Consider the following 109,400-nt stretch of genomic DNA (forward strand, 5'->3'; position numbering starts at 1 on the left):
TGCTGGATTTTCCCCCTGAGAATGACTGTAATAATTTCTCTAATTTATAGGTCAACGTGCTGTGCATTGTGGTAATAGATGCGACATGACGTCACTTCCAAAGGACCAATGAATATGTCTGACCAATTTGGTGAAATGTGAAAAAAAATCTCATTAAATTAGACTAGACACTAAACTTAATTAAACTAGGCATCAGCGCAATTCAATTGGTTTGGCAATAGCAAGGAAAAATAGAATGAAGTGATCTCCAAAAAAGAAGTACTTTTTGACTGTAAATAAAATTGTAAGGAGTAAAAAGTACTTTTTTTTTCTTAAAAAATGTAATTAAGTAAAAGTAAAAGTACTGATTTTTAATTGTACTCAAGTAAAGTAAAAATCCCCCAAAATAATACTTAAGTACAGTAATCAAGTAAAATTACTCAAGTATTTTACACCTCTGGTCCTACGTTGCATTTGTAATTATCTTTATCGAGATTGCACAGTCTGTAGCGGGCATTAAGTGTTAGCGCCTGCAGGTTATCAAATCTTTTTTATGCTGATCACATGTTACTGCAGGGTTACTGTGTGTGGGCAAATGCGAGATTGTAATCTATGCAAATCACTTCTGAACTTTATAATGACTGTTTTGTCTCAGATTGGCACACAGATACTCATTAAACCACTCAAATCAGAACCAGTGACTGTGGCGTGTCTGTTCTTCTCTGCACTGAATCAACTGTACTTGGCACTCTAATTGAAACTGACTTTATTTAATCAGGTACCGTGGAGCTGAAAGATCCATGTACGGATCAGCTCTTTAGTCGATCCCCATGAGATATCCTCTTATCCTGTGAACATGCAACTAATGGAAAATGGTGTTGGAATGTGACACAAAGGCCGACATGTAAGGATTAGCAAAAGTGTTTCTTGCTAGGTTTGGCTAGTTAGCATGACTATGCTAGCCCCTGATACAGTAGATGACATATGAGGATTAAAAAAACATATCTCACAAGTAACTTTCTTTATATTATAGTAGTTGTTTTGCCAATGATTTTTTGTTGGGTTCTGAAAGTTAAGTGCACTTCTAGTAAGCCATGCTAACACTGGCAGATAACCTTCGATGAAGCTAACTACAAACATGGCAAAATAGCATTTATATTTTTATTATTTGTATTTATGAATTAATATAATACATATTAGTACTGCAAGATTTTACTTTTATAATTTAGCAAGGAAATTATCCTATGATAATCAATGCCATTAAACTAACACATCTCACTTGATCAGGAGGTGCTTTCTCAGTAAATATATCTCTATATGATTTTAAATTTAAGGTTTTGAATTTGTTTTGAATAAGACATGGTAAGCTCATTGTTTTTTTGAAGAAACAAGTATGTTTCCTAAATCTCTGCAAACATATAATATTGTATAATCTAAAGTTCTTAGTTCAGTCAAAAAAAAAAATACAAAAATAAAAATACACACAGCACCTTTAAGAGCAAAATTAAGATCTTATTCAGAAAATATTTGAGAATTTTTCAAGAATTCCAACAAAAAGTTTCCTTAACTGAACAGACGGCTTTCTCTATGTACTGTACAGGTCAAAAGTTTGGAAACATTACTATTTTTAATGTTTTTGAAAGAAGTTTCTTCTGCTCATCAAGCCTGCAATTATTTGATCAAAAATACAGAAAAAAAAAATTAATATTGTGATATATTATTACAATTGAAAATAATTGGAAGCCCAAAGAAGTCGATTGCCGAGTTCACGCGCATAGGTTTAGTACCTATAAACACAGGTATTTGCGCTGGCTTAAATAACATAATTTTTATACATTTCTTTCACATCTACTGCAGTCAGATCCACTCGTGTTCACTCTGAAGGAATCACTCACATTTTCTGTGCACTTGTAATGACACATCAAGGATGTTAAGAGGCTAAAAGCAGGTTTAGTACTTGCCCCATTGAAGTCAACAGGGTGCAAATTTTAAAAATAGAATAACTCGGTGTAGGCAACACCGATTTTTGTCGTTGTTCTCTGTATTGACAGTACAAAAAAATGAGCTCAATGTTAAAATTGACCGGAGTTCTCCTTTAACTTGCAATTAAAATTAATATTTATTTAATATTTATTAATATTTATTAACACAAGGTTTCGGTCACACGACCTTCATCAGTTCCTTATCTGCTGAAACGACCTACCTAATTGGTCTTGTTATCCTACACACCTATCACCTGCAGGTGCGCGATGGAGTTTGTTCACTAATTGTTCTTAACTTGAAATGTTTAATTGTTCTTAACTTGAAATGTTTAATTGTTCTTAACTTGAAATGTTTAAGTACAAACTTAAAATCTACCAGTTCTGCTTAATCAATCTTTGAATTTCAAAACTTGAAAAATTGAGGCAATCGATTGCCTTAAATTTTTTGAGTTCTGCTAACTTATTCGTGTTTACATGTGACACTGAGTAATGATGCTGAAAATTCAGCTTTGCATCACATAAATTATTTTTTAGTATATTCAAATAGAAAACTATTATTTTAAGTTGTAATAATATTTCACAATATTACTGTTTTTTTCTGTATTTTTGATCAAATAAATCGTCCTTGATAAGCATTAGAGACTTCTTTCAAAAATATAAAAAAACATAATGTTTCCAAACTTTTGTCCTGTACTGTATGGTAGACGTCACTGATCTAGCAATATCTGTGTGCTTGAACTTTGTACAGACAGTTTTCGGCCCGCAGTACACAGTTGTGAAAGTGCTGAAAGTGCTGTAATGTCTGTGTTTATCTAAAACACATAACAGCCTGTGCTGGTAGCAAGAATCCAGTGTTTTTGTCTGACTCAAGCATGACGTGTTTTTCCCAGCAGATCATGACTGCTCTTCCAGTGCTGGAAATGAGACAGGGAAGCCACAGCCAGTGTGGGTGGCCTGGCAAACAGAATATCAGCGGGCACTTTACTTTACGCATACCGGTGTGAGAGCCTGTGGTCGGGACAAAGAGCTTTTATTCACGCAAAGGTGGGAAGAGGAGAGACTCATGCTGGTTTTCATATTTTACAAGGCCATTTCATGTGTCCTTGCTTTTAAGCAGCTGGCGTTCTGTATACACTTTCAAAATGTTTTGCTGTATTTGACATTTTTGATTACGAAAGGTGCCAATCTGAAAATCCAATCCAGGTGCCCTTTTGAAGTTGAAGAGATTTAACCAAAAAACTCTTGAGAATAATAGCCATTCACTATAACCTTGTTGAAGATTATTATCAGATCATGATTTAATTAAAGTGGATTTCGGGTGTTAACTGATAACTGATCCATACAAACCAAACTTCATTACATGAATAAGGTTTGGGCCGAACTTACTACTGCAGTTTAAAGTTTTGATTGCATGTGAGAGGATTTTAAACTTACAGGGCATAAACATTACAGTCACACATTAACATTTAACAGTGACCGTAAACAAGAAAGACCCTGAACTGTTGCACCTTTTGCATTAATTGTAGATAAACCAGTGTCCTGCAGGTCAGGAATGGTGGGAGAAATCTTTGGTCAGACCAGGTCATACTCTTAAAACCAGAGAGGGAATGCAAAACAGCCCAATATATTTACCAGATCATGTGTAACCCAATGTAAGGCTGAATTTGATTTTATCCATTGGGATATTTGGGATCTGGAGCAGTGTTGGTTACTTTTCAGAACAGAGCCTTGAATATGTTTTTGGCTGATTGTGGAGGTTATCTCCTTCTGAAACACTGACACATACTTTTGAAATTGTTTTCATTTTGTGCCCAGATGATATAAAAACAAACAATCATATCGAACAAACTTTACAAGTTTGACTATATGAACAAAATGTTCAACCCATAGGCTCATTGTAAAACTGTTGTGGAATTGAACACTAGTGGCAGTAAAACACCAACAATTTTTATTCCTTTTCACACAAATTATGATTACTCAAGCAAAATATTAATTAATAATGCCTTAATTTCACATGGTGATTTATCCAGAAACTTTTTTTTTATGCTGGTTGAAAGTCTTTTCACATTCTGATAGCAATCATTAAGTTAAGTGGTCTAAATGTTTTTGTATCATCTGTGGAAGGCATAAGATCATAAAATGTTCGTCCAATCATTGCATTCGGTCCGAATGATTGCTAATAATAATTGCTAATAATGATTGCTATGTTGTGACCTCAAAACACTTTTACTATAGTTCATGATTTGTAAACGAATACATTTTGAGGTTAGGATCACATAGCCAGCTCCATTTGTTCAGCTTTTCTGATGTAGTAAGCTTGCTCAGTATCTCACCTGGTACAACATTGCACTTGTGATGAAGAGCAGCTTTGAGATGGAGAAGGTTGTAGAAGCAGCTCAAATTAGATGGTTGCTTCAGCAAATTTTTTAACTCACCCTGAGTTTAGAGTTTTTGTTGGTGCTACGTTATTTTCATTGCCAGATTCATGTTCATCTGTTTCGGATAAACTGAACACTCAATGGCCATTTCATTTTGTAAGTGTTGCGAAGTGTGCAACATGATATAATTCAAAAAGTTCACGTTTTTCGTGAGCGTGACGTGAGAAGTTGGTTCTCCAATTGCACACTGTGATCCAAATGCTTATTTTTAAAATCAGTTGTTATTTGCCATCATTATCATCTTAATACTTTCTCTAGAATAACATAATATTAGTTATGACTGAAACTGAGTCTCTTAGACCAGGGATTCCCAAACTTTTTGATCATGTAAAGCCTGTTGACCTAAAATATTAACTTGAAGTACCTATGAGATTGTAAGGTAATATTTCAATAATTTGACAACACATTTTTGCATGTTCATGGTGGCAACATGACATACAGGTAAACAAATACAATATTTTTATATATTTTTAGTAAGTGTTTTAGTTTTATTTATTATTCATTTTTATGATTTAATTATTATCTTTTCATCAATTCACAAACACCTTGCAGTTACCTCACAAACCCCAGTTTGGGAAACCCTGTCTTAGACTATGGCTAGACTATCCTGTGACAAACGGTTTGGCTCAAATAGACTTAAGAAAGTATTTTGATTTCATTTCATTGATTTTAAACTGAACAGTAGATTATCATAGTTACAGAGTGGAAATATGTCCAACTGCTACGGGGATGTCAGACCCTGCTTGTAGCGATGCCGGCCTGTCTGTCGGTTTCCTGTTTGTAACAGTACATCCTAAAAAAGTGAGACGCTCAGATGAAGGTTCAACAACCCTGAGTGTCCCTCCTGGTGCACAAAAAAATAACTCTCTGGCAGAGGATCAGACACTGCCTCAAGCAAGGACTGAACTATTTCAATAAAACAAGGGCATGCTTTTACTTTGATCTCGCTAGATCTTACTGTGCGCGTATTCATTTTTTTTTAGTCTTTGCTTTGAATTGGTCTTCATCTTCTGTCCTTATTATTAATAGTCATTGGAGATTACTTTCTTTCAGGGGTTCAGTTTACTTATTTTTCGTCAAATGCTCATCTTTTTTAAAATCTTTTTCTTTCCCTTATTCTTAAGTTCATGGCAGAAACACACTCGGTTGCTGTAGGCAGGTTTTTGAAATTGGTGATAGGTTTTTACCCATCACCTCTGAGAAGAAGAAATGAAGCTCCGCTTTAAAGCAAGATGCTTGTCATCATAATTAAAATAGAACACAAATTTTAAAAGGAGGATCTGAGAAAGGTTGTGATGGTATCTAAAATTCTTTACAAAGCTTGAATCCTAAGCAGCTGTACGTGTAAAACAAGCAAAGGGTCAAAATTGGCTTATTAGACAACGGTTAATCTGGTTGAATCTGATTTTGTCTGGTGTTTTTCACTGTTTGTATCACTTGGCTTGTCTGTGTTCACTGCGTTTCAGGCTGTCAGTCTGTGTGTTGCTTGGCAACACATAACGGTTGATCATGCTTTGGTTTCTTTTGAAACTATTTTCAAAGAAAAAAAAAAAAAATAGCTGGCCATATTGTGCCTAAAATGCAAGTTAAAAATCTGTCGTTATTTACTCACTCTAATGTCTTTTCCAAACCATTATTATGTTATGGTTCATGGAACACTCCAAAAATGACAAGAAATCATAATCAAAATATTGTATATGTCTTGTGATCAACATACTGTACTATAGCTTTGTGAGGAACAGAAGACACTTTCAGAACTTCCCATCTAGTGAGCTTAAAGGTAGGGTAGGCAATTTTCAATCCTTCAAAACACATGAACGCGTACAGCAGGGAGCAAACAATAGAATCAGGAGAGATGGCGTTAAACTACCTCATGCCTCAAAGCACATAACAATACAATAATAATGAACAAACAACTTAAAGAGCACTGACCTGTACCACCTGACTGCTGCAGATTCATTTTGGTATTGATCACGAACCGCTCTGAGTGTAACGTCACGGGTTTCCATCTCTTCCAAATTACAGTATTTATGGCGTGAAAGCAGCATAAGCTTGTTGTTTTGGTTCAGGAGGAAATGTAAAAGGTGGCTGCTGTTTTAGTTGCGGTTCTCGGTGACTAACGTATGTCTAACTCATACCATTAAACGCGGTGATGACGTATGTATGCGCGAACATCGTATTGTTGCATTTGGACTGAATGCAATGATTGGACGAACATTTTATGATCCTGTGCCTTCCACAGACGATATATATACAAAAATATTTAGACAATTTAACTTAGTGATTGCTATCAGAATGTGAAAAGACTTTCAACCAGCAAAACAAAAAATGTTTCTGGAACAAATCACCCTGCCTTTAAAGCTAATGAACTACATCAATCTGATATGTGAACCAGATCCATTAAAGCAGGGTATCTCAAACTCGGTCCTGGAGGGCCACTGTCCTGCACAGTTTAGCTCCAACCCTGATCAAACACACCTAGCTGTGAGTTTCTAGTGATCCTGAAGACATTGATTAGCTTACTCAGGTGTGTTTGATCAGGGTTGGAGCTAAACTGTGCAGGATAGTGGCCCTCCAGGACCGAGTTTGAGAAACCCTGCATTAAAGAATCATCTCATTAGATCGATTTCTTCATGATTTCTTCCTTTGTCGTAAAAAGTCAGTCTGTCCCTTAAAGGGTTAGTTCACCCAAAAATTTTAATTATCCCCTAATTTACTCACCAATGTCACCTGTACTAAGCGATGTCACCTTTTTTTTAGGCTGAAAGATTTTTTGTCACATCCAGCAAACATCTCCTCACTATCCGCTAGCTGCCTGTCCCCTGAACACACTGTAAAAAACACAGTCTCTGTAGACAGCCCAGGCTCCACAAACAGCAACAAAAACAAACTGGCCCAGCCTGGACCACAAAACATAACAAACTGTGTTCCAGCCAATAACCGACAAGAATGATTTGGGGGTGGGGGTTGGGGGTTTAGTGTGCATGCACATGAAGGGGGATGTGGGGAGCATGAAAAGGGAAGTTAGCTAGGGGAGAGATGTCCTGGACAACGACAACGACTAACGTTAGAATTATATTCTCTTGAATTTTGATATGGCCAACACACAACCAAAGAGACGACGTTCCGATGAACAAATAGCAAAGAAGAGGGAAAAGGAGAAGGACCGCGCAAAGTCCCTAATTTACATCGGAAAGTTTCCGTTTCTGTTTCAGGAAGCACGGAAGGGAGTGGGAGGGGACGGGATGAGGAGGAGGGAGGGTCGAGCTAGCCTCCGTTTTGTTTGACAATACTTCGAACGTCAACAAGAAGTGACGTCACCCAACATCGCTTAGAGCACCTTTTAGCCATCCTAGGTGTATATGACTTGCTTCTATCAGACAAACACAATCGGAGTTATATTAAAAAATATCCTGGCTCTTCCAAGCCTTATAATGGAGTGAATGGTATTTTTGTTTTTTGAAGCCTAAAAAAGCACATCCATCCATCATAAAAGTAATCCTTAAAGCTCCAGAAGGTTAATAAAGGCCTTCTGAAGCGAAGCGATGCGTTTTTGTAAGAACAAATCCATATTTAGAATTTTATAAACTTTAATCACTGGTAATTCACATATAATTCAGGTAATGGCCGTACACGAGTCTAATTCCAACCGATGAGTGACCTCTGGCATGACGTATTGACAAACGCGAAAGCTAAGAGGATTGAGCTAAACAAAACATCGGTCACAAATTAGAAGTCTAAAGTGAGAATTTTTAAAGAGAAATGTCGGAGGAGCTTGAGTTTGTTGCCCAGCCCTATTAGTTTGAACCGCGAGAGGCGTCTACTCTCACCTAAGCTTACGCTACTTCTACATCCCACGTCATGCGTCGGGTCAGAGGTCACTCTTCTGCCAGAACTCAACTCGCATACGGCTGTTACCAGAACCCAGTGATTACAGTTTCATGCCATAGTTAAAAAAAAACATCTCCACCCCCTGATCCCTAAACCCACCCCTAAACCTACCCATCTCCACCCCCTGATCGCTAAACCCACCCCTAAACCTACCCATCTCCACCCCCTGATCCCTAAACCCACCCCTAAACCTACCCATCTCCACCCCTTAGATCTGGATCCAACTCCGCCCCCTGGATCTCGTGTACTGCAGTGAGGTGCTACCGAAGAAAGCTCACCAGACACTAAAGGATTTCATTCACAAACAACCAGATTCACGACTGCTGGAAATCTTGCAAAATCTCTTGTGGTCGAACGTGACTTTAGAGGAAACAAACATAGCAGATGAAATTCACAGAAAAAAGAAAAATATTTGGATGAAGTCATATTATGCTTCCATCTTCCATCGGCTCGCTTTCTGATTGCTTTCTGATCACTCTTAACACACTTCACACCACAAGAAAATCTGAAAAGATAATCTGTAGAAACATCAAGATAATCGGGACTTTACCTAGGATTGTCGGAAGGTGAGAATTGGGCCCAAAATCGTCCTGATTATCTTGTATTGTGTACCTTTACACAAAGCTATCATATAACTTCAGAAGACCTGAAATGGACTAATTTTATGATGTTTCCTGTAGCTTGAAAAACATCATAAACATAAAAAAACAGTATACGGTTTGGAATGACACGGTATGTATTATTTTTGGGTGGACTATTCTTTTTATATAGAGTGACCTACATTTTAGCCTTTTATTTTGTTTATTTTATCACCTTATTGGGGATTTTTAACCATTTTTTTCAATGAATGAATCATGAACGAACGAAATATGAAGAACACCACTCTTGCTCATGTGAATATTCCTTAATTTTATTATGATTTTATTGCTATGATCTCAAATAGTGGAGAGAGACACATTTAAAAGGATCTTTACAAAATCTTTCATTTAAGTACTATAATTAAGTACAGTAGGTGTGTGAATGTAACTTAAAATAACTGATTAAATAAAGAGTGAAGTTGAAAGGATGTTCCTGTGATCACATCAGTGGATCATGATCCTCCTGATTGGTCTAAATACAGTGTTAGAATACATACACAACAAGCCAAGGACTGGTCTACCACACTCAGGCGATAGTGTTTCCATGACAACTCAGGAGGACCATGAATGCAGAGACGAGCCAGTGCTTTCTCTGGTCATCTGTTCCTACTGTATCCAACACACACACAAGCACATTTATATATAAAGTCAAGGCCCATTTGTGCGCTTTCAGACGAGTTTAACATGGTGGGTTGAAAAAAGAGAAAAGGGAAGTCGCAAGATTTTCTAGCAGAGAGCAGGACAGATATCAGCTTATTACTATACACATCTATGACTGCAAGATCTCCCAGCATACCATCTGTATCATCTATCACTATCTCACAGCAATGCACATTATTTTAATACAATGTCTCATAATTCACTTGCTGAGGGCATTTAATTGAATATTTGCTGATTAATTGAATGTTTGCATGTGAGTGTCTGAAAAGTTGGGATTGTCTTGTTGCTCTTTTCTTCTGTTACTCTGATTAAGGTAAGAAGACCACACGCTCCACACTATTGAGCCAGTTCTGTCTGCCAGGATCAGTGTTTTCCCGCACAGATTTGACCTACTTCCAAAGCTGCGTCCCACACGCCTTTGAAAGAGAGAGAGAGATAAGGAAGAGGAAAGATGTGATGAGAGCAAGAGAATCATAGCTGTCTCTCAGTGGGAGTTCTGAAGGGTGTTCTGCTTTCCTCCACCATCAGCAAATATCTTCTCTCCTGTGTACATTTCAAATATCAGCTATAAAAACAAGGAATAGGTAAATAAAAAAAATGCAATTTATTCATTTGAATATTATTCCAAAGCAGTTTGATGTTGTTCTTCCACAAAAAACAAAAGGAGAAATGCAAAAAAAAAAAAAAAAACTTTAAAAGTCCATACTTATGGAAGCTTGATTCCACCAATTGCAATTCCGACTTTTTTTCTTGCAATTATGAGTTTATATCTCGCAATTCTTATTTAGCGTGATATAAACTTGCAATTGTGAGTGGGAAAAAGTCAGAATTGCAAGAAAAAAAGTCGTACTTTATTTCGCGCAATTGCAAGCTTAAATCCCGCAATTCTGACTGCTGTTATCATTATAACTCGAAATTGCGAGTTTATATGACGCAAAATCAGAATTCAGAAATCAAAAATGTAAACTGGCAATTGCAAGAAAAAAAGTCCGAATTGTGAGACAGAAAGTCGCAATTATCTTATGAAAGTTTTTTATTCCGTGGTGGAAACAAGCTTCCATACATGCTAGTCCATAGGCAAGCAGTCATTTGGGGTTATAGTTTTGTGTAAGGAACAGATCAAAATTTAGGTTGTTATTTATTAATAATATTCTCTAAAACCTCATTCATCTTCACATTTTAAAATCACACCATGTTTGATGTCATTGGTACTAAACATCATTTTCCCGTACCTAATTGCAATTGTCAACTCTAAATATGTGCATGCTCTAAATATATATATATTTTTTGTTGTTGTTGTAAGTTTTGAACAGCCCTTTGTCACCTTTCTCTTTCATTATATGGAAAGTGCCGTCAGAAAATGCTGCCTAACATCATCTTTTGTGTTCCACAGAAGATGAGTGATGAGGGTGAGTAAATGATGAAAGAATTACTATTGCTTTAAATGGCAGATTTTCTTTTTTAAATCAGCTGGCATTAAAGTGCTTGGTGACTAATATGCCGTAACATTAAAGCATGTGTGATATTTTCTTTGATGGGAGGTAATTATCTAAATGCCAAAAACTTAAATTGTTTAATCCAATTATGCGTGGGCAGCAGCGTGAGTACTTCATCACACACTTCGTTCCTCCTCTGGCAGGGGGCCACTGCAGATACACTCATATACCGAGGATGAGATCATGGATAAGTCTGTCTGTAGGCACGATACCACAAACAGAAATCTTCTTGGTTACATTTAGTGTTGGGTTACAGGATTCATCCATTCTCCCTCCCTGACTTTCCCCATCCTTGCCCTCAGCCTCACTTTGGCACAACGGAAATTTCCTTGGAGAGATTTTGGTAAACACACCGCAACCCAGTTAGTATGCAGCACCACGAAACCTCCTCGACTCACACTGTTTGATATCAAACATTCTGTGAGTCTCAGTAGAAACACTTCATCTTTACACAGAGCTGACACAGATATCGAGAGAAGTTTCAAACTTAACTTTAGTTTTATTTTATTTTCAGTATTGCTTCACCATAAAGGTGTCTGTTTTACAAGATGTACGTGCTAATAAAACATAAAACTTGATTTCCCCGTGTTTTTTTAGTGATCACACATGAAACAAACAACAAATGCTTAAAAAGGCTTGCACTTGTTTGATAAGCCATATCAAATGAAATGTTCTTTCCTTTCAGAACTCTCAGTTTAAGGTTTGCTATTGATGTAGCTTGCAGTTTACCTACCTACTGCATTATGGGATTGGAAGCGTGTCTGAAGCCTGTATCAGGTATCTGGGTTTACAGCACAGGGCAGAGCACTTGCTGTCATTGCTATTAATAGCCCGGCGAGAGAGCGAGATATTCAAAAGCATTCTTACCACAGGACCCAGTGATACAGTATCGGAGCTCCTCTCCGTGCAACTGCTGACAGGACAAGAACTAAGCGTGACAAGGAAAAGCCATGACCCACTTATTGAATGTCTGTTTTAATACCAGACTTTATGAAGACAAATCTCCATTACAGACTATAAACTACCTATAAAAACACACCATCATTTGTTAAAAAGATAATATTAATATTTAACTTTGCCATGTACCCACTCAGTTCAGTAGAACCCTGACCTTGCGTACGGCTTCTGAAAATTCAGCTTTTCCCATCACAGGAATAAATTACATTTTATCATACATGTACAAATAGAAAACTTATTTTAAATGGTGGTACAATATTTCATTTTTTACTGTATGTTTAATAATAAATGCAGCCTTGGTGATCATAAAAGGCTTCCGTGAGACATTTGATATGGTGTCCATTTTTAACTAATAAATAAAAGACAATCATCCTCTCACATTTGGTGCCACTATAGTCGAGTCTGGTAGCTTCTGTCCCTTGAGATTAACCTCATTTGTACCCTGCCTGTGTTTTCCAAGTAACCTTCACAAAAGGCTGTGCACTGAGATCGCAGTATGTCTGTCTGTTGGGCGTTCACTGCTCTGACATGTCTATTGTACTTACACATAAGACACACTCATGCACATGTGCACATCATTTCAGCCAGCTGCAGACACACACTTGATCTGACAGCACAGAGCAGCACAACACCCTCAGTTTCCCCTGCACCACTCAGACACACCCAGATAAACATGCACCAAACAAAAGAGAAATCCCCACATATCCTTCTCAAAAACATCTTGTATACAGGAACTTCATATTTTTAGTAACCTGGTGGTAACTGGTTACCTGTTAAAACAATATGTTGACTAAGATTGCTTTTCTGTATGTCTGTCACTAGGGGAAGTTTGTCAGTCTCGAACACTCACACATAAGCTAAACAAGACCTTGGAGACGACAGGCTGGCTTTTGGTCGCTGTTGATTCTGGATGGTTGTGTAACACCAACGCACCTGCAGGGGTTTTCTGTCTGTCTGCATATAGATGCAGCGCCTCTTCTCACAAAATTGCATGTGAAAGTAAGTTTAGTGCCTGTGAGAGGGTACATTTGGGGTTAGAGAAGACCTGTACTGGACATGTTCAAGTATGATGGTATTTCTGTTGTTACTAATGACACAATGTGGATCATTAAATGCAGATTATTAAATTAGTGGCTGTAAATGAAATGTACACTGTAAAATTAAAAGATATTTGAGGCATCATTTGGAGATCCTTAGGTCACCAGTCTGGCAGAATCCTTTGGGGAATGTCTAGCTGTCCTCAAATATCCTTTATGTCCTTCAGTAAATACAGTCTGAGACTACAATGAAAATCCAGGATTCAAAATCTAGTTGAAACCTGGAAACTGAAAGATTTAATCAAGTCACTAATCAAAAACTGTAATTTGTGACACTGGCAGTGTGAACGGTCAATTTCCAATTGATCTTTTCTTATAAAAAAACACTACAGAGGACTTGTTTCAAATTAGAAATTGATTGTTGGCTGAGTATACTGTACTACCTTTGTTTATTCTGATAATATAATTTTTAATGAAAAATATTTTCTTTAATTAAATTGCAATTAAACTACAATTCAAAAGTTTGGGGTTGGTCAATTTTTTATTTTGCTTGTTTGATCCAAATACAGTAAAACAATACACAGCAAAATCTCCGGTGTTAATTAAAACTGCTCAGGGTTTTATGGAAGCTTGTTTCCGCCACTGAATAAAACATTTTAAAAGATAATTGCGACTTCAATTCTGACTTTATTTCTCAGAATTGCGAGATATAAAGTCAGAATTGCGTGAAATAAAGTCAGAATTCTGAGATATAAAGTCAGAGTTCTGAGATATAAAGTCAGAATTGCGAGATATAAAGTCGCAATTGTGTCTTATAAAGTCAGAATTCTGACTTTTTTTCTCGCAATTGCGACTTTATATCACGCAATTCTGACTTTATATCTCAGAATTCTGACTTTATATCATGCAATTCTGACTGTATAACACAATTGCAAGTTTATATGTCGCAATTCTGACATCTTTTCTCAGAATTGTGAGATATAAAGTCCAATTCTAAGGGAAAAAAAGACGGACTTTTTTTTTTACCTTAGAATAGTTTATATCTCACAACTGACTTTATAACACGCAATTGCGACTTTATATCATGCAATTCTGACTTTATATCTCCCAATTGCGTGATATAAAGTCAGAATTCTGAGATATAAAGTCAGAATTGTGCGATATAAAGTCGCAATTGCGAGAAAAAAAGTCAGAATTCTGACTAACACGCAATTGTGACTTTATTTCATGCAATTCTGACTTTATATCTCGCAATTCTGACTTTAAAACACGCAATTGCGACTTTATTTAACGCAATTCTGACTATATATCTCGCAATTCTGAGAAATAAAGTCAGAATTGCGAGATGTAAACTCCCAATTGTGAGATAAAAAGTCGCAATTATCTTTTTTTTTTTTTTTGTGGCGGAAACAAGCTTCCATAGGGTTTACATTGGAACAACCATAAAAAATAACACTGAAGCAAAGTTAATTAGATAATTAAATGATTAATTGAGTGCTGATTGAGCATTATTGAAGACACCTGATGATAAAAAGCATAATCCCTGAAGAAAAGAGAAACACAAGAATCATTAAAGTCACCGTTATGGTGATCTGTGTTTGCTTTAGTTGGCAGTTTGACTCTTGATTTTATTTAATTTTATGTTATGTTAGTTTTCTCTGGCTGCTGTAACTGTGTTTGTTATGGCAAGAAAAGCCAGAGAAAATGTGATACAATAATGTTGGCTACTTATTGATGAAAAAGATGTAATCATCATGTAATAGTCTCAATGACTGATCACATTCAGAGTCTCATCTCTGATTTTATAGATGATGTCTTATGAATATCACCTCATTGATGATAGTAGCACTGTGACTACACATCTTGATATTAAACAGTGGTGCGATTATCTGAAGAATATTAAAAAGGTTTTTTTTTAGAAACACTGCTTAATTTGGACGCACAGACATAAATAATCAGCATATGAATCTCAACAATCATGACAAGTTTCATGCTGGAATGCATGCTGGGAGCCATAGTATGAAATGTATGGATCCAAGCATGCAATAAGGTCTGTGGTTAACACAAGCTCAATACACTTTCACGTTTTATTCTACGACATAAAACACATCAGTATTACCCCACTCGTGATTTTTTTTAAGCTTTTACCTGTCTCGAAAAAGCCAGTTGCTAACAAGTGGCTATATACTGTAGGACTACAGAGGCTGTCTGGGACATTAAACGTCACCAAGCCAAACAGGTAAACTCAGTCCTTCTTTACAACCTTGTTATGCTTATATGGTGCTCTTATAAACTATTCTAAATCAAACTTCCTGGGAAAATGATTTTTAGATAAAAACTGAAAGAGTTGTCGGAAGCTTAGTTGTGTTGACGTTGAAGTTGTGGGACCATGGTGTAGTTCGTTTATAACCTACCTTTTTACTTCTGGCAACTGCATTTAGGCTTTAAAATTCATTCAAGTTGTTAATCTGTGAAAATAGTCTTGATGGACAAAAAGAGTAAGTATCATAATCTTTTGTTGGTCAAAGAGCTTGTTGGAAAAATCCTATTGGGTTTTTGTCGAGGGAACCAGTGTGATGCTAACTGCCGGTTGGCCTATAAAGTGACGTCATACCTTCACCACTCTATATTATTACCATATAAAACTAGATGTACCGCATCGCGGTACAAAATATGACCGCCACTCAGGCCTGCACTGGCTTTCCACAAAAATAAATGACGTGGAGTAATTTGGCTGTATTGTGTGTTTATGTATATACCTAAAAAAAGTAATAGTATGTGCATGTCTGTCTGTGTGTGTGTGTGTGTGTGTGTGTGTGTGTGTTTGTGTATGTGTGTGTCTGTGTGTGTGTGTGTGTGTGTGTGTGTGTGTGTGTGTGTGTGTGTGTGTGTCTGTGCGTGTATGTATGTGTGCGTACATGTGTGCGCGTGTGTGTTTGTGTGTGTGTGTGTCTGTGCATGTGGATTTGTATGTGTGTGTATGGGTGTGTGTCTGTGCGTGTGGATGTCAGTGTGTGTGCATGCTTGCGTTTGTTTGTATTCCTGCATGTGTGTGTGTGACAGTATCATCCTAAACCAGCAACCCTTCGCTCAACAGCACCATCTACAGGCCGATGAGTGTACAGTCACTAAATGTGCACATAAATGAATTTATTTTATACCCCCCCATGGATGAAATTCTACAAAACTTAGCAGAGGATACCCCCAGAGGATGTCAAGTTAATCATACACATGAAATATGGTGCAGTTCTGAACATCTCCACTGAAGATAGGGGCGATAAAAGCAGAATAATATTGCATTTTCATTTTTTATGTGAGGGGCGCAAATCACAAATGAGTGATTATGGGCTAGGTTGATGTGGGCCCTTAAGAGCAACATACCATAAAAATTTCTTCATCCTCGGTGCCACGGTTCAGGTAGTTATTTAGGAAAAACTGCATTTTTTTGGGTTTGGGGGGGGGGGGTGGCCCCCGGGGACCAAACGAAATTTTTCCGTAGAAGTCTAGTGGGGCTACATGCCCACCAAATTTCATGTTCCCCGGTGTTTCGGTGTCCCTGGTATCGTTGACGAAAAATTTACGGGGGCCCCAGCGCAGGGGGGGGAAGTGGCCCCTGGGGACCAAACGAAATTTTTCCGTAAAAGTCTAGTAGACCAACATACCATAAAAATGTCTTCATCCTCGGTGCCACGGTTCAGGTAGTTATTTAGGAAAAACTGCATTTTTTTAGGTTTGGGGGGGCCCAGCGCGGGGGGGGAGTGGCCCCCGGGTACCAAACGAAATTTTTCCGTAGAAGTGTAGTGGGGCTACATGCCCACCAAATTTCATGTTCCCCGGTGCTTCGGTGTCCCTGGTATCGTTGACGAAAAATTTACGGGGGCCCCAGCGCGGGGGGGGGGGGAAGTGGCCCCCGGGGACCAAACGAAATTTTTCCGTATAAGTCTAGTAGACCAACATACCATAAAAATTTCTTCATCCTCGGTGCCACAGTTCAGGTAGTTATTTAGGAAAAACTGCATTTTTTTGGGTTTGGGGGGGCCCAGCGCAGGGGGGGAGTGGCCCCCGGGGACCAAACGAAATTTTTCCTTAGAAGTCTAGTGGGGCTACATGCCCACTAAATTTCATGTTCCCCGGTGCTTCGGTGTCCCTGGTATCGTTGATGAAAAATTTACGGGGGCCCCAGCGCGGGGGGGGGGGAAGTGGCCCCCGGGGACCAAACGAAATTTTTCCGTAAAAGTCTAGTAGACCAACATACCATAAAAATGTCTTCATCCTCGGTGCCACGGTTCAGGTAGTTATTTAGGAAAAACTGCATTTTTTTGGGTTTGGGGAGGCCCAGCGCGGGGGGGGAGTGGCCCCCGGGGACCAAACGAAATTTTTCCTTAGAAGTCTACTGGGGCTACATGCCCACCAAATTTCATGTTCCCCGGTGCTTCGGTGTCCCTGGTATCGTTGACGAAAAATTTACGGGGGCCCCAGCGCGGGGGGGGAAGTGGCCCCCGGGGACCAAACGAAATTTTTCCGTAAAAGTCTAGTAGACCAACATACCATAAAAATTTCTTCATCCTCGGTGCCACGGTTCAGGTAGTTATTTAGGAAAAACTGCATTTTTTGGGGTTTGGGGGGGCCCAGCGCGGGGGGGGGAGTGGCCCCCGGGGACCAAACGAAATTTTTTCTTAGAAGTCTAGTGGGGCTACATGCCCACCAAATTTCATGTTCCCCGGTGCTTCGGTGTCCCTGGTATCGTTGACGAAAAATTTACGGGGGCCCCAGCACGGGGGGGGAAGTGGCCCCCGGGGACCAAACAAAATTTTTCCGTAAAAGTCTAGTAGACCAACATACCATAAAAATTTCTTCATCCTCGGTGCCACGGTTCAGGTAGTTATTTAGGAAAAACTGCATTTTTTGGGGTTTGGGGGGGCCCAGCGCGGGGGGGGAGTGGCCCCCGGGGACCAAACGAAATTTTTTCTTAGAAGTCTAGTGGGGCTACATGCCCACCAAATTTCATGTTCCCCGGTGCTTCGGTGTCCCTGGTATCATTGACGAAAAATTCAGTAAGGTGACGAAAAAAAAAAAAAAAAAAAACTTTGACAATCCCTATATGACCGCTTTCGCTAGCTACGCTAGCGGCGGTCATAATAACTGTTTTCCATTTAATTTCCATTTTAATATTTTTTTTATATACTTTATTCCTGTGATGGCAAAGCTGAATTTTTTCAGTATCATTACTCCAGTCTTCAGCATCACATGATCCTCCAGAAATCATTCTAATGTGCTGATTTGGTGCTCAAGATAAAAATCTTATTATTATCAATGTTGAAAACAGTTGTGCTTCTAAATATTTTTGTCTTTAGAGTTTTTTGCAGGAGTTTTTACAGCATATAGCCATTTAGGTAAGTGGATGCATTTCCACAGACACATCCTTTTCTTCACACGTGCATATTAGTACATTTTCTCACACCCTCTATCACTTTATCTTGCTCTTTCACTGTATTTTACTCTCTCTTTTCTGTTTCCGTCTGTTTGTGTGTGTGTGTGTGTGTGTGTGTGTGTGTGTGGAGAGGGATAATGTTGCAGTATGTTTCCTCAGGCTGTTGGGTTTCCTGTCTCCACGTCTCTCTTCCTTCCATTTAACGAGCTGTTCTTCCCCTCACCTGATAGACCATTGTGTCCCAACAGCAGTTATAAGACTTAAAACAGACTAATGCCAAACACATAAGCGGATGAAAGCATACAAACACTATGATGCTACTGTCTCTAATAGTGATGCTAATGATAAATCGATTCTCCCTGCTTGGAGAAAATCCCAATGTGTGTCGTAAGGGATTGGATACGCAATGACAGGGAGGTCAGAGATATCAGAGTTGACGTATCATGGATTTTAGGTTAATATATATATAAGTCGCCTTTGGCTTTTGGCTTGCTTAGTTGGGGACACTTAATATTCAACAATAGTATTGATCTACCTGCATTGACACCATGATATGAGAACTGAACTGAGCTGGACGATGACATCACTGTTTTCACCAGAGCGGCTATATATATATATATATAAATTAACTAAATTAATAATTTTTCTACAACAAAAATTAACCATCACTGAACTTACTTAAGCTGGACTATGATGCTATTTTCATCTAGATCTGCTGTACAGCAGAAACAAACTTTCTTGCATTATTTTCCTGTTATCACTTTAAAGCTGCTTTGAAACAATCTGTAATGAAAAAAGCATATCAATAAAGGTGACTTGACTATAAAGTTTTGATATTATTCGAAATTATTCAACCCCCATTGGAAATCAGGTTTATTGGCTAAATTTACAGACATTCAGCTGTTTGCAATGAACAAATCAAACAAAAGTAATTGAAATAGCTCGACACAATAAATGTTTCAAGTGGTTTCCCCAAATTTACCTTAAAATCCAACTTTTAATGACTTCTGCAGTCTCAAAATTATTCAACCCCTTCATGGCAAGCATCTTCAGCATTTAGTTGAACACCCTTTTGCTGTTATTACCAGCAAACGAGATGTATAACCAGACACTAGCTTCTGGCAGCGTTTCTGAGGAGTCTTAGCCCATTCCTCATGAGCAATGGCCTCCAGTTCAGTAATATTCTTGGGCTTGCGCACTGCAACCGCTGCCTTCAAATCCCACCAGAGATGTTCTATGGGGTTCAAGTCAGGTGACTGTGATGGTCATTGTAGAATCTTCCAGGACTTCTTCTGCTACCAAGGCTTGGTGGAATCTGAGGTATGCTTGGGATCATTGTCCTGTTGGAAGGTCCAATGACGCCCAAGTGTCAGCTTCCTCACTAACAGCATGATGTTTTCAACTAGAATTTCCTGATACTTCAATGAATCCATCTTGTCTTCCACACGCTGCAGGTTTCCAGTGCCAGAGGATGCAAAGCAGCCCCAGAGCATCACGAGCCCCACCATGCTTAACTGTAGGCAGAGTGTTCTTTTCAGCATATGCTTCATTCTTCTTCCTCCAGACATACCGCTGATTTTGTTTCATCACTCCACAGAACAGAATCCCAGAACTTCTGTGGCTTATTTGTGATATGATATTGAGCATTTGGGATTTTCTTGTGCTTTTGGGTCAGTGGTGTACGTCTTGGAGTTCTCATGCGTCATGCGTTTATACGCGCCTTACTGTGTGAGCTGAAACCTCAGGGCCTGTTGCCATCAAGCTGCAGGTCTTTTGCAGTCACCCAATGGTTTTTACGAACTTGCATTCTCATAAATCTGGTTGCAGCCTTTGGTAGCTTTCTTTTTCTTCTTTTTCATAAAAGTCTGTGCTTTTGGAGACCTAAATTCCACACTGCAGAAATTATTGTACATTCATATGTTCTTGTTGGAAGGAGATGGGAAAAGGTCTCCACATCAAGCAGAGAGGGGAAGTGATCCAGGCTTGTGCTGCTGGAGAAAAACCCTGCCAATGTTGTCAGAAAGTATTGGCCATAGTCCCACCCGTGGCTTTGTTTTCCCTCCTACACTTTTTACACACACCCAACCCCTCACAGTGACACATCTGATAATTCAGCTTTTCACAAGGTTAAGGGTCAAACAAAGGACATGGAAAACTGGGACACAGAGATCTCTGCTGTCATAGTGATATGCCTTAATGTCATCACAACTGATCAGACACTGTAAGACCCCTACATAGTGACACTGATCAAAAATCAAGGTGTGGATTATAAGGGATTGTGGGGGTCAGATCTCCGCAAAAGACGTTAAAAAAGGTTGATGGCACATATTCTTTATTCTCCTTCAAGCACACTACCATAAGTATCTTTAACTGTGATAATAAGAAATATTTCATGAGCACCAAATCAGCATATCAGATTGATTACTTAAGAATCATGTGACACTGCCCAGCAAGCAAAGACGTCTAATAGCTGACCATTCAAAGCCCTGACGTGAAGGCTATAACAAGGCTAAATTAGGGCTGTCACTGAAAATTGAATAGACGTCTAACCATAGAAAATGTCAAAGAAATGAAACCAAACACCCTATAATCACTGTTGACTTTGCTTACATGATGGGATATCATACATCTTGCAAGTTATTTTGGCAAAAATGACACGTTACCAAATTCAAGGTTATAGAAGTGGGTTACTCGTTGCCGGACTATATCGGGTCTACCGATATGGCTATTGGTGAAAACTGTAGTGGCTGCTGAAAATTCTGCTTTTTTTCACAGGAAAAATTACATTTAAAACCATAGTTTATATTTTAGTTTTAACAGAGTTTTAAAATATTCCAGTAGCGGTACACAATTCCTTAAATTTATAATCAAGTTTACGAATGCTGAGATTTAGCTAATCGTGAAAAGACAAAAAATTCTATTTGCATCTTGTTTTTAAACTACTGTCAGCCTATCACTTTATTGTACATTTACATATCTCAAATAAATGTATAACAAAAGTTACTCTCAGAAAATAAGGTAAAAAAGCTGTCACTGTCACTTTCAAAAGTTACACCTGTACCTTATTTACCACTATCACATATTAAAGTGTACATTGACAGCTTTTTTGGTTGCACTTTATTTTACAGTCTTGTTCCCCATGTACATACTATTTACTAATTATAGTTATTGCAAAAACTGGGCAATAACTAGGTACTAACCCTGATCCTACCCCTAAACCTAACCTTAACCCATGTAGTTACCTCATATTACCCAGTACTCTCTTATGTAATTACACGTACTGTAAAATAAAGTGCAGCCCCTTTTTTTCTGAGAGTGTTTTTTGTATTCTTTTAAATAATTGACATTTAGCTAACTGTGCTGGTGGCGTCAAATGACAGCTTGTGTTGCACAGAAAATTACATTTACTCATTTAGCAGCTTTGCAAAATTCCTTTTAATAAGCCGACCCCCCCCCCCCCCCCCGCTCGTATTATTCACACATTGTCAAAAATATAGCTGTGTATGTGTGTTCAATTGAAGCATCACAGCTAATGAGGTTGGGAATGGGGTTTGTCTGGGGTTCAATCTGCCACCCGGCGTGTTGGATTTCATTTCACTTCAAAAGGCGTTCACCTGATCCGTCTTGCTTTGTGCGAGTACAAGAAAGCTGAAATGCACCAACTTCTGTTTGATCTATAAATGAGTGAGTCAGGCACGGCTGTGATAACAGATAACGGGCCACGGCCTTCTTCTTTAATTAGTTTTTTCAGCACATTAAGTTCAGTCATCTTCCCTTTCTTGCTCTCTGTGTTTTCGCCGCCTTCATCAAACAGCTGTGAAAATAGTGAGGTGAGAGTCAGTAATCATGCTGAGATTGGCCGTGATGGAATTAACTCGGTTTGATTGTTTGTATGTGGGTTCGTGTTTGCATGTGACGTGACCTAGATGGGCTAAAAAACATTGCCATGCTGTTTGTCCCTTAGTGTGATGTCTTCTTGTGTACTTGCTTTAATTCTGTTCGTTAAGGAATGTGTGGATGTAAGGAGATTGAATATTAGAGAGGAATTCACTATTTTATTTAAAGTTAATGAAAGAGAAGCAGAAAGACTGCAAGAAATTACAATTAAAAACCATTCCTCCGTCTTCAGATTCTGAACTGTGTGATACATCTAATGGGACAAATAGTGAAGAACCAGGCGACAAAATTAAAGATGAGCGAAATGATGGAGCATCGTTGCTCTAAAAGTCCCTTCGAGCGACATGGGCGGAGGGGATAGAACGGGGTGATGTATTCATCTGAAGATTAACGAGCTGCTGATTTGGAGCAGGCGTGGAAGAGGAACTTAGTGCAGCAGCCCTGCCATTAATAGCCAGTAGATGAAGGATTCCTTTTTTATGTGGGATATTTATGGAGGAGCCCGTGTGCATCCAGCTCTGCTGTACCGTACACTGCTTCTGCCCTTATATGTGTGTCTGAGATTGTCTTTAAGAGGGGTTTGACGAGGCTACCTCACTTCACCAAACATTTTTTTAATGGTTTTATAAAAAGAATCTGTTAAATCAAATCCTTTGAATCTAATGCATATGTTGGAAACTTTGGGATAAAATTATAGTGGTACTGTTGGTTGAATTACACAACACTATAAACATGTGCATGTACCTAAACATAACAACTTCAGGTCCAATTTCATGAAAGAAATAAGAAATTACATTTTGCAGACATTGAAATCCAAGTTTTTAAAGACTATATGACATTTTATTGTTTTTTAGTTAAAAAAACAAAAACAAAAAAAACATGACATTAGTGTAATTCTAATTATAATGGAAAATATATATTTTCAAAACACCCTTTCAAATAAAAGTTATTTATTAGCATTGATGGTTCCATAAATATATTTTAACATTCATGGGACCTTTTCATTGCACACAAGGTTCTTTTATAAAGGGAAAAAGTTTCTTTAGATTATTAAAATGTTTACACACACACACACATGGTTCTTCTATGGCATCGCTGCAAAAAAATCCTTTTGGGACCTTTATTTTTAAAGTGTATATTGTATTGTGAGAACAATAAAGTGTAATGTATTCATCATTTGTTGGACTGCTTTTATACTGAATTATATAAAAACAAAATAGCATTTTCTTTAATATTACAATAGTAAGAATATAATGTGAACCACCATTGACAACATATTTATTTATTTTAGGGTGAAATGTGAACATGATTCATCCCATTTAGGCATTGGTTAACACATATTTTCTTTACTTTCCTTACGACTTTGCAAGTGAAACTTAATCAAAAATGGTTGCAACAGAACATTGAAGCATATTCAGCATGTGCAATGCTCCTTAAAGGGAAATTAGACCATGTGGATGACAGATTTGTGATGCAGATCTCCGAAAAACCTCTTTTAATGAGATGCAGCTGATAACTGTGAATGGGGTGTGCTGCGGGAGCGCTCTTGGAAACACTGAGGGATTTTGTGATTGCGTGGTTAAAGATAAACCCAAAAGTGCTCGATCTAAATTAAGACCATTCAGCAAGCTCTGTTTGTGGTATCATATCATTGCTCTTCTGCTGCCAATTTTGATTTGAGAATTTGAGAAATGGATTCTGCATGTACACTTTATTCATAAAAACACATAACTTGAATTCTCCATGAATGCTAAATGTTGGTCTTTTAGGAACCATAAAAGTGTTAAAGGTTAAAGGAATGTTATACCTTGTGGGTATGTGGATCCTCCGTTACAGTGGAAGTCATTGAGGACAACACCACTATCAACTCCCCGGGATTCTGTGTGTGTGTGTGTGTGTGTGTGTGTGTGTGTGTGTGTGTGTGTGTGTGTGTGTGTGTGTGTGTGTGTGTGTGTGTGTGTGTGTGTGTGTGTGTGTGTGTGTGTGTGTGTGTGTGTGTGTGTGTGTGTGTGTGTGTGTGCGTGCAGTTTTCAATTTTCTAAAATTACCACATCATGTGAAAATGAGTATTTGTGGATTTTGTTCAAGCCTGGGGTTGGATATGACCCAGTAAAGTCTAGATGAAGTTTCTTGTGTCTACTAGGTATCGTCTGTATGTTTTAGGCCTGCATCTGTTCCTGTTTTCACCACTCACCTCACTGAAAATTTGTCTTTAATTAACTAAAAATATCTTCTTTGCATTATTTAACCCTCTTCACGATCCACGATCACACACACACACACACACACACACACACACACACACACACACACACACACACACACACACACACACACACACACACACACACCATCAGGTGTGAAGTGCTTGCATAGGATTTAAATATAGCTCTGTGTTTTTACATCTGTGGCTACATGTATTTTTACTGTGATTATTTTAAGTGTCTACTTGCATTCTTGGGATGGCTTAAAAAGTATTTTCCTTGATTGAGATTTGGCTCATCAAGCGGAGGTGCCGGGTTCATGCGGTTGTGCTGGCTCCCGCTCTGGGTTTAAACAGACCCGGTTCCCCTTTAGGCAGCAGCTGCTAATCTGCACTCTGGAGCTGAAGAGCACATGTTTTTGAGAGGCGATTTAGCACACAAAGCCAAAGACTACTCTGTTAGGTCGAGATAGGGAATGAAATGGGAAACTCCAACTTAAAATCAGCCTTGGGAAGGTTAGATCCAAAATGGGTGGAGCTGTAAATTGAGATGCAAGAAGGCCTTTCAGCCAAAGGTCAAAACCAGAACAGTTGCTGAAATCAACAAGTCTTTTAAGTTTCTTCAACAAGTCTTTTATTCTGAAAAAAAGTGATATGCCTGTTTGTTTGTTTTTACTGATACCTTCACTCTTAAATTCCAGTTCTATGTTCATGTCTTTATAAAGGTTGTAAGACTTCATTAGATCATGCAGAAAGTCTCTGCATTGCATTGCAATGTATGTTTGTGTGTCAAAGTCATTTGTTGCCTGTTTTTAGTCACCAACAGACCTTTGGTCGGGTCACAGGGGCAGCTTTGCTTTAATAAAGTCATTTTGTTACTACTGCACTGATATGGCTAGTCAGTCAAGACATCAATCGTCTCTCCACCTGAACACATACTACAGTACTGGAGCCTATAGGATCATTTACAGCACAATAGTTCATCTTGATTTGGTCAAACTATTTAAACTCTTGAATATTTAAGATCTTGAGGTGTGTTTTCCTGGCCTATCCTGGTGTGTGTGTGTGTGTGTGTGTGTGTGTGTGTGTGTGTGTGTGTGTGTGTGTGTGTGTGTGTGTGTGTGTGTGTGTGTGTGTGTGTGTGTGTGTGTGTGTGTGTGTGTGTGTGTGTGTGTGTGTGTGTGTTTATGTGTGTGGTCCCGGTAAACCTGGGATCAAATGTCCCCACAAAAATAGTAATACAAGTCAATTTTGACCTTGTGGGCATTTTTTCTTTTTTTTGGTCCCCATGAGGAACACAGCTTATAAATAAAACAAAATGTTTTTTGAACATGTAAAAATGCAGAACGTTTTTTGTGATGGGTAGGTTTAGGGGTTAGGTTAGAGGATAAAATATAAAGTTTGTCTAAGGAAAGTACCCATAAAGATGGAAACCCAACATGTGTTTGTGTGTGTGTTCCTGGTTATGGAAGCTTGTTTCCGCCACAGAGTGAAAAATAAAAAAGGTAATTGCGACCTTTTAATCTCTGACTTTTTTCCTCACAATTGCGAATTTACATCTCACAATTTTGACTTTTTATCTCAGAATTAGGTGATATAAAGTCACAATTGCAGGTTATAAAGTCAGAACTGCGCGATATAAAGTCGCAATTGAGTGTTATAAAGTCAGAATTATGAGATATAAACTCGCAAAGTCAGCGAGAAATACTTGAAATTCTGTCTTTTTTTCTCAGAATTGCATGTTTATATCTCGCAATTCTGACTTTATAATACGCAATTGGGAGATATAAAGTCAGAATTGCATGATATAAAGGCACAATTGCGTGTTATAAAGTCAGAATTGTGAGATATAAACTATTCTGAGGTAAAAACAAAAAAAAAGTCCAACTTTTTTTTCCTTAGAATTGGACTTTATATCTCACAATTGTGAGTTTATATCTCACAATTCTGAGAAAAGATGTCAGAATTGCGTGATTTAAAGTCGCAATTGCAAGGGAAAAAGTCAGAATTCTGACTTTATAGGACGCAATTGCAACTTTATTTCACGCAATTCTGACTTTATATCTCGCAATTCTGACTTTATAACACGCAATTGTGACTTTATTTCACGCAATTCTGACTTTATATCTCGCAATTCGGACTTTATATCTCGCAATTCTGACTTTATATCTCGCAATTCTGACGCAATTCGGACTTTATATCTCGCAATTCTGACTTTATAACACGCAATAGTGACTTTATTTCACACAATTCTGACTTTATTTCACGCAATTCTGACTTTATATCTCGCAATTCGGACTTTATATCTCGCAATTCTGACGCAATTCTGACTTTATATCTCGCAATTCTGACTTTATAACACGCAATAGTGACTTTATTTCACACAATTCTGACTTTATTTCACGCAATTCTGACTTTATATCTCGCAATTCGGACTTTATATCTCGCAACTCTGACGCAGTTCTGACTTTATATCTCACAATTCTGACTTTATATCTAGTCTTTATATCTGACTTTATATATCTATAGTCAGAATTGTGAGATGTAAACTCGCAATTGTGAGATAAAGTCGCAATTATCTTTTCAAATGTTTTATTCTGTGGCGAAAACAAGCTTCCATACCTGGTAAACCCTAAGTCATGGGGACAAAACGTCCCCACAAAGATGGCAGCATCCAAAATACTTGTCCTTGTGGGGACATTTTTTGGTTCCCACGAGAAAAACATTATAAATCACACTAATGTTTTAATGAATCTAAAAATGCTGAAAGTTTTCTGTGATGGGTAGGTTTGTCTGTCTCTGTCTCTGTCTCTGTCTCTGTGTTCTGTTTTTGTTTTGGCTTTGTTTGGTCTTTTTTTAGTCTGTCTCTACGTTTTTGGTTTGTTTTGGTTTGTTTCAGTGGTCTGTGGTGGGGTCTCTGATTTTTTTGTTTTTGTCTCTGTGTGTTTTTTTTTTAGGTCTGTCTCTGTTCCATTTTGTTTTGTTTGTCACTGTGTTCAGCTTTGTTTTTGGTCTGTCTGTCTTTTTTTTTTTTTTTTTTAGCTATCTACACAATTGTCAATTGTATTAAGTGAGTTTGTGGTTGTGGTCCAATCCTCTCCACAGCTTTGACAGTTGGGCGTGTGGCTCTTACATAGATTAAATAAGAACAATCCCTTACAGTATAAACTTCATATTACTCAATTCTGAGGCATCCGCAAACACACATTATCTAAACCTGAACCTTAACATGCTGCTTGTGTATGTGTTTGCACTGTCTGTCTCCTTCACAAACACACTCCTCTTCCTGTTAGTGTTCCCAGTATAGCTAAGGGAGGCTGTGCTGCTCAGATGGGAATGACTGATGACAGATTTGATCTTATCACGATAGGGAGATGGGGGTGTCTGTGCGTTCATCTTAAACTTTATTACTATGGCAATAAAACTTTCTTGAATTTTGTCTATAACAGCACAGACTCATATGATATACAGTACAAGACAGGAAAAATCAGTGGCTAATGCAATATGGTTCCATATCATCTAAATGATTTTATGTTTAGTATCAGATTGCACTTCAGTGATGGGACTGGCATGCAGTATAATTGTTGGGCTTCAGGCAGAGAACTAAGATCAAGAGAATGCATTATGGCAGTAAGGGATTAGGCCTGAATTTAAAGTAGGACTTGATGAAATTATCATAAATATTACTGTTCTGGCCTCTATTTTCTTTATTGACATGCAGCAGAGCAGCTGAGGTTCCAATGAAATACACGGCTATTCTGGGGTTGTGGTAGTAGTGCCACACTTAGATCTGGGTTAGCAAGGATAACGGTCACACGTCATACTCTAACAAATTCCAGAAAGCACGTACTGTACATCGCTTTAGCATGAGCAAAGTTATATACAATGAGTAATAAGTACAATGAGCACTTTGATTTTACAAGATTCTTAAAGGGACAGCTCACCCAAAAATAAAAATTTTGAAAATTCCAAACCTTCCACTACGTTTAGTTTTTCTGCAGAACTCAAAAGAAGAATTTTTTGGACCAAACAACACTGGACCCCTTTGATTTCCATTGTTTGGACCAAAAAAACAAACACCTGAGTGAACTGTCTCTTTAAACAAGAAGAGATTTTATGACATGTAAAATAAGCAACCGGATTGTTTTGTTTTTATGTGATGTTTAGGAGTTGATGTGTCTGTAGTGAACTATACCACAATAATAGACTGGCATGATTTATATATATACACTCACCTAAAGGATTATTAGGAACACCATACTAATACTGTGTTTGACCCCCTTTCGCCTTCAGAACTGCCTTAATTCTACGTGGCATTGATTCAACAAGGTGCTGAAAGCATTCTTTAGAAATGTTGGCCCATATTGATAGGATAGCATCTTGCAGTTGATGGAGATTTGTGGGATGCACATCCAGGGCATGAAGCTCCCGTTCCACCACATCCCAAAGATGCTCTGGGTTGAGATCTGGTGACTGTGGGGGCCATTTTAGTACAGTGAACTCATTGTCATGTTCAGGGCCGGAGTGGGGCCACTTTTCAGCCCGGGAGTTTCAGGCCCAAGACCGGCCCACTTTTTCCATGGTGGAATTCCAAATTAGCACTTTTTTAAAATTGGATAAACGAAGCAACAGTTCAGCTCGTACTATTGTGTAGTTAGTATTAATACCATGGGTTAACAAATAATGTAAAGGTTAAATAATAATTCACTTAGACTTTATAAGAAGCATAAGAAGCAATTGCAACTTTTTCACACAATTCTGACGTTATATTTCGCAATTCTGACTTTATATTTCGCAATTCTGACTTTATATTTCGCAATTCTGACTTTATAACACGCAATTGCTACTTTATATCACACAATTCTGACTTTATATCTTGCAGTTCTGATTTTATAAGCAATTGCGACTTTATTTCACACAATTCTCACTTTATAATTTGCAATTCTGACTTTATAACACGTTTTATGATTTTATATCACACAATTCTGACTCTATATCTGGCAGTTCTGACTTTATAAGCAATTGCGACTTTATATCACACAATTCTGACTTTATATTTCGCAATTGTGACTTTATAACCAGTGGCGTGGCGTGGGGAAAATTTCTGAGGAAGCCAATTAAGACACAACCTCTCTAAGCTGTGTGTTTTAAGGGGTGGGGGCAGAAAATCATACGTTACGATTTATATGTTGCTATTTGGATGAACTATTAGAGCGCCCAGCATCATCTTACCGGGACTTACGCTTGTTTCAATCCAACACTTTGTTAGATACCTAAAATATGTTGCGCATACAGCTCAACTAACGCGATTGTTATAAAGGTGTTTGAACAACAAAACACATCCTCTTGCACATATTTGACAATCGGAATATCAGATATATCCTGCTATAGCTAATAAATTTGTGAAATTTTGAATAAAAAAAGGAAATAAAAGCTGATCATTCAGCGCTATTGTGCCTGCGGTGTGACAAGCAATGAAAGACGCGTCTCCATGGGAACACTAAAGTGATACTACGATCAATAACGGTCGCCTTGAAAAACTTACGTGTGAAAAGGTTGTTTGTAAGGCTTACATTTAAATGTGTCTTTGTTTTGTTTTGAGTGTATGGTCAATAAATAAAGGAATTAAAAAGATGGGCACAAAACCACAAATCTTCCGCTATTTCATTCATTCATTTATTGACGATGATAACGTGATGTGATTGGCCTGATGCCAACAAGTTCATGGCTTCCCTTGACCAGAGCCATAGAGAGAGAGAGTTGCGACAACGGAAGTTCAAAATGCTTAGTTGTCACGTGATTCGTGTAGACCTCAGATAGTTCCAGGAAGTGCTTCGGAATCAACTAGCATCCTTTAAAACACAAGTTTATTTGATTCAGATGTACTGATAATATACAATCTTATTCTTTAAACGTCTTACCTTTTAAAAGTGCATCACAAACGGTCTGTTCTACCGCGCTGTTGTTACTTCCGGGAACTATTGAGAGGCTCTACGAGCCGCCATTGCTGTAAAAAAAGCGTTCCATTGTTGTCAATGGAGTTGTCGCAACTCTCTCTCTATATGGCTCTGCCCTTGACACTGTCCTGACCAATCACAGGGGAGCAGTGTCGTGACAATAGCGTCACCTGATTGGTTAATCATTCTTTTTTTTTTCTATCAAGGGATGCCAACTCAGCCTAGCCATCATCACAGACACAGGGTGCAGTACCATGTTTTCAACGCTCATTCACCATGTCACTTTTATAGGGGCGCTGTTTTACACATCATAAAACACCCAGTAATGAATGAAGAGAGACGATGAGGAGATGACAGAAGGATTACGTAAACTGTGAAAACAAAAGTGTTTATTAAATGGCGATTATATTCTGAAAAAGTGAGGAAGCCTGGCTTCCCTTGGCCTCCGCAAGAAAACGCCACTGTTTATAACACGTTTTATGACTTTATATCACACAATTCTGACTCTATATCTTGCAGTTCTGACTTTATAAGCAATTGCGACTTTATTTCAGGCAGTTCTGATTTTATATCTTGCAATTCTGACTTTATAAGAAGCAATTGCGACTTTATATCACGCAATTCTGACTCTATATCTCACAATTCTTTATAACACGCAATTGCAACTTTATTTCAGGCAATTCTGACTTTATATCTCACAATTCTGACTTTTTAACACGCAATTGCGACTTTATTTCAGGCAATTCTGAGAAAAAAAGTCAGAATTGCGAGATGTAAACTCGAGATAAAAAGTCGCTATTATCTTTTAAAATGTTTTATTCTGTGGCGGAAACAAAGCTTCCATAACCTACCTCCTGGCCTCTTCCTCCCATCCATCCTCCCTGACGCGTACCGTTACGGCCGGCCCAGCTATCAGTAGGCGCCGGCGGAGCCGCGGTAGCCTCCCTGAGAAAACGTTTTGAAAAGACGGGCTATGGACCCAACCATTTCAATAGGAGGGGAGGGGAGAACTCCCTCACATGGTACAACCCATGCTAAGTTGCGCACTGTGGTGGCAGAATGCGGAACGTGTGTATCCTAATGTAACTAATGTGACATTGAAATGTAAAAAAAAAAAAAAAAAAAAAAATCCTCGACCGGCCCAAAAGTGAAGCGGCCCACCGGGAATACTCCCGATTCTCCCGATTACCCACTCCGGGCCTGGTCATGTTCAAGAAACCAATTTGAAATGATTCGAGCTTTGTGACATGGTGCATTATTCTGCTGGAAGTAGCCATCAGAGGATGGGTACATGGTGGTCATAAAGGGATGGACATGGTCAGAAACAATGCTCAGGTAGGCTGTGGCATTTAAACGATGCCCAATTGGCACTAAGAGGCCTAAAGTGTGCCAAGAAAACATCCCCCACACCATTACACCACCACCACCAGCCTGCACAGTGGTAACAAGGCATGATGGATCCATGTTCTCATTCTGTTTACGCCAAATTCTGATTCTACCATCTGAATGTCTCAACAGAAATCGAGACTCATCAGACCAGACAACATTTTTCCAGTCTTCAACTGTCCAATTTTGGTGAGCTCGTGCAAATTGTAGCCTCTTTTTCCTATTTGTAGTGGAGATGAGTGGTACCTGGTGGGGTCTTCTGCTGTTGTAGCCCATCCGCCTCAAGGTTGTGCGTGTTGTGGCTTCACAAATGCTTTGCTGCATACCTCGGTTGTAACGAGTGGTTATTTCAGTCAAAGTTGCTCTTCTATCAGCTTGAATCAGTCGACCCATTCTCCTCTGACCTCTAGCATCAACAAGGCATTTTCGCCCACAGGACTGCCGCATACTGGATGTTTTTCCCTTTTCACACCATTCTTTGTAAACCCTAGAAATGGTTGTGCGTGAAAATCCCAGTAACTGAGCAGATTGTGAAATACTCAGACCGGCCCGTCTGACACCAACAACCATGCCACGCTCAAAATTGCTTAAATCACCTTTCTTTCCCATTATGACATTCAGTTTGGAGTTCAGGAGATTGTCTTGACCAGGACCACACCCCTAAATGCATTGAAGCAACTGCCATACTATTGGTTGTTTAGATAATTGCATTAATGAGAAATTGAACAGGTGTTCCAAATAATCCTTTAGGTGAGTGTATATATATATATATATATATATATATATATATATATATATATATATATATATATATATATATATATATATATATATATATATATATATATATATATATATATATATATACCTGTGGCAGTCTTTACCAATGAATGCAATATGCATTGGACATCGGCAAACCATTTGTCTACTGTCCATGGGTTGTGCTGTCAGAGGCTTAGACTGAGCTTCTGGGTAAAAGCATGGAATTACAACCCTTCTTCAACCTAAAAGGTGAAAATAACTGACAGATCTGAAGCTCCCTCCCTCCAACCATTTTTTTGTTTTTTGTTCACTATCTTTTATGCTTTTACTGAGACCACAGATGTTTGATTACACAACCACAAGTGTGTGTGGTCAACTCACCAAAAGAGACTGTAGAAATAGAGCACTTATCACAGCCAGAAGGAGAAGATCAGTAAGACGGGGAGCAGAGCTCAGTCTTTTAGAAGTTATGGTTAATGAAACACAGATTTTTTTTGTATGCCTGTTTCAAAGAAGCTAATCTGATCGGTCATGCTCTCCTTTTCTTCTCTCTGTTGTTTTTTTTATTGTACTTCGCTCTGCCCTGCAGACTCATTTATAACAGTAAAATCACTATTTGAAAAGGTGCCTAGCCTCTTTGCTAATGCAAGAGCAACAGGCTCACACTGAGCAGCCACTCTGCTGGTCATCCGTCACAAATTAAACTATTGACCGTCAGCTTTGGCACCACACAAAGCCCTCCTGGCAACATCCTCCCCCTGCGGTGTGCTTTGAACGACGGGAAGCAAACCTTTGTCCTGCTATTGTTCCCCCTCCCTCGGGCTAATTAACTTCATATCAACAAGACTTTTAGAGGATGTAAGAAATTAAGAGGTGTGCAAAAGAAGGGATGTTAGGAAAGCGTTTAAGAAACCGTGACCCTGTTTAGACCTAGTTTTAAAGGGCTTTTTTACCTAAAATTGTCATTTACTCATTTCATGTCATTTTACAAACATATGTACTATTCAAAAGTTTTTCAAGAAATTTTAACTTTTATTCAATGCTGTTCTTCTGAACTTTCTGTTCATCAAAGAATCCTGAAACAACGGTTTCCACTAAAATATTAAGCAGCACCACTGTTTCAACATCGATAATAATAAGAAAGGTTTCTTGAGCACCAAAGCAGCATATTAGTAGCCTGGAAATCCAGACCTAAATCTAAAAGATTAATGGTCTGGCGTCGACTAATGAAAATCGGCAAGCTCGAAGGGCGGCAACAAGCATGCATTTGAAAATCTCACAGCACGCAATTGGATAGCACCACGACCAATCACAACAAGTTATCGCTTAGCTAATAGCTACCAGCGGAGCTAACTATGCTAACTAGCAAAAACGCCCTTCTTGCAAAGGAACGATTCGAGCGCCGTCTTCTGTTCCTGTTTTAGAGAAAAAGTCTAAATCTTTCATTGTAGCGGCCAAAGCCGTTTCAAACAAATGGTGTTCATCCATAGCCATCTTGCAATGTTTACTAATGACTTCGACGTCGCAGCGCTGTCGTCATCTCGCCTCTGGCCCACCTATATCAGATAACCCGATGTGATTGGTGCAGCTCAGATAGAGATAGAGGCATATTTAATGAGCATCATTACTCGACCCCAGAGTAACTCGCTGAGCAAATTCAACTTGTGCTCTCGCGAGGACTCTGGATTACCAGGGTAGCATATTAGAATATTTTTAAAGAATCATGTGACACTGAAGACTGTCAAAATGGCTGCACAGTTTTGCCATCACAGAAATAAATTACATTTTAAAATATATTGAAAGAGAAAACAGTTATAGTGTTTAAGCTGTTTCAATGTATTTTTGAGATAAACAAATGCAGTCTTAATGATCATAAGAGACTTCTTTCAAAAACATAAAAATTGCATCGACCCCAAACTTTTGAACGGTAGTTGTATGTCATTAATTGTTCCATGATGCGATCAGATTACTCAACATAGATTTTAATATTAGCTGTGAACAAGGCCTAAGGGAGCATGGAAAAGCTCTGGAAATTAATAAAGAGATGTATGTGCGCAAATGACGTAGAGGAAAAGGTACGAGGATGGAATATGAGCGAGCAGGAGAGATAACAGTTAGCACACTGGAAAAAGAGCAAAGGATGATGGGATGAATAGCCAAAGTCTAACAGGTGCAATGACATTAAAATCAGGTAAAATTTACCCCGGCTTTTTCCCATATGGTGACGTAGAGGCAGAACTCACACATCTCAAAATAGCTCAGTTGTGAGCGGGCTTTGTTAGCATATTCAAACAGTGTGCCAAAGTCTAACACACTTTGCATAAGCTGTTAGCCATTCAACTCGTGGTTGCATGCATGCTATTTTTAGATTTCAAACGCTCTGTGAATATTTTAACACATCGGATCAGGGAATGAGAAAAGATACCCCTTATATATTATGAGATTGCATGAAAAGCAAAGATTTATTAATAAATTGCCTAAGTACTAAAAACAGCATCTGAATTTCTTTGTGAGAGCTCCATCAATGTTTTAGCAATCTTCCCAGAGGGTACATGGTTTATGTAATCGGGTTTATGATGTACTGTATGCAATGTTAACCACAGACTTGTCACTGTGCCCGAATCTTCACACTGCCAGCCTCATCCCAAACATTATTGTGGGCGATGGCTGTCCTCGGGGCTTAAATGCATTACTGGTGTATCTGTTCCAAATGATCAGGGACAAAATGAACTTTGTGCTATATAACAGCACAGGTGGATATAGCTGGAGCAAAATCAAGCTTTCATAGAACCTTTATGTAACCTGTGAGGAATTGATGCTCAAATGTGGCCGGCCTTGATTGTGTTATTGTTTCTGCAAATGTCAGAGGAGCTCTTCCAGAAGGTGGGAGTTTTCCAGAACCGCTATTGGGACTCATTAAAAAAAATTGTTGATACACCTCCAAAATACGTAATCTGCAGTTGGATAACTTTGTTTAGTCTGAAGCTTTGTTTACACTTGGTTTTAACATAAATCTGAAATGTTGAGGAGATTCCCCCCTTCCATATGTAAAGTTCTTTGAGTGCTGAGAAAAGCACTATATTTATGTAACAAATTATTATTATATACATCACTTATTTAGCTTGTTACTGCATGCTGATTAAGTGCAAAAAGTCAATAAAGGGAAACTAAAAGAAAAAAAAAATAATAAGTGTACTGTTTCATCCTGTATTAACTGTGTTGTACAATATGTGCAGCTGCATGTTGATATCTTTTTTTATGTTGGATATTTTTTTATTATTATGTAATTATTTCAAAAGTGCATTAAATTGACAGTATAATGACATTTATAATGTTACAAAAGATTTCTATTTCAGATAAATGGTGTTCTTTTGAGCTTCCTGAATCCTGAAAAATACATGATTTCCCAAAAATATAATTATAAGCAGCACAACTTTTTTACACATTGATAATACTAAGAAATGTTTATTGAGCACCAATTCACATCAGAACGATGTCTGAAGGATCATGTGATACTGAAAACTGGAGTACTATTTTTACTGTATTTTTCAAACATAAATCAGAATTTTTTTATCAAATGAATGCAGCCTTGGTCAGAAAAAGAGGCCTCTTTGAGGAAAAAGAAAAATCAGGAATCATTTATTGATTCCACATTTTCCGATTTAAAATGTTATGAAATGTAATTTTGACAATTTTTTACAAAATTTTCAGTCCTTCCCCATTCAATTAGGACTTGCATGACTACAAATAACTACCAGGTTAATGGCCACAGAGTCACATGACTTGCCTTAATTGGACTCTGCTTCTGTTTGCTCTATAATGCGAGGTTGTCGCATGCATTTTTGATTTCATTCAATTGTGATTTGAGTCATCTGTTCATAAAACGTTTTGGACCCCATTTACACTTGTATTTAATGCTGAAACTGGATCACCCAGAACAGCCCTAAATGGATTTTTTTACTGTGTAAACAAGTGTCTGCAGTCTCACAATGTCTCATTTCCTTGTGGCACCTAATGACCGGGAGCTCAGAGACTCTCTGCTGAGAGGATAATCTTGTTGGTTCCCTCAAGTAAACATTAGCCGTACGCAGAGCCGGTTCTAGACATTAGGAGGCCCTAGGCAAAATTCATGTTGGAGGCCCCCCACCCCCAATAAAAAAACACTTGAAACAAATATGATTCCTAACCTTTTTATTTATACAACATTTAATTTTAAAAGCAGTATATTTTTACTTACACAGTACATAAGTTTGGACACATTACTATTTTTAATGTTTTTGAAAGAAGTCTCTTATGCTCATCAAGCCTGGATTTATTTGATCAAAAATACAGAAAAATAATATAGTGAAATATTATTAAAATTTAAAATAATGATTTTCTATTTTACTATACTTTATATTTCTGTGATGCAAAGCTGAATTTAGTGCCACGTGATCATTCTGATTTATTATCAAATGTTAGAAATGGTGCTTAATATTTATTTTATAACCTGTGATACTTTTTTTCAGGATTTTTGATTATTAAAGAGTTGTTTTAAAAAAGTCTTCACTATCACTTTTTATATATTTAACACATATATTTTTTTTTCTGTATTTTTGATCAAATAAATGCAGGCTTGTAGAGCATAATAATAAACTTCTTTCAAAAACATTAAAAATAGTAATGGGTCCAGACTTTTACCGGTACCGTACATATTAATCAAACTTTATCTACGGTAATCTCTTTTTTGTTTAATGAAGATGTTATTGTTGTTGTTGTTATTTTGCTGTTTTATTCAATTTATTCACAGTTCCAGAATCCCACTTCAGTAGATGAGCATAAGTGCTTTTATATTGCATTGCTACCTTAAATATGCTATACACAAATCAAGTGGAAGAGAAAGACACGATCGCTACTGAGCAGAAAAAAATATATAAAGTGAAATTATTGGCGTAATGTCAGGAATCTAATCATCAGCAGAATTTAGAAGATAGACCCATATATATGAGATCCTTTAGACTATTTGAAACATTTAAAAATGTTGTAGTGTGTTGGCTTTTTAACTTAGAATACAGACGTCTTGTCTTTTAATTTTGTAGCTTTTTTACTAGTCAGCTCCCGACGCGATGTTATTCATTGTACGCGCAAATTCAAAGCGTCGCGTCTGGGCACGTTAATGACGCTCGCGCTCTTTTAAACTCGTAATAAAGCGGTGAATGATTTTTCCAGAAATGACGCTGATCTACAGTACAAGTTTATATTTAGAATACATTGCAATCACTCCAAAATAGATGACGACAACTCTCACACCTGCATTATGAGCTGTGCTTCTTTGTGTGCTTATTAGGCTTTAGCCTCGCAGCATCTGATGGATGCGTTCGTTACACATACTTTCAGAAGCCGGCACACATTAATTGGTTTAACTGCAGTAATGTAACAGTCTATGGTTAAGATAAACATCGTCACTATTTATAGTGAATTAATAAATATTGAAATAAATTGTAGATAGGACATTTGTACTTTTTTTTTTTTTTTTTTTGTCCCTCTGTCTGGGCCCCATCCCGCCAATCGGGCCCTAGGCACGTGCCTAGTTTGCCTTTGCGTTAATCCGGCTCTGGCCGTACGCCGCTGTCCCTGTTCCTGACAGCTGTCATTCACTCAGCGCTCTGTCTACCGCAGATCCAAATGGGAAGTGGAGCTGACGGCTTTCAGAGGTTTGTTTACAGTGGCTTTAAAGCGGCCTGACACTCACAGGTTCCAGCGTTCTCTCCACACTGTGTGTTTTCACAGAGGTCTGCTGAAGCGCTGTGCCAACAGTTGCATAACCCAAAGGCATTTTCTGAGCAAATGCAGTAGTAAAGCCTGTGTTTCCTCTGGCTGTATGAGCATAACTGATGTAGGCTACACTGGAACTGAAACGCTAAATAATTTCCAGACGTGATTGTTGTCAGGCAGATCTGAGGGATTGAGGTGTTTTGGAAAAGGTTTGGCACGCGAAAGAGATGGATGAAGAAGGAGAGCACAGACATTAAAAGGCTCTTATGGAGTGGCTTCACGGTGGAGGTGCGGAGGTGTTTATTTAAATGTCTAAATGTTTAATAGAGAGGATGACATGGCAGATGGCAGAGGCTCACTGTACAGGGAGAGATGGAAGGGCGTAAATAAAGGTTATGTAAGTTTTAAAAGGCAGGAGAGGTACATTTCCAGGAAAGACTAGTTCAAAGTTACGTCAGGACTGTGATGGCCCAACCCAATCTCACAGGAAAACGTAACTATTTTACGAGATGGAGATTTTGAATGAATTCGCGCAATGTTGTTGTATGATAACATATGATTTTTGGAAGAAAAAAAGTAAGCATGAAGGTCCGCCCTTAACGGGATAGTTTTAAATTTTTTAATTCTGTCATCATTTACTCATCAAAAAAGAAATGTCCATACTGTGGTAAGTAGGCTAATACTAAGTAAATGGGGCCCATTAACTGATTGGTTTAGGAGATTCTTTAAAATATCATATTTTGTGTTAAACAGAAGAAATAAATTCATTCAGGTTTGGGAGTTAAACTTGTGAAATATCAACTTGGGGGTGAATAAATGATGACAGAACTTTCTTTTTTGGATGAACTATCCGTTTAAACCTAACACCAAACCTAACAGCCACTAGTGCAAGCAATGCGAAAACATACAAATTCTTATGAATTATCCACCCATTTGCCAAAACGTAAATTTTAATCCTTAAATTTCGAAAACACACATACAATATTATATACAATAGGGTCCTTTGCATCATGACCTCGAGCCAAACACCCCTCCAGAAGCTTTTTTTCCCTTGGTCGAACATTATTAAAGTTAGAGCTTATTTAGACATATCAGCCGAATGGCTTAGTGCAGGCGCTAATGGATCCAAGGATGTATCTCGTAAATTACCCCTCTAATAATGCCCAGAATGGTACCAAACTTCTACAGTAGTACAAATAGTTTCTGTACTCATAAAACGAGGTATTGGAAAGTTTGTAAGTACATCAGGAGTTTATTCAAATAACACTTGCCTGATGGCTTATGCTACCGCTAACCTGGACGTCAAGGTCACTTCCGTTATTTACATTAAAAAAAAAAAATGTGGGTGTCATTTTTGTGGTTGGACCAGTCAAAATGTTTTGAGCTCTGCATATGCGCCATTGGTCTTTTATTGTAATTTGGATAATCAAAAAGGAAATCCTATTTGAAATTTAACATTGTTACAGCTGAGTCCAAATACATGCTGCTTTTGCTGCCAAATTGCATTTGCAAAGGTTTGATTGATGAACTACTCTACACTAAATTCTTCCACCCATTTTCTTCGCCTTTCTGTTTGACTTAAAGTCTTATCTGAACTGCCCTTGTACAGCCCTCTCAAGACCATGACAGGAAGCCCTGGACTTCCACACCCTCTGTGTTAACAAAGGCTCTCTATAGACAAAACACAACAGTTGAGTTCCTGTGTCCACTGCAACTGCCCTGTCATCCTCTCCCACCCTCCAGCCAGAGGGACCATCCAAAGGCCAGAATTATACTTCATACAAACACCAGAAATTATATTTATACTAGTTATAATCATGTTTTACACTAGATGCTTCCGCTTGGAGCCAACTTTATAAAACTTTATAATTTGAGCTCCATATTTTGTAATATTTTATTCTCTGCTATTTACAGACATAATGATAAACAATATGAAAAGACTGAACAGTGTTGTTCTAATTTTAGTGTTTATGGATATATTTGGATGTTATTTGAATATTTTACTGATAATGTTTCATTTTGTATCAGTCGCAGAAGTTACCACATGCAAACAACAAGGACAGATATGGCAATGAATTGCACCACAATGGGGGTTTTCCATTTCAAAGCATGTTATTTAATGTGACTATAGTTTTCTTTCTGCGTACATTCATTATTATGTGATTCAGAATCAGATAACCACACTTTACTATATACACTTTATAGATCAGTTCAAGCTCATCATCACCAGTCTCTGGATAAATGAATGATGGCATTTGTCAAGAATCACAGTTCGTTTTGAAGGACAGTAAAAGAACACCTTCAAACTGAATGCTCACAATTCTACTGAGGTTTTGTTTTAAGTGCAGCCCGGCTTTGAACTGTCAGACATACTGAGGGATACTCGCTTACACACGTATTCTTCATTTCTCTCCTTCTCTGTTCTTTCTTTCTCTCTCTGTCTCTCCCTCGCCTCCTCTCGTGTGCTCACAGATATGTATGCTGAATTTTAAATCATGCCGCTATTAATCCCTACTGTTTTATATTAAGTTTTTATTTAATACTTTCATTTTTTTTTTCTTTTAAAGTATATAATAATTCTTTGGCAATGTTAAGCCCTTTTGCTAAATGTTCTTGAATCTGAAGTGGAGGGGTGCATGAGGGGCAAAATGAGTAAGAAACATGATGCAACTCTTGGCTTATTATATTTGATTAAATCAACATAAAACAGTTGTTTGATATTAGCTCAAATCTTGGTTTAAATTGTTTAAATCATAAACACAGTCTTACGAAATACCCTTATCGTGAAAACATCCTTGAAACACCCTCACCGGAAGGTGATCACTAGTCCATGAAATTGTCCCACCAGTTGCATAAGCCAAACTGAGCGTCATTCAAACTATTTTACACAAAATATAAAGAGAGGTGTTCTCACTAAAAGTTTATGATAGTTTCTGATGGTTTTGATACTAAAAGACTGTAATCTCCTTGTCTAATTCTAATATTTCCATTTGGATTTTGCAGTTTGTGAGAGCACCAGCTCTACATTTTCCAAGTGATTACCTCTCATATTGCTCATGGCATAAATACTTCTGAACATCAATAAAAGTAAATTATCCAGTAACAAGTTCACCGGAGAATGAATGAATTGAGTAAATGTGTCGTCATAGCTTGGCGTGTGCGTTGAAAGGAGGGCGGGAGACGTTGTGCTTCTCAGGAAAGGCAGGGAGTGGTGGAGCACTTATCTTGCTCGGCTTTCCCCTCTCACCCGGGCCTATCGCCCTCCACCCACCCGTTCACACCACACTCACCCCTGCGTTTAGACATTCACACCTCGCCCCTGCTGTCAGACATCGCAGATAAATGGACTGACTTCAAACATATGTTAATCAGAATTTAAGCACTGACAAATGAGACACACACTTTTATGGCCAGCCATTAAAGGGCCTAAACATTAACTTTGCCAGGGATCTCTGGTCCATCTAAAAGCAGGATCACAAATGAAAGTGATGATTATAGTGCTGTTTGAAGGACCGCTTTGATTCTGGTATTGCCATCCATTTCAGTTGATGTCCAAGACATGTGTTCTAATTACTCAACCCACTTTAGGAGGCAGTAAATGCTAATCTGTAAGACCACTACTCACCTATCAATCAGCCACTGCATTAAAAAGAGTTTGAAACTGTGCTGGTTGGTTATGCCTTAAACAGAATACAGTACATTCAATTTCATCCGATCAAGAAACTTGAAAAACATTTACAAGACGTGACATATTTGAGATCTATTTACTTGCATACATGTGTAACGTATTTTCAAAGGTCAGTTACAGCTCGAAATGGTACATTTAGGAGCAACAGTGAAACTTTTTTTAGTTCTATCAGTATGTCATGACACACTAATCAAGTAAGTTATATATACTGTATATTCATAAGTTTGAGGTTGGAATGATATTTGAAAGTTTTGTAAGTCTTTTGTACTCATAAGGCACCTGCATTTATTTGATCAAAAATACAGCTAAACATTAATATTGTGAAATATTATTATAATTACAAAAAAATAAAATAAAATTATCTTTTAAAATTTAAAAAAAGTTTATTCATGTGATGACAAAGCTGGATTTTCAGTGTCACATTAAGGACATTTTCTGATTATTATCGATGTTGAAAACATTTGTGCTGCTTAATATTTTGTGGGAACCTGGACACTTTTTTCAGGATTCTTTGATGAATAGAAAGGTCAAAAGAACAGAATTAATTTGAAATAGAAATGTTTTGTAACATCATGTCTTTACCGTCATTTTTGCCTGAAAATGTTTACGTTTTGACATTTTTTATGTTTTCGGAATAGTACAAAACTTGGTAAAGGTTTGAGGACTTGCTATGTGAACACACACATAAATAAATCATGGACACGATTCGAAATGGTTAAATGTTCCTGAAAAAAAGTCCCACTTGTATTGTTTTCTGTCAAAAAATGGCCGCATTGTAAAATAATGGGAGACCAATTTCATTTAGTGGAAACGTTTGGTACTGCGCCCAAACAAAATCTTACTGAAAGCTCATTTTATGAAATATCAGCCTAAAATTTGGAGCACAACTTGTTTAGATTCACTGATTTGAATTTCTCACAGTTTTAGAGTAAAATATGTTTCGAAAAATATATATATATCATGCTAGGCTGCATGGATGCGCAGGGAGTTCTTGCCCATCCATACCGCCAATCCTAACTGTATACTAATTGTTAATCATATTTGACAATACCTGACAGAAATGTGGTTAACAGGTAATAAACAGACTATTCCTCAATTATAATTTGGTACCATAAAATCCCCTAAAATACTAAATAATAAAACATTATCGAACTAAAATATAGTACATTTCATTGGGAAAAAAAATTCAATAGTTTTTTACCACCACACGAGCATCACAGAAGGTTAATTGCTGAATAAAAGTACAAAAATATATATATATTACAGACCCCAAACTTTTGAATTTTTACATTTTGCCATAATTCTTGCCCTGAAATCAAAAATTTGCATTTGAGATGTTTGTCAACAAGTTTAAATGGTGTTAAATCTGTCTTGCTTTCAATTTCGCAGTTACCTCAAACAGAGGCATCATTCCCATTCAAACCGAGGGTATCATCACCAATAATAGAGGAAATGTATGAGCTTGCTCATAGAAACATTAGCTCCACTGCAAGTCATTGGAACACCAAATTACAGTAAACATCTGCCGTACATAAAAAGGTTAGTGTTCCAGATTGATTCTACATTCCCAAATGGCCTTAATGATACCTTTGATGACCGTGAGCTACAGTTTTAAAAGTGTAAGTGTAGGGAGTGTACGATACCATGTCCTGAGTCAGCGTGTTCTGGGGTGGAGCAAACAGGAAGCCTGCACTGATTTTTGATCTCTTTTACCAACACTGGCCCTTCAATCCCACGTCACTTACATCACAAGATCAGAAGGAAAGGGGCCTGAACTGGGTCACAGCAGCGTACAGGAAGGGTCAGGAGCGATAGGAAAGTATGGGAACTGCTAACCTCAGTATGATTCTGATAAACCAGGCTTTTTTCCTTGAACAGCCATGAGAACGGCACACAAGCTTAACCTCTGCCCCGCTTAAATGATGTTTTAGTGGAATAGACCAAGGGGCTCTGGGCATAATGCCAAACCCCCCTACAGAACCAGCATTAGTAATATAAGTGAGCTGTACTTTCATGCAAAGACAAAAGACACAACACACCGGTTTATTACAATTCCTCGGCTCATCTGCATGACTTGTGAAGCAGAGGTTGTCAGGTATAATGCACAAGCGCTGTTCTCAAACAAATCAAAGCAGACAGCCAGATCACACCTCTCTCCAAAGCCCCGTGACCAACCAGGCTGTATAACTGAGTCTTGATGTTGTTGCCTTCCAACATATAACACAGCCCTGCAAAAAAGGGCCTAGTATTACCTAATTTAATGATGCTGAGTTAAAAAATATCAATAAAAACTTCCCATCACATTTTTTCCCCCACAAAATACGATTTTTCTAATTATATATACAGTATATCAGCTTTAATGCACTTATCAAAATAACAAAAGTCTATTTTGTTGTCAAAAATTAAAAGTTTTAATGACAACATTAGCTTACAAACTTAAAAAAGAGTGGGAACCTTTCAAATACTCAATTCAAACTTTACATAAACACACTTTTTTTTTTTTTTCATAAAATCTGTAATTTGCTGTCACTGTTTGGATGCCAAGTAAAACAGAGGAAAGAAAGATGTTTCAGAAAACATCTGTGTCATGTTTGCATTTTCTTCTGCCAATGGCCATAATTCCATCCATTAAAATCAGCAGGCATAATAATGAATAATGTCATACATGTGAAAATCAGCTGAGAATTGACCAAATAGTTCTAATCTGGCTCAGAGGAAGACAGGAATCATACCTTTATAGCAGTTTTTCTGGTGATTAAGGGATAATACAAGACTTCTTCACTTTACAAATGGTTGTCTAAAGCAAAAATGCAATGAAATTCACATCATATTTTGTGTGATGTGCTAGAGCAAACCAGGCACTTTTTTTGAGCACCCTAAAATTAGTAAGCAGTCATATGATACAGGACAGTGTAATAAATAAAAACATATAACTATGTTTTAAGATGCTAAATTGTGAATTCTCTTTTTACCGTCTCCTTATACGAGCACCAAACCAGAAGGTTTTCCACTGAGCATGATGCTGTGGCTTCTGTGGAGGATACATGTTTGCATTTTTCATGATTTGAGACCCAATTAGAAGCCAATCCCACCTCTATTTTCTCTGAAGCCAGTATCACGGGATCTGCGTCTGTCATCCAGCTGCCATGAGAATGCTGACCAGCGTCCAGCGAATGATTCCTGTTTGAACTGGTCAGCTGGTGTACAGGCCCCTCTCCCTGCGTTAAAGCCTCATTGTTCCCAGGGAAAGTGTTCTTGTGCTAGAACCGGCTGTGCCAGATCCTTTCCAAACATAACATGCGACTCTGTGGGGCTCCGGGCAAAATCAACTGTGTTGAAAAACTCTGAGCGGTTACATATCGCAGTCTATAAAAGAACAAATTCTGTTTGTGAAGTCTTATTTGATTAATCTTTAATTAAGCGTGAACTCTCATTTGGTTTGGCTTGTTATACAAGAACCATTTCACAATAAAGAACGATATTTCCTAAAATCTAGTTTAATTGTGTCTATGTTGGTTTTATGATATTTTAACTAGTCTAAAATGGTATATGCATCACTCCATTCTTTTAATTCTTTTTTTTTATTATTATTATGATATCAGAACAGTTGTATCATCCTGACATTTTTGGCTATGACAAAAATTATTTAGAAATGAAATCTTTTGTATGAATTGCAGAATTTGTAAATTCATTACAAATTTAAATTGTAAATAATTGCAATGAAAGCATTGTATCATATACCCTAAAACATAAATGACTCATGACTCAATGACTAATTGTTTAAAAATTACCAAAGCAAGGTAAAGAAACCTAAATGCACATCAAATTTCAGCTTCACATTCAGTATGAAGATGCAATATTGCACTCATGAAACACTGAACATTTATATATTTGTTCGACAACAGACTGAGTACAAAGTTCATCCTGTCTGGTCGCATGGCTAGAGCGGGACACGCAAAGTGCATGTCATGTCCCCTCTTTTGCATGTCCCAGTGACTATAAAGGAACAACCTTTAATGACTCAAATGTAAAGTGCGTCAAACGATTATCAGACATGTTGTCAGGTCATAAACTTTAATAATTTGAATGAGTTCACCATGCAACAAGTAATAATGATAACTCAAAACGTGATAATATGTTTAGTGTAGTTGTGGATTTATTCAAAGTGTACAAAATCCTGACATAAATATGAACATCCCCAACACACAAGCACTGAGTGACAAACTTACACATTTCAATGTGGAACAGTGGATAGTTCAAAAAACAAAACAAAAGAAAAAACGCTTCATTCGAAGCAATACATTACTTCTTTTTTGTAGCATGATAAAGTCTTTACAAAAAAAAAAAAAAAATCAGACGCTGCAAGTTCATAGATTAGAAAAGGGAATTTCTAAAGTGCATTTAAACATCTCTTGTAAGGGAATCGCACAATGTGGGTACAAGCTAGAAATGACAAAAGTAGTCCTCAAGCTTGGGTGAAGCTCAACTGCACCAACATGTTGTGTCAGTCAACAGAACTACTTAAGAAGGATAGTACACCTTTAACCTCTACAAATCTTGACAGTTACCACATTCGCCTGTTGAACTACATGGCGAAATACCATTTTCTGTGATTCCGATCTTTAAACATTTGTGCATTCCCAAGCAAGCGATCCATAAAGCTTATTCTGGTTCCCCTGACCACCGAGACAACAAATACTCAGAGAAAATGACGGGTGGCCATTCTGGATAAAAACCAATGGGGGGAAACACATCACCTGAATGTATTTTTCAGTTCTGTCCATGGCAGCTTTGGTAATCAATCCTCCCATTTCGAGATTACATGAATGCTAGGATACGTGTAACACTTCAGACGCAAAGACAAAGACCAACTCTTCGGCGATCAGTCTTTGTCATTTACAAGTTCATGTCCAATGTTGTCCTTCATGAGACCTCGATGTACCACAAACCCCATGACGTTGCGTAACACTGTGTTGATGTAAAAGTTCCATGTGATCGTCCCACCGCTGCTACAATCCAGAGTGATAAATCAATATTGTCCTCTTGCGTCTCTGAACTATATTTATCCAGAACCATCCGACTGATAAAACTCAGCCCACTGAAACAATAATTCCAGGAGCGCAGGGCCGCAAAGGCCCATGGCACGTCACCAGCGGAGCCATCACAGAGGCCTACCACCACATCCAGCTCACATTCCCATCACCAAAAAGTCATCTTTTCCTCTTCTGCTGCCTCATCATCTTTCTCCGCTTGATGATCATGGAGTGGAGACGTTCCAGGCCTTCTTGTAGACCTTCTCCGATTATGGCACAGGCCGGTTGGAGGTGCCAGGGTGTGTGAGAGCCGAGCTCGTTCAGCGCCAACATCTGCTCGACCTCACATAGAGGCAACGCACTGCGCAGGTCCTGCTTGTTCGCCACCACCAACACGGGCACCCCCTGGTTCTCCTGTAGCCGCGTGATCTTATGCAGCTCCGTTTTGGCCTCCTCCATGCGTTCGGCATCTACCGAGTCCACTACGAACACCAGGCCGTCGGCACACCGCGTATAGGAGCGCCAAAGCGGCCGGAGCTTTTCCTGCCCTCCTACGTCCCAGAAATGAAAGGTCGCAGTCCGGCCTTTCCCACCGAGAGGCAGCTTGATCTTCTCCGTGTTGAAGCCCTTGGTAGGAACGGTGTTCACGAACTCGTTAAAGCGTAGCCGGTACAATACCGTGGTTTTACCGGCACAGTCCAAGCCGAGAATAACAATGTGCAGGGCCTGAAAGGACGGCAGGCAGGGAAAGATGGCATGAGGCTCTGATAATCCATTCCCCATCTTGTTCTGCCACTCTGATGAGGATGAAAGCGAACGCGGAGACTCAGGGGACCAGGTGTCGCTGCTGCTACCGCTTCACCAAATATTCACAAGGCTTCTCTCGTTCCCCTGAGAAGCTGCTGCTATAACCTGAAACCAAATGAAAAAGGAGATGATGCAATGAGGCCAGCAGTGAAGCACCATGACACACAGTTTTACTTGGCTGTTCATTTTAAGTAAGCATGCTTTGCTCTCTTTGTCATTCTAAAAGGCACACAGATTCAAACTAGCTGGATGTCATTCAGTGGCTTTTTTGATGTTGAATGAGGGATGAAAGCAGGAAGCCCATTTGCACATGTAGCGCCACAGGGGCACCAAAATTACGCATCGGTAAAAATCCTCGTGCGCAAAAGGCTCCTGTTCATCTATTCATGTCATTTTATTGTTCAACAGTAGTTGCCAGTTGCAAATAGAGAAAAACGCACAGGCTCGCCTATGTAAACGTGGAAAACACGAGTCTGTCGCAGATCTCTATGGCCATCTGTAGAAGGGCTTTAGGAGGGGCACATCTCCATACATAAAGACATGAATATTGTTCATTATTTTCTTCCAACAAGTGATTCAACATAAGAACCAATATTATTTTGTGCACTAAAAATGTTTAACGCGCCCTAGAAGGCTAGAACTTCGTTACCAACATACTAAGTTACTCTAAATTATATTATTGCACAGACTAATGTTATTTTTCTATCATTTAAGCTTTGTAAGCACCCGCGTATGGAAATAAAATCTCGTTCGGTGCCTACCTTATTTAGTGCGATCTTTGCGTTACGCGTTAGCTCAGTAGATGACAGTGTTTGCGATTATTTCCAAAATATTGTTGTCATTCAGATCAGCTGAACCGACAAGTGTATCCACTCCCTGTAACAGCGCCTGTTTCACTGACTCCACAGCGAGAAGCATTCCACTTCATTCTAGCAGGGCTGGCTCCGCCCACTGTGTGGAACAACGCGCTGATTGGTTCAATTCAGTGAGCGCGTGTTATTTTCCTTGGAGTTTGATTGGTGAGGAGTCAAGCCTGTCGTCTTTTTGCACACACCTCCTCACCACCTGTTCACGTCGCTCAAGGCGTTTAAAGTTTGAGAGACGCGCTTACAGGTGAGCGTTACCCAGGTTATGAATGAGAAGTTAAATGCTTTAGCTGGAAAACAAGCTGGTTGAGTGTCCATTTTTTGTTTCAATGTATTATTGGTAATATGAACTTCATCCAGCATTGTGTCCCCTCCTGTGTTCTAATACATTGTTTGTGTAGACCTATGTTTTGAGAAGAAGACACCGCTTAAAGGGATAGTTCACCCAAAAATGAAAATTTTGTCATCACTTACTCAGCCTCAAGTTGTTCCAAACCTGTATGAGTTTCTTTCTTCTGTTGAACAAAAAATATATTTTAAAGAATGTTGGCAATCAGAGAGTGGACGGTAGCCATTGACTTCCATAGTAGGGAAAAAATTACTATGGAAGTCAATGGCTACCGTTAACCGTTTGATTACCAACACGTTTGTGTTCAACAGAAGAAAGAAACTAATACAGGTTTGGAACAACTTGAGGGTGAGTAAATGATTACAGAATTTTCATTTTTGGGTGAACTGTCTCATCCGAATCACTAAATCACGAACATTCAGTCCGTTTGGTAACGCTTTGAGCAATGTATTTAAAATAATCGACTTATTCACAGTTCGATTCTAACAGATTAATAAACACGAAAGAAAATATGGCGACATGATTGGTGATAATTTAAAGGGGGAAAATGTAGGATCTCATCTTAACATAACTTATTTGTGAAAAAGAGTCCCAGTAAAAGAGTCTTGCCTGAACTTAAAATAAAAAGTGAAGAAAAGTACGTCAACAACATGAAAACGAATTGGAAAGCAAAAGAGAATAAACATAAGTGAACCACTCCTGTCAAAGAAAGGAGGCGTATCAAAGTGTCAGAACAATTAGTGGTGTTATATCAATACACAATTACCCCGTGATGGCCGGACGTGCTGTCACTCACGCACAACACACATCTATTCATACACTGGAGATCTACTGAATACCCTAGACTGGGTTGATTGCTCGTCCTCAAACAATCGTTCGTCTAAGCTCTTTAATAAACTAGTTCATTCAGTACAGGTTAATTAGTCTATCACTTAAAAAGACGACATGACAACCACTTTCGCATAAAATATGCCTATTTAACAAATGTACAAAATACGTTACAAAATATGAAAACTATGTTTTAGGGGTTGTTTTCTTACAATCAACCCGTTTAAGGTAACAATTTTGCTGATTTGAAAGTCTAAAAAAATGTTTAGACATATAAATCAGTTTTATAGTTCAAGCAGCACTCAATATGTATATTTACATTACACCATCTCTCTCTATGGCTCTGCATTACACTAAAGTCTTATGATTTTGTGCGTAATTTTTGTTTTTGTTTCACTTGTGCGCCATCTTGTGGTATTGGGTGGAAACACCACACGGGCTATTCTTGTGTTCACCATGCTTTCCATTACTTATGGAAATGTAAGCACGCACACGTGACCCTGGACCACAAAACCAGTCACATTGGTACACTTTTCGAAATTGAGATTTATCCATCACAAGAAAGCTGGATAAATAAGCTTTCCATTGATGTATTGTTTGTTAGGATAGGCTGAAATACAACTATTTGAAAATCTGGAAATCGAAACATTGAGAAAATCGCCTTTAAAGTTGTCCATATATGTTCACAATTGTGCTGCATTCACTCACAAAAATAAATGTTTTATATATTCACGGTAGGAAATGTACAAAATATCTTCATGGAACATGATCTTTACTTAATATCCTAATGATTTTTGGCATAAAAGAAAAATCAATAATTTTGACCCACACAATGTATTGTTGGTTATTGCTACAAATATACCCGTGCGACATGTGACATGTCAAAATAACATAGGAACATCATTTTTAAAAAATTGTTTAGCAGTTGTGGGGGAAATGGAATGATAAATCAAGTATAAAAATCTATGTCTTTTTATTTATTTTTTATTTATTGTTTTACTTTCATTATTCATGTAAATGTAACAGTACTTTTACAATAGGCTGCTAAAACCCACCAGTCACAAATGTGACCACTGCCATGTTTACAATTTTGATCATGATTATGCAGTCGTTTGTGTGCAGGTTTGGCTATGCTTGTGAGGTCCAAAATATTTTCACTATTTAACATTTTATATAGTGAAACCTGTTTGGCACCAACTAGTAAGCCAGACCTCGCTAGTTAAAAATGCTCAGAAATGTTCCAGATGTTAGTCTTTAAATCTAATGATGTGCACAGTTGAGGGTCAGTTTTAGGGATAGGGGTTGGATTAGGTCGGACATAGAAAGTATGATTACCCTTATATAAAAACAGTGCAAGTCTATGAGATGTTCTCACTAACATAGTGAAACAATATGATCCCTCCCTTCTTTAATGACTCTTATCAGGAGTGTAAAAGAATGTTACAGCTTTGTATCTACGATCAAATTCTTACAATTTGTATGAACCAAATAAAGTAAATATTTACAAAAAAGATAGTTAATTGGGTGTGATGAACTTTAACCATCACCTTTTTTAAAATATTTCTTAAACAGTGTATTTATATGTATGACGTATCATAGTACGATGATGTTCCTGGATGTACTTTGGAGTACCAGGGAAATAATGGTGTTTTTCAACGTACCATGGTATTATCTTCTTATACCATCACTTGGCCATAGTACTTCCACAGTATTTTTGCACATATGTTCAGAAAAACTACAACAACCGGTCTAGAATGTTTATCTTCAATTATTACTTGTAATATATCTCTTGTTTCTAGGGGGCTCTTGTGTGCTGCATTGACTAAGAAAAGACATTTTGTTCAAAAATGTATTGATTCTTTAATTGTACAATTAAAATCATGCTTACAGACACCCAGAGCAGAAATATAAATCTGTGCATAACAATTCAAAGAGATAACACAACTTTATGATTTGAAGAGTATTGAGTAACTTCATATGTTGGACATATGGCATATATTTAGTAGGATTTTAATAACAGTCCAATACAATTCACTAATCATGCTTCAGGTAACAACTATCTGTTTTATCTTTCCAGTGAAGTCTGTTGAGTTAACCTGCAGTCCTCAGTTAACCTGCAGTGAACTCACTGCTCTTGCCATGAGGTCACTCTCCCATCGCGAGGCGTCCCACCCAAGGAACCAGCCGGTGAATGTGGGGGGCTCATGTCCCTGCTTTACCACCACCACAGATGTCTCCTTGTCCCGTCCTGATGGATCTGTCTCAATGTATATCTTTGCTGCAAAGGTACAAATACTTTACATGATTTTTTATTTTATATTTAAACTGTATCATGTGAATCATGTGATCTGTTCAGGTAAGCATGCTGCTAAACCTGTTGAAGGCTTAAAGGGGTTTCAGCTTTCAAATTATGTAGAAAAATGTTTTAAGGAATATGTGCCTGCTGCATCTCACCAGATTTTACAGACTCAGTCTTCTCCACCTCATTGGCATCCTTTCCAATCCACACGAAGACCTGAGGGATTGAATCAGGGGTCAGAGACACGTATCACACACCAACCACCAACTAAAGTCAGGAGATATCTTAGAATATTAATACAACTGCTCTCCTTTGAATCTAAGAGATAATCTTGAAGGATAATTAAGAGAGATAACTCTCTAACCTGATCCCAGACATCCAGTAACATGACATCATCCTCTGCCAGGTCATCTTGGTTAAACTCACCAGGTACTTCTTCAATCTATAGTTGTGAAAATGCATAGTTAGTGTCCAAACAATATTTTGCCTACATGTAGCGGTATCTGAGCGGTTATCACAGAATGACAAGGCATGTTTTAGATTTTCTGCATTGTCTTCCATGCAAAGTTATTATTGAAAGCAATAGCCAAAAGTGAAACTGAACTGGACTTTGGTTTACTCTTATCAGGCCTAGGATACTCACAATGAACCTTCCACTTTTGTTGGAGCAGGCGAACAAACGGGGAGGACGGGCTACAGTTTTATTCTCCAACATCTCAGATTTCTGATACTCTGTCTTTCCACCCAGAGCCTTCCAGAAGTCCTCTTTAAATGGAAAATGAGCAATGATTATATAAAAAATGTAGAACTTCCTTCCACTCCTGTCACCTACCAATGTGTGATTTAAAAGTATTGAATCTGTTCCACATTGGCCATACCAGGCTCATTTCCTTCAGTGACTGGCTTGGTTGTGCACTTCAGCTTCTCACTCATGTACTTTGCCCCTCGTTCCTCTTCCTCGCTCGCTCCCTTCCCCTTCCACACGTACCCATTCCCCTGTGGTAACTTCAGCAGGTAGGCATCATTGGTGTTCAAACTTGATGCTTTAGCATCTACCTGTTGGACCACAGACCAACACATTCAAAGGACATACCTAAATTAAAAACAGATCACGCTAACTAAAAGGTGGTTAGCTGTTTTGGAACATCAAGCAGAAATCTCCACCATCTTGGCCTAGAAAATCTGCCAATACTAAGCAGAATGACCTAGATAGTCTAGCATGTTAACCTCAGCTCCACCACATGGTGGTCTACTGACCACCAACCAGTTTGGACAATCTACTGACTATAAATGATCAGGTTAGACTTGTAAACCATGCACAAGATACTTGGTTTAGGTGTATCTTCCTTTTCCTGATAATTTCATGTGACCAAACGCATGTTTCTGGACATTGTACTTAACCAGAGACCAGGACTCACCTCATAAATTCGTGTAATAGTGCCCAGGTTCCTGCGCACTTGAAAGAGACGGGTTGGAGGTGCGGGTGCCTGTCCCCCCTTCCTAGATGTCCCATTCTTATACACGATCAGAGGCTTTTTTTTGAAGAGACTCAGCAAATGAGGTGGTTCCTTTCCTTGAGTCACTCGCACCTGGATGGATGTGGATTGGAACCATGGTAAGATAATAACACCGGGTTAGTCATGTTTAGTCAGCCCCTGCTGTACATCTTTGCAGCCCAAGTCCATAATCCAGCCCCTATTTACAGTCAATAAATGAGTAGATAAAATTCTCACCTGAACAGCATTTCCTCCCAGCGAACGATCCAGTTCAACAGTGAGAAAGGCTGAAGCTGTCAGTTCATCTATTGTGCTACTGGAACCTTGCCTGAGGGTGAAAGCATAGAGAGATAAGCCTTATTTGATTCTTTTTGTGCATGATTTGACTCCCCCTCTGGAAACTATCCACTTCTACAGAGCTTACCAAGTGTAAATGATTTCTCCCTTGGTGTAAGTATATAAAATTATATAGCAGTCCCCTCCATAGAACTGGCCATATGTCTCTGGGTGTACAGGAACCTTGGTATCGCCTGAGGTATTTCCACACTCCACCCTCCAAATCTGTGAAACAACACCAGATTAAGAATATCCATCAATTAAATTTAGAATGGCTTGATTTCATCCAGTGATTTTCTTTGATAATGTAGAACAATCTGTGATTGTTGTGCAATGAAGTCTTCTTAAGATGTGCTCAGTCTATTGTCAGTAGTGTATTAATGTATGAAGCACGCTCAAACAGAAGTATCTTAGTTTTAAATCAAGCATTTCTCTGCTTTTGCCCTCAAGCAAATTCCAGATCGCATGGATTCTTATTGCTGGATTTCGCCTGTGAAAATTCGCTGAAAGTGTGACCACACCTTTTGAGTGCAATAGTTGTTCAGAGCCATATCAGAATTTTAGCTTCTCGTTTTATTTTGAGTGTCACTTTGACAGTAAGATGCTCATCTGCAACCAACAGAAGCACAATTTCACTTGTACAATCTCTGATCTTTTGTATGCAAATAGTGACCTGGGTTTTTCCCGTGCCGTCGTCGACCATGTTGTACTGAGCAGCCATTTGCTGAGACTCATGCAGCTTTGAGGCATCAAACTCGGATTGTTGAATCTTGGCGATCCGCTCAGTGACGAAGACTCTGCCTAGACCCTCAGCCTGGTCCTTCTCTTTCCAGCTTTTGAAGAACTGCTTAAAGATGGGTGTCTCTCCACCCTCTGGAAGGACCTGGATCTGTGTACAAGGACAAAATGACCTGGGTGACCCAAAGAATACTATACTTGTTCCCTGTCAATAAAAATAAAAAGTGCAAAAATTGTACATATAGGCATACAGCTTGTCCTTGGAGTAGTACCCTTAAAGGTGCAACTTTGTACATTATCTACCCATAAAAGGTTCCTTTTAGTACCTGAGAGTAGTAACGTACTACTATAAACACTTTAGGGCTAAACAAGGTACAAAGATGCTGCCCTAGTAATAAGCTGTTGTTCCCCTAAAGGTGCCATACTGGCAGTGTTGCTACATCTGTGAGTGATTCACTCATTCAAGTGAATATATGTGAATAGCTAAACCTGGGTGTTTTCAGGATATCCCATCTGCTTAATGAAGCCCTCAGCTGTTTTCATGGCTTCCTTCCTCTCACTTGGATTTGCGTTGCGGCCTAAATCGTCAAAAATAAGGTCAATCACCTTGGTAAGAATGTCACACAACTCCTTTGTTTAATGGCTTCAGTTTACAGATACCTTTCCACACAAAGATCATTTTGTTTTTTCCATGGTCCAGAATGAAGCATTCCTCAGACAACAGGTCACTTTGGGTAAACGGATTCTCCTCTGACACAAGTGACACTTGCATTTTTCCTGTTGCATCTGATACCTGTAAAGCGCAATGGTATTTAAGTAGCATCATGTTACAGTTCCTGTCTATTGAATTTGCATATAGACTAATTATACAGAAGTGAATAGCCAGGATAGACTTGTTTACCATATAAAGTTTGGCCATTTTTCTGTTTGACACGTCAGCAACGGCATCCTCATTATCGTCACCTTCAGGGATATCAGGCTTCTCGCCGAGAACCTGTGATGTGCAAAGCCAAGGTATGAATATGTCAAACTTTCCAGCTAAACCAGATATTGTACTGCCTATAGTAAACATCTTAGTGGTAAAAAATAAGCAAGTTCTTCCGGATACCAGTTCTATCTGTTGCATGCAAATTCTGCCAAACTTAAGATGTTTGATTTGACACTTTTATTTGATACCTTCTTCATCTCTGCAGGCTCATGTCCCTCCTCTACAACCACCAACTGGGCCCGTCCGTTCCTCTCGTTGTCTCGGATGCCAGTAGCCACCTGTGCAGCTTTGAGGCGCTCAAACTTGTTGCACTTAGACCCACACCATTGGTAGATTACCTAGTTTCAGAAATCGGTTAAATTGTTGGTTATCTTGTTACACGTACAGACAAATCGCTGGCAGACTTCCGAAGACATTGACCTTGAAAAATCCATTTCTTTCTTGGGAATTTTGTTTTGTTAAAGCTTTCTTAAGAAATAATTTTAGCGAGTTGCCTCTACCTTTGGAAACACTGCCATTTAAGTTGTTTTTGTACTGTCATTTTGGAATGGTATCAGTCAGGATTTGTCTGTGCTGTTTATTTGACTGGTCTTTGTAGTGGTATTATCAGATTTGATTTTCCTGTAAACCATCCAATGCTACGCATGGTCAGCAAGAGCCTGTTAGATGCTTAGTGGATGTATCTGTTGTTTGGCGTGAGACATGGTTCATCTGCTTGTGCTCTCATAACATTTGCTCTACACTGTATGTTGACAGTCATTTGACAGCAATCCAATTATAAATCCCACCCATAAGTGTATACAGAGAGAATATTAAATACACAATGCACAAGTGAACCAGCCAGTTACTGTCTATAAAAAGTAAGTGTAATACATTTCGTTTCTTTAGGTATCCTATCTTGGTTATCCAATTACTGATATTTATATTTTATTTTATTTGAACTTATTTGTGAACTGTGCATTGTAAGGTTTGTAGATTATTACTCAAAAATGTCAGTTTGGTAACTAATTTAGCATCTTAAGTAGTTCCCCTGCTTTTACTCACTTCATCATTTACTCACCCACATGATGACACATCACGATTATGTATTAATTCAAGACTTGGAACATTAGTGCATTAGTCTCATGAAATACTTTAACGGATTTTATTCTCTTTTTGTAATTTACCAACTGCAGTATTCATTAATGCTGTATATTGATAAGCACAGTGTGGACATTTTTGCTGCAGTAAATATTTCCAAATTGCATATGCTTTTAAAAATATTTGTCTAATGCAGCCATTCGTATGTTTGTTGATGCAGCACAGGTCTTACCGCTCCCAGATCAGCTATGAAGCAGTCGCCGTTGTTGAAGCTGGCCCAGGCGAGAGGCACTTCTGTGGCCCGGACAGTGCGCCTGCCCTTGATGTGGAAGAGTCGGCGGGCAGTAAGATCATTGGTGACCACGTGTTGAAATCCTGATGCCACACCTCCGGTCTGAGGAGGTAAGAAAATAGTTTTTTTTTTCCAAATCTTTCCTCTGCTCTTTCTTTTTGTTTTTCTATTTTTAAACACTTTCCATTTTAAACACATTCATTATTTTCAGTCTGAGGCCAAATGCAACACTGAGGAGTTGAATGTCCCCAAACACATGCTATAACACAACATTCCCTCAGACCATCATGAAAGTTTGGGCTTGTGAAAAACAGAAGGTCCTAAGTAGGAAGGTATTTGAGTAGTTAATTTTTACCTCGCCCAAATTGTAAACAAAACGACTAATCCTAGATTTGCACTGTGAAGTCTTAAGGAACTTTTTCTCAATTGGCAAAAAAAAATACTGCAACAACTGTCAGTCTTTCCATCAGTTTAAACAGCAGCTTTCTGTTTAATGTAAGGCAAACCTGAAGTAAAATAAAGAATAGTACTCTGTTGGGAGTCAATAGAGCACAAAAACCAAAAGAAAATGTTGTGAGAGCAGGAATAGAAGGGACATAAATGGTCTCAAACCTTATATGTGACCCCGCCTTTAAAGTAGCTGGTAAAGTTGCTGGACTCAAAACCCTGGAGTTCACGGTACTGGACTGGTTTTCCTCCCAGGTAGTCATCCATCTGGATGGTAAAGATGGCTGCTGCTGTACTTTCATCTTGGGAGCAATCTTTACCTAGAGAGAGACAAAGAATAGAGAGACTTCATCGACACCTACTTCTGTGGCCTATTAATTCAGGTTAATAATTAAGTGATTGTTTTTTATTTTTTTATTTTACAAAAGGCATGAGCATTGCATTTCTAAACTAGAAAGAACTGTTTGTTTTCACACTTGATGACAACTGATAGTGTTTATTCTTTCACCCAGCATCAGTTTTGACACTTTAAAGCCTGCTGTATTAGCTGTTGCTTGTGACCACAGATGTGCTGTGGGAGATAAAAGGTCTTTCTATGTGATGCTGGCCGTTTTGTGACAGGCTTTTTGGGGTAAATGACTTGGCAACAAATATATGATAGGAAGAAACATCATTAAGGAATCCATTTACATTGGAAGGTTAATGACTCATAATGGAGTGTGTGTGTGTGTGTGTGTGGGTGTGGGTGTGTGTGTGTGGTTACGGACACATATACACTCAAGGCCAAAACATCACAGCGATATTGACGTTTCTAAGACATCTAATGGGGTAAAGAAAGTGCTTTCACTTAGCAGAGGAAGGAAACCGTATTAAGTGCGCATGGTTTCTAAACCATAACTAACTAAACTAAATGATTTCTAAATTTCATTATTTCAACGCTTCCTGTGTTTTTTAATCTTTTCCAACTTGACCACTAAAGTTTGTTTTTTGAAATAGCAGTGACACAGATTTTTAAAGCAACCAGAGAATGCAAATTTATGCCTGAGGCTTCTCCGCAACACATATCATGAATTAAATATCAAGTTCAACATGGCATTTTGACCTTGTCATAAAAAAAGTACCATTTTAAAACATTTTTAGAGATTTATTCACCTTCACCAATGACACCTTGATGTAAGGGACTGCATGGGTCCTCTCTATGACATAATTTCCCCTCATATGATTTTAAATATTAATAAGCAGTTAAGCTTTAATTTTATTTGTACAAATTACTATTAAAGTATTAAAAATTCTTTGAATGAGGCTTCTTCATTATGATATCAGAACAGAACACCCTAACACTTTTGACTTCAAAATATCAAATTGCATTTTAATTCATAAATTAAAAAACATGCTCTTCATAGTGTAGGTGCATAGATGAAAGTCCAGTATTAAAACCAGGAGACCCAGTAACCACGTCTGAGAATTAACTTTACAACCTTCCTATCTAACCTTCTTCCTACCTATGCATTACTAAAGCATAATTTTATAGAGGCAATATACTTCGCTCAGTCTATCTGATGGTGTATTTACAACGTGCACATTTCAGTATCATGTCAGATAATTTGCTGTCGTCTTTCCTCAACCTTTTAAGTAGTGACTGAGATTTTGCAGTTTCTTTCTCCCCCCAATAATCATCATTCATACAAATCTGGACAAAAGTTTGTGAATATAATTTTGACCTGATACACGCTTAAACGTTTAAGTTACTAGATTAGTGAAGCTGAGATTAGTCACATGCACTTGACTAAAGAATATATATTCTATACAGTACATATTATAAAATATATAAAAAAAGAGTATTTAAAACAATATACAATTATATAATAATTTGGTTATGTTAAGAGTTGATACAAAAGATTTAAGCACTTCTCTAAAGTAGAGAACAACTGCTGCTTACCCAGCCAGAAATGCAGATCATAGAAACACGAGTTCTTCTGTTTGACCGTGTGGAGCACCAGGTAGGCATCGCCTATATAGAAGCTTCCATGCAAGTTCTCAGGCACAGGGGCCAGTTCCATTTTTTCAATTCTCCATATCTGGAGACCGGAGCGCTTTCCAGCCTGCTCGAACTCTTTGTGGTAAAGCCCCATGTTTGAGAGCGGTGTGTGCAGATGAGGTGAGAGGCAGACAGTGTACTTCTGTGGCCTGACAGCTTTGAATCAATGACAGCAGTGTGCAGATGTCTCCTCTGACACATTAAAGTGGGCGTGTTCAGAAACATGAAGTAGTTAAACATGCAGAGAGAGAGAGAGAGAGAGAGAGAGAGAGAGAGAGAGAGAGAGAGAGAGAGAGAGAGAGAGAGTGCTGTTTGAATAAGAAATCGAGTAATAAATGTGCAAATGTTTATTACATTTCCTGTTTTTCTCATGTTATCAACCCACATCAGTCAACTTTGAAATGAATGTAATGAAGTGCTGTCTTAATTGATGTAGAAAGACTCTGAGTAGTAATTGTTTTGTTCCTATAATGAGAAGGAAAAGATAGTTTAAACTATATTTATTTATTTACATTCACAGCACATTTATTTCTCCATTTCTGCCTTAAGTGTCTACCATTTTCCATAGCACATATTGCAAAGGACTTTCAAGACAATGGACATCCTCCAAAGGTTTCATATAGGCAGCCTGTTTAATGTCTGATCAAGAGATGCGTTGGGAGACTAAAACCTAAATATATCCAGAGTTTTTGAGGTTCTCTCACTGTTGCACTACAATGATCACACACATGTTGCAAATTGCAATTCATACACTTGACTATCACATTACCTTGTTTTTTTTGTTGTTGTTTTTTTTTTTTTTTTTTTGTATATGCATGCACATTTTAAGAAAATGTCTGCACATTACAATTCGTACACTATCATATTACCTTGTTTTTGTAAATATGCATGCACATTTTTTTTTAAATTCTGTCAACCACAATTAGTCCAATGACTAATGCTGTGCACATATGTGTTTCTACATAATTATTTCTAGGTGAGACACAATGTCATCCTATTTTGCATCAATATTGAAGATTTATCATGAATTAAGTTGAAAATCTTTATGTGACCTTTATGTAGTTCAACAGGATGGGTAGGGGAGAGTAGGTTAATCTGATATGAAAGATCTCACTCTAAATGAGAAACAGTTACTTCATATAGAAAATCCTTCATTGACACCATGTGCCTAAAAAGGAACTTCATAGTTTATTTGGAAGTTCAACATCTCTCAGGAAGGTGTAACTGTCATATAAAGTCGCTGCCTTCAAACAGTATCCTGATAAATTAACCTTTGATTTCCTAGTTAGTTCTTGGCAAAGAAAAGCTGTAAACCTGTGCCAACAAAACAACCACAATTATCTAGTATTACTAGCAGCCTTGGTAATTAAATTCAGAGAAAAAAGACTTGACTTGACTTAACTTGACTTGTTGTGTCAAACTACATTATGCACAGATAATTGAATATGAGATGTATAATGTGTTGTTTATCAACTTGTATATCAGATGTTAAACCATGCATAAATGTCACATGGCCACAATGTTAGTGCATTACCCAAAAACATTTTTCTCACAAAAATAGGATTCGTATGCAATATTGCATTGCCATGTGAGTGTATCATGGTTCTTGTGTCTTTAAGAACCAAAACTCTCACCTTTCACAGTGACACAGTTGCATTCACACTTAAACCATCAAACAACAAACAACAGTCAGCGTTTGCTTCCCTCTCTCTCTTGCAGTTGCACAGTTAAGTAAAAACTGAATGCAACAGTGTCACAGTGATGTTATATTTCCTCCAGTGCATGTATTCAGTTCTCCGTGTATATCACACTGCAGTAAATCAGAGATGCACGAGCCTCTAAGAACCCTTCAAACCAGGGTTCAAAACTACTGTATGATCCAATCCAAACAGAAGTGTAAAACATTATTTAAATAAAATGGGTTACACTTTATTTCGATGGTCCACTTTAGAAATTCTACTAACTATAAGTAGCTTTGTGATAACATGTCAAGTAGCTCTCATTAGAGTATGAGTAGACTGTAGTAGACTGTGAGATGTTGGGGTTTGGGTAAGAAGAATAAGTTGACGTGGTTGTAAAGTTACTGTTAGTTAGTAGAATGTATAAAGTGGCCTATCGAAAGAAATTATTTTCAGTAAAAATCAAATCTAAGAGTTAAGACTTTGAAGAAGCTCAAATATTCAGTATAATATAAAAATGTGGGGAAAAAATTTTAAAAAAGTGGGTGTCTATTAACTTTTCACTGGTAGATCTTCACAGGAACAATAGAATCAATTGCCCTGAGGATCATGTGTGCCATTTTAACTGAATGTGAAACTGATAGATTTACTCTGTGTTCAAAGGAATTTTCCATAACATTAATGGTATCTGTGGCACGAGTACCACAGAATATACTTTCATGTTTAAAAAAAACAAACAAAAAAATTTTTTTTGTGCATTTCCAAGGTAGGTGAAGTTCCAAGTAATCCTTTTATGTGTAATTGCTAAAATACCTTCATGGTATTCTTGAATGAATATTATGCAAATGAGTAGAAATATTGAATATACTGTAGCATTGCATAGACACGGCTATAGGAAGTCATCACACAGAATCTAAAGCTAGCTCATAAAACACATAGTTATGGCTATGCTTTTTTCAAAACAGTATGATAATTACATGTATACAGTACTCTTGTGTGGAACACTTGAACCATAGACTTCAATTGTCTAATCAATTGCAGTTCTGTCTCTATGACAACCATCATTTATGGGATCTGTGCCTTGAACACATATGGGTCTCTCTGGATCTGTGAATGATAAAGACCCCGTTCCTCAGCTGAAAATTTAATCATGTGCTATAAACTCAACAGTGCATTATGCAAATCCTTGAATAAACATCACTGAAGGAACCTGGGATGGTAATCATAGCTCTCTCTTGTGACAAAACGGATAGTTACAAACTGATTAAATGTGAGGATCGCTGCAGGCCGTGGAGAACGTATATGAATTTGAAGTCTTGTTCTTCAGTCTTCACATATATAATTTGCACTTTGCAAATGTAGACAAACTGGTGAATCTCTGTAAAACTTTACCAGTGCCTATAAACAGTTCTGCAGATTTGAAAAACCTTTATTTAAAAAGACAAGTAATTGCAACATAATTATAGCGATCAACTAAATAGAAATTACGCCTCTTATTGGCAGTTCTCCTTGACAACCATTGTGTAATTTGTCTATGCTCTGGAATACATTGCTTTGTTACCAGCTAATAAAACCATGTTGCCTGTTTGAACTTCCATTGTGTTAGTTCTAAATAAGGGTTACGGTAAGTGTTGAGGTTATGAAATAACATTAATTAGACTGTGTTATAATGCCCAATTGTACATGATTACTTTTGTTGTCCTGGGGAAGCATGGAAATGAAAATCTCCTAATTGCACTGAGTTATTTGTGCACTTCAATTATGATGCTCTATAACATTAATTGCAGAGAAGGTGCAGCTTCCAATGAACAACCCCAGTCTTTCACCTTCGAATCTTTCAATCTTTCAAGTTGCCATAAATCAGAAGTTGCAATAGTCTTTTCTTCCCTATTGTGATGTATATCTGAGCTTCTCGAACAAGAAAAAAAAATGTAGGGTGGTACTTGATTTTGTCCATTGAGAATCGATTGGATGCTTGTATTGTGGTGATTTGCTATTGCTGTGATGTCATGTGAGTGACAGGTTGTCCCGCCCTCACGCCAGTAAACGCATCATCAGAGAATAAAAGAAATGTTGCTGCAAGAGTGAGGGGAAGTTATTTTGATTAAAGGTTATGAGGATACATGAATTAAAATATAATGATGTGCACAGATAAATAATTTATAATAATAAATAATTATGATTCCATAAAAAATAGGCAATGTCAATTTTGATTTCATGGAGACTTTATTAACTTTTCATGAACTAACCCTTAATCCTAGAATCTGCCATTTGGAATACATACGAGCGAGTCGCTCAAATGGCGGCAGCCATGTTGCGCCTCCATCTTGAAAATACATTAGCCAAAGAGGGACATACCTGGAAATTCAAGCTTCGCCTTTCGTGTTTTGACACTCAGTGGCACCGTGACGAATGCGAGGGGGAGATTATGGAGATTACTCGCGACTGCCGGCAGATTTGAAATAATACGGCCACCGTATGAGTTAAAACGCCCTCGGAATGGGAGGGGCTAGAAAGTAATATTCAGTTGGTAGTCATAAACAATTTCACCGCTAGATGGGAGAAAATCCTACACAGTGTAGTTTTAAAATAAAGTGTAAACGCTTTTTCTTTTTAATTTTATGTGTTATTGTGAAAAGGTAGTATTAAATATGTTGACTTTTTTTAAAGTGGGTTTTTTTTTCTGCTTTAGTAAGAGACTCAAGTTTCAGGTTTGAATGCAGTATCATAAATGATGTTGACGCCCTTTTTATTGCATTTCCTGTTTTTCAAAAGGAGTTGAAGTTTCAGGTTGTTTACTCTGTTTGTTTACTTTGTCTAAATCTTGTTAGGCCTAGTTAAAAATAATTAAACGAATCCAATAAGTTATTACTTATAAACAACTGGATATGTTACTCCTCACGGAAACCTGCCAGTTACCAAATGACTACCTTCATCTAAACATTCTTACTCCCTCTGCTCTGGATATAAACACGTCTTAGCCACGTCTCTGTGGTAGAGGTGACGGCCTTGCAGTTGTCTACCAGAATGGTGTGAAAGTTTTCATGATTGAATTTTACAATGTGAAATCTTCTGAATACATGGCTTTGAAAGACAAGTGCTTGCTTTTCTTAACTTTTTCTCAAACTCCATTAATGCATCTTCTCTGTCCATTTACTCAGATTTTTCTTGTCCTTCTGCTGTTATCTCTACTTAGCAACTCTGCTATATCTGAAGCCTTGGACAAACACACCCCCATGATAACTATGGTATTTTCATCTCATGCTTCTCCTTGGCATACCTGAGCTCTGAATGCTTAAACAAATTTGCAGACTTCTGGACGTCAATGCCCAGAAATGTAGTAAAGACATTGTTAAAATAGTCCATGTGACTACAGTGGTTCAAGCTTTATGTTATGAAGCGACGAGAATACTTTTTGTACGCAATTTTTTTTTAATTAATAACGAAACGTTAAAAAAAAAAAACCTGCAACAAATAACTTTATTCAACAATTTCTTCTCGTCTGTGTCAGTCTCCTACACTGATCGTGTAGTAAACACTGTGCAGCGCTTCTGGGTTCTACGTCAGAGCGCTGGGTCATTATTGGCCGACGCTGTTCACGTGCGTGTGATGTAATAACTTTTTCATTACAGCTATATTATAATAAAATAAATATAATAAAACATTTAAGTTTCTAAACTGCTCGGAAAAGCTGTTGCCTTTCAGTTACAATCAATCTCATCTTGATCCCTACCTGGTTTTCGATCAGGCCATAGCACTTAAACAGCACTGTTAAAAATTACCAATGACCTTCTCCTATCTGCTGATTCTGATTTAACAGAAGCTTTTGACACTGTATCCCATCACATACTTATCTCTCATCTTTCAGCTATAGGCATCACGGGTAGAGCTCTTTCTTGGTTTACATCCCATCTCACTGATAGACAATTATTCATTTCTGTCCATAACTTCAAATCCCCCACTTCTCTCAAGGTGTCCCTCAAGGCTTTGTTGTTGGACATCTTCTTTTCAGTAATTATTTATTACTCCTTGGTAACTAATTGCTCTGCTTCTGCTCTTCCTCTTGACTCATTAAATGCCTGACTTGTATTGCTGACATCAAAAACTGCTTTGATAGCCTCATGTCTCGACTACTGTAATTTGCTTCTTATTGGACTGCTGGCTAAAACAATTGCTAGATTACAATCTGTTAAAAACAATTCTCAGATGAGTAATTTCTCAAGTCAAGAAGTCTGAACACATTACCCCTTTGCTCTATAATCTCAGTGGTTTCCCATTTCCGTATTCAGTATAAAATTATCTTCGTAACATTTAAATGCCTTCATGATCTTGCTCCCGATTATCTGTCTGATCTGTTGCACTTGTGTTCTAAACTACTTAGAACACTATCTAAGGCTGCATCGAAAGGTAACTTCGCGTCTGCTGCCATGTTGGATCCATAGATATAAACAAACTGCTTCGGTGTGTCGCATAGACGTCGTCGTTGTCTTGCTGCTCCCTCCCCGTTCTGTGATTGGTCCCCTCGCTGGTCCATGGAATCCAGGCTGCCTAGCAGCGTGAATAAAATCGCGCTGCGCGCAAGGCAGCATGGGGAGACCCAGGCTAGGCGCTCCGCAAAAACTTGCGAGAATCACAACTTGCTTTACGGCACGACGTCACATCAACAACATATGAAGCAGCCTCTATGGAAGACACTAGCACGCATTTCAGACGTGAATCATGGCAGAGTCGACGAAGAAAGCGCAGTCGTAAGAGTGCAGACGGCTCTGCGTGAGGGGTATTTACGACAGTAACTTAAATACAAGTACTCCACAGCGACTCTAGGGGTCGCTGTTTGAGAAAAACTGAAACTGCATAGTGTGCCTTTAAAACTGCTTACTGTACCACACTTTCGTCTCTCATCAAAGGGTGTTAGATCATTCAGTGCTATGGCACCGAAACTCACTTCCACAACTCTTCGTGACACCTCCATATCCTCATTCAAATCACAACTAAAAACCTCTTTTCTCAGTCTACCTCCATCTAGTGTTTTACTGTGTTTAGTTTTTGTCAATATGCATGTGTATATTTATTAATATATGGGTGTATCTTGTTGATGCCATGTTTACTTCATTATCTCCCTGTGAAGCAAACCTTGAGCTTAGGAAAGCGCTTTATTATTAAATTACTATGACTAAACTATAGTTATTATTACTATTAAATTACAGGTCCAGTAAATAGATCAATGTGTTTGCACATTTGTTCATGCAACAAATAATCACTAATCAGCTTAAACTGGAATTCAATCCTGTGCACATAAAGTATTTACTGAGTGCTTTTATATAGAATTATTAATGTACCCGAAACATAAGACAACTTTTTCATTACAGCAATATTATAATAAAATTAAAATGGTAAATGGACTGCATTTATATAGCGCTTTCACAGACCTATGGCCACCAAAGCGCTTTACATAGCCTCACATTCACCCATTCACTCACTCATTCACACACCGACGGCGGAGTCAGCCATGCAAGGCGCCATCCAGCTCGTCGGGAGCAGCTGGGGTTAGGTGTCTTGCTCATGGACACCTCGACACTTGGTCAGGTGGAACCGGGGATTGAACCACCAACCTCTCGGTTTGTAGACAATCTACATGAACCACTGAGCCACTGCCGCCCCTATATATAGGCAATATTATAACAAAATTAAGAAAATGCATTTAAACACCCTCAAACAAACTAAACATGTTATTCTTTTTCTCACATACATTCCTAGAAACGAAGAACAAGTGACTCAAAACATGTTTATTTTCATGGAAACCAGTAAGTGTCATGTTATTTCAGTTGTTAGGAAATGCAAAAATGCCAAGTCATGTTAGCAGCCACTTCTATTACAGATGCAATACTTCATCAAAGTATATCACCTTTTAAGCTTTTTTTAAAAACATGATTAAAATGTTTACAAATGTAAATTTCTATATAGACCATGTTGTTTAAAATGTTATCAAAGTTCTCCCTATTTAAACGTAACATCTAGTTTTAATAAGCAAACTTCTACTTGAAATGCCTTTAAATTCTGAACAATAAGGACTCAGAAGGAATGGTCATCTCATAATATCCTCCATTATTTAAGTAGTCAGATGCTCTCAGGTCCCAGTGATTGTGGTTCTACGTAATTAGTGCTTTATCAGTTTGCATTTGGAGGCGATTTTTCATGGAGATTGCCAGCTTATAAACTGTGACAATGAGAAACTTTGCTGTGCAACAAAATAAATAGATTGAAACATTTACATGAAGCACAATTTTTGTGCCATCTACAATGTCATTCCCTCAGTGGTCACATGATCCTTTTGTATGAAACACACAGTAGTTGAAAGCAATCTCAAATATGCATCCCCCACTCCCCCTCAGAAAACAGCATCATGTAATGCCGTCTGTGAGCACGAACCAACTCTGTGGAACTGGAACGAGGTATTAGTGTGTTTGGGTTAAGATTGATCTCGTCATTGAATATCAGGCTCAACACGATAAAAATAATAACCCGAAGTACAGCTGACAAAAAGCTGGCGTCAAATACATAAATACATCAAGTCAGTTCAGAGGGGTTTTAAATAGGTAGTGCTTGAAGACAAGGGAACTCTGTCAAAAGGTATCTTGTACCGCAACACTAATGAACGATTCTGTTTGGCAAAGTGAACTGGAATGAGAACTACGCAAACCCCGTAATGTTCATATTGCTTGGAGAAAATAAAGTGCATCATTCATGAATTGCAAACACCCTGACATCTAGTGTTTCGCTGGCAGAAGTGCAGTAAACCCTCAAACGGATTTGCCAAAACAATGACACATGGAATGGAGAGGTGAGGGACAGGGTGATGTTACACTATCAGGATCAGCTCTACCCTGCCCAAGGAGTATTCAGACTATATTCATGCAGAGCTGTAGTGTTTCCTCCACAGTCCACATACTGGTACATCTCCTGAGACACCTGCTCAGCATGGCCAAAGTACACTGTAGTGACGGTTACCCTGCAAACCGATGAGCAAAGTTAGTAACAAATAAACCAAGAACATTTACCTGACTGCACTAGAATTATCTCAAACCTGCTTTTCCTGCGTGACTGCTGAACATATAGCAATGTGTGCTAAGTGCTGCACAACAGCTCCAATGTTTTTTGTTAAATAAGTGTTGGACATAATGTACTTAATTAATTTTCTCAGACCAATTGAATCAAAAGCATATTTGAAAATCAAACAAAAAAAGTTCAAGACTGTGTACTTAACAGTTTTAAGCTCATTGTTTTTTGTCTTCTGGTTTGTATTTCCACAGCATGAGGGCAAGATCTTATCAATTTAAGACTGAACTGCCCGTTTTAAAATCTTCCTGGTCTACTGACATTTCTTATGACGTCTACTTCAAACATTGCAATGCTCATGATAACTTTACCTAACTCTACAATAAGTAAATCCACTTCACCATCTAATTACTCTTCGACAGCGATGTCATAGAAACATACAGACCTACCGCAAAAACGGAAGTTCAAAAACAAAGCTCTAAAGATGGCTGTGTGCTTGTTTTAAATATTTTTATACTGTATATAGATAAAACCTTTTATTTTTATTGCAAAATATGCATATCTATGTAGTTTGAGCACATAGGGATACTGACTGTCACGTAATTTGCAGTGCTTTGTGGGAATCAGCGATGCTAAAGGGTTCTTTTGGCGTGATTTGCTTGTTTTGATTCTCTGATTGGTGGAGATTTCTTTGCAGAATCATGAGTTATGTAGTTTTCACCAGGAATTTCACTGTTAAATTCGATTATTTAAAATAAAATAAAAATAATGCAGACTGGCGTTTTCAACAAAAGCATGTACCATCGAAATAACAGTAGGTCTGTCTTTAAAAGTTTATAAATTATTGTTAAAAATCAATCAAAACAATATACGTGTTTTGCACAATACTTACTGCATCATAACCACAATGTTGTGCACCTTGATGCTCTGCAGAGTACAGTAGTCACTGTAAAACAGATGAAGTCGAAAAGGTCTGTTAGGGATAAATATAAACTCAGAAAAAAAAAGCTTTGCATATCAAACTTTTCTCATTACCAACGATTTGCATATCAAATCAATATCATTACCTTCCCCATTATTGGAAAGGGTTTAAACTAAGTTTTTCATGCTTGTTCAATGAACCATAAACAATTATTGCACATGCACCTGTGGAACAGTCTTTAAGATGCTAAGTGTTTACAGGCGGTAGACAAATAATGTCACAGTTCCAATAACTTAGACCTTTCTAAGTTAAGTTAGTAGAAACTTAGACCTTTCTACTGACTAGGGGTGGAACGGTACACAGAAGTCATGGTTCGTTTCATACCTCGGTTCAGACATCACGGTTCGGTGCGAGTTCAGTACAATGGAGGAAAAAGCAAAACAAAAATGCAGAAGGCAATTTTATTTTTTTTGTGCATGTCTCAGGCTGTACCACCAAAGGAAAATAAATGTCTTAAGCCTTGTATTTTTTAAATAAGTTTTATTAATAAAGTAAAGGCATAGAACCAGTTTATTTGTAGTGCACTGACAATAGTTTTATATAATTTATTTATTAATTAAATCACTCAAGACTAAAAGACCTTGAGATATGTTTGGTAATTGTACCTGAATAAATGTAAAATTAATTTGCTATATTTCAGATCAATTTATTTGTTTTCCTTAAAATTTTAATAAACAATAACTTTAATCTCATCTGAATTATAAAAAAAATATTTCTGTATAAAATAATACTACCATTAAAAACACATTTGATTTTCTTTTTTAATCAATGTAGAATGTGTCACTTAAAAATAAACAGATTGGTGCTCTGTTTGAGGACAAGAAATGAAAACCAATGCAATATGATTAATGTTTGCACCCACAGACTGTTTTTAAATGGGGTTGGATAAATATTTGTTGCTTTTAAACTGTGTGTGTGTCTATGTCTGTGTGTGTGAGAGAGATTTTGGTTGGGTGACAGGTGTAGGTTACAGTTTGACAAGAGTTTACAGTTTGACAAAAGCACAATGTTGTGTTTTATTGCGAGTGTACACAAATATAAGTAAACACTTTGCAGTTTGAATGACACCCTGTATGAACAAAATGACGGAGTATGTTTTTTATGTTTCCACTGTTCGCTCGCGCCCACGCCTCTCTCTCTCACACACACACACACACACACACACAACATATTCCAGCATTGCAATCTTGACATCGCAGCCTGTTCATTATAGCCACAGAGCTTCAAAGGTAAGGCGGGGCTACAGATTAGGTCTCCCTAAAGAACCTGCATTAGTAGTTCTGCATTACATTAATTCATTTGCATGCGGGTTTTATTAATTTTTATACTGTGATTTCTCTGTGTATATTCATGCACCGAACCGTGACGCCCGTACCGTACCGTTTCGGTTCAATACGAATACATGTACCGTTCCACCCCTACTACTGACTAACTGTGAAAAACACCAGGAGAAAGATGCCCAGAGTCCCTGATCACCTGCGTGAACATGCCATAGATTGTAGGGACGCATGTGGACTGCAGATGTGGCCAGAGCAATAAACCTCAATGTCCCTAAAGTAAGACGCCTAAGACTACAGGGAGGCAGGAAGGACAGCTGGTCATCCTTGCAGTGCCAAACCACGTTACCATATGTACCCCCCAGATTCGAGAACTTGCAAGTGTCTTAGTGGAAGAGTGGAGTAACATCTCAAAGCAAAACTGGCAAACTGATGCATGATTTCATGTATAAAAAAAAGTGTGTATACTTACTACATATAGCTCATTTCATCAGCTATGGTGGTGGGCACCATGTAGTCAATCTGAAAAAAAAAAAAAAAAATTAATTATAACACAAATATGATTAAAGATTATATATGCTGGAACATACATTTCAACAGCTATTGAAAGTACAGCTCTACCTGCTTCAAATCCAGGGGGCCAATAGTGGTTATGTTGCTAATGCGGGTCTTTCCAATCACAGTCTTGGAAAACTGCACCTGGGCTGTGATGTTGGCCACGTCCACCGAGTAATAGTTGTTGTTAGTAATATTCAATGAGTTCTTTAAAGGAAAAAAAGACAATTAAACAGGATGAACAGACATCTAAAAAAAAATCTGTCTGTGGAAAAAGATTATACAGGTTTGGAACGACAGACAGGATGAAATACAATACACAGATCTCTTGTGAGAGTGAGTTTGTTGTGTTTGAAACGACTTGAAAGTCTGGTAGTGTGTGATCCTCAGTTGTGTATGACGCCCAGTTTTTCTCTAACCATCTTCCAATGGTAACCAAGTTGGTTACTTGATTGCAAAATGTGGCGAGGGGGGCGTGGTTTTGCGAAGTCTGTAGCAGGAGAGAAAGGAGGGGGCCGATCGGTGAGTAAGTAGGTCAAGTGCAAAATGATGAACACCTGTGTCTGATTGCAGTGATTGGCGTGGAGAGACCGGATATAAGCCAGCGTTCGGGAGGAGGAGAGAGAGAGAGTTGGACTGAAACCTCACGGAACGTTATTGTCTGTTTGGAGTGGAAGTTGTCTTTTGTTTTTGTATTTTTGTGTGAGCTGTGCGTGGCACGGTGAATGCGCTACGTGCGCCCCTTTTGTTTATTTATTTCTTTATTTACAATAAAGTGTGAGTGTTTCAGTCACGCCGACCCCTGTCTTCTTCCTTCCTTACACATACGAACATTGAACCTCTTTACACTGGTGCTGAAACCCGGGAAGGAAGAAGATCGCCGCCGCTATGCAGACTCCGCCAGGTACGCCATTTGCGGACATCATTCAATCGCTCGCGGGTCTTCACCAGGAACATCACCAACATCTGCTGGCCATAAAAGAGGAGCAGGACAAACGGTTCGAGGCGCTCCTCCGTGGCCAGCATGAAGACCGCGAGCTGTTCCGGAGCTGGATAGACCGGGAGGTTAGGGCCGTCCCCCCAACATACAAAGACTCGTCCTCGCCGATACCTCTCAATAAAATGGGTCCCCAGGATGATCCGGAGGCATTCCTGGAGCTATTTGAGAGGTCGGCTGAGGACCGGGGATGGCCCTCGACGGACTGGCCAATGCGGCTGATACCCCTGCTGTCAGGAGAGGCGCAGGTGGCCGCTCACCAACTGCCAGTCCAGAATCTCCTGGTCTATCAGGACCTCAAGCGGGCCATTCTTCAGCGGGTTGGCCGGACTCCAGAACAACATCGGCAGAGGTTCAGGACACTGAACCTCGAGGAGTCTGGCCGACCCTTCATCATGGCCCAACAGCTCCGGGACTCATGCCGCAAGTGGCTGATGGCCGACGGAAGCGACGTCGAGGAAATCATCGACCGTGTGGTACTGGAGCAGTTCGTGGCGCGGTTGCCACGAGAGACCGCGCAGTGGGTCCAGTGCCACCGCCCGACGTCGCTGAACCAGGCCATCCAGCTGGCGGAGGACCAAATGGTGGCGTGCCCGGGGGTCGGCGAACCCCTACCATCCGCTTCTCTCTCTCTCTCTCTTTCTAACCCCCCTCCTAAGCCCTCTCCCCTTCCCAGGTATCGGGGAAACCTTCCGCCGAGGCCAGCTCCAAGGTGGAGGACAGGGGGAACCGCGGAGCCGGTAGCTTCCCCCAGGCCTCTTCCCCGGGGAGGGGGCCCATCGAGGGGGGGATTCCCTCCACAGGCTGCGCTATCTCTCTCTCCACGCCAATCCCTTGACCCGCTTCCTGCCACTGGAGCGGCGGGGAAGCCCGGGCCGGCTTGTTGGCGCTGTGGGGACCCGGGTCATTTTATCGACCGGTGTCCGGTGATGGAGGTGGGGACGCTGATCCGGGTCCCCGACGCGCCGCAAGCTGCCCCTGATCAAGCTGGCCTGTACCAAATACCTGTGAGTATAAAGGGGGGTACTTTTCAGGCTCTGGTGGATTCAGGCTGTAACCAAACCTCTGTCCACCAAAGCCTGATTCAACCTAAAGCATTGGATAATGGCCGCATGGTTAAGGTACGGTGTGTGCACGGGGAAGTGGTGAATTATCCGTTAATGCCTGTGGATATTCAATTTAGGGGACAAAAGCATAGTGTGGAGGTGGCGATTAACCCGCACCTCCGGCATCCGCTGATTTTGGGGACAGATTGGCCAGCGTTTAATGAATTATTGGGTCACTTATGTGCGGACGCTTCTTGGGTACAAAAAGAAAAGAGGAAGGTGGCGATTGCTCAGTTGGGAGAAGCTGATCCGGAACCTCTGGGTACTGGTTCAGGGGGACAGAGCGCACTGGAGAGAACCATCCTCACAGAGCGCGATGATTTTCCCCTGGAACAGTCCCAGGATGACACACTCAAACATGCCTTTGATCAGGTTCGCTCTATCGACGGCCAGCTTCTCCACACAGACCAACCGCTCACCTATCCGTATTTTACAATCATAAAAGATAAGTTGTATCGGGTAACCCAAGATGCCCAATCAAAGCAGGATACAACTCAGTTGTTGGTACCTAAAAGCCGTCGGGAAATGCTTTTCCAGACGGCTCATTCTAATCCAATGGCAGGGCATTTAGGACAAACAGCGACACTTAACCGTCTCATGGCCCGATTCTTTTGGCCGGGCATTCACGAGAATGTACGCAAGTGGTGTGCGTCGTGTCGTGAATGTCAGTTGGTGAATCCACCGGCCAACCCAAAAGCACCATTGTGCCCTATTCCGTTGATGCAGGTCCCCTTCGAACGAATTGGTATGGACCTCATCGGGCCATTAGAACGGTCAGCACGGGGACATCGCTTTGCGTTAGTCCTGGTGGACTACGCAACGCGATATCCTGAAGCAGTTCTGCTTCGCAATATTTCCGCAAATAGTGTGGCGAGCGCTCTGTTTCAACTAATCTCCCGGGTGGGAATCCCGAAAGAGATTCTCACCGATCAAGGCACGGCGTTTATGTCACGAACGATACGCGAACTTTACGGATTATTGGGCATTAAATCGATCCGGACCAGTGTCTATCACCCACAAACAGACGGGCTGGTCGAACGATTTAACCGCACTTTGAAATCCATGATTCGAAAGTTCGTACACGAAGACGCCAAAAATTGGGATAAATGGTTAGAACCCCTCTTGTTCGCTGTACGGGAGGTCCCGCAAGCCTCCACGGGGTTTTCCCCCTTCGAGCTTCTCTATGGGCGTCAGCCCCGCGGGGTGTTAGATGTCCTTAGGGAGACTTGGGAGGACGGACCTTCAGCTAGTAAAAATGAAATTCAGTATGTCCTGGACCTGAGAACAAAACTCCACACTTTGGGGCGGCTGTCACGGGAGAATTTGTTACAGGCTCAGGACAAGCAAAGTCGGCTGTACAACAGGGGAACTAGACTGCGTCAATTCACACCGGGAGAGAAAGTGCTTGTATTACTTCCTACCTCTAGCTCAAAATTACTCGCAAAGTGGCAAGGACCTTTTGAGGTTACACGGCGAATTGGAGATCTCAACTATGAGGTAATACGAACAGATAGGGGCGGGGCACATCAAATTTACCACCTCAACCTGCTTAAAAAATGGTCTGAGGTGGAATCAGTGATGCTGGCGATGGTGGTGAGCGGAGAGGAGGATCTCGGTCCAGAGGCGAATGTCAAAACGAAATCTCTCGCCCTGGCCGCTGGGGGAGACCACCTCTCACCATCCCAGCTCACTGATGTGCATAATTTACAAGCAGATTTTGCTGATGTGTTCTCGCCCCTGCCTGGTCGGACGGACCTCATTCAGCACCACGTTGAGTCAGAGCCGGGCGTGGTGGTTCGCAGCCGGCCGTATCGACTGCCAGAGCATAAAAAGAAAGTTGTGCAAAGCGAATTAGAGTCGATGCTTGAGTTGGGAGTAATAGAAGAATCTAACAGTGACTGGGCGAGCCCGATAGTTTTAGTTCCTAAAACGGACGGCTCGATCCGGTTCTGTGTAGATTACAGGAAGGTGAATGCTGTGTCGAAGTTCGACGCTTATCCAATGCCAAGGGTGGACGAATTGCTTGATCGGCTGGGTACTCAGGGCTCCAGACTAACTTTTTTTATTAGGAGCGCTGTAGCCCCTGACTTAAAATTTTAGGAGCACAAGCAGAAAATTTAGGGGCGCACCTTAAATCATCTTACAATGCAATTATTCACATTTTCCCCCAAAATAACTGTATTACTGACAAATGCTTTGATAATAAATAGCCTTAACGTACAGAAAGTATGGTGCAGTTTTATTTTAAGATCACAGGCTCCAGACTAACATTTGAGGGCAGCGGCACTAAGTTCTACAGAAAGTATTTGGTAGCACTGTGGGATGACAAAGCACTGGGCTTAATTTGAGGTGTATAGATAAAGTTAACTTTAATTATTATCATTCATAATGTCTTAATAATTCAAAAGCAAAATGAGTGACAAAATAGATATTAGGGAGTGAAAATAGCCAATAAGCGTCCTCTGCAGCTATGTTTACAATAGTAATTTAATATTTTTTTCTTTTCTTTTTTTTAAATAAGTGTGAGTTTTCCTACTTCTTGAAACTTTTAGTTTTATAAATAGGGACAATCTTTAAAGGATGAACAAAAAATGTTTTGGTCAACACATTAAAAATAACATTTAAATATGATATTATAGTTTTGAAGTGCTGGAAAAAGATGTGTAGGCTACTGTTATAACCACGATATACCATAGTTACAGTAAGTGGTGTTACTACATTAAATCCAAGATGAATGTTGCTGATCTGTGGACCTAAAGCCTTCTATAACTTGTTCGTTCATGGCACATGTTTCTCCTGGTTTCCACGTCAGCGCTGTTTGATCTGATATATGGTTTATAACAGAGAATTCTGCGTCAAATCTGAATGTTTCTCACTGGATCTCGCAGCAATGTTATTAATTCTGTCGCGAACTCAATGGATTTCTTCACTGGATCTCCACGATGTAACTGTTTCGCGTGATCGCGATCGGCCCGCGACTGGCGAGAGAAGCTCTGCGCTGTCTATTATTGGTTCGAACTATTAAACGGTCTATGAAGTAGAAATGAGTAGCGCAGCGCAGCGCAGTTTTTTTTCATTTTATTTAATAACATGTCACGGAATACTCTGCTTGAGGCTGAGATGCGTTTTGTGTTTAAACTGCGAAGTGCCTGCAAACTTCTATTTCCCCGCAGTTCTGGGGTAGCGACTGCAACATTCGCAGCTCATGGAGTTCGTCACCTTACTTACAGTACCTCAACCAGCTGAATTTTCGTAGCCAGTCTTCCCGAAAATAGTGGGTTCAGGCCTTTATCATCATCCGACCGACTGTGTCTGTCCCATAGACTGTAAAAAAATAGGTCTGTCCGTGACATTGATATTTGTCTCCGTCTCCTTCCCACAGACGTTTAACTTACGCGCGCTCGCTTATCTCTAGGACCCTCCCCCTCCACACATTAGCCAGTTACAGTGGCCATTCCCTATTCTTCTCACACTCATTGGCCTGCTACACATTCCGGATTCTTTGACGCGCCCCTTCCACGTTTAACGTAAAAAAAAAATAATTACTGGTCGCACATGTGCGACTGGATGTAAAATTCAGTCGCACATTCTCAAATTTTGGTCGCAAAATGCGACCATTTGGTCGCAGTCTGGAGCCCTGGTACTGCTCGATTTTATTCGACATTGGACTTAACCAAGGGATATTGGCAGATCCCCTTATCTCCATTATCCAAAGAAAAAACAGCTTTCACCACGCCGTTTGGGTTACACCAATTTGTCACTCTTCCTTTCGGGTTGTTCGGGGCTCCGGCAACGTTTCAGCGTCTGATGGACAGGATTCTCCGACCGCACGCTGCATATGCCGCTGCCTACTTGGATGATATCATCATCTATAGTGGTGACTGGCAGCGTCATATGCAGCAGGTGCGGGCTGTCCTGAAGACGCTGAGACGAGCTGGGCTCACGGCCAACCCGAAGAAGTGTGCAATTGGGCGGGTGGAAGTAAGATATCTGGGCTTCCACTTGGGTCATGGACAAGTGCGTCCCCAAATTGATAAGACAGCAGCGGTTGCGACTTGTCCGAGACCCAAGACCAAAAAGGAGGTTAGACAGTTCCTGGGGCTGGCGGGTTATTACAGAAGGTTTGTACCTAATTATTCGGACCTCGCCAGCCCGCTGACTGATCTAACTAAAAAGGAGGTACCAGATACGGTCCAATGGACGGAGCAGTGTCAGCGGGCTTTTACCCAGATAAAGGCTGCTTTATGTGGCGGACCGCTATTACATGCCCCTGACTTTTCTCTCCCTTTCATCCTACAGACCGACGCGTCGGACAGAGGGATGGGCGCGGTCCTGTCCCAGGAGGTGGAGGGTGAGGAGCGGCCGGTGCTGTACATCAGTCGGAAGCTCTCTAAGAGAGAGACGGTGTACAGCACCATAGAAAAGGAGTGTTTGGCCATCAGATGGGCCGTTCTCACCCTCCGCTACTACCTCTTGGGACGGGAGTTCACCCTCTGTTCGGACCACGCTCCCCTACAGTGGCTCCACCGCATGAAGGATACCAACGCGCGGATCACTCGTTGGTATCTCGCTTTACAGCCGTTTAAGTTCAAGGTGATCCACAGGCCGGGTGTACAGATGGTTGTGGCTGACTTCCTCTCCAGGAGGAGGGGGGGGAGGCTGCAGGCCGGATGGCTCCCCGGCCTGAGTCGGGCGGTGGGGGTATGTGGCGAGGGGGGCGTGGTTTTGCGAAGTCTGTAGCAGGAGAGAAAGGAGGGGGCCGATCGGTGAGTAAGTAGGTCAAGTGCAAAATGATGAACACCTGTGTCTGATTGCAGTGATTGGCGTGGAGAGACCGGATATAAGCCAGCGTTCGGGAGGAGGAGAGAGAGAGAGTTGGACTGAAACCTCACGGAACGTTATTGTCTGTTTGGAGTGGAAGTTGTCTTTTGTTTTTGTATTTTTGTGTGAGCTGTGCGTGGCACGGTGAATGCGCTACGTGCGCCCCTTTTGTTTATTTATTTCTTTATTTACAATAAAGTGTGAGTGTTTCAGTCACGCCGACCCCTGTCTTCTTCCTTCCTTACACATACGAACATTGAACCTCTTTACACAAAATAAGGGTGATATTGCCAGCTTTAAATTACAACACAATTTTCATATTTGGGATCCCTCAAATTTATTGCTGATACACCATCGAACACTATTAAACTCACTTGTGTCGTGGAGGAACATACCGTAACATTGAGATACACAATGCGTTTGCCCTGGTCATAGGACACGTAGACAGACTTCACTCCCACATAGTTCACATCAATGGAACGTGGGAAAAGGAAGAACACAGCCAGGCTGGAGAGCAGCAGGCACACAAGAACTGAAGCTGTCACATACAGCTTGCTGAAACATAGATTAAGAGCTAAATCAGTAAAGCAAACACAACATAAATATCTTCTAAAAGGAATGAGACTAAAACAATGAGAACTGGATCAACAAAACTGCATTAGGATAAACATTTCTCAGAATATCTGCACTTCAAATTTAATATTCTTAAATGCCATTTTCAAAACTTTCATATCACTTCCATCGGCTTCAATGCGAACAAACTAAATTACCCTGCTTATATATAAAAAAATATATATAGTAATATTAATACTGGACTGAAATATATAATAATAATTATACATTTTTATTTGGGGATACAAATAGTAATATAACAAGAGTAATATATTTCTATTTTAATTCACTTTTATGCATTAGACGATATTAAATTTAATTTCAAAAAGCAACGAATGAAAATAAAATCTAAAACTTGACTACGGTGTCAGTTCAGTTGCATTTTTAAGACCTTTGAAAAGTGGATTTAAGACATTTTATTGTTAATTAAGGCCTTTTTTTTAATACAATAAGACATTTTAAGACTTTGAGGATCCGCAGACACCCTGATTTTACAAAAATCTCTTACGTTCTCCTTGGTCTCAGCCTCTGGTCGCTGTATGGGATCAGGGCCACCAGCTGATTTTCTTGGCCTGCATAAACATGTCACAGTGTGTCACATCACATGGTGTACATTTCAGATTGGGTTCCTTTAAAAAACATTTCAATCAACATGAACTTTCTAGATGAAGTGTTCTATGTACCTCGCGGGATCCTTCCAGTGCCTTGGCATGTGGGGCAGGTGACGCTGTCTCGGCCAGTGAACTCCACGTAAGGGAACTGAGACACATCTCCCCCGCTCTTATTGTCCTCCGTCTGCATGGCACTGTACCCGGGGGATGCGGTTAGGCTGTCCTGACAGTCATCATGACAGGTATGCTTGGGCAGGTGGGAAAGGGCCTTTCCCATTTTGTACACCTGCGATAAAAGCAAAAATTTAATATGGGCAAAAAAACACAAATTATACTATAAAACTAAGATTGAAAGCAAAATTAAACATCACTAGCATGTCTAGAAAAACAAAACTGCATTAAATAGAATTAATTTTCAACAGAGAATCAAATGCAATTGAATCTTGAATAGAGAATCAAATATAACAGAATCTCATTGAAAATCAAATAGAACATAACTTTTAACGGAGAACTTAAAAAAGAGAATCAATTCAATCAGATATTATGAACCCTAGTAGCAATATTTCAACCGGTATACGGATTACTGTATCTTATATAATACATGACTGAGGCAGTCATGCAGACAAGAAGGAGTAGCCTAGGCTATACGATGTCAACAAGCATTTTATTTGCCAAAACAACAACCGTCATCATGTATGGGATTAATGACAGATGATCAAACTACATTCATGTGTCGTGTTTATGGTTTAGAAGTGCCAAGTCAAAAACCATACAATGCCATTTGTGAGTTAGGCCTTGACACATTAACGTTAGCTCCCGTTACATGAGCATTGACTGGTTGGCTAAAAACAAAGCTAAATTAAAAACGCAGCGGCCTAGTTTGCTCTGAACCAGTAGATAAATGCAGCGCCTATGATTAAAATAGGCTTGTCTCATATCAAATATGTAAAAGATCATGTTCTTACCTAAAATGGTCGGTTTAGATGAGCGCTTCAGTTCAGTTGACATGCAAATATCGATTCGTTTATCTTTTGCACTGACATGCGCAGTGCGTCGTTTCTCAGACTAGACTAGGCACACAATATAATCTCATTAATATTAATTAACCTCCATGGAGCATCCAATCACGTAATACATTAATTCGTCATCGGCTCATCGGACTCAGAGCCAAATGGCTCTGATCGGATTGAACGTCGAGTAACGTTATTAATATTAATGAGCAAATCCTTCACCTTGGCAAGATTGTAGAAGATAAACCGTTAGGTTGAACGTGTGTTAAGTTGGGGAAGCCTCTGCCCACTGGTCAAAAATTAACGGAGGCTTTGGTCAAAAATGATCCTGCACATTTAAACTAAATCTAGTAATACAATGTGGAATGGGGGGTCGATAAATGAAAAGGGTCGATTGCGGCATTAAATAGATCTGATCATGTTGCATCCATAGACTGTAAAAAATAAATCCACTCACTCAAAATTTAACAGCAAGAGTGCACTGGGATCTGTATTGGCAACACATAGGCCAAGGCTACTATTTCAAGTCATTCTATTTAAATGTGTTTTTAAGGAGGAATCGCATAGCTTTACCCGAGTTGGTTAATCTTTTATTTCCAACATAGAAAAAGTGTATAGTTAAATGTTTGACTCTTCTTATTGAAATTAAGTACAATTAACATTAATGCACAACAAGCATATGACTGGTCATAGATAATGCTTAAAAAAAAACTTATATAGCAAATTAATGGCTTTGCAAACTAACAAACCCACAACAACATGTAAATTAAGACATATTATCATAGGACAAGCTTAAAGGAATAGTTCACTTAAAAATGAAAATTATGTCATAATTTACTCACGTTGTTTCAAACCTGTATGAATTTCTTTCTTCTGCTGAACACAAAGGAAGATATTTTAAAGAATGTTGGTAACCAGACAATTGATGTAGGCCTACCCCATTGACTTCCATAGTAGAAAAAACAAAACAAAAAAAAAAAAAAACTACAGAATGAGCACATTCAGGGCTTTTCAGAGATACCAAATGTATGGAGGTTTCACCAGGACAACAACTTCTCCTTGGTCTTTAAAATAGCTGACATTAATTTAGTGATCAAAGTTAGCACTTATATTCTTTAAATCGGACTCATTTTCAAATTGTTTGTCATAAATAAACATCTCAGGAAAATGTTATAGGGTTTCTAATCAAAATATGACTCTCTGTTACAGATTTTTTATTTGAATTGAAACATGTCCACTGTAGAGGACACCAGGACCTAAATCATGTTTATCAGACATTTTGGAGAGACAACAAGTGAATAGGGGAATCAATTATACATCAATATTCTTATGAAATATAAGATATTATTACATATTATTATAAAATTGTTGAAAAATTATTACTCCCATTATTACACTCTTTTTTCATTAATTTTTCATTAATATGGAAATTAGATACATGTATCAAGGAACCCTTTTTTTAGAGTGCAGTGTATAGATACATTGTGTTGAATGGGAATGCCATTTATGGCCATGTTTACACGCTTATTGCATAAAGTTAAATGGTATATCAATTCATTCCGTTATATCTTTCATAACATAGTTGAGAATCATCTTTATACATAGTTCGGTTAAAAAAATCCTGAAACCTAAATCCTGAAACCTAAAAATTAAATGGGGAATGAAAAGAAATCCCAATGTTTTTGCCTATACTTGTAATTTCTTGTCATTTTATTTTCTAAACAACTGCGTCCTGGTGTCCACATGAATAAAATATAATTTGTCAAAAATGTGCTAAAAAATGCTCTAAACAATGTAATGACATGAAAAAATTATGTATTAAAAAAAAATTACTCACTTTTTTTCTGGGTCTCATGAGGATATAGGCTATTTATCAAATTAGGATACGTATTACAAAGAATAAACAAAGATTTGTTAAGATGAAATCAAATTATTGGCAAGGAATATGGCTACTGTATACTAGATCAGCTCTGTACCTACTGAACATTTTTATGGACGCTCCCTAGATGGACAAATTTACTTTTCCTCCTGGCATGCACATTGTCGAGTAATACCGATGAAGGAGTGTGCTTTAGTACAGAAAATAAACATCTTCTCGATAATGAGCAAATACATCTAGCAAGGTCAAATGAGTAGACTGGGGAAAGACTAGTGCGCAGAGGGGGAGACCCCGTCCAGCAGCGATTTCTCATCCTCCCCGGCCGCTTACGTCTTTGACTCCGCCTCTCCACTGTCCCTGCCCCGCGCTCTCTCCCAGTCTCACTGCCCCTCTCCAGAGCAGCGGACGACGGAGCCCTCCACCATTCGTCGCTGCTGCTGCTGCTGCTGCTGTTGTTGTTGTTTTTCTGTGCTGATCTACTGATAGAATGGCTTCCGATGGTATGGATGAACGATCCCCACTGTTGTCTGCACCGAACTCGGGGAATGGCACGCCCACCGCTCCGCCGTACCCGCAGGACCCGAACCCGAGAGGTAAATGTGGATTGTGATTGACGTGGGGGTGCTGAATCATTTAGGGCGTATAGTAGTGAGCGGTGATCTGTTGCAGACTGCAGCCCATTTAATGTGAGACATTGTCCGTAGACAACAAGGAATAACAGCTCAAGGGTTGTGCCAGAAAAACGGGCCTCAGCCTTCCAGATATTCCCATCGTAGAATCATTTGATGGACCTACAGAATGTTGCATTCCTGGACAATGGCATATTGTGTCGAATTTTATGCTATTAGTTAGTAAACAACCTGCTTTATATGTTATTAAACTATTAACATTTGTCGGTCGACTGAGACCGGTTCAGCCGACTGCAAATTTGTATTGATATTTCGAAGTGGCTGCATTTAAGATGAGGCTATTGACATTTAGCTTGCTAGAGATGTTTTGCTTCATTCATACACCATCAGTACCAGTTCTCATTGTCTTAAAGGCCCAGACCAAATTATATGGGGTCTATAAGCATATAAAACATTATAAGTGACCAAAACTATACAAGACACACTGATAAAAGAAACACAAAAAAGGGAAGAGGAGGAAAGATGTGAAGATTTGGTTTGTAGATATCTATACATAGTGTGCGGTTTTAGTTTTTGAACTGATGTGTTTGAACACATTTCTGTGTAACTTATACAAGTTTCTAAGCCAATTCTTAGTTTGTTACAATAATGCTGGTAACACTTTATTGTCCTTTTTAAACATGTTACATGTACTTACAATGGATATAACAGTACATAATTACAAGCAACCCTAAACATACACTTTTAAAAATAAAGGTCCCAAAAGGAGGTTTGTCCAATGATGCCATTAAAGAACCATTTTGTAAAGAATATTTAAATAATCTAAAGATTTTTTTCCCACTATTAAGAAACTTTTGTGCCAGGTTCCATGGATGTTAAAGGTTCTTCATGGAGATGCCATTAAAGAACCTTTTTTAAAGAGTGTATATTAAGTACATGTTGTTAATTAATATTACTATATAGTATGTAGTAGCCTATAATTACACTGTAACAAGCCACCTTAAAGGGTTAGTTCACCAAATAAATATATATATATATATATATATATATATATATATATATATATATATATATATATATATATATATCTCATAATTTACTCACACTAAAGTCATCCTTGGTGTATATCTTTCAGCCAAACACAATCGGAGTTAAATTTAAAATCTATATGTATATAGAGCAAAATAAAACACTGGTAACAAATTAAAAGTCTAAAACAAGAATTTTTAAAGAGAAATGTCAGAGGAGCTTGAGTTTTTTGCCCAGCTCTATTTGTTCAAACCACACAAGGTGTCTACTCTCACCTAAGTTTACTCAACCTTTAAACATTTTTTACCATAATGCTTTGTTATAATATAGACATGCAGGCAGTTCTCCCCAAGTGTGGAGTTTTCAATAATTGATTCCTAGACTTTTACTTTCGGTTCCTGTAATCATGAATAATTAGTTGTGTATTTGAATGTTAGGTTGTTATGAGAAACCAAATCAATGCCAAAAATTGAACAGACAGGTCCACATTTTCCAAGTCTGGAAGGATAGGCCTAATCTTTAAGGAAGTGAAGCACATGCGATGGTATATTTTACATAATGTCTCTCTTAGATTTTCTAACCAACTGATAAATAAGACCCCAAAGAATGAACACATTCACGAGTAAATGGGTTTCAGATTACCAAATGGACCCCCTAAAAATGTAATCAATAGGATTTTTCATTATCCGATACGATAACTTGAAGATACTAACAATCGAAACTAGCTGATACTAACTATAGCTGATATAATTCTGACATATAGCCTGTGTTATACGCAAATACAAATTACTTGTAGCAGTTCCTCTGAGATGTAAATTAAATAAGCTTTTTTGTTGATATAGTTATTGGCCCGTTACTCATGATCTCAAAATGACCAAATGTCTAAACGGTGAAGTCTTGAAACCCATTTTTGATCTTTTGTAAATCTACCCATACTGTACGTCCTGATTAGCAGAAAAAGATTTACATTTTTACTGTAATGATCCTCTTACACTTATTCATAATGGCTTTATTACAGTACCATGATCAGGTGATGTGGAGGGCATAAACTATGTGTGCTAATGTACTCTAGCATTATTATCTGCCCTAGTATTTCAAACCCCTGGATTATGGTTTCTTTCGCTGTTTTTGACCACAAGCATTTACTCACTGAGTCTATGAGAGGGATTAACTTGGCCTGTTGAGGGAGGGACTGCTGAGTCTGTGCACAGCATTGCTTAGTGTGCTGAGATTGTTCTTTATTCTGCAGTTGCATTCGGAAGCCAGAGCTACATTTATTGGAAAAACCTGTGCATATAAGTGTAGAACTGTGATAGTTACAGTTTGGGAATCTATGTTGTTAGACATCTGAGTAAGGGTAAAATGAAGGATGATAAATTGCTTTGAGCTTGTCTGCATGATATTCACTAAATGAGTTTTATTTTAGTGATGTGATCAGTCCTTCGAGGCAAAAACCAGACCAATTATTGCTGTCTGCTCTAGTGATGTCATGTCTAATAGGACTTCGCAAGATAAGCAAATATTAGCTGATTGAAACTCCTGAATGTCTAGTAGATTAGGGATGGACATGAGGACTAGATCAACCTTGCCTTGTAGGGCTGGGTGATTGAATATTGCAGTATTTATTATAAATGATTTATCTGTGCACATCATTGTTTTTTTTAATATGCCCTCATAATCTTTAATCAAAATAACTTCCCCTCCCTCTTGCAGCGACATCACTTCTCTTTTCTGATGATGTGTTTACTGGCGTGAGGGCGGGGCAACCTGTCACTCACATGACATCACAGCAATAGCAAACCACAACCATCCAATCAATTCCCGATGGACAAAATCAAGTCCCGCCCTGCATTTTTTCTTGTTTGAGAAGCCGTTTCACTTGGATATACATCACAATAGGGAAGGAAAGACTAAACTTCCTTTTCATGCTGATTTTAAACATACTGGTTTACTGATATTTGAATTTTTTTGGATATTTAATTGTTCTTGTTCATTTTTTGTTCTTGTTCGAATTTACTATTATTTAACACTCACTTAATGCCACTAAAACCACTAATAATTTGAAAACACTGTTAAATGTGATTTACAGCAAATCCTAAAATAAATATAAATTTTCCATACTGTACATTTTGTAATGTTCTGATGCCTAAATACGCGTTTATATTCACATTTCAAATTTCTCGTTGTAGTTTTTAGCGTTTTATTTACTATTGTCAATGCATGCTAATCTACACGTGGGACGCTCGACGTCTCTCAGAATTTTTAACATGATAGTAAGACGGACAGAGAGGGAGTTGCAACAACAGCTGGCTGCAGGCTCCAGGGTTGGGAAAAGGCTCTCATCTTACAAACAGTGCAGGCTGGTGTCAGAGAAATGAGACCTGTGCTTTCCATCTGCCCCTGGAGAGATGGTATATGCTATATTGAGGCATAAAGGAAATGTGCTTAGTCATCATGAAATCAAAATTGACAATTCTGTTTTTTTTTTTTTTTTTTTTTTAATGAAATATTGCAGTATTTATCCGTGCACAGCATTATTTCTTTAAACATTCATATGCCCTCGTAATATTTAACTCTTTCCCCGCCATTGAGAAGTTTTTCCGCCAACCTGTGTTTTCCCTATTACAGATATTTTGAAATAGTACAGCATCCAGATCCAAAAACAAGCGAAGAAGAAGATTTGCGTAAACCAGAAGGAGCGGATAGAAGTTGTGCACAAGTAAACTGCCTAACGTTATGGGGAAAAAAAATTGAACCCACGAAGAGGTATATGACTGCGAGCTTTGTGGATGGTGATGGACTCGATCTTACTGATCTGTGTTTTGATCGTCTTTCTGAATCCAATCTGAATGAAGCTTTTTGTTCAAAATGTTATTTTTTGATGAACTTACATTCAAGTGTTGATAAAAAAGAATGAACGAAGCTATTTATTTATTTATTTAAAAGCAGAGGTTTTGCTCTTTCTTTTGATATATTGACTTTAAATATTCATACATCAAAATATTCGGGGGGCCATGAAAGTTTTATGAATATGATCAAAAATATTGGCTCTGGATGGCAACTTAAAAATAAAACACTGGCTGCGAAAGAGCTACTCAAAATAACTTCCCCTTCCTATTGCAAGGACATTTCTTCTCTCTTCTGATGATGTGTTTACTGCGGTGAGGGCGGGATCAACCTGTCACTCACATGACAATACAGCAATAGCAAACCATAACGATCCAATCAATTCCAGATGGACAAAATCAAGTCCCGCCCTGCATTTTTTCTTGTTCGAGAAGCCATTTCACTCAAATATACGTCAAATATATCTTAACTTTATTTATAGCAAATTTTTAAAACAATGCAGATAACTTAATTTTTGTAGTTTTAAAGGCTAACAAAAACATTTTTACGTTTTTTACATAGGATAAAATCACACTTCTTGGACACACTATGTGTTTTTGGTATCCTGTAGCAGCACATAAAGAGATGGATGTACCCCGACAGCTGAGTGAGATCATGGGGTCAGAGCTGCTGTCAGTTGTTATTGCTGTGGTGTCACATGTTCAATATGGCTGCAGTATGACAGTGTTGTTGCCAGTGTGATCTCAGAATGACAAGTGACAGACAGCAGGAGGAACATATCTTAATTTCACCGAGAATAAGCAGTGGGGAATGTCGTGGCTGAGCCCTGGATTTCAGTAATACTGAAGACAAGGGGAGACTGAAGGCAGGGTTTGGCTGATCGCCCAGATATTGTACAATGGATGTGAGAGAATAATTGAAAGTGTGAGTAGGATGCACTTATTGCTGAACACAATGAATCTGCATTTTTGTGTCCTTTCGATGGGATTTCAAGCGAGACACATTTATAATATAAATATTACATCAGTGGATTCTGAGCACCAACAAGAAAGACATGAAGGCCTGTCCATTAATTCATTTCTAAGGTTCTATTATTCAGCAAAATGATTATCACTGCTTATTACATTGGAATACTTGATTCTGATTGGTCAATCGTGGCATTTCATAGTCAAATGTTTTTGTATAATGTAATTTCATGCCCATATATTTACATATTTGGTAATAACCATGTAAAAATGAGGAATAATACATGGAATAATGGAACTGAGCTGGTCATTATGGCAAAATAAATAAACCTCTTAAGGGTGATGCAAAACCTGATCACCCTGTCTGGGTTTATTTTGCAATAATCACCGGCTGACTGTACATTACCAAACCGATAATACAGCATTTTAGTCTTTGCAACAAGTTGGTAGGGTCAGTTATGCAGACTAACTGATACTAAGTGAACCAACTGATTAACATACAGTACCATCAACATAGTAGTCATGCACACTGAGCGACTGATTTTAAAGACTGCATGCTGGTTTCTCTCCCTCTGCAGCCGAATTACCTCCACCCTACACAGCCATTGCCAGTCCGGATGCAGGGGGAGTGCCAGTCATCAATTGTCGAGTGTGCCAGTCTCTTATAACTCTGGATGGCAAACTCCATCAGCATGTGGTGAAGTGCACCGTCTGCAGTGAAGCCACGGTAAGAGACCCCCAAATGCAAATTGAGCTTAGTCACGCATTTGTTTTTTAGATATACTTGGGTGGGCAGTGTAATTAAAAGCCTGTCTAAGAAGTTAATCAGTACTTTATGGTAACATTTAATGGTATCATAATATATACTGGAATTTCAATGAAGAAAATGGTATGTATATTAAAGAACCATTTGGTAGTGCCTATTTCTGGATTATCCAGTCAATTAAATATTTTACTAATGGAATGTATGTCAGAGTTATGCTTTGGTTCTGTTTAGTTTCAGTGTTTTTGGTGTCGTTTTTCCTGTACTCGTTTTTCCTGTGTTCCTTGCTCATTAGTTTCCATAGTTTCTAATTAATCCCACACCTGTTTCTGTTCTATTCCATTAGCTATCCCTGGTATTTAAGCCCTTAGTTTCCTCTGGTAATGTGTATTTGCTGTCTCTTTCTCCTAGCATATTCTCTTTGTTTAATAAATAGTATTTTGATTCATCTTTGATTCTTGCCTGTTCATACACGTTACAATGTACACTATCAATCAAAGTTCTGGGATCAGTACTTTTTTTAAATAGAAATGAATACTTTTATTTTGCAAGAATGCATTAAAGGTGCATTGCGCAACATTTCATGTTAAAAATACCCGTTTTTCTAACCCATACATGCTTGAACAATTGCCTGATGGGCTGAATGAGCCCTTCTCTGATCACTGCGATTGCCTCTATAATCCTGTACAGTAAAATAAATAAGAGGGATTCGGGTCGGAATTTGAGACTGGGCCTATTAAATTGCCTATATTGCAGTTTCGCTTCTTGCCAGAGGGGGCAGAGTTCTGCAAAAACTCAGAGACTTGCGCAATGCACCTTTAAACGAGTTCTATTTCAAATAAATGCTGTTCTTTTGAACTTCTATTCTTCAAAGAATCCTGAAAAAAAGGAATTGTATATTGTTATATATTATAAGCATGTAGTTTTGTCATCTGCCACTTTACTGTAAATGATCAAGGTTTAAAGTAGAATGGATTCTGATTGGCTGCCAATGTTTTTATCATTCATCAGCTGGCAAAAATGCCCAAAGCGTTTTTTTTTCCAGAGGCTAGCGTATTTTTCCAATTGATTTAATGGGAGCGCCTTGTTCTCTTAAAACGCCAGCTGCATGACGATGGTTTTCCCGTGCATCAAACATTATTTGTGGCGCCTCCCATCCAATAATCGCAAAGAGCTTTGTGCTGTTACTTCTGATAAGAAACAAAGTCTCAGGTTTAAAATTCTGTATATTTTATCACGAAATTCAAACAATAAATGCCATTTTGATCCTCTTAAATGCGACGTGACAGATCACTGTAGTGCTTTAAAATAAATTATATCTAGAAAAACGTGCATGAATATCAGAATGTATGTTGAAAGATACAGTACAACTTACCCAAATCTGTATCATGACTCATGTAATAACTCGTTTCAACCACGGAAAGACAAGGAAAGTTATCCAGTGTTCACAGTTCGTTATTTAGCTATAAAAACTCTAGAGAAGAGCTTATTTACTTTTAATTATATATGTATGTTTGAATAAATTTGCCATAAAGTGTTAATGAAAACTACCTTATGTGTAACTGAGTTGTATACAAACATTTCAGCTTTTATTTGAGTGGAAATATTATATCTGGAAATAATTAGCAGTTGTATATAATAGCTCTGTTGTTCATTTTAACCTCTAATATTATAGTGTACCAAATGAGAGGGTTCCTGCAGCATTATTTGGGAGAGATTTATTTTCCTTAAGAAAAATCTAACTATCGGTATCAACATCGGCCGATGTCATTCTGAATAATCGGTATAAGCGGAGAAATTTAGTATGGGTTCATCTCTAGTAATTATACATTTGTTACAGTGTATTAAGTGTAATTATGTTTGTTACAATGTAATTATACATTTATTACAGTGTAATTATACTTTTATAACAGCGTAATTACACATTTGTTACATTGTAATTTTTTTGTGTAAATATACATTTGGTACAGTGTAATTACACATTTGTTACAGTGTAATAAAGTTTTACCGTAATTATACAGTACAGTGTAATTATACGTTTGTTACATTGTAATTATACATTTGTTAAAGTATAATTTTTACAGTGTAATTATTAGTTAATGTTGTAATTATACATTTGATACCGTATAATTATATGATTATTACATTGTAATTACACTTTTGTAACAGTGTAGTTATACATTTATTATAGTGTAATTATAAATGTATTACATTGTAAGAAATACACGTTTGTAACAGTGTAGTTATACATTTATTACATTGTAACAATATATCTGTTACAGTGTAATTATACATTACATTGTAATAATACATTTGTCATAGTGTATTTATGCATTTGTTACAGTGTAATAATACTTTTTAGTGTTATTATACATTTATTACATTGCAACAATATATTTTTTACAGTGTAATACATTTGTTACAGTGTATCAATACATTTGTTACAGTGAAATTGTAAATTTTTATAGTATTATGATACGGTTATTACATTTTAATCATACATTTTTTGCAGTGTAATTATACATTACAGTATACTTAAATTACAGTATATATTAAATTGTAATTATACATTTGTTACATTGTAATTATGTATATTTTACAGTGTAATTATACATTTGTTACAGTTAAATTATTGGATTACATTGTAACTACATTTGTTACAGTGTAAATATACATTACAGTATACTTATAGGATTATTTAATTGTAATTATACATTTGTTGGATTGTAATTATACATTTGCTACAGTGTAATTATAGGATTACATTGTAATTATACATTACAGTGTAATCACATATTCTTTACATTGTTAATGTAAATATTTTGTTGTGTAATTATACATTGTTACAGTGTAATAATAATTTGTACCATATAATTATACATTTATTACAGTTTAGTTAATTTTTCACAGCGTAATTATACGTTTGTTACGTTGTTATTATACATTTGTTACAGTATAATTATGTGATTATTACATTGTAATTACGTTTTGTCACAGTTTAGTTGCACATTTATTATAGTGTAATTACTAATTAGACATTTATTACATTATAATAATACATTTGTTACAGCACAATTATATGATTATTACATTGTAATTACACTTGTCACAGTGCAGTTATACATTATAGTGTAATTATACATTTATTACATTGTCAAAATACATTTGTTACAGTGTAATTGTAAATTTTTTATAATACATTTGTAATAGTGAAATTGTACATTTTTAGTTTTTTATACAATTATTATATAATACATTTGTTAGTGTAAATATACATTTGTTACAGCATAATTATATGATTATTACATTGTAATTACACATCTATTAAAGTGTAATAATACATCTATTACATTTGAATAATAATTTTATAGTATAATTATAGGGTAATAACATTGTAATTGTTCATTTTTTTACAGTGTAATTATCATTTTTGTACAGCGTAATTATACATTTAATAATACTTTTGTTACAGCATAATTATAGGGTTATAACATTGTAATTATACATTTGTTACAGTGTAATAATACATTTATTACAGTATATTATAGGATTATTATATTGTAATTACACGTTTGTCACAGTGTAATTATACATTTATTATAGTCTAACTATACATTTATTACAGTGTAATACATTTATTACAATGTAAAAATACTTTTACACATTGTAATTATATGTTTGTAACATTGTAATTATACATGTATTATAGTGTAATAATACATGTCAATATATTGCAATACAAAAGGCAACAATGTGTTTCATGAATAGTGACAACGTGTATTGTGTATAGTTCTCCCAATGAAATAAAGAGTTTTAGGGTCAGTACTACATTAAACTTCTAAAAATAATGTTGAATTTAATTCATTATAATGCAAGGGGGAATATTTTTGTGTCCTGGTAAAGCCAAATGTCTTATGTTACCATGGACATCCAGGCCCTTTTCTTTTGCTTAGCTCTCCAATGCATTCTTTTTTATCAGAACGTACCAGAACGTTCATTTAGCCACTCCTAATATTCTTGCTATCTCTCTTATGGACTTGCATGGAGAGCTCCTTAGACCACATGATTTGGGTTCACAGCTTTCAAATGCAAATGCAATATTTAGGGTACGTTTACACGACAACAATGTACTTTAAAACAGACTGCAAGGGCGAGTTGCGTTTCCACTGTCACTTCCGGGGCTTGAACGGGCCTCGCCGGGGCTTCCTTGGGGCCAACGTCCAGGGTTTTCTGACCCGCCGAATACCTTGGTCCAAAGCGGGCCAGAACAGAGGCGGAGTTTACCTGAGTCCTGATGATTCCATATACCAGCTAACATCAGCATTAAGACTTTTAACATCATTTTAGCTCAAAACTCACTTTTATGTTTGAATACCTTCTGTTTGTGATCCGATGTGGATTCTGATCACCATATAAGGCAAAAAATATTTATACGCGATGCAAAGGACTGCGCGCTAACCATTACCATAGTAAACATGGTAAAGATGACTGCTTGAAGAAATCAGAAAAAAATCATAAAGGCTATCACAACCATGTTTTTATTTTATCTGTCAGTATGTCTCGTCTCTTTATACCACACTGTCTGTTAGCCTGTCCATATTTAACTCCGCATAGCCAATCATAAAATAAAGCAACTTTATATTTACTTTTTATAAAGGCCACATATTAAAGAGCTGTAATTCCTAAACCCTTCCTCCAATTTGAATGTGAGAATGCCCTCAAATTAAAGCTGAGAGTGTGCACTTCAGGCCCATATTAATTATAACCGTCACTTGAAAGTGTGTTGGTATAGAGCTAAAATAACACACACAAAAAATTGTGCCTGTGTCCAAATATATATGGACCTAACTGTACATGCTGGATTACACCTTCAGCTTGTTTGGTTCAGAATTAGACTTTTCATAAATTCCTATGCAGACCTGACCTTGATAAAATGTGTTAGTGAAAGGTTGCTCTGTCTAGATTCATTAAGGCAGCCTTTGACTAGTTCCTATTATAATAGAATTATTCAACATATAAAGACTTGTTGGTTTCTTGCAAACCATGCTTAAACAAGAGCATTTGAGGGTATGTAAGGTAAAGTAATGCTTATTCATAAACCTAAAAAGGAGATTGACTATATTAAACCATTATACAATATTAGAATTATTGTGATGCAGAGTCAGAGACGTTCGGATCCATTTGCAGTATTTATTGAGAATGGTCAAACGGGCAAGGGTCAGAGTACAGCGTAGACAACAACGAAGAGAATCCAAGAACATAAACAATACCAGGCAGAGGTCGAGGCAGGCGGCAATCCAGAATCAGAAACGGTAAACAGGCAGAAGGTCAGGGCAGGCGGCAGACAACGAAACAGGTGTCGATAATACAGTCAAAGGTCCAATACACGGGGAGACAACAGTAGAATAATCACGCTAGGAAATGTTAGCCGAGGTAGAACTAGACTTCGCAATGAGGGAGAGTCAGGCAACAGTTTATATGGAGAGGTGAATGGGAAACACCTGTGCGGGTGATTAGACCTAGGTACGGGGCTTTATGGGAAGTGAAGTTCAATACTCTGGTGAAGGTGTTCGCTGATGAGTGGAGAGAGCCACAGAGGTGCGATCCATGACAATTATATTACATTTGATTGTTTTATCTTGCATATTGCGTGGTCCCTTTTGAAACATGATGTATCTGTTTTTTTAACAGCCTATAAAAAATCCACCAACAGGAAAGAAGTATGTTAGATGTCCTTGCAACTGCCTGCTAATCTGTAAAGACACGTCTAGGAGGATAGGATGCCCTCGGCCCAACTGGTAAGTGTTAAAGACACACTTTAGAGTGTCATTTAGTAGGTATGTGTTATGGGATCTGCAACAGTATTACCACAGACATGTATCACCATAAATGCTCAAACAAGCACTGTATGGCTAGGGGATGTACTTAGTAATGTCAAAACATTTCACATGCTTTTAGAAAGCGGTCTGAACATTTATAGTGAAAGACTTAAGAATCCATTAGTCAATGCATTAAGTAATATTACCTAATGAGCAAAACATTTGTTACAGTATCTGTTAATCTTTGTTAATGTTATTGTATAAAAATACAACTGTTCATTGTTAGTTCATGTCAACTCAGGTCCATTAATAATGTCAACTTTTGATTTTAATAATGTATTACTAAATATTGTAATGAACATTAACTAATATTAATAAATGCTTTAGAAGTATTATTTTGTTAACAAATTCAACCTTATTGTGAAGTGTTTATGGCTCATATAGAATGATATATAGAGAATATGGAGATCATACTTGAGGAGCAAAAAAAAAAGATTTCTATGGCCTAAAAGTTAGATTAGATACTGACAGCTTGTAATGTAAATCAACCATATCTTTATAACAGTATAGTAGATTACTTATATAAAATGCATATAAATATCAGTTGTCACTCTAATAACATGTGAAATGATTGTAGTTTTATGATCAAAGCTCTGTAGTTTTTAATGTGGAGGGTAAAACATATAATGCAATGCAATATAATCATAATTACTGAGAGATGTACAAATAATTTCTCAAAAACTCAAATATTAAAAATGATATACTCAAATTTTAGCATGATTTATAATGTATGGATAATCAAGTAAACCTAAGTTTATTCAGTTCAGTAAGTGTTCATCTTGAAATATTACTAACAATATAAAACTTATTCTTATGTTTATTTCATAAGTATGGTTAAAGATTTCATAACAAAAAGACACATGCACCACAACCTGAAGGAGGATTTCTTCAGAATGATACTAAAAAGCATTTTACTTGTTTAAAAAAAGGATAAACTATCAATCAGAAAGCATGTACAACAGGTTTTGATCATGTGGATGTATAGAGGCCTTACACATGTGCATAGCATATATGATTACAGTAGGCTTCATAGGGTTAATATTAACTCACAATTCTTTACAAATCTGTAGAAAGTGAAAAACTGACATTGTTTTTCTGGGCCCCCAGCAGACGCATCATCAACCTGAGCCCTGTGATGGTGATCCCAGAGGAGCAGCCCGCCCAGCCAGCTCTACCAGTCCAGCCTGAGGGCATGCGTGTGGTCTGCGGCCACTGCGGAAACACATTCCTTGTACGGTCATGCACATCTTTACATTAAAATCACTGGCCTTTCTGACCTACAGTAATGTTTCTTGAAAGCAGAGAAGATCTGTGAATGCATTTACACTACCATTCAATAGTTTGGTTTTGAAAGAAGAGTCTTATGCTCAACAAGGCTGCATGATAAAACATCCAAATATTACTACAATTTAAAATAATTGTGTTCTATTTTAATCTATTTTCAAATGTAATTTATTTTCAGCATCATTACTCCAGTCTTCAGTGTCACATGATCCTTCGAAATCATTCTAATCACATTTTGTGGAAACTATGATACACTTTTTTCGGGATTCTTTGATGAATAAGAAGGCTCAAAAGAACAGCATTTATTTCAAATAGTTTGTAACATTATAAATGTCTATACTGCGATTTTTAATTAATTGAATCCTTGCTGAATCAAAATATTAATTTTGTTCAAAAATTGTTTACTGACCCCAAACTTTTGAATGGGAGTGTTGAGTTTTACTAGTGCACATGTTCTTAGTGTCCTGTGATGCCCCTGCTGTATAGGGCAGCGATGATGAGTGGTCCCAGTCTGCCTCAGGCCTGGCTATTCGCGGCCCCTCTGATCTTTTCAAGGTCCTAATACACTGCCACTTTCTCAGTCGGTGGAACTGACTAAATAACAAACTAATTAGAAATAATGAAAACAAAAAAACAAAACAAAAAAGAAATCACATGGTTCCAGGGCTCCAGACAGAGATTAAAATGTTTGCAAATGTGACTAATAATTAAATATATAAATTATAATTAAAAATGTTATGCAACAATATTTTGTTTAATTATTGTTAGATAAAAATTGTAATTATAAATTATATATTTAATTATTTGCATATTATCCATATGCAGTTCTGTCAGATACCGACCATGGTACTGTATTGATCATGATGAGTCATGATGTTTTTGTAAAAATTAACCAATTCCTATGACCATTGCCATTTAAACAAATTCGCAATCATATCAGATTGGAATAAATTATACTAAATACAACACCACCTCATTTACATAACTTCCCAGACAGCAACATAGTGTCGGCCCAGATCCGGCCCATCTGGTACGCGTGGAATCCACATGTGGTACCAGATGTGGCCCGAATCTGGGCCGACACTATGTTGCTGTCTAACGGGATAGTTCACCCAAAAATTTAAATTTAGTCATCATTTACTCACCCTCATTTTGTTCCAAACCTGTATGAGTTTCTTTCTTCTGCTGAACACAAAACAAGATATTTTGAAGAATGTCGATAACCAAACATTTGACAGGCCCCATTGACTATTTTTTTTCCATACTTTGGGGACTGTCAACTCTTGGGGGGGGGGGGGGGGGGGGTGAAACACTCAGTTTCAGTCAATCTCATGTTAATCTTGAGTACCTATAGAGTAGTACTGCATCCTTCATATCTCCAAAAAGTCTTTAGGTTTATTATATTTATAAAAGAAAGATAGGCTGTACCGAGTCTTTCCGGAAAAAAATGAGCGGCTGGAGGTGTGCCGTGTGGGCGGAGCTAAAGCTGTGCTTACGCGCCGATAGCTAACTACACTCAGACATTTGAAGCAGTTTTACACACTGCCTGCGGTTCCAACACACGACTGTGAACCTTTATCGTTGGGACTGCTCCATCCTTAAGCATTAGACGATCTGCAAATCCGGCGTCAAACTGGACCTTGTTTATAAAACAATCATCGTCGAAATGCAGGGAACAACACTTGGACAACTCCGTTGATGCTCTGGAAAAACAAACTCCATCCACTGATCTCTTAACGCCGGGTTCTTTGGGAATCTGTGCAGGGTTGTCTTGCCCTGGCAACCAAAAACCCACTTCTTTGGTGACATTAGCCGCGTTTCCATTACAGATTTGCGCAAATGTTTTGCGCTATTATCTAAATATCGATAAAAAACTATTGCGAAATGACGGCGTTTCCATTAACCGATGTTATGCGACTAAAACGTCCTTTTTTCTCTCGCGATATAAGTCATTCCAAAAATCACGGCAACTGACGTTGGTTTATAACATATCACAGCCAACGCATTAGACATTATTATTATTAATGGAAGGAGTACGTGGCGTGTTATCCAAGCATCAGGGAAAGACCTTATAATGCGAACGACACATGGAGTTTCTGGGTGTTTCGCCCTCATTTCTGCTCCGAGGTTTTGATTGTGGCATTTCTTTGAGATTTAGAATCCAGTATTCCTATAGTCTAATTATTATTTTTTTTTAATGAATTTAATAAAGAACTCTGTCTCGTATTCTGTCCAAACGATCCATGTAGGCTATTTTGTGTCCATTCGTTTTTCCTTTTTTAACCCGTAGTTGAAAAACGAAAAAATGAACGGTTGTTGTCTTTTTAAAACGCAAAGTTGAACACCAAAATTTTAATTTGAACTGGCTACACCAACTGCTGCGCAAAAAAAAGTAAATATCGAAGAATTTTCAGATTTTTGTTTAGGACTTTTTGCCCCTTTATTAAACATTTAAAATAGTCACAAATTAATATGGAAAACATCTCGATTTTACTGGTTTTCTAAGGCCAAATTAGAACCTGGAATTGATGTTTTCCCGCAGTGCTGAATGAGAAGAGCCATTAATATTATTAATAAACTATTGTTTTGGCTAAAATCACATCTCCATCTCCGCTGTTAAGCAGATGCGCTTTTAGAGAGAAATGCACCTTTCATACGAATTACAAAATCAGAAGGTATTAGCTTTCGATTCGAATTTGTTTGTTTTAAAGTGGACATTTCAAGCTTTATCCTATATTTTGTTTCAGTTCTCGCGCCCCAGTTTACGGAGATCATGAAAGTGCGTCTGATTGTTTTCTTTTACTTTACAAAAGCACAACGTTTTATTTTGTTATTGTGAGTTTACACAAATAAAAGTAGTTGAGAATAATGTATTATTATTTTCTGTATGGCCAGAAATGATAGAGTATTTTTAAGTTGTTTCAACTGTTGATAGGAAAATGCAAGTGTTCACGCCCGCGCCTCTGTGCCATGCAGTGCGCGCTCCTCACGCTTTGTTCTTTTTTTTGCATAAAAGCGTCTTCTAAATATAGCCTATTAAATGTTAAAATAAAATAATATAAAATAATTATTAGGCCTATTTGCGTAGCTATACATGGACCTCAAACACACCGCGTCTTCTAAGTCAGGTGACTGTAAATGCGCAAAAACTGTTTCCATTGCAGTTTTGCGAAATATTCCTTTTTCGAATTGCCTGAAAAACCACCTCATGAGAGCGTAAAAACTTTTTTGCGATAAACGGGAGTTTTTGCGAAATTGACGTGTTTCCATTGAGCGTATTTTTAATTCGCAATTTCAATTTGCGCAATTTGAAGGGTAATGGAAACGCGGCTATTGACTTCCCTAAAGCCGAGCAGGGCGCTTCTTTCGCTCTCTTGCTCTGGTCTACGAGTGCGCGCGCGGCCTTCTGGGAGAAGTGCCCTTAGGACCCATATAAGGAAATTCCACCCCATCTGACGTCACACAGGCCCATACTCGAAAAAAACTTTCCGAAACTTGTGACAAACCGGAAGGAGTATTTTTGGCACAGAAATACTCCATCAAACGTACAATTTAATTTTTGAAACTTTGTCCATGTTTAGCATGGGAATCCAACTCTTTAACAGTGTAAAAAACTCAGTATGCATGAAATTGCATCCCCCCCCCCCCAATCATATTCTTTAAAATATCTTCTTTTGAGTTCAGTGGAATAAAGAAATTCATACAGGTTTGGAACAACTTGAGGTTGAGTAAATGATGATAGACTTTTAATTTTTGGGTGAACTATCCCTTTAAATAGTCATACTTTATTTACTGAATCTTCCTTTCATCCACTGACTGGTCAAAACTAAAGTATCTATGCACTCAATGAACTTAACTTCTGAACAATCATCTGTATTAAGCAATTCTATAATTTGTCAACAAAAAAAAGGCATTTGGTCCTAAATGTTTCATTTTAGTCATTTTGTCTGTAGCCCTGTGACTCAAATGAACATAAACTCCTTGTGGCCTACAGAGGCAAGATGCAGGAACTGAAACATTAGTTTTATTGTGAGATCTTCTGTTATAACATTAAAGAATTCTTCCTTTTTCAGGATTCAATTGCCTTTTGCCTTTGTACAGGGTTAAATCCACTAATTCTCCTAACTTATTCCTGTATACATCTCAATTTATTCATTGAAATCATCTCCAAAAAAATTGCTATTTGTTTAAATCATTTAATAGTACCCATTTGAACTAATATTTGAATGTCATGCACTGACCCCTGGAATCAAGTTTGGTGTAGTGGATTATTAAATGAATTGATTTGTGCTGCTTTACCATGCTGTGTGTTTACTGAAGAACTTTCTTCTTAACTTCCCTTGTTTTTGCAGTGGATGGAGCTCCGGTTCAACACACTGGCCAAGTGCCCACATTGCAAAAAAATGTGAGTTGCCATCATTTGTCATATTCTTTGTACGTCAAAAATGCAATGTCTGTGGCAATACTCCACTGATGATGTGCCGTTCTCAGGAGAAATGTCATAAATCTCAATGTGCGCTGTGTGCGACTAGCCGGAGGTCAGGCTTGAGTTTGCACTGGGCAGTTTGTAGAAACTGAAAGTAAATAAACCCTTGTGAGTTCCAGTTAGAGAGGGAGGCGATGTGATGCCAGTCTGCCAGTCACTTGAGAGAGCGAGCGCATCATGCTGACATACTGAAACATGAGCCCTGCGCGCCAGTGACGCTGCGAGGGAGAGTTATGACAACAGATGTTGCAGCACACATGAATGGAGCCCGAGTGCCCACAGAATCCCAAAGCAAATAAGGCTTCCACTCGAATGCAGAGCGTTTGAAGTGACAGAGGAGGAGATGCGAGCAGAAGAAGGAGAGAAATTAAGCACCTTAAGCTATCTGATTCATTGTGATTCCAGAAGAATGTTTGAAAATCCCATCACATGAGAGGCATGTGAAGAGTCATGGTCAGACTTAATGGGACTCAAACAGGAAAGAGAGCAGACCATGTGACTCAGTGACGCAGTTCTCTTTTGACGACAAGCGTTTGTTGGGCTGCTTTAACAAGATCAATCTTACATCTGAAAGGCCAGTTTTCCTCAAATGTGGCCCTGGACCACAAAACCAGTCACATGGGTAATTTTTTGTAAATTGAGATGTATACATCATATATAAGCTGAATAAGTAAGCTTTTCATTGATGTATGGTTTGTTAGGATTGGACAATATTTGGTCGAGATACAACTATTGAAAATCTGGAATCTGAGGGTGCAAAAAAATCAAAACATTGAGAAAATCTCCTTTAAAGTTGTCCATTTATGTTTGCGATTGTGCTGCATTCACTCACAAAAATAAATGTTTTATATATTTACGGTAGGAAATTTACAAAATATCTTCATGGAACATGATCTTTATTTAATATCCTAATGATTTTTGGCATAAAAAAAATCGATAATTTTGACCCATACAATGTATTGCCACAACCCGTGCGACTTGTGACTGGTTTTGTGATCCAGGGTCACAAATTATATTTATAGTTTGGTTCAACCCTTAAATTTGGATTTATTGTTAATTAAAATACTTGTTTTCCTAAAAAGTAAAAAGATTATTTACTATAAAGACCATACAATATAAAGTTGATTCTTAGCAAAAAACACTTTGTTCTTTCAAAATATGTGCTCATTAATATGTAATTACTTATACCAACTAATCAAGTATTCTCGTAAGCGTAGAATCTGCCATTTAGAATACAAACGAGCGAGTCGCTCGACTGGCGGCAGCCATGTTGCGCCTCCATCTTGAAAATACATTATCCAAAGAGGGACATACCTGGAAATTCAAGCTTCGCCTTTCGGGTTTTTACACTCAGTGGCACCGTGACGAATGCGAGGGGGAGATTACTCGCGACTGCAGACGGCAGATTTGAAATAATACGGCCACCGTAGGAGTTAAAGCGCCCTCGGAATGGGAGGGGCTAGAAAGTAATATTCAGTTGGTAGTCATAAACCAGGGGTGCCCACACTTTTTTGCTTGATGATCTACTTTTAAAATGATCAACACAATGAGATCTACCAACTACCAGCTAAAAAACACAGTTAAAAAAAAAAAAAAAAAAACCTTCAAATGCTTGTTGCTACTACAGTAGTAGTACTGCATGTAATCTTGTAATTAAGGATAAAAATAATAATAAATGTTCATTGTTGATATTCAATTTTAACACTAAACTCAAAATACCTACAACATTTTGCCTTGTTCTGATGACTTGCACTGACTGGAATCAGAGTTTTATATAATCCGGGCAGAAGCTGCTGATAGCTAGTCTCAAACAGGCCTCCACATTGTCATCAGTCATGGTGGACCGGTGTTTTGATCATTTTCAAACAGTTTATTTTCAAATGGTTGGAATTTATGAATGAATGAATGGCATTTGTGTTCGCTACCGATTCCGAATACTGTTAGCTTCACAATTTCGCGCTCTGTTCTCCGAAGCTCTTGAGCTGGAAAGCAGAAGCAGGCTAGTTGTCATGACAACCGAATAAACAAAAATCGCGCCTGGTAAAAATTCATTCGTCAAGTGCAAGTTATACAGAAACTAAAAGAAGGAAGGACAATGCTATATTTATTTTTATTCAAATTTAACAAAAGCATATTTTAAAATTATGTGCGATCTACCAGCATTGTCTTTGCGATCGACTGGTAGATCGCGATCGACCTATTGGGCACCACTGTCATAAACAATTTCACCGCTAGATGGGAGAAAATCCTACACAGTGTAGCTTTAAATAACAATGAAAGCAGAATTTCCCACTTAAGATAAAACTTAAGCATTTTGTTTTTTATCAGTGTTTAAAGGGGGGGTGAAATGCTCATTTTCACTCAATCTCCTGTTAATCTTGAGTATCTATAGAGTAGTATTGCATCCTTCATATCTCCAATAAGTCTTTTAGTTTTATTATATTTATAAGAGAAAATAGGCTGTACCGAGTCTTTCCGGAAAAAACCGAGGGTCTGGATGCGGGCCGTGTGGGCGAAGCCAGAGCCATAGAGAGAATCCGTCGATCTGGGCTTTGTTTATAAAACATTCATCGTCGAAATGCAGGGAACAAACAGTCTACACAACTCGTTTCTGCATCCACTGTTCCTAACGCTGGGTTCTTTGGTAAGCTTTCCCTCACCAAAAACACTTTGGAGACACTATGCAGCGCTGCCGATGATTTCCTGTTGAAGCGCGTTGAGGTGCGCGGTCGCGCTTTTCCGGGAGAAATGCTCATATAAGGAGTTCCACTCTGGTCTACGTCATTAGATACACGGTCCAAAAAAAAAACAGCCGAAACTTGTACCAACCCAGAAATAAGATTTTCGGCACAGAAATTCTCCGTTATTTGTCCAAAATATTTTTAAAAAACTTTGGTCATGTTAAGCATGAGAATCCATCTCTTTAACACTGTAAACAACTCTGAATACATGAAACACCATTGTACCCCCCCTTTAATTTAGTTTACTTTCTAAAAATTAAGACAACTTGACCTTAATGTTATTGACAACCTGACCTTAATATTTATCGTGATATCTTTAAAATACGCATCATATTTTCTGTTATGTACTGACAAAACATTAATAAAACCCACAATAATTTCTGAAGTCAGTAAAGCCAGTATGTGTTCTGCACATCAACACTCTGGTCTCAAACGAAAATACCGTTTAAACAAAATTCTTCTTTTCTATGGGGAGTGTTACTTGCTTTTAGACAAACTGAACAAAACCACAATTAGACTTTAAATAGATGTCTTAGTCATTTTACTTTTTTCAGTGTACTCTGGTTGTTGGCTTTCCTGTGTAACCATTGAATAACTCCTTCCATCCGTCTGTTTTCCAAACTGTTTTTCCTTTGGAGGTTCGCAGGCATTGACTAATTCCTGCTGTTAAACCATTATACCTCTGTACTAGGAGACAGATACAGCCCAGTAACTGCACTGGTACTAAGCTTGTGTGCTATCTTTGTCTTTAGCTCTTCTGTAGGCAGTGCTCTACCCAGAAGACGCTGCTGTGCCTACATTACTGTAGGAATGATCTGCATTTTCATTGGTATCGGTTTAACAGTGAGTATCGTTTTCTTTTTTGGAGTGTTTGGGGTCAGTATGTTTTTTAAAGAAATTAATACTTTTATTCAGCAAGGATGCATTCAATTGTTTAAAAGCGACTATAAAGACTTTTATGTTACAAAATATTTCTATATCGAACAAATGCTGTTCTTTTTAGCTTTCTATTCATTAAAGGATCCTAAAAAATGTATCATCCCAACTTTGGGATGTGCTGGAGGAGACTTTACAGAGTGCTGGACTCTTGTGTTGTCAATACAAGATCTTAACCAAAAATGTTGTGATGTTATTTCCATTAAGAGGTACATCAGTTTTTGGTCAAGATCTTCCTGGAGACAATTCGAACTGTCGTTTTCTTTAGTAACAGTTTCATTTGAATCACACTTACATCAGGGTCAGATGATCATTCTCACAGTTTGATTTAAACCACATATTATGTTGCAGTTTCTAAAAGAAGTTAGCAGCCACTCGAATTAGCACTTGGCAAGTGTCCGCTTTGGACTCTGGATATGAACTATTAAACTTATGTTTGTTAGCTCATCACAAATTCCTGGTGTTTTTGTCCTCTCAGGTGGGCACTCAGGACTTCGCCAGGCGTTTCCACGCTACTTATGTGTCCTGGGCCTTCGCATATCTCCTGGGTCTCATCTGTCTGGTACGGGCCTGCTATTGGGGAGCAATTAAAGTCAGCTATCCAGAGAACACCTTCGCGTAGACGAGCCAAAACGTCCATCCTTCAAGTCCTTTAGTGTTTGATTTTCTCTTGATCTGAACAGGTTAACCGTTGGATGCTTAAGTCCTGTTACAAGAATGTGTTCAGATTGAGTTATTGATTAGCTCTGATATTTCTCTTACTGATTTGAACCCGCAATATGACGACTTGAGGAATTAAAGTGAAATCAGTGATTCTAAACCTAGAAAAATAATATGAATAATCCATTCATGGTACACCTGTTGGATTTGTCATGGTGGTGGATATTGAACATATTTTATGTACTGCATTTTGTTACCAACTTGACCAAAAGAGATGATCTTTTATGAACAATTTGCCCATTGCACTACAATTTTATGCAATTCTTCTGTTGTGTTGCTGCTAGTTTCCACAGCTGTTGTGAGCTGAGAGATGTTATGTTAAGAAAGCCTGCCAGCACCCACGGTGGCACTATCCGTCATTGGAAATGTTCAGATATATTTAACTGTTCTTAAAATCCTGTGCCAACATTTTTATTTGATTTTTTTTTTTCAGTGTGTGATAGGGGATCTTCCTCTGATGATATTTAGCAGTATTTCCAAACCCATTTTGGCCGCTCAAACTCACTGTGAGCAATAATCATGCATTTCTTGTGGCTTTAAAAACAGCATGTACACAGTCACTGGAACTCAAAAACAAGTGTTCCTTGTTTAATACAAGCTCATTCGACAACACTTGTGGCATAATATTGGCTGATTAGCACAAAAATAATTTTGACTTTAGTAAAAATATCTAGGTTACAATGAGGCACTTACAGTGGAAGGCCAATCTCAAAATATTCAAAAGTCTTTCAAAGTCTTGTAAACAATATGAGATTTTAAGTGTGAAAAAAAATCACTTACTCTACCAATCAAATGTTTGAGGTTGGTGAGAGTCTCTTATGCTCACCAAGGCTGCATTTATTTGATCAAAAAGACATAAAAAATTTATATTGTGAAATATATATATATATAAAAAAAAATCTAATTTAATATTTAATATTTTTTTCCTGTGATGGCAAAGCTGAATTTTACGTGTTCTCAGTGTCACATGATCCTTCAGAAATCATTCTACTGTGCTAATTTGCTGCTCAGTAAACATTTCTTATTATTATCAATGCTGAAAAAAGTTGTAATAATGTAAAAGACTTTACTGTCACTATTGATCAATTCAATGCATCCTTGCTGAATAAACATATTTGAACCCAAACTTTTAAACGGTACTATACTACTCTTCCTATTTTAAATTTCACTACTTCATTGCCAAGACAATGTAACACCTAAAACTCTAAAACCCTGAAACGACATTAGAAATTATTTAAAAAGCTGTAGAGCTCAAATAATACACAAGAATTAATGCAAAATGATACGCGTCACATTTCTACTTTTAAAGAAAATACTCCATTCCCATTGTAAGTGCCTCACTGTAACCTTTTTTAAAAGAAAACGAGGGAAGAGTCAAAAATCGAAATATCTTTGTGGTAATCAACATTCCACCACAAATGCTGTGGATTGATCTTACCTTGAACCCAGAATATTCCTTTCATTTCACTGACTGATCGGAAATAATGACACTTGGTGAATGGGAAAGGACGTGCATGATTTTAATTTGATTCTTTTGTACTCAGAAGCAGTGTTTTATTAGTCTGTTACTGACAGGGCACAGTGGAAGTGTTACGCCATGCGTCTAGTGCTCTTTCCTGTGTGTAGAATGTAAACTGCTACCCGCCTAACTCCACAACTCAGTACAACCTTGCTAGTATTGCTGTAGCTTACATTTACAGTACTTCTGTATTTTGTCAAGACAAATGGAGATAACTATACTATCTAAACTTGTTCTGAATGTGACAAGCCAGTGAAGTCCTTGTACATAGGAAACTGAGCACACAAAGTCTGTAGTTCAAGTTGGAATATGGCTTGGGTCTTTTTAAAACAATAATTTCTCAATAAAACAGAAAAATATTCCTTGCACTTTGACAGTGTGATGCTTTGTGCTAGCTTGATTTGAATTGTAGTTTTAGTTTTGGTGTATAATCTCAAATGTGATATTTTTCATTTCACAATAGCTTTCTGATTTCTATGGAAGCCCATTTCTGCCAAGAAAAAATGGTGCTTTGGTAAATCCTAATTATGACATTAAAAGTTGTTAATATGACACTTAGTCATAGTTATGAAATAAAAAGTCAAAATGATGACAAAGTCATGAGATAAATGTGTAATTGACATACTAAGTCATAATTATGAGATAAAAAGGTTAAATTAATGACACGCTAAGCCATAATTATGAGATAAAAAGTTGAAAGTGACGTATACTAAGTCATAATAAGATTAAAAGATAAACAAAGACTAAAACTAAGCCATTATTATGAGATAAAAAGTCAAGATTATGAAATACTAATCAATAATTATGTGATAAAAAGTCAAATTTATGACATACCAAGTCATGAGATAAAAGAAAGTTGAAATTTGAGGTTGACATTCTAGATCATAATCATCATAATTAGCCTATTAGTTCATAATTTGGACATTACATCCATTTTAATGTCATAATTTTAATTTAGCAAGTTATCATTTTGATTTAGGGTATCATAATGTGTACCTTTTATGCCATATTTATGACTTTTCATCATAATTATGACATTAAAAAGTCAAAATTGTGACTATCTATATCATAATTGATTATGACTTTTTATGTCATAATATCAAATTAGTATGTGATCATTTCGATTTAAGATTGTATAATTTTTACTTTTTATGCCATAATTATGTCATTGACTTGTCATAATTATGAATTTTCATTTTCGACTTAGTATATCATAATTTCGACGTTTATGTCATAATTTCAACTTTTTATGTCATGATTATGATATCCAAAAGCATGATTTTTCCTTATGTGGCAAGAATGGCCTTCTGTACTGTCGATTCCTTTCATTCAGCACAATGTGTCATTTGGACAAATAAACTCTTTGTAACGAGTGGCATCATTCATATTTTTGATGAGAGAATTCTTGTCTCCCCCGTCACACAGGCTTGTTAATTAAAGATCCAGGTGTGTACTGTGTGTCTATGTAACACATGACATAACTCAGTGTAAGCCCAACAGTACACTGTCTCTCAAAGGTCAGGCTGTCGTTATATAGAGTGAACATGGTCAAAACACAAAATGCACAAAACAGACGCAAGTCACTTCAAACATTGGACTTCTTCCTTTCTGGTCAATCATACTTCAGCCCAAAATAATACATTTACAAGAACAAGAAACTTGTTTTAAGCTGATTTTGGCATTGTCATTCTTTTCAGGACAATTCCCTTCAACAGTACTGAGGCTGAAGTACCATCACCATTTTTAATGAAAATTAAAATAAATTGAATTCAATACTTTGACAATGTATGAATACTTAACCATTTAAATGGTATTTTTTTCTACACTAAAGTTATAATTATTAGAGAGAAAGCGGGAATGTGATTAACTGGATTGCAAATAATGCCTGCTTTTCATTCTATAATTGTAACATTTAGTTACAATGATAATATAATTTTTCTTTTAGGTTTAGGGCAGTGTTATTTAGTATAATATGCTATTATAGTTTTTGTTAAAGGGGTGGTTGATTATGATTTTACTTTTCTAACTTTAGTTAGTGTGTAATGTTGCTGTTTGATCATAAACAACATCTGCAAAGTTACAACGCTCAAAGTTTAAAGCAAAGGGAGATATGCGCTTGTAAAGAAATCGTTTTTAAAGGACTACAACAAATGGCTGGTAGGGACTACACAACATTCCTCCCGGGTTAGTGGCATCACCAACCCTAAAATTTACATAAACCCGACCCCTGAACACGATTTATAGATTATCAAGACAGAATATGCTAATCAATGACTAGAAGATAATGACATAAGATACATAAATTCATCAACTAATTCAGAAATGTCCTGTTGCTTCTACATGTTGTCACTTCTTCTTGAGTCTCTCCATCATTGTCTGACTCTGGTTTGAACATAAAAGCCTAAAGGTTTTTGAAATGTTCAGTGCACGCATTATATATATTTTTTAATTACGCTTTAGTATTTAGTTAATTTTAGTACTTAAACTAAATGAAAATTAGTAATGTTGCTTTGGCAATTTTTATATTTTATTTTAGTTGATGTTTATTTCAAGTAATGATTTTTATGGTTATAGTTTTAGTTTTAGTTAACAATAATAACCTTGATTTAGGGTGAAAAAATCTGGTATGCAAAATTTTATTTAAATCTGAAAATAAAGTGCGATAATTTTGAAAATAATAACAACAACAAAACTATTAGTAGTCAAATTTAAAGGTCAAATTTAGGAATTCACAATTTCTAGACCACTAAAATAAGCACATTTGACCATATGAACATCAAGAACTGATAAGAATGTACAGTGAGGAAAATAAGTATTTGAACACCCTGCTATTTTGCAAGTTCTCCCACTTAGAAATCATGGAGGGGTCTGAAATTGTCATCGTAGGTGCATGTCCACTGTGAGAGACATAATCTAAAAAAAAAAAATCCAGAAATCACAATGTATGATTTTTTTAACTATTTATTTGTATGATACAGCTGCAAATAAGTATTTGAACACCTGAGAAAATCAATGTTAATATTTGGTATAGTAGCCTTTGTTTGCAATTACAGAGGTCAAACGTTTCCTGTAGTTTTTCACCAGGTTTGCACACACTGCAGGAGGGATTTTGGCCCACTCCTCCACACAGATCTTCTCTAGATCAGTCAGGTTTCTGGGCTGTCGCTGAGAAACGGAGTTTGAGCTCCCTCCAAAGATTCTCTATTGGGTTTAGGTCTGGAGACTGGCTAAGCCACGCCAGAACCTTGATATGCTTCTTACAGA

At 37.9% G+C, this 109,400-nt stretch overlaps 4 protein-coding genes across 4 annotated transcripts; 1 reads left to right on the forward strand and 3 right to left on the reverse strand.

Annotated features, from left to right (window-relative positions):
• Positions 1-44,661: 44,661 nt before the first annotated feature.
• Positions 44,662-48,942, reverse strand: arl4ab (ADP-ribosylation factor-like 4ab). The gene is made up of 2 exons (XM_081377648.1): positions 48,758-48,942; positions 44,662-48,101 (listed from the first exon to the last, which is right to left on the reverse strand). Exon 2 carries the CDS (start codon positions 47,970-47,972, stop codon positions 47,367-47,369), a length of 606 nt encoding a protein of 201 aa, XP_081233774.1. The 5' UTR covers positions 47,973-48,101; positions 48,758-48,942; the 3' UTR covers positions 44,662-47,366.
• A 2,939-nt stretch (positions 48,943-51,881) lies between these two features.
• Positions 51,882-59,915, reverse strand: scin (scinderin). Its single transcript, XM_081376378.1, has 16 exons — positions 59,655-59,915; positions 57,881-58,035; positions 57,209-57,370; positions 56,085-56,234; positions 55,810-55,902; positions 55,569-55,701; positions 55,398-55,486; positions 54,844-55,059; positions 54,259-54,395; positions 54,072-54,162; positions 53,757-53,927; positions 53,217-53,394; positions 52,982-53,103; positions 52,703-52,780; positions 52,494-52,554; positions 51,882-52,317 (listed from the first exon to the last, which is right to left on the reverse strand). The coding sequence occupies exons 1-16, from the start codon at positions 59,845-59,847 to the stop codon at positions 52,145-52,147; spliced, it is 2,202 nt and encodes a 733-aa protein (XP_081232504.1). The 5' UTR covers positions 59,848-59,915; the 3' UTR covers positions 51,882-52,144.
• Positions 59,916-66,708: 6,793 nt separating this feature from the next.
• On the reverse strand, positions 66,709-80,517 carry tmem106bb (transmembrane protein 106Bb). Its single transcript, XM_081376379.1, has 8 exons — positions 80,415-80,517; positions 79,522-79,735; positions 79,347-79,410; positions 78,622-78,781; positions 71,369-71,509; positions 71,220-71,269; positions 69,381-69,434; positions 66,709-68,441 (listed from the first exon to the last, which is right to left on the reverse strand). Exons 2-8 carry the CDS (start codon positions 79,724-79,726, stop codon positions 68,312-68,314), a joined length of 804 nt encoding a protein of 267 aa, XP_081232505.1. The 5' UTR covers positions 79,727-79,735; positions 80,415-80,517; the 3' UTR covers positions 66,709-68,311.
• A 2,192-nt stretch (positions 80,518-82,709) lies between these two features.
• On the forward strand, positions 82,710-105,173 carry pip4p2 (phosphatidylinositol-4,5-bisphosphate 4-phosphatase 2). The gene is made up of 7 exons (XM_081376393.1): positions 82,710-82,931; positions 88,387-88,535; positions 94,263-94,369; positions 95,558-95,681; positions 100,087-100,139; positions 103,714-103,804; positions 104,376-105,173. The coding sequence occupies exons 1-7, from the start codon at positions 82,826-82,828 to the stop codon at positions 104,517-104,519; spliced, it is 774 nt and encodes a 257-aa protein (XP_081232519.1). The 5' UTR covers positions 82,710-82,825; the 3' UTR covers positions 104,520-105,173.
• The last annotated feature ends 4,227 nt before the right edge of the window (positions 105,174-109,400 follow it).

This window comes from Scardinius erythrophthalmus (assembly GCF_964197995.2).
Source record: "Scardinius erythrophthalmus genome assembly, chromosome: 10".
NCBI classification, from domain to species: Eukaryota; Metazoa; Chordata; class Actinopteri; order Cypriniformes; family Leuciscidae; genus Scardinius; species Scardinius erythrophthalmus.

Coding starts and splice junctions, on each gene's coding strand:
- arl4ab (XM_081377648.1), bottom strand. CDS start 47,972: ATGGGGAATGGATTATCAGAGCCTCATGCCATCTTTCCCTGCCTGCCG.
- tmem106bb (XM_081376379.1), bottom strand. CDS start 79,726: ATGGGAAAGGCCCTTTCCCACCTGCCCAAGCATACCTGTCATGATGAC. Junction 71,510..78,621: donor TTGTGTATCTCAATGTTACG/GTATGTTCCTCC, acceptor TTTCCTTTAAAG/AACTCATTGAATATTACTAA. Junction 69,435..71,219: donor GATGAAATGAGCTATATGTA/GTAAGTATACAC, acceptor TCTGTTTTACAG/TGACTACTGTACTCTGCAGA.
- scin (XM_081376378.1), bottom strand. CDS start 59,847: ATGGGGCTTTACCACAAAGAGTTCGAGCAGGCTGGAAAGCGCTCCGGT. Junction 55,702..55,809: donor AAATGGCCAAACTTTATATG/GTAAACAAGTCT, acceptor TGCGCTTTACAG/GTATCAGATGCAACAGGAAA. Junction 54,396..54,843: donor ACGGCACGGGAAAAACCCAG/GTCACTATTTGC, acceptor GTTGTTTCACAG/ATTTGGAGGGTGGAGTGTGG.
- pip4p2 (XM_081376393.1), top strand. CDS start 82,826: ATGGCTTCCGATGGTATGGATGAACGATCCCCACTGTTGTCTGCACCG. Junction 88,536..94,262: donor CCGTCTGCAGTGAAGCCACG/GTAAGAGACCCC, acceptor TTTTTTTAACAG/CCTATAAAAAATCCACCAAC. Junction 103,805..104,375: donor TCATTGGTATCGGTTTAACA/GTGAGTATCGTT, acceptor TTGTCCTCTCAG/GTGGGCACTCAGGACTTCGC.